Source organism: Cydia pomonella, chromosome 9, assembly GCF_033807575.1.
Source record: "Cydia pomonella isolate Wapato2018A chromosome 9, ilCydPomo1, whole genome shotgun sequence".
NCBI classification, from domain to species: Eukaryota; Metazoa; Arthropoda; class Insecta; order Lepidoptera; family Tortricidae; genus Cydia; species Cydia pomonella.
Window position 1 is genome coordinate 13,063,082 of NC_084711.1, and position 144,179 is coordinate 13,207,260.

The following is a 144,179-nucleotide window of genomic DNA, read 5'->3' on the forward strand; positions in this document are numbered from 1 at the left end:
GTTTCATTTGCTGTAGAAATGTACTGATTTAAGAAAATATTTTTTTTTATTGTTCTCTTACCCTCGGGTCTCAACTATAGTCCTAATTTTTTCTTGGACCATAATTTAAACCGAACTTATTTTTGCTGTAGAAAATGATGTCACGGGACAAATTAATGAGAAGAAAAGTTGGGAGGCGGGCATACAAGTGTTATAGTGAAAGGCAAATGGAACATTGCCTTACGGACATCACAAATAAAACCCTAACTCAACGCGAAGCTGCCAAAAAATATAAAATCCCTAGAAGCTCGATAATTTTGATATTAAAAGGTCTTCGAATGAACAAAGTTAGAGAACTGGGCCGTCTGCGTATTTTTTCAGATGCCGAAGAAGCTGCATTTGTCAAACATGCAATTGAAATCAAATATCAAACGAAAAGTTACAAAAAAACGGTTGATTCCTCCTCAGAATCCTCAGAATGACGACATCGAAATTCCGTATGCTTCAGACTCGTCCATGGATCTCTCGAACGAGTTCGCAGATGAACCTGCAGCTGATATTCCAGATACAGCTGATACGCTACATTCTACGCAGTTTATTCCCAAGCCGGGCGAGTATGTTATAGTGGAATACGAAGGTGAACAGTGGCCGGGACAAGTCAAAACAATCGATAGTGATGGGGCGTATGTAAACTGTTTGACACGTTGTGGACTGTCTTGGAAATGGCCTGAGAAACAGGACTGTATATACTATCCAATGGACAAGATTATCTCCGCAATTAAGGCCCCGACAAAACTAGGCACTAAGCGGGCATTGTTCCGTGAACCGGAAGTTGACTCTAAATGGGGATAACCAAAAAAAATAAAATATGTTCCTCAATACCTACTAATGGTTGATTTGTTAATATAATAGCTGAGAGTTAATTATAAAGAACAACGCTTATTTTTATTTGTTATATTAGTTTTATTAAGCAATTTAAGAGAATTTGCTAAGAATTAAAGAAATAAGACTATGATTGTGACTATTGTGATACATAATTTGATTAATTAAAACCTGATCTCACTTTAATTGTGTTTTTTGATGTATCTGAACCACGATGTTAAAATAAATCTCTCAAATATAGTCCTAATGTACCATAATACGCGTTTTCAGTACGAATAATAATCTGGCCTATAGTTGGCCACATAACATACAACAATGGTCCAATTTTAATTAAATAAAAAAGTAATCATAATAATCATATTTTTTATTTTCACTCATATATATTCATTTAACACGTCTTACTTTATCTAAAAACATAAACGGGGTTTTTATATGTCATTTTATGAACGAGAGGGACAATCTCAAACTTGAAATCCGACTAATCCGGACTATAGTTGTGTAGTTTTACGGTAGTTGATTAACGTTCGCAAAGTTGGTTTCTGCGAACTAGTGCCTTTTAACATTTTTAAATTTATTTCTGACCGAAATCCATACGTCCACAGCAAAGATTTTATATATATTTATGTCCAAAAACTTTATATATATTTTCATTTCTCCATTTATTACGTCAATAAAATATAATTCCACAATATAAATAAAATATTTATCTGTAATTGTATAAATTTTTTTTATATAATACGATATTTCTCTAAATTTTTTTTTAATAAAAGCTGAATGAAACTATCATTGCTACGTTGGCTGTCATTAACAGAAAAAATGAAAAGGTACCTAAAATCTGCGCCCGCTATTTTCAGTATATTAAGTAATTTTAAATGAAAAATTTAAATTATTCAATTTTAATTGCAACGGTGAGTGTTTTTGTATGAAATGAGTTGTTGTGATTAATTTTCGATTAAGTTGGAATGTAAATCATCGCTTAACGTATTGTATAGGTAGTGTTGAATTAACAATACAATACCATTCAAGTTCAAGGGAATGTTCGTACTCGTAATGTACCTACTGTAACGTAACCAATATTTGTTTTATGGTGATGTTTTCGCAAATGTACATATTAAAAAAGTCATTCAATGTACGCGTGCAAGTGTCATTATTTACTTGTGTCTCGGGACTCGTAAATAATAACACACTTTGTACACTTGCATTGAAATGTACTATTTCAACACCCCAGTTCGTAAAGACTCTCCTGATTGTTCAAACTGATGATGAGAAAGTTGCATTTTATACAAAAGAGTAGCTAAGTAATGATGCAAATTTTGAGTTCTTTCCTTATGTTGGCTGGTAGAATTTACTTTTAAAATCGGTTTTACCGAGGGTCTACAGTATGGGGTTCTTCAAAAAAGGCGTGTACAGGTTTTTAAAGGGTCGGCAACGCGCATGTAACACATCTGGAGTTGCATGCGTCCATAGGCTGCGGTGACTGCTTACCATCAGGCAGGCCGTATGCTTGTTTGCCACCGTCATGGTATAAAAAAAAAGAAAAAAAAATATGTATCTGAATGATAAATATTTAATAACGTTCATTTAAATATGTTTTTTTGTTGATGTTTTACAGTTAGTATTTCCCTCGCGATGGTGTGGTGAAAAATGTTGTTTCACTCTCGGTGGCAAAATTTGTTTAACCCTCGTGCCTTGAAACGCTCGCAACCCTTGAATTTCACTTATTGCTAAATACTAGCTACGCTTATGTTTCAATTTGGAATTTTTCACTTGCTCGGATATCAATATTAGTACGAGCGGTTATACCACAACTTTGCCCCTCAACTTTGCCTTGCCAATGGATTTTAATTAGTTCGAAATAAACGACGTGTGACAGGATAGTTAACGCCTCATTTTCTGTAATTAAAATGAAAAATAGTTTCGTTTCTGTAAATTACTCTCCTATTGTTAATTTATCGCTTGTACTAGATAGTTTACCTTCACCCTCTATTTTACCGTTCCTATATTAAACCATTAATAAACATGGCTTTCCAAAGCGTCATTGCATTTGCTTACGGACAATTTGCCTGAGACAAAAATGATTGCGTGGTAAACAAAAATCATGTGTACTTTAATGACAATAAGCTGCACTTATTAATTGAATCAAGTGTTTTCCAGAACACAACAGGGAATATATACCTAGATAATTCTGAACTTTAGGCTGCAATAGATTATTATTCTCCGAACGCACGTCTGTCTAACGAAAATTGTTGAAATAATGTTTGCTTGCATTTTTGGATTGTGCATGTCAGCCGAGCGCAATCCCAGAGGATGTAAGCTCATTTGAATTCCAGGCTCGCCGGTATAGAATTCGACATCTAATTTTAAATGGCAAACGGAAGTCCATTACACATCTAGATACTTTATTTCTTTCTTCAATCTTTTATTCATAGCTTTCTTTAATTTCACTAGCTTTCGTGGAACATCTGTACCTAAGAAGTAACAACGCTGGAAAAATGAAACAGAATGTAAAGTGTGACTGTAGATACGGCTCGAAGATTTTCTTTTTATTACGAAGAGCTATTATTACCAGCGAGATGATAAATAGCACGAGACATGTTAACTTAGTGGCGGGTAATGTAATGTACCTAAATTCATTCAAGTTGAAAGGGCAAGCCCTTCTTAACATAGTATATATCTGCAGAGATCACTTCGGTACGCATGTGTTTACCTACATTTGTAAGAACAATAAGAGGCTTATGATCACGTCGCGAGCACGTGTGTTATGCAGGAAATGTCGCAGTTTACTCGCTCGGTAAAGTCGCCGAACATACTGCGGTTGCCGACAGATTGAAGATGCCAGTTAAATTGAGTCGCACGTATATTCCTTTCGTGACTTTCCGTTTCAGAATTTTGAGCCTAATCTTGTAAAGCCGTAACAAACACATTTGACTTTGTACTCTGTGAAGTCTGTGATACTTTAAGTGGTTTTTGTTTATTCTTGCATGATCAGACTTTTTACATATAGAAACATCAAATGTTTTTCATTGTGGCGTGGGCAGAAGTAAACAAATGATTGCGAATCGCTAGCCGGTCAAACATGCTATCTGACCCGTATTCGTTATTTGCGTGTTTTGCAATAAAAGTATGTTTTGAAAGTAAGTCTCATTTATAAACAATTCTTATTTTCAATATTGCAAAAATATGTAGCTTTCCGGTAGGCGTTGCAGGATACGGATGCGATCTTTGGGGTAGTGATATATGGCACCTACGGGCGTGCTCCGAACGTCTGAGCCTGATCGGATGTGATAACATCCCAGCCTCATGAAATACGACGCAGGATTTTTAGTTTCGTCGATTGATCTTGCGGCCTTCATAAACTAGACTCGAGAAAAGCCACATTGACGTTTTCCAAAATGTTTTATTTCGCAATAGGTATGAAAAATAATAGATTCAATATTGACAAAAGAAACAGAAAGAACCTTAAAATATAACTTCAGGTTACATTTGATACTCGTAGCTACATTCGGATGTCAATTGCAGCATCGTTACTGCAGCGTTGTCACTGTCAATTTTCTTGATAAATTATGTTCTTATCCTTGCCGCATTGTTGTTGCTATTAGAACATTCAATCCGTCACTCATTTTATCAAGGAGGTTGACAGTGATACCGCTCCCATCAACGCTGCAGCAGTAACGCTGCAACAGCAACGCTACTGCAGTTGCGATACGAATGTAGTCTTAAGGCTGAAAGTATAAAAGAAGGCATATCATTTGTTAACCCTGACGGATGAAGTTGTATGTATTATTCTAACAAGTTACAAGTTGAGGTTACTCTAAATGAGGACTTCAAGAAACAACGGGTGGCGGTGGAGCAAGGTTGTAGATGTCAAAGTCTCAACTAACTTCATTATGAGGGCAAGCAACTCGTTGCTAGTTTTGGTAATAACCATAGAAATTAGGTCTCTAATTACGTCTTATTACCTTGTTTCATGTTATATTATATCATTTCTATCGACCACAGTTTCAGTACACTACAGTCAGCCTTAAAAATAGATATTCCATAAGTACAATAGAGAAGCTTATGAAAGCTGAAATTCGATCAAGAATACACGTAATCTTTGATCTTGAATAAGAGGAGATTAAACTGACATGCTCTGAGCTAGCGTGTATTTACTGATATTTTTTGCATTAGTGTTCAATTTTATAGAATTTATACTTATCTACTATATACGTGTAAAAATTAAAAATATTATTTAATCATACCAGTTTTTTTTTCATTTTGCCTTGTCTTGTTTTGGACATAAGCTTAGGCATGTTTTTAAACACGGGAAGATTCGGACAGTTTTAGCAAATTTTAACTATAAAACGTACTGTTGTTTGTGACTGGCATTACAACTATAAAACTCCAATAATAACATAATTTTAACTATAATTTTAATACACTTTCAGCAGAGTTTATTCGTCCCTACATATTATACCCAGGATGTTATATATAAATGTACCAGATAAAATTTTATTCGCTCTATAATTTTTAAAACAATACGAGTATGACAGGGTGTTTAAATTATTTTCATGCATTCGACATTGACGCCCGCCCACGCCAACAAATCAACAACGGTCTTCCGATATGTAGCTATAATATGTGTTGTGGCGCTGAAAATCTTTTTCTCCTTCTCATTTAACGTATGCCAAGACAGAAATAATCGCATATTAATCTTTTTTCGCTTCCAAAAAACATAATGCGTTTAATTGGTTGAGTTTGAGATTCGGATTACATTCGTATCCAGAATTAGAGAGAGTACTGACAGCTGCGGGCGTGTATTTCAGGGGATTACCGAGTTATCGTACACGTTTTGTACTTTTTATGAAGTTACTTTAAGAGTAGAGTAGAGTAGAGAGCGTTTATTCGTGGCAAAATAAAAGAGGAAAACAGCAAGAAACAAAATATAACATAAAGTGTGTCCCTAGCCATTGGACAAAGCCGAAATGTATATAATTATGCATTAGGGTATTTAGAACCAATGTAAAAAGTATCATAACAACCGGTGTAGCGGTTATAAAGAAATTAACAAATTACGAATTTTGTACTTTGGAGCAGCCTGTATGTGTTAGTTGCTCCTGAAGTAATATCCTCAAAGAATAGTATGGACCCTTCTTCGACCTTTTTAATTATCTTTTTTATTTATGACACTAATAAGATTCTGACTTTTGAAAAATGTCGTCATTATCAAATATTTCGAACAAATTGTCGAAAACACTGTCAATTATTAATAGATGTGTTTCTTTTTGTTGTCGATTATTGCAAATAACTTTTGTTTGAAAATTTATATTTTTATCTTTTGTTCTAATTAAAAAAATATTAACGTTAGAGCATTCCTGCGAAGTAACCCTACGTGGGATTTCAAGGTTTGTGCAATGGCTAAGGACACACTGTATAAGCCACGAAATGGTCCCGACTCAGAATGGTCCTAGCCTGGCTGGGCTGGCGCCGGTCTTCCGTCGGGCCATATTAAGAGGGAATATTCCACGTACTCGGCCATACAAACAGAAAAAATGTTTTTCCACTTCTAAATATTTTCCATTCTCTATGATTTTTTAGCATGTTATTGACTCAATGAAAAACTCAATTTAAAAAAAAAAAAGCGTAACCTATAAATATTTAATTTGGTTCAAAAACTGGAAGTGAGTGTAATATTTGGCGAAACGGATATAATTGTAAAGTGTATCATGCTTTTTATTAGAAATAAATTAAAAATATGCGATTAACATCAAAATCAAAATGTTTTGTTAAGATTAAGTTAGTGGAAACCGTTTTCTCCCGAAAAGGAATTTCATAGAAAAAAGTACTGTTATTTCGTTACGATCGCAAAGCTATTCTTCCACCTTATAGAGAGTAAGGGTTACAAGAACGTATCCGCCGCCATACAATCAAAGTTACATTCACATTTCAAAAGAACATTCTGATATAACGTGAAATTTGATATGAACATGTAAGATCATAGCTAAGAACACTAGATTTTGAAGAAACGGAGGCAACACATACACATGCACACACTCTCTCACTCACACACACACACACTTGAAATAAATTGTAAATTGTTTATTATTAAGTTAAGTACAGTTGGTTTTTTGTAGGTACCCTATTTTACGATGAAAGAGTGGGCCCGACACAAGTAAAAAAAATAAAATAATTGCACAGAACCCTCGGTGGGCGAGTCCGACTCGCACTTGTCCGGTTTGTTTTATTTATTTTTAAATATGTAGATCTACTGTAGATACATCTAGACCAGAGGGCTTACCGCGAACCACGTTCGACGTGTTGCTTCCCTGTCACACTTACGTACGAATTGACAAGTGCGACAGAGAGGCAACACGTCGAACGTGGTTCACGGTAGGCCCTCAGAAATCGACACTTTGACACACTGTCAATTTAGTATTTAATCCAAATTAAATCTGGAGGTCTATAGATAGTAATTTCTTTATACTGTTATACATGTATTTATTTATGTATGTGTATATATGTATACTTATTTTTATTTTGTTTATTTTTATTTGCATGGTATTCAGTCTATTTTCTGTGTATTTAGTGTAAGATTTTCTGACATAATTATGTAAATTTATTAATTTCCGCTACCCAAAGCTGTCTGGAAGAGATCGCTTTTTAGCGATAAGACCGCATGTTGTTTACCTCTGCTTGTGTTTCTGTTTTCTTATGTATTGTTTTCTTTTATTGAGGTGTGCAATAATATTACATTACGATACAAGTGCGAAAAATAGGAAATTCGCAACGAGTAGCGATAATTTTAAATCGACACAGTTGCGTATTACCTATTCGCACACGTATCGTACAACGTTTTACAGTACATATGTCCCTTTAAATTGTCGACATAGTTACGTAATGTGCCAATTATCACACTAGTGCGGTAAGGTACCATGTACTGTAAAGAGTATTTGTACTGTATTTTATTGTCTTCAACTAGAAATGTTATTATTGACAGCTGACAGATCAGATCATATCCATAACCGTTTGATAACAAGAAATTACAATTTCAACAGGCTTCGCGATCATCACCGTGTGTGTTCTCATTTGATTACGTGTAATTGCAAACACATACATCGTTTCTCATTAATATCAAATATGTTATCAAAGTACGTATATGAGAATAAACGCCCACCTTCAAGTTAGTAATGAGTAATGAGTGATACCTATATTGCTCATAGTATATTAAGAGTCTTTGGTCATTAAATATATAAATATTCTGGATCAATCTTACACATATCGACCTAGCCCCATTAATTTAGTAAGACCATAATGTAGGATAATTAATGAGAGGGCTAAAGACTCATGTCATCGCCAAAGATTTAAACGTAAACCTGTGGGTTAGCGGAAAATGACGTCCAGGATAGAGCGAAGTGGAAGAAGAAAAGTACGAAAGCGGACCCCGTCACAGTACGCGATCAACGCTAGGAGGATAATGATTATGATTGAGGGCTAAAGAGTTGGATGCAGGATGCAAATAAAGACAAAATACTTTATGCGTCCATCTGTTGATCTATCTATATCGCTCCTACAGTGGACTAAGTAGTCAGAATTGATTTATTTCGTTTATTTAATCGTATGGTCAAACAATAAGAGGGTTCCAGTCGCTTAAAATATGTATAAATACAGAAATAAAGAGCTATATCCAGTGTCTTTGCCCATGGGGCTGCGTCTTCGCGAGCAGAATGAATAAGATAAAATACCTTCACTATACGTGTCTGGACACACTTTTATTGTTATTATTATAAGCTGATTCATTATTTTTGCGGTCAGCTATTCCTGTTCTGAAGTGCGCTAAAAGTAGGGTAAAAAAACGATAAAACCAAACTACTGAAACAAATCATCGCGCTCTAAAATTAGACGTCATTAATTATTTTAATTATATTAAATTTTTCCTGTCGCTCGTTAATAGCTCTGTTTTAAATTTATCTACGTTCAGATTTTTTTTTGACAGTGCTTAAGGAAACCAATTATATTCAGTTGTTCTCTTCAACTTTCACGCACTGGATTTAATTGTAGTTTCCTACTTTTATTCTAATTAAATAGCGGACGGAATTTCCCGTAGCTATATTGCTGTGAATTGTTCAAGTTAGTGAACATTAACAAGTTCTGTTGTTTGTATGCATTTTATTGGTTGTTAGTCTTCTGTTAGACTGATTGTTTTAACTTTAAAGGGACTAGTAATATCAAACATTATGAAAACTCTAAATGGAAGGATGCTATAGATGTGCCACACGCACCGCGTGCGCCCGTGAGGGACAGAACATACGCAGTGCGACAAGATTTAAAAGCACGTCTTAACGTTCCTGACAGCATGCCTAGAGCGACCACCGTAATTTATTTTATATTATCCACCATATAAACTATACTAATTTTACGGTGGGGAATAAAAAAAAGTGAGACTGTGACAAGGACAAACAATAATAAAGCTCTCTCTGCTACTCCTACTGAAAAATATACCATAATAGGTATAAGACCCGGTTCTGTCAGTACCCCCAGCACTCATGCCTATAATCCATACTTGATACTAGATTCCTGATGCAAACATAGACCGCAATCATTGGTAAACTGGAAGTACACGCTGATTAAGCAGAGTGGTAGCGGCCCATGAGAATGAGGGGCCCTCCACTTTATCAAATTAGCACCTATTATTATACACACCCGCAAGGGTGTGTTATTTGCATTTTCGCTCTCATTAATTACCGAAAAATTTTTCGTTTTTAAAGTCTATCAAAGTGTTTTTTTATTAATTATCTTTAATAAATAGGCCATTTTGAAAGTTGATCAGATCACGTCCTTTAATTTGGAAAATTCTATGTCATTTCTACCTATTCAGAAAGTCATTTCTACCTATCACGAGTTCTTTGATCCTTATAGCCATTTATCTTGTTAATCTTTATATCATTTTTCCAACGGTTAATTAGGTCAAGTTTAACGGCCACTTCAGAGATATTAGCGTCATTTATTTATAGATAGCCAGTTCGAAACAATCAGGAGCCGTACACAAGTTTCTCTACACAATTTACTTCAGCAGGACCCTTCGAAGTTTCGTGACGTTAACGCAAACTGTTATGGTTCTTAATGCTGCCCGATGGCTACACTGTTGTTAATATAGCTGGAGTTGTGCGATTATCGGCCTTCTCTTTATTGCATCACGGTCGCATCCCAAAAAAAGTTCTACTTTTGACAACTAAGTAAATACCATGAACCTAATTCCTTCAAGAAGGCTGTCTTTTTGACATTGAAATCGACTTTTGAATTGAAGTAGATAGTAGTGGATAAATTCGAATGCGGGGTAGTTTCTGTTAAACGTAAAGTACTTCCTACTATAGTAACATTAGTAACAGCACCTAACCAAGGTGCCTTGGTAAGGGTTGCAGTAGCGCAAGTTGCAGTACCTAAGTATCAAGTGCTTGGTTTAGGAGACATTAGCGGTATTCAAAATTATCCCGCTTTCGAAATTACCCTAATGCACCATACTAGTAATAATAAAATAATAATAATTCAGCCTATATACGTCCCACTGCTGGGCACAGGCCTCCTCTCATGTTTGAGAGAGCTTGGGCTATAGTCCCCAAGCTGGCCCATTGCGGGTTGGGGACTTCACATACGCCTTTGAATTTCTTCGCGGATGTACGCGGGTTTCCTTACGATGTTTTCTTTCACCGAATAGCTAGTGGTGAATTATCAAAGTAGTGGTGAATTACGAAAAGCTCATTGGTATTTGAACCCGCGACCTCCGGATTAAAAGTTGGACGTCATATCCACTAATCCACCACCGCTTAGTACCATACACCACCATAGTAGTAGTAGAGTCAAACCAAGATAAGTTGGCAGGCAGCCCAGACAGTGCAAATTTTATTTAAAACGTCAAACTTCTATGAAATTATGGCGATTACTTAACACGTGCACAGGCTGGGCTATCAAAGTCGCTGACAACTTATCTGGGTCTCACTCTAGTAGTATAGGTAAGTAGTAGTAAGTACTTTTAAAAGAATTTGGATTTGTTACACGAAATTGATTTTCTGTGGGGCCGCTGTAAGTAATGTTAAGTGAGAGAAAAAATCCTTTTGTATTTTATAGCTGTACAGTTGTAGGTAAAAATAAGCATTTGACCTCAATCTCACCTGATGGTAAGTGCCGATGCAGTCTAGGATGGAACATGCGTACCTAAAAGATGCCTATTCACTCTAGTTTTAAAAAGATCCAAGTTGTAGTGTACTGGGAATAAATTTGCCTTTATCATGCGAACGGCTAAGGAGTGGAATTCACTTCCACTCCTTAGCCGTTCGCATGATAAAGGAATCAGTGGCAGAGTAAAGACGTAAGGGTGAAACGCAAGTCCGTGTCTAGTCCCACGGTGGCAGGACGGAGATGGGGGATTAGATTATGTAATCCCATCGCACACTCTCCGAAATGTATCCGGTAGAATACCGATAAACAGGCTATCTTTCTACGGTGGTCTAGGCTCTTCGGTTGTACTGTTTTAAGTGACTGGTTTTTATTACATTAAAAAGATTAAATTAAAGAAAAACCCGACCTTTACTTACTGATACGGAGACCTATTAACAAGAAATACTTACCTAAGCTTTCGTGGTAATTAATAGCCTAGGCAATCATTCATGAACCTGTTAGGTGCTTACAGCACAGTATGTGATTTGCTCTCATCTATTAATTAACTCTAGCCGAATATTATAAGCCATGTCATTCAGCTAACGTTGAGAAATGCGTCTGGCCTCCGAAAGTAGTGAAGGGATCGTAACAAATATCAAAATGTACGTTTTGTTCAGGCATAGATTATATGCACGTTTTATGAATTTGATGTGTGTTCTTGTTTGTTAAGGAACAAATTATGGCGGCAAGACGCTGATGTATTTGGTTAATAATATACTGGTAACTGACTTAAATTGTATTAGCAGCTAAGGAGGTACCGCTCATCAATTTTGTTATTGAAAAACACAATGCAGACACTTACTATTATGATTTCATGCTCGACCGATCCTAAATATATTCATATTATTCAGACCCACCAAATTGTACGGCCAGAACGTGTAAAAAACTCAAGTAACATAAGGTGAGAACGAAATCTTTTTATACGAACACCCTTAATTTGCGTGCGTTGTCATGCTTATACGGGTGTGGCCGGGACGGGTCCTTTTCCGTTATCCTTCCTAAGTGACTCGTTGCCCCCTTTGAGTTTTTGGGTTAAGCCTTCTGTTTTCGTATTGCATTATAACTAATGGATTTATAATTTCAGGAACCCCTCCCTACAGAGAAAATTCCGGGTGAGCCCTGTAACAGGAGCCATAAATTACGTTTCAAACTGATCAACATTTGTTCAGCGACTTTAAAAAATAACTTGTTTTTTGATTTTTAGTACACTTTAAAGTTTATTCTGAGACGCAATGTATTTTTTTATAATTAAAGCGTGACAATGACAAGCAACATCAATTATAATGATGATAGCTTATGTAAGATAATAAATAATGTATGAAAAATAGGAAGTCTAAAGACTTCATAGTTTTATTAAGTTCTTATACAAAAGTTTTATCGTTTAAGCAATATTTATTTGCTCGTGTTACAGGGCCCACCCGTGGCCGGTATACGTCATATTTTATACTGTTATAAATCAAATTCGTAACTGTGGTAATCTATCTATATGTTATAACAAACTATTATGTTATTAAAGATTACAGGACGTTTCTTGATAATCTTGATACATCATTGACTTTGGGTCTGGACCCATAAATTTATTATATAACTAATCTGCTTGTCTATGATGTGAATTTATACAAAGTTATGTAGTACGTTCACAGTTAGTTTTACATTTAGTTTTTATTATTTTAGTTTTATTTAGTTATAGCATGTTTAGGTTTAATATACATACACATGGATACGTATACATGTATGAATGAATACAGATTCACTCAAGTTACTGATAACTTTATTGTTACTTACTGATAACTTTGTTTTCCGCTTACTGCTCCTACACTAGCTACTTTAGTATAAACATATTATTCTTAAGGTAGGGCACTCAAGGTCTATTAACACATTGCTTATTATTACATTATTTATTTTTTGTATAAGACTGTCTATTGCCTAAATAAAAAAAAAATAAAAAAATATGGGTTTAATTAGTAATAATTAGTTTTAAGTTTGTTTTGTGTTTTTATTATTATTATTTGTCATTGATGTACAAAATTTTATGTAATACTTAATATACTTATGCAAATAAAGGTGTAGTATGTTATGTATGTAGTAATAATACTTATAGGCTGATTGAGTCACTGATGAATTGATCTGTCTTGAGTCTTAGGTTGAGTGAGGTCTTGAGCTTGGGTGCTGATATGGGCTGTTTTCTTTATTTTCTCTACTTTCTCTTACGTTTTCCGGTACATGGTTTGCTGGCTAGTTTATATTGGTAGTTCAAGTAAGTATATTTCTTTCAGTTCATAATCTATGTTCACTAGGTACATTCAATTAAAATTAAAACAACATACATAACAAGCATAAGGGAGTACCTTTATTAACTACAAAGGTTCTACTAAGTTGACTACGGAACCCTAAAAATTAATCCACGGAAATTGTGCCACAAGGAACCCCACTCTACAGAGTGCATGCATCTTGCCGCGCAGGTGGTTGGACATAGGTATAGAATTTTATTGAAGCCAATCAAAACTTTTATTAACCAATCACAACTTTTTTATAATAGAGGGACATTGTGTATTGGGTGGGTAATATTCAAAGCTGCGGGTGGGGCATATGGAGAAAGATTAACTTTCAGTGATATGTGTCAGATTAGGGTCATCAGTTATATTTATCAAAGTCAAAAATATATCGAGCGCTTTGTCTATTAATTGTTTACAGAAAACGGCAATCGAAACTTACATGAACGGCCCGTTTTAGTCCAGTGGGACTATTTTGCTAGTATCAAGGTCATTGGAGCTTTAAATAAGACTAAAATTGTACGGTTAGTACAAGACAGTGTACGATGATTTTATTCGCTCTTGTGAAGTGATAGCTTGACTTTACAAGTAGCACGTGGACCGCCGTGGTAGCCGTTGACTCCAAAATGGTGATTAAACGCGTTTCAAGATTAATTTCCATTCACTGCAAACTACCACATTAGTTTACTGTATAATAAGCTATCGATATTACACTTCAAACAATATTAATGAGCAAAAAACACAGGAATTAATCACGAGGCGTTACCATCAATATGGCGCTCGAACCGGAAGTCTTACAATATGGATTAGATGTCAGTTTTTGTTTGAAGAAACGTCAGTTTTGACACTGACATATCTTATCTATATTGTATATTGAGGAAATTTTTGACGTATCCTTAGGAAGTTCCAACCGAAATGAATAGAATAGAATAGAATTTTTATTGGTATTAATCATACACTGTCAGTTACATTATAATAATTAATAACAAAATGAATGGAAATGTTGAGGTGTTATTCGCATCTCTGTCGTAAAATACATTTTACTTTTCGATTGGTGTTTGTCGACAAACGATTGCCATCTCGGATACGGCCGCAGGTAAGTTTCTAGAATCTAATTTGGATACATGAAGCTTTATTACATCGGTAGCAACTGAAGGCGAACAAACTGTTCCTTTATTTTTGTCCGTTCACTCCGTCGGTGCGGCGATAAATTGTGTCGAGACACAGCCGAGGGACTACAGAGATCCTCCAAATTCCTATATCGAATTTATTGACTTTTTACACTCATTGATAGGACATGCGAGTAGTTTTTTACGAAACCGGTGACACGGTTTTTGTGCCTCATTGTTTCAAACTAAGACAGGTAAAATTAGTAGCAGAAGTTCATGACTCATGAGCCGTGCAGGTTTCAAAATGATTTGAAATCAACTTTATTGTCACGGGAGTTAGAGCGTGCGTGCAAATCATTTTTCTCCAATATACTCGGCAATGTTCACCTTATTGTAGAAAAAATAGTACGGGAAGTTATGGTCAAACACAAATTAAAAAAATTAAACCATTATTGTCGTGTTTTAGCGGACGGGAAAGTTATTACTGTATTGTTTTTTACTTTTTAAAAACATGTATCCACTAAGAAAAACGCATACAGCCAATTAATATATCTGCGGGCCGCGTCTACACGACCCGGTCAGCATCATTTCAAGCTATAAGGATAGAGTCGTGTAAGACCGACGTGTAAGATCGTGTAAATAAAATAAAATAAAAAATAAAAAAGCCATTTATTCCTTAATATCGTTGCAATATACAAATGTGAATGCATGCATTATTAACGTTATTAATTTTAATTCATAGATAGATAATTTACTTATGAATATATTCTGAAATTTTAAAATTGTTTACATTATGTCATTAATTTGTTATTTAATTTGATTGAAATATAATTTAATAAATAACTTAATAAATATTAATTGTCTTATGAATATATAACTTATGTCTTGGATATTAAGGACCTCTCTCGAGTATAGGCCTCCTCCAACTCTTTCCATTTATCTCTAATTTTGCCTTTTTCCATCCATTGTTGTCCTGCTACTTTAATAATTTCATCTGACCATCTTTCTAATGGTTTTCCTTGCCTGCGTTTTCCCGCTGGACCCGGCCATGTTGTCACCGACTTTGTCCACTTGTTGTCGTTCATTCTTGTGACATGACCAGCCCATCGCCATTTCAATTTTTTGCAATATGTCAGAGCGTCAATTACTTTTGTTTTTTGTCTTATTTCTATGTTTTTCTTCTTATCGACACGTTTTATATTTAGAATACTCCGCTCCATGCTTCTTTGGCACGTGTTGATTTTATTTTTTGTGTACGAATTGAAAACCCACGTTTGACATCCATAAGAAAGGCATGGTAATATGCAGGATAGTATTTTCTTTTTTAGTTTCAGGGGCAGGTTTGATTTTAACGGTTCTTTGTAACTCCAGTATTTGTTCCAGGATATTTTAACACGTCTATCTGCTTCATCCAGATGTCGGGTTTTCTTGAAGGAAATCTGTTTACCCAGGTAGATGTAGGTTTCAACATAGTCAAGAGTGTTATCATTTACTTTGATAGAGTCCCGATTGTGGTTTGTCATGAATTTTGTTTTAGACGTGTTCAGTTCTAGACCTATATTTTTACTTACAACGTATATATCTTCGATCATTGATTGTAACTGTGCGGCTGATTCTGAGAAAAGTACAATGTCGTCTGCAAATCGTAGGTTACTTAAATATTTTCCTTCAATATTTATGCCTTTGTTACACCAGTTTAGGTTCTTCATTATATTTTGTAAAACAGTAATAAATATTCTTGGCGACAAGGGGTCCCCCTGTCTTACACCTCTGCAGATATTTACCTCTGAGCCCACTCTATCCAACTTAACTCTACTAACGCTTTTAGAGTAAATGTCTTTAATGAGGTCTATTATTTCCAGCGGTACGTTGCATTCAGTTAGAGCGTTCCACATGCTGGTGTGTGAGATAGAATCGAACGCTTTTGCATAATCTATAAAAGCGAGGTAGAGTGGTTGCCTTTGCTCCTGAAACTTCTCTATTATTTGGTCTAAAACATGAATGTGATCCATGGTAGAGAAGCCTTTCCTGAACCCTGAAGATCGTGTGAATACTGCTTAATAAAATCAAAGACTATATAACTTTTATATTTTTTTAAGGATCTCATGCGTGCAAATACAGCTTATATTACACAATTATATTGAATGAACGAATATTTAATAGTAATGAATGGCAGAATAGTTGTGCCTTTAACTTTTAAAAAATTATTAAGGAGGGAAATTGATTTTGATGTGAAGGTTCGATTTGAGTGATGGTTCATGTTTAAATTATGATTATTTTACCTGATTTCCTCGCATGTTTGGAGAAAAGCACTATATCGGCCTCGGCAGGTACAGCAATTCGTGGATTCGTCTTCTTTGTCGGACGACGCGTAGCGAATCGAAACTCATCCGCGAATTGCCATTTCCCGGCCTCTGCAATAATGTACTATTGGTTCCACTAGGAGATAAAGTGTCCTAATTTTTCCGAATTTACTAACGTATGTGGATGAAGTAATGGAAAGTCGAAAATAGTGGGTGTAAATTGGAATACTTTATTTCATCTAAAACAAAAGAGGTACTCGTCATTTTGAGTAAGTATAAAACAAAATGTCCCTCAATCCGAAGAACACGTAACGATTTGAAAACACCCAAATTGGAATATTCACGCAGAAGCACCTAACAAAATGGAGTTAACGCTCTTTTAACCTCGACTGGACCATATTCCGTAATTCGTAGGGCCCTTTTATCCGTAGGTATCCGTACTATTTGTTTTTATAAACTGAAGTAGATATCATAAACTAAAAGAAAAACGGACAGACAGACGGCCATGACGAATCTATAAGGGTTCCGTTTTTTGCCATTTGGCTACGGAACCCTAAAAAGTTATCAAGTCCACCGGTGGCCGAGGCGGGAATCGAACCCGCGTCTTCAGTTTACGCGGCTAACGTCCTGGGGGCCTACCGCGAAAATCGAAGTTTGTTAATTGCGGTCATTTTTCTCTTTCACTCTAATTACATCATCGTGAGAGTAATAGAAAAAGATGCCCGCAATTTGCGAATTTTGGTTTTCGCGGTAGGCCCCCTGACCACTAGGCCGGCCACGGCGGTATTCGTCCCAAATTCTCTGATGTAGTTAGTGTAGGTATGCTATCTTTAAAAGACCAGGCGCCTTTGACCAACTCTTAGTATTTGTTTTTAGTCAAAATTGACCTATAATAGATTTTTCATATCTCATTCTCTGAAAGTGGGTCATAGTTGATCTATAGAGTGTCTAGAAAGTGATACGTTTCTGCTCTAGTGCACAAAAGTGGTGTATTCCTCTCTGTCCCCGTCCCATGAGCAACTAGGTGGAAATAAAAAAAATATAGCTCTATTTCCCCGCCTGGAAAAATTGGTAATTTTTCTAATTTTACAGATCCCGCGTTGGATCTTTTTTTTTTCAAAAATGATGTAAGCAAAGTGTTCCTATAAATTATTTTTTATACCTTCTGTTGAATTGTATTTACATTGATTTCATACGGCATAAATGAGAAAAGGCAGAATCTTATACAGCCACAGTTAAACGTTTTTACGATATTCATGTAAATAAAATAAAATATATGATAAAAATTGCTTATTTGTCTCATTTATGTTAACGGCACCAATTCTGGTTCTGGGAAATTTAAGAGAAAATTTGAAGTAAGTACTTTTGATTTTTCACCGACATCTGTACAATTTTTACCGCGTTATGCTTTTAAAGTTGAATGTTCAATTTGCCCTCTATGTTTTATATGTATTTGATGAAAGCTACTGCAATTGGTTTCAATATTATTATCCAATTAAAACTATGGTTGTTTGCTCCTATCATGGGATGTATGTATGGCGTCAATAATTTTTAAACTAACAAATATCAATGAAAAATTAAACTTAAGCAGCTTTTTGGCTCTTGTTATGGTAAAATGTTGTCAGCGTTTAAAAACTGATGGTAAATACTTGTTTTATAGGATTTGTCTATACCAGCCCATTACTGGTGCCTGTTTCATTATAGGGGTGTTTACTATAATTGTTATTTATTATTTAAATTCTCTGAAATAGTTTCATTATGTTGGCAAATGAACAATAAAAAATAATAGGCAATGCCGCTCATTCTCTTATTTATTTTAAAATTACTGCAGTTTGATAAAATATGTGTGGTGTCATAAATAATACAATCTAAATGTTTTTCGTTGGGGATTATTTATCTTCAGACATGCGTCTTCGATTGCAAGTAAGTCCTAAGGAAAAAAAACATGGCCGTTCTCACTACGTTCGAGCGCCAAACTATCTCCACAGAAATGGGTGCCTTTCATCCCTTGGTTAACAATCTACTAATAATTTAGGACAGAATAAAAAATTACAGACGGTGATTTGATGGAACAGGTCAGCTTCACCCAGACCACAGACCTGTGAGTCTGTGACATTTTAAAACGTGGTTTTAGAATTTCTAACGGTAAATTGAAGCCGACAAGTTAGACTACTTATCAACCTCTAGATTTAATTGCGCATTCCAATCTCCTTTAATACTTGAAAGTTCAGGGCCACTTCACCAATTCATCTTCATAGTCCCGTAATAATTTAGTCATAAGTATTATCGACGTGGGGAACAATATCCTGTGAAGGTAATTGGATAACAGTTGTAAACTCGCTAAGCCCGGGCGGCAAGTTGTCGGCAGCACTAAAACTTGGCAAAGATTGCCGACAGTGGGGCGGTGTCGATTGGAGGAGATTGAGGGAACTTAAGTTCGGGATTGGGGTTGACGGGACAGTTGCCTAATTCATATAATGTTTTATTTCCACCATGCGGTCGAATACAACTTGACGTTGAGATTCGTAGCAAATATGTGTACCAACTGACACGCTCGTAAATCTCGATGGAAATAAGAGCTTAATTATTCAATTCAATAGACTTATTTCAGACCATGTCTATAGTGTTAGTGTAGTGTACATTTACTTAATTCTATGTTTGTTAAACCTATACTAAATTATAAACTAAGCCTCTGGATCCTATATGTACGTCATGCCAGTGTTAACAGTGTTTCCAGAAGGCACAAGCAGGCGACTCTAATACTAGGCGCAAGAGGCTGTTGGAACTGTCACGCACGTGACGCATCAGCTATTAACTAACGAGTAAATATGTAGGCTATGTACTACTTAATATGACATTAAAATGAACTTTAAATGTCACTGCGCATAGATATACACTTAATTACGCGTAGCGGTCACGATGATATGATTTGTTCTTTTTTTACTATTAGTAAAAAAATGTCTGTGCTAAAATTTTGCTCTTTAATGTCTTTTATTACTCGATTTACTCCGTATCGGTTGGTAATTTTAGCACTTAATTTATTTTTACTTATTTTCCGAGCAAATTACCGTGATTTATGTTCGAGCTACGGTTGCTCTTCGGTGAAGAAAAACAAACAGTACAAAAAAAAACCCTGTGCCCTTAGACTGGGCAAGTTAGGAGGCGACAGGTATTTATTGAAAATAAATGACGCCTGCAGCAATTCTTGAGACCAAGTCAAATGGGGCTCCTCTCGGATGCAACCAGAAAAGCGCAGATGGGGATCTATTTTAGAACTCAGTTTAACTGCGAACTAATGGCAAGTTAATTAATGGCAAGGGATTTTCGGGAAAAATGGGTAGCTATCGAGGCGAGCGTGGGTTGGCAAGTTTGTCGGCAGAACGGGCGGCGTGGCGGACGAAGTGTAGTGCGGCTAGCAAGCTCGTGGCAACGGCACTCACTTGATATCGGCCGTCGCGCGGCGCGCCCGCTCCGCCGTCCGTCGCCTCGCCGGCACTCGTTCGTACTCGTAGCGTAACGTGAATAATTCTGGACACGACAATCTCGCGCCAACAAAATTATGAAATGTTGTCATCTACTCAACTTCATCCCTGTGGCCTCGTTAACATTCGAAGCGGGATTTTCGAATAAACAACGGAGAATGAACTTCTGCCGTTGTTGATGTTAATGCAGCCTATGTTTGTCTGTGATCCCAGTGCGAAGACTGAGTGATGTTGAAGTAACATTGAGAAAAAACGAAACGTGCTCCATTGTTTTTTTAATAGGTAAGTGTAGAAAATGTACCTCAAAGTTACTGGTAAATTTTACCTCATGCATTTTACATGAAAAATTCCGTCCACGCACTACACTCTACAAAGTAAATAAGTGGGTAGAATTCTTAATTTTTAAACATATATTTGTTATGACATATGTGTTGTTTTTTTTTATAATGATTTTAACGATCATAATCATGAGGTAGAAACTGGGTTTAGTTTCGAGCTTATAAATGAATAAGACAGTCTGCAATTGTTATCAATGATAGTTATCATTATTCAAATTAAACGCAAACTATTCACAGCAGGTCCTAAATGTATAAAAGGGAACCTCACTTTAACTTAAATAAACTGACAAGGCGTTTCCACCTTTCTATTTCGTTGGCTTTCTAAGGTTGGATAAACCAATATCTGTCATGGCGCAATCCACTTACCTTTAATATTTTACTGGAGGTAAAACCTATTCATGAACTTGTCTCGTCAGGGTGCACTCGCGTGGTTAATGCTCCTTGACTAGGTTTTTGATAGAATTGGTGCCTGCTGACTTGATGAAATACGGTGCCGGGTGCGGCGACGGATGCGTTCAACTTGGAGATTATTCATGTGTATGTGCATATTTGATGAAGGTTGTGTCACAAGTGATATTGCAGTTTGTATCTATCCACTAGAATAGTGCACAGGGGACTTACTGTACCTAGTTTAATTAGCTGGATCAGTACAAGTACTTCCCGAATAACATTTTTAATCAATCTTAATACGTTATATTACTATACAGAAACAGAAAATTATAAACGAAATGAAAATAAAAACGTTATTCAAAATAAATGTTACTACTTCGAGACCACTTTTGGATCAAATTAAATGTATGAAAGAATACAACAAAGCATAAACAATAATTTTCATTTATGTATGAACTCTTACAACGGTAAATTGCTGTCGTTGGGCAGAATAAAGCTATGAATTGCAAAGTGCGGCGCTACGCACATACAGTCCCTTGCTTGCCGTAAGCACTGAGATAAAGTGTTTTTTCATAGAAAAGATGGTAAATATTTAAGCTATTGTATAAAGCTGGCATGTTAAATTTATTAAATAACTCAAATAATCGTGCTGCTATCTAAGCTGCTTTTTGTGTCTGAATGAATTTACATTAAGTATTAACGTGAATATTTTTTTCAGTTCTCGGATGATTCGTTAAGTTATAAACGTATGGGGTCGGTACAAATAGTTATTTGTGATACAAGTGTAAAAACTAAAAAAAAACCAATTCCAATCGAATCTCCAAAATTAAATTGGAGTACATATATGCACTGATTCATAACATCAAACGACACTACGTTTACATATATTAGATATCATAGGAACCTTAGCATTTCGGAAGAAGTAGTGACTACTTTGAGGTAAGAAAAATTCTAACCTTAAAAAACGGAGTACTAATAAAAAAAAATACTGAGTACTTCTACTTTTTCAGAAGTTAGAATACACTGCTGCTCGATATTAGATAAGACAAGAATAATTTATTACCACAAAAAGAACATATTATTCTACCGTATCAACAACAATTCAACGAAATGCGAAAAACACGATCGAAAACTGATACCAGCTTGAAGCGTTCCTTCTCAGTACCTATATAGGTAACAACATTTCTGAAAATAATATCTATGATAAATATGTATATATATGTAGATTATAACCAATCTTTATTTTTACGGCAATTGACGCTCCGTTAACAGTATTTATATTCATACTTTGTCAAATTGATTGCTTGGTCTTAATTATATTTTCATATTTATATGCGAAAACTACTCTTGATCTTTGACTCCTACTTTCATAGCAGCGGTCAAAGGCCAACACTCACTTGATGAACGGATCACTCGAGACGGTTGGTTCCTTTTTCATCCCGATCGAGCCGTTCGGCAGATAAATGTTTTGGGCCTCGTCCCATCCCATAAAACCCTATTACAGAAGTGTTCATATTCATCTACTCGTATCACAACGGTTTCTGCAAGTGTAAACCTTTTCTTACCACTGCACACAGGCGGATTTTCCTAAATTTCTGGCCAAAACTAATGGATTGAATTAAAAGTTAGAAACGCTTTAGGAATCAAATAAAAACATATTTAAATTAAACTACAGCTTTATTAAAGGTCAATTCACTGTTTCTATATTTATTTTAATAGTTATTTTCTTACATGTCCAGTAAATACTTAAGTTATTTTGGATAATCATTTACTTTTGAATCCTTCTTGTAATGTTTTCGTGAAATATCTGTTATGTAAGGATCAGATGATACAAGAAGGTTATTAAACACATCCTCTACATTTTGGATCCGACTAAATTTTGTCGAATAACTTTCTCTGTACATTTTTATGTCTTTATTTCTGGATTCTTGAGCTTCTTCTGAAAGTAACCCCAAAGGCACTATACAATTTTTCATTATTTCATGGCCATGAAATAAGATTTTATGTACAGTTGTTGGTAGGGGGTACCATGGATAATGTTTGATAAAGACAACAGCTGTCTTGCAGCAATAAATTTTAAATTTATTTGGACTAACTAGAAACGTACTTGTAAGTGCCAAAAGGATTATAAGAAAGCGATATATAATATTTTTGTTTATGCCAGTAATTTCACCTGAATCTTCGAAACAATGAAAAAATTGTTTGTTGTCGAATACGAACTTAGATAATAATTATTTTGAGTCATTTGTGAGACCTTCCTCAACACCTAAGAAACTTGCTACTTGGTTAAAAAGATTGTTAAGTTTTTCATTATTATCTTTCGAATTGCACGTTCTATAATATTCAAGCAATTGTTGACGACTTATAATCTTATTCTCAGAAGATGAACCTAAAAACAAAGAAAAAAGAAAAAGAAACTGTTTTCGTGATTTTTATTTCCAACTGATAATTGTCTAATAAAAAACAGATTAGCACGTATTAGCAACCTAAACTATCAAAATAGTTTAGCTAATATGTTTGTCTTTACTATAATATTCATTCAGTAGTCAGATTCTATTGAATATTGAACTTTATACACTAATATAAGTAACCAACAGGTAAAAATTCGATTGTAAATTAACTTTTTTTTTCCTGTGAATAAACAAACTGAAAAGCATGAACATTCATGTGAAATATATAGTTACATACCTCCAGCTTCACAATCCATTATATAAATCACACCAAACAACTTCAAAACAATAGAATATGCTATATAAATACACTTAGTTTTAACAAGTAATTAACCTTTGGTCAGAAGTCGATACTTCGTTGATGTGTGTAGTTATGAAAACGTTCGTTTAAATTGTTATGAGGGTTGTCATTAAATCTTAGGAACGATACAGATACAAAAAATAAAGTCACGTGACTATTATCGTTGATTTGGTACATTGGACTTTTGGCCAGAAATTTAGGAAAATCCGCCTGTGTGCACTGACACATTATTTTTACGGTAAAATTTAGACACATTAGATATATAGATTTCTTAGGGCCACTTGCACCATCCCAGTAACCCGGGGTTAACCGGTTAAATCTGGAGTTATCATAGTTAGCAGTATAATTGGACACTGATTTAGTTTAACCGGTTAACCCCGGGTTAGTGGGATAGTGCAAGTGGCGCTTAGCTACTTAAAATTTAATATTATTATACTGGCAGGCAAGGTCCGTTCAGTCATAAACATGACACGAATGCCTGTGTACAATTTTCGATTTTCTATCGAGAGAACTATTATAAACTTGTACAAGATTAAAAAGAGTTAACTGAATAAAAAATACTACAAATTGGCCAGGGTATATTTCGCCCTTATGTATGCCATCATGTTAAGACCAACCTGCGATGATTTGGACGAAAGGCATACGAGTTGGATTTCCGCAAATTTTCTGCGCATTTTCGCAATTTCTCTAATGAATTAACCCCACAGGATGTAGTAAACAGACGGATAGAATGTAATTACAAAAGTTCCCTGTAGTTTAATTAACCCAACGCCGAAATCTCTTCAAAGAACATAATAATGCGTGGGTTCATCAAATAAAACAGTATGAATCGGCCTGAAACATCAAGAATTTCACACACGCGTTAACCGGGTGATTATTAATACATCCCAATTCAAAGTTGATTTGAATTAGAAAGGGAACCACTTGTTCCACTAACAGCTGATCTTTTATGTCTCCAGAAGATAAACAAGCGACTTAATTAAAGCAAATTTATTGCCGACAGCATCCCCGAGATTGCCTTCCATGCGCCAGTTAACGCGCAAAAAAGAACTCGACACTATCTAGCTGTAACAAGTGTTTGGCTACACTATTCACTGATAATTAAAATTCCCATAGTTCGTTTCAATTTCTAAGAACAAAGTACAATAGGTACTTAATTTTATCTTTTTTTGTTAACTGAATTAAAAAGGAGTAAGCTATATATACGTAGGATTATTTACACGCGTGCACAAAAAAGGAGTGTAATGTTTACCGATTTTTCGAATACGAGTACCTATAGATTAGGACCTGATAATGGAATTCTAGAGTGATCGAGGGAATTCTTCAAATATATACTCACCTAATAGTGATTGGGTACATTTACTAAAGTAACTCGTGCATTTGCTTACGGAAAGCACAAGGTAAAGTTCCATTTCAACTGGTGAAGTGGACCTGCTGATGAAGACCATAAAAAGATGGCATGTGAGACAATTTTTTGGACGACTAATTTTTAGTTTAGACAAATTTTTTTAGACGATTCGTTTATTGTTTAGACTATTTTTTTGTGACTTATCTACCCTCAGATGTACTGATACTGATTAGCTATATGTAATCTGTATTAAATTGTCGGTAAAACAGTCTACTGATTGCTTAATCGATACTAAAGACTTTAAAATGCGTATTTTAAAACAGTATGTTAAATTAATAAGTACAAAACAAATCTTTTAAACTGTGTTACTCTGTATTAAATTTTAAAATAAAAGAAATAAAAAATTAGAATAGTTGAATTAAACAGCCTAAAAACAGATGATTGGACTATAACATGTATTCTTAAAATTTCATCACCTTCCTTAAAATAAAGTAGGTAGGTAAACACAAAACGTATAAATATTGTGACCAAAGAGCATATAATCACTACGTTTTAAGAGACGGGACTTCCATACTAGCGAGTGGACTCAGTTTGTTTCGCAAATCATTACCAAAATCTACGACAAAGACCTGTCAAGGAACCATAATACCAACATAACCGATTTAAATAGTGTAGTACGCTACACGCTTGTTTCAAATATATCGATTTAAATAGTGTAGTACGCTACACGCTTGTTTTAACGCATTCTTATCGATATCAAATTTTCGATGTGTTTAAAGCCTGCTGCACCAAAATAAGGTCAAAAGTATCTAAAGCAATACGTACCGGTCTTTATCCAAGGGAACATTCGCCATAAAATCCCTTTTTTCGTGATTTTCTCGAGTGGCTCGCTTGCCACATATTTCACACTTAGTAAACCATTTTCTCGGTGGCATTATAACAAAGTCGCTCTTTACTCTGATGACGGTTCACTATTTTCGATATTTTCACTAAATGATAAAGAAATTGCACGAAATACGCGAACAAAACATTGAAGCCTTCATAACAAACAAAACAATTAGGCTGACAGTTGACTTGATGTAAACTTGACAGAATAAATAGCACTGACGTTTTATTTTTTTTCGTTGGCAAAGATTTGCGAAACAAGTTCCATACAAAACTTATTTTGTTCCTAGTTGCGTCAGCCTGATTGTGACGTTTATACAGTAAATGTGGTATTGCCAGCTACCTACAAGTCGACACTCAGTTGGGATGTGTCATGGCGAGCAGGTGGCTAGGCAAGCACACGATCACAATTTATATTTTATTTACCACCTTGTCATACAACGGAGCTAAGACGTCACAAATATAAATTGATTCCGGAGCGATGGATACGACCGGAATTAAGTACAGTATTTCAAAAGCTCGAGTACCTAGTAATCCAATTACCAATCACGCTTTTTCAATATTATGTCTTTGCGTTTCCCGCACCTGGCGTAGCGAGCACTTCCCGAATTCGCTTACGCGTGACTGGGCCGTTATGAAAAACGAATTGGACGGTAATAGCGATGCTTAAGCCTCTAATGGGGAAAATAATTCTTTGGAAATGCATACAAGCGTGTAGAGAGCTTATTTCATAATTACAATATCTTAGCTTGGCACTGAAATTTATTCCGTGCGGATGTATGCTTATTTTTAACATGAACTGCATCATATTTACTTAATTATTAATCTACTTAAATTTAATTACACACTAATAGATAGGATTTGATGAATCAAATTTACGTGAAGATTTCCGGAAATTGCGAGGTAGGCCAGTTGTTACTATATACATATTATTATAATATAGTATAGTACTACTAGATATCTGATTGTATTTTGAGTACCTATGTTCCCTGATACAAATATTCCATCAGTGTCACAGGACTCTGACCAGTTTTGAATCTTGTTGCAATTAGATAAGGCCCAAGGACTGGTCAGGTAGGTCTGTTGCTGTTAGTAGGTACCTACACCTTACACAGTAGATTAAGGAAGAATATTGAGTGATACCGTTCGCCAACAAACTGTCATGCAGTTTGGCGAAAAATACCTATGTAAAATGAATATTGCTGTGTATTTCTTATTGAGTAAAAAAAAAAAATACGTTATTATGTCTTAGTTTCATGTCAAATTCAGATTTTGTCTACAATTAGACGTTCTAATTAGAATAAATACATTATACTTAAATCTAGGAAATATATTAAAAAATATCTTAGGCGTTTCATGATTTTGTAAAAAAAATAAGGCATTTCCATCGGTACATACAAAAACCTTGGTAAAGATGCAATAATTTTCTATTAGACTAGTGCCTACGTATCTTTATTTATCAAAGCATTTACCATACCATAATGCAAAAATCACTTAAGGCTCACATCAACATGTCATGTAAGATGACAGCAGGATCTTTTACGTAGCAATAGCATGTTCAATCTCAATCCAACAGCCAGCTGTAAAATTTAACAAAAAGTTTCTTCAAGAGCTCACTTATCATGCAATTACATCACATTGACGCTTTTGTTCCTAATTTTCTATTTTTATAATACATAATTAGTACTCTATGTAGCTGTCTATGTTAGCAATTTACCTCCACTCTCCTGCCGGAACCGGAAAATATTTCGTAACTTCAATGCAATAAGTACCTGTATGCGATGGACGTGTCAAATTCCGATAAGACATAATGGCTTTTATGGGTAATATAATAGGAGGTTTGCTAAGCCTGGACCGGTATTACGAGCGCCTTGATGTGTCAAATCTCCCATAGACAACGCCATTGTGTGTTTATTTTTGTCCTGCTTGAAGACCAACCTTCTCCCTACTATAAAGTATGATATTACCGAAGTAAAAGTTCAATTATGACGGCACTAGAAATGTACTTTTATTCGTAGCTGGTTCAATGATCACACGAGCATTTTTTGCTGTCCCAATGTTAAAATTCCAAGAACATTGAACGAACAGTATTGCTATGGGTATATTTTTATTGTATATAAACTAATTAAAAAAACATACTATCGTGCCTTAGGTAAAATTAAAATCGAATTTCAAACCCTAAGAACAGTTGAAATTACTGCTTTACAGCGTGTCCCACGTGCGGTTTGGCTCAGAAAAAATAATACGAGTATGGAGAGAATTACTTACTAAGAGAATTGATTTAATTATTGATAAAACGCATTATCGTTTTGTGACTGTTTTCTACGGCACTATTTTTGATATGACTCAAGAATACCTCCCTAAATCTGTTTGCCTATTGATCTACCATTACATTTAATTAACGATACAATAGTACATTACTTGGGCTTTGATCTCCAATGGTAGTGGACACAGAGACTGTATTTTTGACTAAAGAGACAGTTAACTTTTTTGAACGATGTATTTTGGTACGATTACTACGACAATTTTATGATACATTATTTATTGATATACAATTGAAATAAAGGGAGTTTCTTGATAATAATAGTTGGCAATATGGTGTATAGGTAAGTACTTTGTGTTTAATAAATACGTGAATCAGGTACATAATGTGCGAAAGATCGTCATAAAACATTTTTATCGACATACGGCTACGTTGACCATACAAATGTCGATTGTGGCATACAAATGTCGACACAGTGCCATCAAATTTCGGTACTGGCATAAAAACGTCAAAAAGGTGGCATACACATATCGTCAGGGTCTTACAAAAGCCTGTATAATGCCTTAAAAATGTCGATACTGCCATACAAATGTCGATATTTAAGCGTTATATTTTTTGTTGTTAACATTATACATTATAGTTTTTGTTGTTAAAAACCCATCCTTCAACAATAATTTCGAAAATGATTTTCCAAAAAAATTAAAGTAGCCATATTATACATATTATACATACCGTTCATGAAACTGTAAAAAATAGCAGATACCTATGTCGGATCAAGTCGGATTAACAAAGACGAATTGCTATGGGCACTATGGGCACAAATAAAAGTGCGAAAGAATGACTCACTAATATTGATATTAAACTGTTAAATTATACAGATACTTAAATTATTTCCTTATCATATTTTAATGAATATGGGCTAAGATCCGTAGACCGAAAATACGGTAATAAGAAAGCTTAATCATTACCGAATTCTTTTGGTAACTACATAACATAATTACATACATAATATCACTTGGGTTGTATGCCTCGATGACCATGGTATGCTTCAGTACTTCCTCACAATAATAAGTTTTAAATCTAGAATAAAACCATAGGCTAGCTAAAAAGTTCATGATACATTTAAATAGCGATGTGACAGATGGACCGACGGTCAGAGGCGCACCATAAGGGTCCCTTTTTACCTTTTTGGGACGGAACCCTAAAAAAGCATGGAGGGGCATTCAGTGTCGCGTGGCGTATCACATTTCACTCCAAGTGCTCTTGTAGTAGATGCTTTTACTTCCGCTCGAGAAAATACTTTTGCGCATCTATTTATTTATCAGGTTTTCGGTTCTGCAATGAATGAATCTAGCGACTGACCGCGCAATAGTCTCTTAAAGGAGTAAATTAATCGATACGGTCCTCTCGCTAACGATCTCGACAATCCCTAGAATCTTAGCAATACAGCCTATGCCTATGAATACGAATCCCGGTATTGCGAAACAAATGAACTGTTCTACTGAAAATACCGTTGTATGAAATGTTTCGGCATTTTCGGGTTTGGTACCGTGGTAGACATTATATTTACCAGTCAAAGTATTGTCAGAAAACATAATTACAGGGTACATTCAGCATCAAAAGTAGCGGATCAAACTACGCGTCAAAAGTATCTACGGTTCTCTAATAGCTTAACAAAATGGGATATTTGGAAAAGTATTCCAGCTTGGCAGATGCTTTGGTTGCGTTGTTTCATCTGCTAATATCAACGACAGGCGGGACAAGGTGAAAGTAACTTATCTCATTTAATTTATGAAGTTATCAACCCTACACTGAATTAGGTTCCACCAATAATAAGTATTAGTCTATAAGAAGCTCTTCAGGGGTTTACGTAATTAATACTAGTAATGATGCTTTTGCTTCGGGTAATTTAGTAAGAGTATAAATAAAAGAAAATACATCATTAATTAAAATCTAAAATACTCCAGTCTTTTAGGTTCGTTAATTATTATATCGCAATTTGAACTAATGTCTGCGTCGTAATAAAGCTTACAATTTAGGGGTAGTGGATAAATTAAATAGCAGTGGGCGTCCGTCGTTTATATTTAGGAATTCAGCGAGCCTCATTTGTTAGGATTAGCTCCGTGTATAAAGTGGTAAAAGGGCTCATCGTTTGAACCATAAAGTGAAAAGACAATGGCCAGTCGTAAAGGTTTTTATGCGGCGTCTTTGTGAACTGCTTTTATCGTTCATCTCTGTAAAATTTTCTTGGTTTCGTTTAGCAATACGTCCTCTTGGGATAGATTATTCAATGAAATAAACCAGTATTAGCAATATGGTTTCTGTTTGTATTCTATTTGTAAAAAATAATTTTCAAATGGGTAGGCAAGTAATAATAATAAAAAAAAACTATGTCATTATAACGTTTTCTCGGTGGTACCTAGGCTGAACGAGGTCAAGTTTTAGTTGGTTACTAAATTAATCTCAAGGATTGTCGTAAAGTGCTTTCAAATGTATTAAAGACTAGGCCATGTAATCAAAGAATAAACTGATGGGTAGGGTAGGCATTCAAGTACGCTAAATACTACGTAGATACAGATACTAACAAAGATAATTTATTTTTCAAGTTTATTTTTTAAGTTAGTTTCAAGCACATTGTAATATGCCTATATTACAATGTGCTTATGAACATCAAATAAAGCTACGCCGGCTCTAATCCTACACCTCTGACCCAAGAAGATTTAAATCCCTCCTAAATTGAGGAAGGTATCCCAATATGGAACCGGCAAGATACTCGGCGGGACACATCTTTTCAAAACAATACATCTTATAAATAACATTATGTAATTAAAAAAAAGTACTTATTCAAAATAAAGGGTAGATTATCGCCATAAATGGTTAGAACCATTAAAAAATCCATCAAATGCGAGTCGGACTCGCGCACCGAGGGTTTGGTCCAAAATAAATATTAGGTAACTAATTAAAGTACCGAACACTCCTCTAAAGAAAAGATAAGTACCTACTGAGGGACATACTTAACCTTACCGTTGAGAAACCGGTTAGTTTACCAAGTATAAGTAATAATCGCAATAGTTTTTTTTTTATGATGTAACTATAAATTTACTATTTTCTTTTTTCCCTTAATTGTGCTACATGGCATTGCTTATTGCCAAATTTCATGATTCTAGGTCAACGGGAAGTCCCTTAACTCTTATACATTTTCATTCCTTTGCGAGCGTCAAAATATGCGCCATTAACGGAGCATAAGCGGCCTTATCTTTAGTTTGCGTTGACGTAGAAGTTTGATTTTGTCACTGTACCAAGGGGTAGCAGACCTGATTATTTGATATCTATTTCAATTTGATTCCTTCACGTGTTCCTGAGGAAACGGGCCTTGACAAACGGACGGACAGTGACTATAAGGATTCCGTATTTGCTAAATTAGGTACGGAACACTAAAAACTCACTCCACAGTCAGCAAAGTGAATACCTGTGTGTTTCTGGATGCAGAGGTGTACACAGTGCAGATGTGCAGCAGATAACTTTTCTAAGTGTACATATTTATTCCGTGATAAAAGCTAAATCCGTACAATTTCTAGCTGTTGCAAAAGCAATCGTATGAGTTATTTATGAGAATGGTAATATTTATCCAGGATTTTATTTGCTATTGCACCGAACGACAAGCCATGCATTCGATGAATAAAATATAGATACTAGATACTGTGCACGTAAGTCTCAGCATAAACCTCGCCCATATTTATAGATGTCGTTGTCGATACGTATGTTCTTAGAAGTTCTAAAAAATAGATTTGTAGTATTTTAGAGTGACTGCAAACTTGCAATCTCTTGTCTAGTCTCCATACAAATGTAATATAGACTTTAAAATATACCTACTTCATAGTGTTAGTCTGCATTAAAACCTATTTGCTCTAATTAATGGATTTACCTCTTGTCTGCGTATGACTAGGATCCTATCCGATTTTTTTTGCAGGATTTAAGAGCAATTCCTAGCAGAGCAACTTTTCAAATCTCTAATTTTTTAAGGTATGTTTCTGTCGCGCGGACAGCTGTAGCTCAGACTAAAATTCCCACGCAAAAAACTCAAAAACCGAGGTATCGCTCTCGACTGTTTTCTCCTCCAAAACGCAACCAATCATTATGAAATTTGGAAACTACAAGAGGAATTTATAATATATGCCGCTATGTTTTGATTTTGTGGATATTTGTTGTCATATTTTGTATATTACACATTTTTTTGCAGCCAATTCAATTGAGCCGTTTTTGCGATTTTCGAGGCGCTGTAAGTTACATAAAAAAAAAGGCAAAACATAGCGGCACAGATATTGATGATATTGATCTTATTTGAAAAAATCATTGCTCTAGGTTGAAAATCCAGGGAGGAAACAGACGAGAGCGTTTATATGGAAAAATCGCAACTAGGAATTCCTCTTAACAACCGGAGTCGCCTTTAAGAGCTTATCTGTCTGTCGAAAACCTCGGCCAATGGTTATTTATTGTATGGATTGACTTTTTTCTGACATGCCTATTTGAACGTTACGGAACCAATAGCCATACATTTGTCGTGCCCCTCTCCCGCAAAAATCGGCAGACTGTTTTGTACAGAAAATTATAGACAAGGCATCTCCAGTTGTTAAATCCTCCAACTCCTCCAAGGATTTTTTAGTACTTGTTTGGTATTTTTTTCGAGAATAATTTTTCTGCTCTATACAGCACTAGTTCGAACTTCGAACCCATGATTGTAGACCACCACACACATACGAATGTTTGTGTTCTCGGTATAGAGAGTGTATTCGTGCTGTTGAATTTGTTTTAGGAATGGGTGGCGGGGCTTTGTTACTAAGACCGCGAAAGCAGTCGGCGAAGTGATGCAAAAGTGCGTTCTATATTATTAACGAGTCTCTGCTCTAGCGCATTCCGTGCTTGTTTCTCATGAGTGCTAGTTTAGGTGAGTATGTTAGTGCTGTATTTAATTCTTAAAGCTGCAAAGTTATTTAGACCTAGTGCCATTAGCTTGCGACGCACGTGTAGTTAAATTAATTTTGTAGGTATCCATTCTATCAGGCCAATTCGAGATTTAGTTATTCGATCTCATTACAATATAATACTGATCTGATACTGATCTGTCAGTGTCAAAAGCTACATTTCTTTAACCAAAAACGTCACTTTTGACACTGACAGATCAGTATTATATTTATTGGAATGAGATCGAGTAACTAAAATTCGAATTGGCCGGTTAGGATTGAAGCAAAGTAGAGTACCTACACCTACACTACCTACTCGCAAAATTTAGATTTAGATTTTTTATTGTTTTATATTATCGACAAAAATTTTCATCTTTTGCGCACTTCAGTTAAGTGGTGTATTATAATTAACTTTTAGACTTTTACTTAATATAAAAGGTAACAATAAATAAAATATTCTAAACAATAGGCGTCCCAGGAACGTTGTTGTTTAATCCCGAATATTGACCAATTTTTTTGTACCTATTAAAAATATATTAAAAAGGTTACTTTAAAAGATTAAAAATATCTTAGTCACAAATTGTTTAAGACGGTAAAAACCAAAATGATTTATATATTTAAGTTCACAATATTTTTGATCGAACAGTATTGATATATTAATGTAAACTGTAATTATTTGTTTATTAACAGTGACTGCCAGGCAAAAAAACAATAAAAGTTATTACGTCATATATTCCTACAATTTATAGGATTTATAAAACAAGATCGATCGAACTACTAATAAAATACAGAAAAAATAACAATCCGGTATAGTATTTTTTTTTACATTTATGCCGTTTAGCCGACAGCCGTGGATATACCTAAATACTTACTTCCGCGCGCCCTGCGTAACACATTAACAATTGGCCCGATTCAAACTTTAAGATACGTCAAACATTTGCTAAAGATACGATATGGATTCGGTATGTTAGTGTCAAAGGTGACATTTCTTCAAACAAAAACGCCACTTTTGACACTGACATATCTAATCCATATAGTATCATTAGGACATTTTTGACGTATCTTAAAGTTCGACTCGGACCGAATGTTTGATTTCAGTTTCCGATATGTCGCACTACTTATATATAAGCAGGTACTTCTGAGGACAAAACTTGTTTTGTACAATAAACACTACACAAAACAAGTACATAAGACACAAAGAATACAAGTGAGTAAAATACTTTTCGCCAGCTTTTTTTTTCAAATTTTTGAATGTATTTGTACTAAAAAAGTTAATGTTATGGTAAAAACTGCCGCTAAAAATGAATTAATATGATTTTTTTGGAAAACCTGGTTTTTACAAAGGTTACTTGTCACTCTTTGACATTTATCAATAAGAATATTTAGACTACGCCCCATAATAGCATCATTGCCATCAAAAAGGCGTTATCCACTGAGGAGTTAGACTTTTTGTTTGCCGCGATATCTAGCACTGAGCAGCAGTGCTGAGAGTTCCGCTACTCGATGCTAGATGTCGACTGCGAAAATAATTAGCATTTCGGTACCGAAACTGATGTATGGTGTGAGCACTCTATTACTTCTTATTTCTCTATGATATTAGCAATTTTACTAGTTTTAATACTGCACACACACACACACCCACACATATTCTGAGGGACTCGTAACTTTGGAATCTGGTCATTGACATATATCTGAGGACGGGCCTTATGGGCACTAAAAATGCTACTAGTTCTGAGGTGTCACTCACGAATTCGAGCCAATCGTGCAGTCTAACGCTACTAGTTACGATCAATTGCACGCGTGATGCGAACTCATCAGTCAACCGCGATGTGGCGTTAGACTGCACGATTGGCTCGAATTCGTGTGCGTGACACTGCTGTACTGGCCCCATTCTTATTGCCCGTAAGGCCTGCCCTTAGATATAGGTCAATAAACTTGGTACCTTTAAAAAATACTAAATTAATATTAACTTATGTAAATTATTTATCAATTATGAACTTCTACTCATCGGATTAAAATGGTTTTATATAAATAATTAGTTCACTATATGGCCATAAACCTTAATAGTGGGAATGGTTGTACATACGGGGTGATTTTTCAATCTTTAGCCAAATTTTGCAAGATGAATATATGCTCAGTATGACCAAAGATAATATTGATTGTAATAGAGAAAAAAACGAGCTGTTTATTTTGACATCCAAAACAGATGGCGATGTAGTGCGCCATAAGTTTTGCGGTCACTCAATTGTCAAACGTCTCGTTTTGACAATCAGAGTTACCGCAAAATGTATGGAGTATATGTCTGGATTATACAACGCGATCTCGTTTACCTGTCAAATTTGAAGCACGAAATTGTCTTAGATTTTACGCATCTTACTCAATCGATGTATTTTTGGGATGACCTTAATACATATTCACCTCGAATAGTGTGACTAAGGATTGAAAAATAAGCTCCGTGTGTGTGTGAATGACCCGTAAGTAAATACGTTGAAAAATATTTTTTAGAAATAGTATTCATACTTACGACGTGTAAGTATGAAAACTATTTCTACAGAACGTTATTAAAATTTGAATCTACAATCACTTTACTAAAACACAACGTAATATTTTAAAAATATTCTCCTTTAGCTTTGATACACAAACGAAAAGGTTTATTAAACTTATCAACATTATGCCGCAGTGAAAAAAATTGTCAACGTATTTTGGAGCCATCCTGTATAAAGTGATATTGTCACACTTTCAGTGATGTACAAAACTTTGACCCGTGGTATCGCTGACGTCTCAAAATTAAAAGTTTCCAAGTTTTGACATCTTTGCCAAGGAAGGTTGCCAGCGAAGGCTGTAATTGGAATAATTGAAAAGATGACAAAGTTTAGGATTAAATTACTGGTTGAAAGTTGCTTATAGAAAATTCAATAGATTTTGTACACAGAAACTAAAATGTTTACGGGTAATGGTGTGAAAGAGTATCAAAATAGATTAAGTGACAAGTATAATGATTAATACGTATTTAATTTTGTTATCATTAATTTAACATATGTTAAACAGGGAATGTAATATCATAAAAATACCTAAATACCGGTAGTATATTGTAACGTTACTTGATAAGGATAACATAATATTATTGTAACTAGACTTAGTTAACGTTTCCCTTCTTGTTCTACCTCACGTTGTCCTGGCATTTTGCCACGGTTCATGGGAGCCTGGGGTCCGCTTGGTTATTAATCCCTAGACAATTCTAGCCAATGCGTAGGCACTAGTTTTTACGAAAGCGACTCCCTGACCTTCCAACCCAGACTTGGGAGAAGAAAAGAACGAACGTGAGAAAGAAAGAAAAAGAACGTTACCCAATTCACATTATAATAACGTTAACAAAGTAACACCATTTTAATCCGTAAAATCGGTTACCTATCGCGCTACCTAACGATTACTCAGTTTAATTTCTCATTCGACGATGCTCGCGCATGAATAAGCATTTGCTCGGTTACTAATAATGGCATCTATATATCAGTGAATCAAACGATAAATAAGCTGCTATTAACGTTACCTTATAACGTTAAAAAATATTTAACTACTTATACCTTTGACTTAACGTTAGCTCGTTAACCAATTTTAAAGAGTAGTATTATATGTAACGGTACATGGTTTAATGTTAGTTACATAGATAGTCACGTAATAAAAAAAATGTGGGAACGATATTAACTTTTTAACGATATTTCAAGCCCTGGTTTAAAATATTCATCTCATTAAAGTTATTAACTATAATATTTTTCAAATAGTTTGAGTACGGTGACAGCAGTCACCTCCATACAATTTGTAACCGTAAAACGCAAAATTTTCCAAACATGTATTCATGTGATGTTATAGTCTGGCACCGTTCCCAATATGTTCGAAAAATAAAGGAAAAATAGTATAAAACATTCAATAAAATTAAATAAAGTATTAAAAAAATGTTGTCCCCATATCAAAATAAGTTTTTAACTGTGCGTTGCTATGTGCATTTAATAAAAGTTTGACTGTTTATTTATTATTCAAATGTATAGCAACGACTACCGGGAAATATCAGTGTTGCGTGCACAATTCAATACATTTTTATGTTTACTTCGTGCCTTCATTTGGAACTGAATCGTTAGACCCATAAATATGTAATAAAGTCAAATAAATCTCAACGTAATCACGATAATGTATCGACGAGATGTCTTGAAAGAAAAACAATTTTTATTATGGTTATGTTTGTGACTCCCCACCGTTAAATATATACATATTACGGGGGGGGGGGGGGGGCAACGCGCATGTAACTTCTCTGGAGTTGCAGGCTACGGAGATAGGCTACGGAGACTGCTTACCATCACGCGAGCCGTATGCTTGTTTGCCACCGACGTAGTATTAAAAAAAAAATGAAGCTAAAGGTGATATGCATGCTAGCTTTGAAACTCTTCAAGTAAGCAAATCATAGAAATTGCATATGTTTTTAGGGATATGGCAATCGCGCAACGAGGATGTGCCTCATAATCATATTAAAAAGATATATATATGAGAGGAACACTAAAAATACGATAAAAACGTTTTTATTCTTTATTACACCAATCATATCTTGAAAAATCGAGAACGTCTTCAATCTCATATTTTCTGAATGGTGTCTCATTATTAAAAGTGTCCAAATCCCTTTATTCGCTGTCTAGTTACTTGATAGATGTTGAGGTTTATTACTAATACGTTAGCATTTATGAACATTTTATGGCATATTTCATTTTATTATCATTTCTATTACCTAAATGATGTCCACTAAAATTGAGATATACAATTTACAATTGCTAACCAATGTCCTAAAAAGTTGTGTGTGTTTAAGAGTTGCGTACAGAAAGACAAGTAGGTAGTAGTTAGGGGTAGGATAGAATAATGTTGTGCTAGTCTTTGAACTTGCCATACGTATACAATTGGGTTCTAATATTAAAGAAAATTATGGAAAAAAATACGCTTCCGGCTGCTAACTTGCCCTGTTAGTAGGTATGTATGTTATTTTGTTAGTGTCAGATCTTGGAAGCTAAATTTGACCCACTAGCTGATTTCCAATTGAGCTGAAAATTTGTATACATATGTAAGTTGGGTGATAATGCAATATTATGGTACCATCGAGCTGATCTGATGATGGAGACAGGAGGTGGCCATAGGATGTAATAACGTAACCTTATTGTCTGTGGGGTTTTTAGAACTGTCTCGATGAGTATTAGTTGCCCCTGGTAGGAAACGTATAGTCAGCGACAAAAACTTGTACTAAAAATGAAATATTTGCCAAATACTTATTTTTTCTTATTTTTTGATTTTCTTATATAAAATATGTGATCTATTCCTCACAGGCTTATCTCTTTGTTAAAAATTTGTATATATTTGATTCCTATCACCATTATTAAATATTATATTACCGTTCCTATGTCAATTAGGTAGCTGGTAGAGGTTTATTTGTAAAAGCATAAATTAGATACAAGAGTCCATTCCCAAATTGTAGAGATATTAATTACTTGCATTAGCTGCTGCTATCTCAAATCTCAACCGAGTAGCGGTATTCAAAATTTATAAATCTCATATTGATTCTATATTTATTTGATAGTCCTTACAGTTGCATCTCGGGTTAGATGCATTTAATAGTACCCACTGACATCAAATCAAGAGACGATATTTTAAAGATCGAAAATGTCGCTAGTACACAAGTGCTCGTCTTAGACCGTTGCGGTTATCCTGGCATCAGTATTTAATAGCGACCGTAAACATTATTTTTGCCGAAACCGAAACCGAAGGTTCAGTTTTGGGTTTAGTTTCGGCCGTAACCGTAAAATAAACTTTTGTAGACATTTTAAATCGTTGAAAAAATGTCATATAATCGCTGTTATAGATTTATTAAGACTGCGTCCGTATATTAATCTTGATTTATGTATACAACCGAAGGTTCAGTTTTGGGTTTAGTTTCGGCCGTAACCGTAAAATAAACTTTTGTAGACATGTTAAATCGTTGAAAAAATGTCATAAAATCGCTGTTATAGATTTATTAAGACTGCGTCCTGTGGCACTCTCATTATGGGATTGTGTTTTGTTTGTTTGTATACATAAATCAGTATATTAATATTGATTTCCTACTTGTTCCCCAACTTTTGGTCTTTGTCACATAGTTTAGTTTCATAGTAAGAAGTACCTTTTCGTAAGATTCGGCCTGGCGAAAGGTTTGGCTGTTTTTTTGACCGAAATCTAAACTAAGGCCGAAACATGATTTTATGGCTCAAACTGGCCGAAACCGAATCTTCGGTCGGATACTAGAATTTAATCCCAGTTAACGCGCGGTAGCGCGGCGCGGTTAAGGGTCTACTGCAGTTATGTTTATATAAATAATGTTAAATTGTGGGACGACGTTGGACGTGTTACATTTACTGAAGGGTGGTCTGTCGATAAGGTGCCGCTATCAAATTGTCCCATTAACTACAGTCCCTTTAGATGGTGTGTATACGTGAAAGTAATTAATAAATTATAGCACAGGTAAGATGGGTCAAGACCTTTAAACTTTGCAGAAACTGTGGGAGTTGCTAGGTTACTGTATGAATGAGGTCACATTGTGAAATCGATAATGCTGGACGAGATTGAATAGGCTTTTACATTAATCGAAATAGTTATTAGATTCGTACATGTTAGACGTCCGTTTTAATCAATTCATTTGGTAAATATAACATGCCAGCGTCTGTAGCACGGTCGCATTTTTATCACTTGTCACTATGTCTGTCCCGTTTTAACAAGTATGTACATGCGAAAGTGACAGACATAGTGACAAGTGATAAAAATGCAACCGTCCGTCCCACAGCTGCAGATTTCCGTTTTTCAATATCAGAGATAAAGTGTTTTCAAACGATGTAAGAATTTAATCATTCGTGAACCCGAATATATTATCATCCGTAAAAATAGTCGTCGTGTTCCGGTATTTAAACTTGATAATATGTTAGGTAATTGATGAAACCGTATATGATAAGTTATATTTTTACTATGTAGATAAAAAGGAGTAGGTAGGATATATAGAGCTAAACCTACAGACAATTTCAATTCTACTCTATTCTATCTCGAGCCATAAATATTCTCTTATGTATATGGTATTGCGCTACCACATATTTCATCCCTATTCATCATTCATTATGACTGTAAGTAAGAAAAGTAAGTCCTGTCACAGAATAAGAAATTGTATTGTGCCCTGTATTATGCTGACCGTGTCACGGAGCAAAGAGTGAATCAATATAATGTATTTTTCGTAGCATCAAAAGAAGCACTTAGCACCGCTACGCATTCCCCGTAGTTTTAGTTTGACTTGGAATCGAAGGGACACGGAGAATATAATTTAATAAGCTGGATAATGTAATTGGTCATTTCTGGTTATTCATATCACCCTGGCCATTTTTATTAAAATATATATTGATAAAAAAAACATTAATCGAATAAGCATCACTATCGGTGCATATTTTTTAAATACTACGTCGGTGGCAAACAAGCATACGGCCCGCCTGATGGTAAGCAGTCTCCGTAGTCTATGTACACCTGCAACTCCAGAGGAGTTACATGCGCGTTGCCGACCCTAAACCCGCTCCCCCCCCCTCGTTGAGCTCTGGCAACCTTACTTACCGGCAGGAACACAACACTATGAGTATTATTACTATTTATTACACTAACAATAATTTCAATTTTGTCTATCAGGGAAATTTAAAAATAAATACATGGTAATAAAATAAACTAAAAGGGAAAAAATTAATGGATAAGAAAATAAAAAAAACTAGATGAATATAAAATGGTATGTTTTTTGTCAACTGTGCTGATACCATTAAGATTAGAACATTTCTTTAAAAATTCCACTTTTTTATGTTATTTAACCCAAATGAGAAAAAAAATATCTCGAAAAATCCCATATTTTTTTAAATTTCCTCTGCGTTACCGCTATACAATGTATATGGAATTATGGTAACAATATGAAGAAAACTTTGGGTTACCATTTTCTAGTAGGGGTGGAAATTTCGAAATGATTTAATAAATATATGTAAGTAGTAGGTAGATATTTTTGCAATTGACCTTTATTATCATACCATGTACATGTACTTATAATGTTTAATATAATCTGTATCAAGTTTTTATTTGGAACATGACGATCATTGGGAGATACTCGTTCTTAGCTATTCCCGTTTTTGTTTCATAGTGACATAAATGGACAAAATTATTGACATAAGATTGTTAGTGTGTAGTGTAGTTGTGTGTGTATTTTAAAAGTTTTATCTTTGTTTTTATTAATATTTTTAATAATGTAATGTAAATTAGATTGACAATCATATTATAAATTCGTATAAGTAGATAAATTTAATTTTATATTATGATATTTTTATGTTATTTTATATTACTATTTGACGACCGGCTTGGCCTAGTGGGTAGTGACCCTGCCTACAAAGCTGATGGTCTCGGGTTCAAATCCTGGTAAGGGAATTTATTCGTGTGATGGGCATGGATATTTGTTCCTGAGTCATGGGTGTTTTCAATGTATTTAAGTATTTATATTATATCATACTCAACACAAGCCTTATCGAGCTTACTGTGGGACTTAGTCAATTGGTGTAATAATGTCCTATAATATTTATTTATTTATTTATTAAATACCTAAATTTATATATTTTTAAGTACATTAAATAGAAATAAAAACCGGCCAAGAGCATGTCGGGCCATCCTCAGAGTAGGGTTCCGTAGTTACTCTTCCTTCACAATAAGCTAAACTAGAGCTTAAAGTATGGTAGATTGTTAACCAAGGGATGAACTGTGGGTGTACGTCTTTTTACTATGAAGGGGAAACTTTTTGCGATAACTCAAAAACAGCTAAACTGATCATATCCGCTATAGTTTTCATTTAATGTCTTTCTTAAGCTCTACTTCCAAGATTTTTTCATATTTTTTGGACCTATGGTTCAAAAGTTAGAGGGGGGGGGGGACATATTTTTTTTTCTTTAGGAGCAATTATCTCCGAATGTATTCACTTTATCAAGAAATGTTTGTTGAAGACCCCTATTAGTTTTGAAAGACCTTTCCAACGATATCCCATACTGTACCTGTTGAAGACCCCTATTAGTTTTGAAAGACCTTTCCAACGATATCCCATACTGTAGGTAGTGTAGAAGCAAAAAAAAATGTTCACCCCCACTTTACGTGTAGGGGAGGTACCCTAAAAAAAATTAAATTTTTAGTTTTTATTGTACGACTTTGTCGGCTTTATTGATTTATATATCCATGCCAAATTTCAGCTTTCTAGCACTAACGACCACGGAGCAAAGCCTCGGACAGACAGACAGACAGACAGACGGACATGGCGAAACTATAAGGGTTCCTAGTTGACTACGGAACCCTAAAAAAGGGGAAATAGGATTATATTCATTGCTTACTTTCTGACTCAGTATTTCTGATGTAGTCTTATTACTTTTTACATTACGGTTGTTACTGAATAAAATTTATTTTAAGCTTCATTTAAAAAACGGTATCAATATGAAATCAACTCTCAATTCCGTTTGAAGGAAATTAAATAAATTGTGTCTCAAGTTACCTACCAAGATTTGCAGTGTAAAATTGAAACATTTAATTTGGAGAAATTTATTTCAATGTAGCTTGTTGGGCGCCAGTTATAATTGACTTGGAAACCGAGCAACATTGTTGAGTAAACCCAATGACAACAAGTTACTTACCTAAACTTTTTTGTTTGACAGAAAACATAAATTGACTTTTTAGTGAGACAGGTACGTTGAAATACTTTTAAATACCAACGTCTACAAAGATACAATTTAATTTTAACAGCTTTTAGTTATACACTTGATTATAATTATTTTAACCTTTTCTGACGCTTAGTGAAATATGAGTTAAAGGGTTATTAAGTGGGATTATAAGTCCCTATCCCTTCATAATCTTGTACATACTTTAGAGCCGCTTTAAATATTCCATAAAGGCATCTTTTTAGCTGCCAACTTCAGGTAGGGAATCATGTTTGGGTTGGGAAATTTTAAAGTAAAATGGCTATCAAACACGATTCTGAACTTATAAAAGTGATTCTGATCCTACCCAAAGTATGCTAAATAATTCAGCCTCGTACTAAGTTCTGTCTCGATACATTATGCAGTAGAATTTAAAATATGTTGAATTCATATTTGAATATTAGGCGAAATATCTTTACGCAGTTCGAATCAAAAGCTGTATGTAGCTTCTAGATCTTAATATCTAGGTTTACCCGTTTACCCAACATTGGCTGGGTAATGTTAGGTATTGCAACATCACTTCTGACATAGGTGCATAATTGATTTAATTTTCGGACTTTACCCAAAAGGGTTGAGTAATATTAGGTATACTCAGGTAAACTTAAGTTTACTTAACTTTCTAGCATTACCTGCAGGGGTATCATGGTCGCATTTTCATCACCTATCATGTCATGCGTCACTTTCGCAATACTATTTAAATACTTGTTAGAACGTGACAGGCATGGTGACAAATGATAAAGAGCCGACCATTTTAGCGCTACTGTAACACATAAACTAAACTGTCGCATTGGATATTATATTGCCGATAAAACACACAATGCAGTGGTTTTACAGATTTATAGTAATTGTGCCGTTCTGTACCCCTAGTGTAAATTTATTCGATATCGTTACGTGACGTACGCATTTGCGTTAAGTCTCATTTTGTATGGGATTTTGAGTTTCCAAAACATCCCGCTTGGAGCGCTGTTTCTAAATCCCACACAAAATCAGTCTAAACGCAAACGCGTACGCCACGTCACGCTATCGAATAAATTTACACTAGGGATTCTGTACAACGCTGAGCCCAAGGCAAAGTAAAAATGCTATCTGCTTATCGTTGCTTATTTGGTTATACACCTTCTGTTCTTAGGCAAGGTATATAGGCATCATGTCATTGTATAAAACAACACGGAGATACATCACGCAAAGTAACGCCTCAACTGTGTACTCAACGTATTAAATTATAAATCATAGCTTGCCTGAATATTATACACATTCTATAAAACAATTAGTTATTCCATAGAATATTGAATTGGACTGCCGATAACAGATGTCCTTCCAGCTGAAAATTCACGAGACGACGGTCGTACATTATTCGTCTTTGTTATCTGAAAAGGTGAACAGAGGCCTGAGCCGACTATGCAAATTAGAGGAACTGTTTGTAATCGGATAACAATTACGTCGTTAGCTTTTGGTCAGTCGCTGCAAGATGTGGTGCCGGCCTTCTGGGCTGTTGTACTATTCGCAAAACACCGCATGCGAGTGTATGACGTGAGCGAACCAGTAAAAATATGTATAGTCTCAGGTTACGAACAAATTATACGAATATACGTAAAGATCACTGTTATGAAGGTTTATAGGCGTCGAACGCTCGCTAGCGTTCAGTGGCAATACAAGACCTACTTCTCTGTGTGTATGAGATCAGCACACGTGATCAGAATATATTAGAGCCTGTCGGATGGCTACTTTTTGATCTATATGACGGGCGAGCGGCTCAAGGGGAGCTCTTCTCTCTCTTTGTAAACTGATAATGCTATGAAGTGCTCTCAAAACTTAGTAATCCAGTTCTAATGAAGAATGATGGAGTAGTATCCATTGAACTTACTTTTACCTTGCTTTCAGCTTGAAACCGCCTCTCTGAAATTTTATTAATCGTGTTATAGGGTAGGTAAATCAAATATTAAGTATAGCCTAATACTTAATATTTGATTTACCTACCTTATTAATTATTGTCAAATCATTTATTCGTTATGGGATTTGCAATAATAGGGTTGTTTCCATCTACGAATCTTAGGGCAGAATTGTATACCAATAAATTCTTTTGGATTATAAGAACATGTTAAACTACTTTTAGGGGACCTGTAATGACCATATTTTTGTAAATATTGATTTTAAAATATCTTTTGGCACACGTCACGTGACCAAACTCGAAACGTCATTGCAGATTCTGATGACGTCACAACTCTCGGATTGACACTGTTGACAGTTAGGCGATAAACAACAAATGACAAATGTCAGTTGACAGTTCGTATGTTCTAGGTGTGTAATAGTTATGTATCAAACCGTAAACTGTGACGTCACACTTTCGATTTTAAAAGGATATTATTATTTATCTGTCCATCTATCAGCCAAACTAAGTGTCTTATGTGAAAGTAAATTTAATCGTGAATTCATAAATTCATTTTAATCATTTTAAGGGATGATACTTAAGTTTATTTAGATTGTTTGTTACCTAATTATACACTGACTTTTAAAATCTGTGAATATTGAAGTACCGATAATATATAGGATTTATGGGCATACGCACTGAAAGAAATGGTTTGCATAACTGTAACAAAATTTTGGTTACTGTTTACACAAAAATTGGGACTTGCGAACTATGTGTTATATGTTACAAAACCGTGTTTGGCTATCAGTGTTCAGGTACTGGGTATACACTACAAAATAAGTTTGTAAATTTATGCAAAGTTTATTTTCTTATAACCGTAGTTTAGTTATTTAGTAAAGTTACAAAACCAGTTCGGCTATCTATTTTTTTCAGTGCGAAGGTTATTTGTTATGTTATATAAGTTTGGCCTAGTGGGTAGTGACCCTGCCTACGAAGCCGATGGTCCCGGGTTCAAATCCTGGTAAGGGCATTTATTCGTGTGATGAGCATGGATATTTGTTCCTGAGTCATGGGTGTTTTCTATGTATTTAAGTATTTATAAATATTTATATATTATATATATCGTTGTCTAAGTACCCTCAACACAAGCCTTATTGAGCTACTGTGGGACTTAGTCAATTTGTATACTAATATCCTATAATATTTATTATTATTATTTATTTATATATAAGTATTTTGTACGTATTTCTATTATATTAACACAGTCAATGTTACCAACATTTTAGAGTAACTTCAGTAGGAGGTGTATAAAATATTCATACCTACCGTTATATGCTTACGTATATGACGGTAGATATACTAGATAGATAGGTATATATTTCAAGCATCCTCTAAAATGTAATAGCCAAGCTGTTGGCCGTGAAGTTACAATTACTCCTTTTCTCTGGTATTCAATTCAATTCAAATATACTTTATTCATGTAGGCCTAGCAACAAGCACTTATGAATAGTAAGACAGTATTACATATAATTATCTTAATCTAATTATCAGAGCAATTTATTGATGTTGTAAATATTATTCCATATATAATACTAATGAATATAATTCATAGATCAAATTTAATACTAAAACTTTCACAAAATATAGTCATACAAAAAAAAAATGTATAAAAAATACTAGTCTAGATTGTTTCTAGAATAAATTCTAAATGTCAAACAAATATAATAAAAACAACAAAGGAAATACATGCATTGGAATATCCATTTCATCATCATTATTCAAATACCTATAATAAATAATTAATCATTTCGAATCACAATTAATCCCACGTTGTTTTATCATTCATGTAGTCTTGTGTGGTATAATAAGCTTTAGAAATAAGTTTACGCTTTACATGATTCTTAAATTTTTAGCTGTACGATGATTTGTAGCTGTTTATTATTTTGAGCTGTACGACTACCACTGGTTTAACACTGACATATTCGCTAGGGTGTGCGTAACTTACTTTCTATACATCTCGCTCGCACTAATTTGCGAGTACGTCAGTTTGACACTGCTAAGGCTACTGATACGATACACAACATAATATTCATCCTCTCTTAAGTTTGATCCATAAACACCAATCTTTATTTTTAAATTTTTAGGGTTCCGTATCAAAAAGATACAAAAGGAACAAGGACATGGACTCTGTCCGTCCGTCCGTCTGTCTGTCACATTGCTAAATATCTCGAGAACCACTTAACCTATCGATTTGAAATTAGGAATAGTTATGAATAACGATAACCCAGACACATTGAAAGTATAATTTTTTTATTATGGGAAATGCCCAATATGAAGAGGGGTCTAGTGACTAGGTCAAGTGGGGTATCATTTGAAAAAGCTCAAATTGTACATTCCAACACTTTTTTTCATAAAGAAAAAAAATGATTTATGAAGGAAAATGTGAAAATAATACCGCCCACCCCCTTATATCCGAAGTTTACCGAAGAAAACTTATGAAATTTTTACATAAAATGAACACTACTATAAATTTTACAGAAGAAATATAATCAGACCTCTATCTTGGTAACTTTTTTTTAACTAACAAAAACATTACTGAATTCAGTTTGAAATTTAACCAACTTTACGTGTGTTTATTACACCTGAAATATCTATGAGATTACATTAAATACACCTTGTTTCAAATAAAAGATCAGTTTTTGAAATCGGTTCACATGATAAAGAATTAGCCTCGAAAAACCGACATACGTGCATTACATCGTGCAAATTAGACAAGTTGCCGATAGATGGCGTTGTACACAAAAATACTTAGTATACTTAGGTACTTTTGTTCAAAAGTCTTTTGCCTTTATAGTTACACGAGATACTTCAAAATTTGTACGGAACCCTTGGTGCACGAGTAAAACGAACTCTCATTTGACCGGTTTTTATTTTAGGATCTATGGGTCTAGTCAAGATAACAATCGTATATCGATAATTCTATAACGCCAAACGAAAAGTAAAGACGTATCGGGATAGATGCTACGAATAGTCACGTGACTATTTCCGATTGGCGTCGATGGATGTCGCGGATTTGTACCGTTTCAAGATATTGACAACTTATACATTTTTATTATATTTATTACTTATATTTTTGGCTGCAGTACTGGTGTATATAAAAAAACTTGTAATAGATGTACTTAGAGACAATAACTAAATGTAACATCTACTGACATAAATCGAAAAATAGTAACTATTCAATATTAACGTAACACTGCATGCACTGTTAACTGTTAAGCGTTAAAGATTATTTTATCTTCTTCATGAATTTATCAATGTCAATGCCTCCCGGAGTCTTAAGCTCCAGTGTTGTAAAACTTGTAAAAGAAAGCTCCAAATAATCTAAATAATTGTACCTTATTAATAAGTGGTGATCGGTGCTGTAAACAGTGTTTAAAATACTTTAACAAAACAAAAAAAAAAATGATGCGATACGCATGGTATAAGTACAAAATTTAGCTAAAGCCTATTTTGTGGGTAGGTTGTAGTAATTACGGAAGCGCTGGTGTCCTAGCGGTAAGAGCGTGCGACTTGCAATCCGGAGGTCGCGGGTTCAAACCCTGGATCGTACCAATGAGTTATTCGGAACTTATGTACGAAATATCATTTGATATTTACCAGTGACGCTTTTCGGTGAAGGAAAACATCGTGAGGAAACCGGACTAATCCCAACAAGGCCTAGTTTACCCCTCTGGGTTGGAAGGTCAGATGACAGTCGCTTTCGTAAAAACTAGTGCCTACGCCAAATCTTGGGATTAGTTGTCAAGCGGGTCCCAGGCTCCCATGAGCCGTGGCAAAATGTCGGGACAACGCGAGGAAGAAGAAGAGGTTGTAGTAATTACGTATCTATCTGTTTCATTATTTGGAATATGTAATGTGACGTTAGGCTTACTTATTATTTACTGTGCTAAGAATCTTAATTAATCTTGTCCACTTAATACATTCATTATCATGAAGATTCAAAGGGAGTTGTCAATGTCAATTTAGAATAATTTACTTACACATTTTTGTAAACTACTTGCAACTATGTTTTATATGCAAGAGGGGCTTTAGCTAAGTTTTTTTGACTACTTGAACATCTATACTAGTTATACAATCTTGACATATTATTTTGATATGGTGTTAATGTAATCACCTGCAATGATTTACGGGGGACCAACCCCGAAATCGCGAAAAATGTACACTCCCATAGAAATGTTAAGATCAGAGAGCCAAAATGTATGAAACAGCCAATTTCTTTTTCGCGATTTCGGATATTCACCCCGTAAATTATTGCAGGTGACTAAATAAACGTCGTATAGTACGGGTTGTAGTACGACTTTATTGTATGGTACGCGTTGATACGGTAGTACGCTGAGAATGGCCCGTATAAAAGATGCAATGGCGCGTGACGAACTAGTTACTGAGCTCTTTAGTAGCAATAAAGCGTGCTCGTAAGAAACGAATACCGTACCGTGTAGATACTTATTACTGTAGCTGCTGTATTTAAATAAAAGGGAATCTTTTGTTTCTTTAAGGCTGCAAATATGCTATTTAATATTTATTGATCTATTGGCGCCCCGCGTTCTATTTATACTACGGAGAAGATCTCCGTAAGCCGATTCTGCAAGTTTGTACACAAATAAACTAAGTTATCCGAGGATTCACACGCCCCCAGGTCTATGTATCTATTTGAAGAGAGCGCCTGGTGTGTACTTTAAGAGTGGGTTTAGGTCGGCAATTTATGCCGTTTTGTTTATATCTCATATAATTGGTTACATAATTGCGTCATATATGTGCTAAGTCACAACAGCCAAGTAAAATATTTGAATACCGCACATAATCAATTACTGAAAAATACAAAGTCAAAAATGACAAGGAAAACATGTTAGCCCCTTTATTTAAGGTATAGGAGGAGGTCATAGGTTGTCAGATACCTTATGTACCGTTGTAACCATCGAAGTATTCAATTAATAATTTAATTTAAAATTAATATCGATTTCAAAGCTTAGTTTTGGTAAATATTTAATACACTCATCATACCGAAATATGAATTTGTTATCAACTAAGTTTATTAGTTTATGAAACGAATGGGATTCGATAAGATACGCAACCAAATTAAAAATAATACGCTGCAAATGGTGAGCCACATTCTGTTGATTTTTTTGAAGTGAAAACTTCTTTAGCGGCGCTGTGCACTTTATGTGATGGGGAAAAAAATGTTAAACTCGCGACAGGTCACGTAACCGACAGATTCGTCAGTACCCCTAGTGTAAATTTAGTCGATAGCGAAACGTAACTTACGCGTTTGCGTTAAGTCTCATTTTGTATGGGTTTTTGAACAGCGCGCCAAGCGGGACGTTTTGGAAAGTCAAAAATCTCATACAAAATGACACTTAACGCAAACGCGTACGTCACGTTTCGCTGTCGAAAATATTTACACTAGGGGTACTGATTGGAAATTCGTAAGACGGACACGTGACCTGATCGAAAAATTGTTACAATGTCATTGAAGCCAGTAGACCGCCGGCGCGGCGTAGGAGAGGAAGTATCTCTCTCTTTGTACCGCGCGGCGAAAATGTATGCCTGCGCCTGCTGTTTCGTTTAAGCGGCGCAGGGCGCTTGCAATGAATATTGTATTTTACCACATAAATGATAGTAAGTAATTTTATACTGATAATTAAAGCAATTCGTGCAAAATTATGCCCTAACCATTCCAAAATTTCAAAAATGCACAACGTTAATATTCAAGTTTTCACTTCTGCCGGCACTTCCGGAGTGCAACTCGTTGTTTTTTTTAATACAATAAGTGTCTAAATAAATAATACCTATAGGTTGTTCAAAGTTAACTTCAGTTATTGGCAAGCCCAGTGCAGTTAAATACATTAGCAAGCTTTATAGGATGTCCATAATTCTCTGGCAACAGACTCACTGGTATTTTCTTAGTGTTTCGAGTGACTTCCGATGCAACATAGCATGTACCTACTCGAAGCCCTTTGTGTTGTTGTACTACAATGTTCTCATTTCAAATGCTGCCTGCACTTCAGTGCACTAACAATTTAATCAAAAACTGGAGACGCTTCTTAGCGCTAAATTAAATTTACTGTCACGTTTCAGTTAAAATAAAGTGGCAATATGACTTACACGAAAGAAAATTGTGACAATTGAAAACGAAATTGGAACCAAATTGTGAAACTTTTGAGTTATTTAATGTCTTTGCAACAATGGGAAGAATTTAAGGTTAAAAATATATATACTAAAAAAATTTCGAGTATAAAGTAATTTCAACAAAGTGTCTAGCAGGCTAAGGAAGGAGAAGTGGCCCCTGTGACGAATATTGGATTTTTATAATGTAATTTTTATATAAAACTCTGATTTTTTAAAATATTTATTTCCTTGAAAAAATAATGAACAGACTTACACACACACACACAGACACTACACAGAAACACACTACTACTTACACACTACTACTACTTAGACAGAAATTTTATGACACCTATTTTCAACAAGCTTTGTAGCTATGATTTGGTTTGATTGCTAGACCATATATAGTTCAGGAGAAAAACGACTTTAAAAAATGTGTCCATAAAATGACGTATTTGACATTATCTCAGTGACGGTTCAAGATAGGGGGCTGAAAGTTAAGCTGCCCCTATATTATAAGATAGCCAAGAAATGACATTATAAAAATCCGATATTCGTCACAGGGGCCACTTCTCCTTCCTTGGCGTGCTAAACCCTTTTAATTTAAAAACATACTATAGAAGTATCGCAGGCTGACTTTGCTAGATTTGACATATCTTGGAGGATTCACGACAACGGTAAAACTCCGCCATTGATGTAATCTACTCTAAATATTGATTAATACAACTAAGTACATTTTAGCTTTACCAGCATCCATAATACATGATTTTAGATAAATTAGCAATTTTAAATTAGTTACAAATATCGCCACAATAATTTTAAACTTAAATAAAATCACAAACATTAAAATGAAAAATACATAAATTAAAATTAATAAATTTGAAATCAAGAATATTTAATTGAGGAATTTGTTCATGGACATCGTTAATACCTCTTAACTATTAACTAAGATTTTTATATTGTTCTTCCATATTAGTGCGACTGTGACAGTTGCGTTTCGTTCGCCACGGAGCGTGAACGATATGCACGTTGGCTACGCGGGCAGGTACCGCTGGTTTGAACTTTGATGACGTGGAGGCGGACCTGCGTCGGCTGAATGCCAATTCATGGCAGGAAACCGCGCTGGATCGGGATAGCTGGCGTTCGCTCGTTTCGGAGCCCAAGATTCTTTCTGGATCGCTGAGCCAAAGCAGTTAAGTAAGTTAGTTTGTTTTTTTTTTTACTATGAGGTACTGCCCATAGGAAATATTATGGAACGTTCATTTGTTTCTTACATAGAAAATATATGGCGTAGTACTTTATAGACTATAATCATTAATCAAATGAGTATACATAATTACTGTATATCCATATAAGTACTGTATGCACTTTTACAATCTATAAAGTCATAAAATGAAAACCAGTAGTGACGTCAATGGCGCAAAACTAAAAAAAAATGCAATATAAAACATTAAACATTTTGTTAATTACTGTATTTAATCATGTTTTCGTTGTGCACAATAAAAAATATTATTATTATTATTAAACCTACTTTTTATTGGGGCGTATACCCATTTGTCTCCGCCTCATAATCGCGAGGAGGGCAAAGTTAGGAAAAATATTTTGATTTGTCGCCTCCCCGGAATTTGAATATCGTAAAAATACCGTTGTTATGTTCAGTAATTAAATATTCCATATATTGTTCGAACATAAATCCTGAATACAATACAATTGACCGTTTTCCGAGCAAAATTGGTAGATAGATAATTTCGTTGTGCATACTTTTTTCATACCCACAACAGATACAAGGATACATGATAGGCTGGCCTAAACGTACGTTTACCATTATTTTATGTGGTATTATGTAAAAAAAATAGCTAAATGTTTTGACGATAATGCGTTTTGCTTTAGTGCAATGGTTGTAGTTTTAATTTTTAATTATATTGTATAAAAAAAATCCTAAAAAAACATTATGAACGTATTTTTGGGCCACCCTGCATTAATATCAAACAATATAATTTACGCCAATGTTAAAATTGGCAAGTCTTTAGCTACTACAGACAAAATTTTATGGCTGAAGGTTAGCAATCTCATCTACAGTATACATATATGAAGATAAGCTTCGTATTAGAGGAGTTTAATAATTTCAGCTTATTACGAAGTATTCCATTTGCACAATAATTTTAGTCTTAATTGCTTGAACTTGCTTATACAGATTTTAATCAATTAGTGACCCAATAACGTAACATTACTCAGATAGCAATTTCCCGTACCAAGACTCAAGAGGCCTTAATGTTTCGACGTACAAAAGTACACAGTTGTACCTTTACTCAGCTTCACTTGAAAGCAGACCCGAAAGTTTGCTAACTCGAGATTACGCAGTCGGCCAAGTTAGTATAATTAATTTAGTCAGCAAGTCGTTTAGGATAACTCCTTCGGTTGATTCGCTTAGAGGCCCATCTTAAAATGTTATCTATATTAAACAACATTTTAAATTCGCTTGAGAACTTGACACCGTCTTAAACGACAAGTTTAAACGTTGTGCCGGTTTGTGGCTTTTTAACCAACTTCCACATTTCAAAAGGTAATAGGGTTGGTTCCCAATCCGGTTGTATGTTTTTTATGTTTACTATCTCAGAACTCAAGTCATTACTTTCAATGACCCACGTGCAGGTCATGGCGTCTACGTCTACTAATAATTTTCGTTGAGGGACAATAGTAGGACCTGCGGCGTAGAACTAGTGAGAATACATATGCACGTACTGAAACAGTTAGATGCGCGTTACAATTTTAAAAATATACCTAATCTTGATTTGATACTGATTAAGCACATTTATGATTCGACCTAATTTTATGTAAACTATTTTAATACTTTGTCATTTTATTTTGTAATATGTTCGCAATGGGTCAATTTGACCAAACGAGCATTTTTATCTAATTTCCATGGAATTTTGGGATATTGATTTAATATAATAAAATATAATGTGATAATTCGTAGAAAAATAAGAAAAAGACCATATTACTTTCGGGGTACACATATTTATGAAACTTTGAAAGATATTTCAATTTGAAAATTCTATCCAGGCACGGGAATTGTTCTGTCTGGGAATTGAATTTTGCTGACACGGGAATTAGTTTTCTAAAAATTATTCCTATTTAAACTATGTTTTATTATTAATCAAAAGTAAACTATTAAACTTATAGGATTATTAATGATCTTTCTCGCATTTGAGATCTATTGGATATTTTTAAAGCATCATACAAATAAAACTGATGACTCAAAAACTCAACTAATGAAGTTAAGGATTTTTCTGAATTTAATAAGAATAAATGTATTTTTTTTCGTTCGATTATGATCAATGATTAACATCCATCATCTGACTTCAAGAAACATCGTGGTAGTTGATTTTAATTTTATATAATGGAATATCGTATGAACATTTGGACATCTTTTAATTTATTTAATTTTAAATATGGTTTTTTTACTTATGTTTATGAAAAACGTATATTGTTTTAGTTTTTTAATGAGTCTCTTTAACGATAGAATTTGTGGATTTGCAGCGAATTAATAAAAAAACGATATTAATGATGTATTCCTTAAAATTCGTATAATATATGGCCCAGTTGTAATGGTTTCACGATATATGCCTTAAATAACGCTGAAAACATGTATCATCCACAGTTATAGCATTAAATTAATAAAATAAATGTGATTCCAAATTCCCGTGCCTAGCAAAATGAGGCACGGGAATTGGGTTTCGTAATAAATAAAATTGTCTAAAATCTGATCCGCATATTACAGAAATTCTGTTTCATCCTCAATATTAAGATGGACAAGGGCTTTGTCAAACTAGTGTTCGTTAACGAAAATATACTTTAAATATACACATTATTGTGGCCATCGAAATTAGGTAAAAATTGTCGCCCTTCCCGTTTTTTTATAGTTCTGTCATAAATTTCTAGAAACTTCAGTGACTTGTCAAAATCGTACCTATATTATCTGTTGGAAGACACATGACAGTACAAGAAAAGAGCAGTGCAGTACAAATCAAGCCTTCACGGGTGATGTTGTTTGGCTTGGAATTTTTCAACAAAAAATTACTCTCGATCTCGGACAAAATTTTAACATCGATACCACCACAAATAAGTTAATGTTTTATATGCTCAGTGATAGTAAATATCATCTAGTTTAAGTATTTAACATTAAATATGTGATACTAATGTACAGTTTTTGTTGGAATTTTCGTTATACTCAAAAACAGATTCCGGACAGGGCACGGGAGAACAAATTAATCAGTGCATTCATGTTGAACCCGTGTGACTTCTTTATGAAAAAAATGCCCTCCGTTTCCATCTCGGACACAAAAAAAATCGCGTACAGAAAACGACCCCAATAGATAAATCATTTTCACTTCGACCTTGTACGAACAGTTAAGGATTAATTACAAGATTCACTATGAAGAATTGCCACTGCGAAGGTGTTTAAATTAATGTCAGATAATCTCGCTGCATTTACTGTCAATAAAATTATGATATGTTGGCGCGGGCGAGCTAATATCAAACCAATATCAAATGAGGATCGTTCTATAAAATATAATTCCACGCTTGTATTCATGTATTCAATCAATTTCAGATTTAATAAATCTAGGCTCATATTTTTACATTTACCTTTGCATTGTATAAAATATTATTGCATAAAACCAAGAGCATGTCGGGCCATGCTCAATGTAGGACTCCGTAAGTCCGTAGTTGATCGTCTATTACAATAAATCGACCAAAAAGATTTTTTTATAGGTACTATGGACATATTAAGCAAAACGCAGTATATTTGCAGCAACTACGTCTTTTTACTAAAAAGGTATGACTTTTCGCAATACCTCAAAAACGGCTCAAACCATCATAATTATGTCAAATAGTTTTAATTGAAAGGCTTTTGAAGACAACTTTAGTCTTACTTAATCGAATGTTTTTATATTTTTTGGATTGATTATTCAAAATTACAGGTATGGGACCTAGTTGTTTTAAATAACGAAGAGATTATTTCAGAAATTGTTTACATTATCAAAAAGTAGTGTTTGAAGTCCCGATCCTTTTTGAAAAACCTATACAAGAATACCCGACTACATAGAGTCGAAGCGAAGAAAAATATCATCCCCACATTACGTGTAGGGTAGGTGCCTTAATTTTTTTTCTAGTTTTATTTTACTACTTTGTCAGCGTGATTCGTGTATTACCTATGCCAAATTGTAGTTTTCTATGTAGTAACGATAACTGAGCCAAGCCGTGGACTGACAGACGGACATGGCGAAACAATAAGGTTTCTACGGAATCCAAAAACAAGCTTGGAACGGTCGCAAATTAATGCTGACCACTCTATTAGTTTCTTAGTCCGAGCGGTCGCCTTGCCACCTTAACGTAGGCAATTAAGTACCCAGCAAACGCAGGAAATTGAGTAAAACCAGCAAAACTTATATTTCTCACGTTAGTTGTTCCTCGGAAATTGACTTCATTAAATTTCGAATTAATGTCACGTAGGTCCTTATACAAAACTCTTGCAATACGAGTAGTTAGTTATAGATTTTCCATGAAATTGTCTCTTGTTTTAATTTGATCAGTTGCAGCGATAGTTATTCATGAAATAGAACAATTTAAATAGACTACTTATATTGCATATACGAGTATGTTCTCATGTATGTACGAGGGGTGATCAACTGATCAAAAAATGATGAAAATTATAATCAGTATGAAAGACACATCAGATGTTTAAAAACATTTGGAACATGTTATTTTTCAATCAAGTCTCCTACTAAGCTTACTCACATAGGCAATCATTTCTCTAGACCTTCTGTTCTGCTCGAGGCACACCCGGAGTGTGATTTGTTTGTAAAATCGGACGACTGATGAATGAGTGTGATAGAGCGAGAGATGCCTGTAAGTAGTATTATATAATGTGGTTATGTAAATACTTTTGTACTCAATGTATAAGTATTACTATCTCCCAATTTGTGCCGCTGCATGTGGCTGTTAAGGTAAAATTGTAAACTTAAATAAATAATAAACAATGTTATTTAATTAATTTTAATGTTTAGTGACCTGAGGGCGGTTTCATTTGGCGTACCACAGGGAAGCATTTTGGGTCCTCCCCTTTTTATATTGTATATCAATGACATTACACTTATCCCTTTAAAAAATGCTGAGCTGCTGTGTTATGCCGATGACACCGCTATCGTCTTTCACAGTTGCTCTTGGGAAAACGTCTATAGCCTTGTCCAGCATGGTATGTCTCTAATGTCAGGTTGGTTAAAGCAGAATCTTCTAACTTTAAATACAACCAAAACGAAATTCCTTTGTTTCCATAAGACAGCGGCTTCTTCACCAGGACTACAGATGAAACTTACAGTCCACAACCGTGGCTGCACTGTTTTTTCAGCCCAAACTTGTATGTGTGACCACATGACAAGATCGAACACAATAAACTACCTCGGAATTGTGATAGACGAGAAATTAAACTTCAGGCAGCATGTGGAGGCACTGGCGGGTAGGGTCCGAAAGCTGATATACACTATGAAGTTGCTAAGAAAATCAGCTGATTTCCCCCTATTAAAAACTATTTATACGGCTCTTGGACACTCGATAATTAATTACTGCATCCTTGCCTGGGGAGGTACAACCACGACTATCCTTCTGAAATTAGAAAGAGCGCAAAGAGCGGCGTTGAAGGTAACTTTAAAGAAATCAATTAGGTACCCTACGAAGGACTTGTACAATGACGCTCAAGTACTCAGTGTTCGGAAGCTCTATCTTCTGAGGGTGGCTTTGTCGGTACACAAAATGGGTCTCAACTCATCAAATTACAATAGATTACTCAAAAATCGAATATTTAAAATACCTACGAATGCCGTCAAAACCACATTTGCACATCGTTCTTCAGTCTTTCTGCACCCCCGAATCTAAAATCGTTTAGTTAATTTGTACAATTTTAAAGAATATTCGGTCGTAGAAGTAAAAAAGCTCTTAACAGTTAATATGATGAACTTATCCTTTTTAGACACAGAAAACATTATTAAGATAACATCCTGACATAACACACACATACCTCCCCCCCACGCACAATGTCTCTCTCTCTCTCTCTCTCTCACACACACACACACACACACACACACACACACACACACACACACACACACACACACACACACAGTGTGTTGACACTAAATAAGAATTAGGCTTTATAAGTTTCTCTTATAAGTTATCACACACACACACACATGTGTTGACACTAAATAAGAATTAGGCTTTATAAGTTTCACTTATAAGTTATCTGCTTGTATTATCTATTTATTATTATTATTATTTATTATTATTTATGAATGCACAGGCAGTTTATAGCTGATACAACCCCACGCTAAGGGTTTACTAAGCTTTATTAATTTTAATTTCCTTATTCTACTTTTTCTTTTTCTGTTCAACATGGTTACCAATATATATTATATATATTTAAGTAAATCGTATAATTTCCCTCACGGGACAGGCTTTGCCTAGTGTGGGGGTCAGAATAAAATGTAACTTGCTCAATTTTTTTTTTTAAATAAACTATTTGTATTTTTATTTTATATGTTATTTACTAGCCAGGAACCGCTTTAAAAATCATACCCCTTTTTACTTTTTTCATCCATTAAAAGTATTTAATTATCATTACTTTTGGATCACCCCTCGTACGCGTTGTGTTCTTATTAGACTACCTCGATGTAGATTAAATATAAAAATAAAGAAAGACTGATTTCAAATGTCACTATTTAGATATCTTCTTCTGCTGCCATGCCCTAGCGGGCGTCGGTGGAAACCTTTGCAAAGTCTTATTTATGCTTGGCCAGTGTTGTTAGCGTGGCCGCGTCCTTGATGTTTGTCCATTTTTTGATCTTGTTGAGCCAGTTCATCCTCCTTCTTCCCCTTCCCCGTTTTCCCTCTATTTTTCCTTCTATTATAACTTATACTTTTCATGTCTATGTAGATGTCCATATGTATAATAAAATGTATGCATGTATGTATGTTTAGATATCATAAAGGGAAAATATTTATATTAAATATATAGAAATTTAACTTCTCAGAAATTAGACAACCCAAAAAGACCTCCAGAAGCCGATCCTAATTTAACAATTTGTTATGATCTTAATCTGGTTTTGATACGACTTCGCCGATCGTTTTCGGGATTGGCTCGCATCTCACGCACGACTTATACTTCATTTCGTATGCACCAATCAGCGTGAGCAATCTTCAAGGACGTATCAAAATCGTCACAATCAGGATTCTGATTTTTAAAATCAGTGATATTTCTTCAAGTGCACGAGATCTAATAAACTTTGATCTCGTGTAGTACACAATACTTCACCTCAGCAGTGAGAACATATTTGGAAGGAAAAATACATCCTGAAAAAATGTAATCCTTCTTCATTTGTTTTTTACACACAGGCCTAGGAAGCGCTGGTTGCCTAGCGGTAAGAGCGTGTGACTTGCAATCCGGAGATCGCGGGTTCAAACTCGGCTCGTACCAATGAGTTTTTCGGAACTTATGTACGAAATATCATTTGATATTTACCAGTCGCTTTTCGTTGAAGGAAAACATCGTGCGGAAACCGGACTAATCCCAACAAGGCCTAGTTTAGTTACCCTCTGGGTCTGGGTGGTAGTCGCTTTCGTAAAAACAAGTGCCTACGCCAAATCTTGGGATTAGTTGTCAATCGGACGCCAGGCTCCCATGAGCCGTGGCAAAATGGCCGGGACAACGCGAGGAAGAAGAAAAAGTTTTCTTAAGGTACTTATTCTAACAACTAAGTTTAATTACCGCCATAAAACATAAAAAAACAAAATGAAAGAAATTTCCGTGAAATAATATAGAAATAACGAAAAGCAATTGACAGCTGAAACGACAACTTTTTTTGTAAAGAAAAACTTTTTAAGATACGGTCCGAATTGCAGATAATACTTTTGTCAACTGTAATAGGGATCGTTAAAAGTAGAATAAAATATTTTTTAGTGATCTTTGTAAATTTTTTAAATTAATTTTTTGAATTGTACAATATAATACGTAAAATACAATATTTACGTGTTTTTAACAAATTTTAAACCTTTTTTTTAATTAATTAATTATTACGAATTCATACTCGTAGATGTTTTGGAACAATGCGTTCAGTAGGGCTAAGATGGTCGGCTTTTTATTATTTGTCACCATGGCTGTCACGTTCTAACAAGTATGTAAGCGCGAAAGTGACGGGTATAGTGACAAGTGATAAAAATGGAACCATGCTGCCACCGCTGACTTATTTTGGGGGTCTATTATATAAACCGTCACTATACCGTTGAATGACATTTGAACTTGCTAGTGATGTCAAAGGGACTGAAGGAATAGAATTAAAGAATTTCGAACTTCTATTAGGCCCCGCACGTTAAAACGGCATCCGAATATAAACGTCACTCGCGGCATGACATTTCGTCAGTGAGCGAAATGCGACTTTTTTCACTGTTTTTCAGCAGCAAAGTACTCTTTTTCGAGCTCCGTAGGTGGATATTTGTATCTTTATCTGAAAAAAAAATCGGTTTATATGACGTCTGAAAAATGTGATCTAGGTTTCTCAATGTCAGCAGAGGCTAGAAAGCGACACATTAAAGAACGAGGGGACTTGATGTTATTTTTCAGGCTTAACTTAAACCTTAAATATCAGTTGCGCACTCGTAGGGAATACAATTAGTTTTATAGAACTAGGCTTGCGTTGAATTTTCCTTTACTCATGAGAAAGGTGCTACAGTAAAAGAATTTGTGTTGCGAATTGGGTCAAATACTTTCATTGCCTTGTTTTGACAAAAAATGTGACCGTGTGAAGCTTTTTGTATGAGACTTTTTTTTTTTGTAATGTAAAATATAATGCACAGCTAGAAATACATACAGGGTGATTTCGGGGTAGTGGAGCATCATCATACATCGTACAGGATTAAAAAAAGAGCCTAATAATATTGCTAATTAATTATTATCATCAATAATGATGATTATTTATCAGATGAACAGTAGAAAAAAACATTTTTGCATACTATTTGGTCACCCTACTCAATGTGAAGTCTTGTCGCTTTTCATAGAGCGTATGTCAAAAGTCATAGGGTGACCATGATTACTTAGTATAAGATGAATTTTACTTAAAAATAAGAAAAAAATCACTAATTATATTGTAATCAAATACTACCATATGATAATGTGGATCATTTACAGAGTCAGAAAAAGTGGTTCTGGATCACGACCCAGAAATCACCCTGTATAATAGCACTCGACTTTTTATGTATTAATACAAGACAACGAAAAGAATTTTGACCTAATTGTCGCTTATTACGCAAGTTCGTCTGACCACATACGGGAAAATATAAAGGTATCCACTATCCAAGTCAATATACTTAATAGCTGCTGCCTCTTGACACTTATAAATATAACAGAGAAATCAAATTATCGATAACGAAAAAGAGAACATAAATATTTACCTTTGTACTCTTTCCTAGCCGTTCTCGCGAATCATTTTGAAAAAGAATATTTTACATTAATATTTTACATTACTTTAATCCGGAACTCATTTTAAGGTTTCCGGATCTCATTTTTCTATATCTGCCTTTGAAAAAGCTTTTCCAAAGAAATCATAAAAGTTCTGAAATTTTGTTGGTACTATTAAGAAAGAACTTTATTTACATCAATGCGTAGGAAGAATGAGCTTTCCAGGAAACAGAAAAGGAGCATTACATTACGGTTTTTAAACTAACATTTTGAGAAAACTCATTCCTGCGTGGGCATGGGCATCCGCCGCATGTTGTGATCTTTCGAGTCAAAAGGATCCACTGAGTTTACTCCAATTAATCATTCTGTCACGCTGACTTTGTGCTAAACGAAAAGCAATTCTCAGCGAAACGCAATTTTCGTGAGCGTATTGGTTAGTATGCAGACTAGACTCTGAACAAATACACACGCAAAAATGTCTTTTTTACAGACAGATTACCCACCTCGCCTAATAAGACTGTAAGAGTTCATAATAATAGTACCTACTGCGATAGAAGCATGGAATAATATAATAATACTACAGCTTGAATAGTTTCTTGGCTGCATGCATAGTAAATATTTTATCACTAGATATTTACGTAGTAGACAAAATAAATAGTAGGTAGTAGTAATGTATTGCTGCGCTTCAATATAGAGGGATACAGACTTGAATAATTGCCTACGGGAACGATAATATACTTAGGACGTCCGCACAAGTTTGTCAGGACCCCAACGCGACTCCATTCGCATATAAAGTTGTTTCTTAGGAATAATGTTGGTCCCTTTTGGGCTGTACTGTCTGAATGTGTAATTATTCGACCAAAATACACTTACTTTATAATAGAATTTTCCTCTTTGACATTTGAACATTAAATTCTGGTTTAACTCTCTACACAGCTGAAGTCTGCCTATTTATTCCTGATAATTTAGCTATTAGGTTAGGTTAGATTACATTATCCAGATTATAATAAAATGTTTTTCATTTCAGATAATAAATACAACACATGGGTAAGAAAAGTTAATGCTGCTCTTAGCTTAGCAGAAGCTTGACTAAAATGTCGGACGAAGGCGGCGACGAGTTTCAGCTCGGGTACTGCGACCCCTGGGGAGGCAGTTTCCAAAAAACTTTTACACAATTCCATGGCTACATCGCGTTGGTTATCTGCCTGCTGGGCTCAGTTGCCAACTCCGTGAATATCGCCGTGCTGAGCCGCAAAGAGATGGCCTCATCCACCAACTCCATCCTGACCGGCCTCGCCGTCGCGGACCTTCTCGTCATGATAGACTACATTCCCTTCGCATTTCTTATATACGTGAAGGTTGGAACTGAACAAAGCAGAAACTCCTACGCCGCCGCAGTGTTCGTGTACTTCCACTCTATCTTCAGTCAGACATTCCACACCGTTTCAATCTGGCTGACTATCACGCTCGCAATATGGAGATATATCGCAATCAAATTTCCACAAATGAATAGGACGTTTTGTAATAAAAGAAACACGAATATAGCTATTACACTAGCGTACGTTGTGAGTCCAGTATTGTGTCTTCCTATATACTTTGCTATGAATATCGACCCAGTTCCGGGCAAAAGTAGTTCAAATGCCACGATGAATAACACAAGTGATATGAACGTGACCTCCAGTCGGGTCGAGCCCGCTTCTAAGTTCGCCATTACCATGACCACTAACGGCGACTTATTGACTGCGATATTTTGGATATACAGTGTATTTATAAAACTTATACCTTGTATAATACTATCGATTTTAAGTGTTTGTTTAATTGTGAAAATGAAATCAAGTGATAGAAGAAGACAAAAACTTTTGAAGAAGTCAGCTATTACAACGAATGAGGTAAATAAAACAAATTTTCTGTTTAACATTATAAATTACGAAAAAACTAAATAAGAAAGTTTTATGATGGAATTATTTAACTTAAATTATGTTTTGATATTTAATGGAAGAGAAAACATGTGCTTGTGAGGGAAAACTTTAACAAAAATAAATAAGTGCCTATTTAGTGAAACTTGCATTGTACGAAAAGTATAAAGTAATTACTTGGCAGATAGATACCTATACATATTATAAATTGAGTGTTCTGGTGATTTATGTTGTTCATTAAAATGATTTATTATTTTGAATCGGACAACGAAGGCTAAAATTTATGCTGTCCGGGAGTGCGAGCCCAAATCGCACCCAATTAAGTAGGAGAGGTGTATCGACACCGACGGACACGCAGTGTGTGGGAAAACATTAGAACACTAACATTATTCGATATAAACCGACACGATATCACGTTCTGTGGTGTATAAAAATTACTTATTGTTCGGTTGTATGCCCGTTCCGTTTCTCAAATCGTGACGGATCATGAAAAACGTGTATTATGATGTGTGCAGGGTGAGAAGGCCCGTCTGAACGAGGACGGGGGCAAGCGCGGCGGCGGGCGCACCGACCGCACCACCCGCATGTTGCTGGCTCTGCTAGGTCTCTTCTTGGCCACCGAGTTGCCACAAGCTCTCTTCGGCCTCCTGACAGCGACGGCGCCACGCTTGTTTCAAGTCTGCTACTATACATTCGGTGAGTAATCGATGGTAAAATTATTTATTTGATCATTAGGTTTTATTGACTACATAACATCCATGATTTATAGTATCAGCGTACGTGTATTCTATGTATATTATAGGTAGGAGAACATTGAGCAGTCGGAAGGTTCGGGCACCATCTCATAACCTCTAGACGTGTTGTTGATATTTAATTTTGCATACTGTGGTAGTTTAGCTTAGTAACTGCATGTCAACACCACTCAAACTAATCTCATCTATCATTTTGTTTAGTTGTCATCAGCATCGTTCACCGTTTTGCATTTGGTGCTTTATTGATATCCACTTATGTGTTTTCTAAAGCTAATATCAACGTATTAATTGAGGTAAAATATTAGACTACAAAAAAAAAAATGAATTAGTAAAGTGAGGAGGAGCATTATGCACTCTCTATAATCTTGTATTTAATGTCTTCATTTCGTTTGTTCACCAATATTATGTGGAACCTTAAAGGCTCACTAGCTGCGTGCGCTAAATCGTTTGAGCCGGTGTGTCGTCCCTCATAAGGATCTGTGTTTACAACGCACACGTTCATGTGTACAGCTACGCACACGTACCCGGTGTGCACAGGCCTTAATACATCACAATTCACACCACCGCATTTTTTACAAACATTCAAGTTTTCTATCAGGAATTTGTTATAATAAAGTTTGTACCTATTATCGTTCATGCACTATGCAGAGTAGCAATCATCAAGGCTTATATATGCCTCATTCCAAACAGTGGATTGGTTCTCAATTTTATAGCAAGTTTTTATAGATTTATTATTTGCTATTGAAGTAATATAGGTACCATAGTGCCCACCATGCTCACCACCCACCATGGGGAGGTTTGGGCACCTTTGACAGGCGTCAGAAAATCCCTTGTAACCCCTTGTGTGTTGTGTTGAGACTGATTAGAATTATGGAAGTATTCTGGGTTTTATTATAATTATAGCCAATCATACAAGGTGCCCGTGAGCATTGCAAGAGATTTAAACGGTGCATTTCTGATGGCAACAGAAGCAAAGAATGTTATATGACTTTTTGTGAAATTTGACAAAAAAACATATTTTTTATTTATAAACACAACCTAAAATTAACTAAAAAGTTTTTTTTTATTTGGGGGTAGCCTCTCGAATACTAATTTTTTAATTTTTCGATGTCAATCAATAGGTATGTCCAGACTAGACCTCAAAGTGGCAATACCGCAGTCAAAAATGTGTTTTGTACCGACTTATGGCGAAAGAATGATTTCGTAAAACATTTAATTATCTCTGAAACTAGGCGTAATCCAGAAAATGTTATATGACATTTTAGTTTCTAAATATTACCAGGAATGCTTAGTTAAAATGTCTCGCAATGCTCACGGGCACCTTGTATGTGGTAATGATAAAGATGGAACAAAAAGTTGATTATGTTAAAAATTAACGGTTTTATTACGAATTAAGTTAAAAAGTGCCTAATCCTCCCCTAACTCCCCTGCCTACTATAAATTTGGTCGCTTAAATGAAAGGGGACGACCGCTTCTCCATACAAACGTAGTCCCCATTTTCCTCTCTGGATATTGATATTATTTAAAATATGTTTACTTAATTTGATTCATATTAACCTAAGCTATGCTTCCTCGTTTGATTTTTTATTATTATTATAAGAATTGGGAGCGAAACACAAATACAAAACTAATTCTTAAATAATTCAAAAATTACTAACTGTATTTGATATGCATCAAATTGTGTCGAAATGATTTCAATAATGTTAATATCCAGTGAGGAAAATGAGGACTACGTTTGTATGAAAAGGAGATTTTGCGCGTGTCGCTCACTCTCGTGTAAGTTCTTCCACCAAATAGTTCCCATCATTTTACAGTGTTAGTTTCACTAATTATGTAGTAGTTTGAACAAATAATTTGTTCCGAATGGCCATGTCGAACATAGCTAACGTATTTATCATTAATGGGCGGCTGACGGATGCAAATTACGTCAAAATAATGTTGAACGATATACGTAATATGAATACGACTAAAATCGATTTAAATAAAGACGACATAATTTCAAAAAAGTTAGTGTTTTATTCTTGAAATAATTAATCATAATTTTTCTTTATTCGATATTTTCAGTCCATTCCTTTTATAGTTCACTATACACTTATACAGGGGAAATGACCTCTCTACATCTACAGATGTAAGAGGTGCGTATTCGTAAAGTGATACTTCATCATTATTTGGAACTTACTGATATAATAACAAAAAATGCATACATTTTTATATATAAATATAACTCGAAATTTATTAAGTCTTATCCATCTTATGCTTTCGTCTCCATATTGCATCCATCGGCCGCCCTTTGTTTATCATAGGCAAGTTCATAGGTAAGCTATACGAGTATACATTAACAAAAATAAGATTTGAGATGTAAAAGTCATAGTGATTGGGGTTTTGGTTGCCACTCGGGGCAAATGACCTTAATAACTGCTTATTTGTCGTATAGACCACGAGCCAGGAACAGGCTATGTATGATGAACCCTCGTGGACGTCAGCTGCCGCTCCGTTGGTGCGTTGAGGAATGGCAGCCACAGAAACACGTAAAAAAATGTAGTCATCAACTCCTGTTTGATACTTTGTCAGATGATAGTTTAGACAAACACTCGCCAGCCGGTTGTATTGCGGCGGAAAGAACGTCAGCTGGTCGCATGAATATGTAACGAATAAGCGCTTTACCTTTTTATGATAGTCAGAACAAAATCATGAAAATGTGCATGTAGCATTCCATCAGGCGCTTCAAATAAACTGATCGGAACGCATCACGCATTACGCATACTTTACGGAAGCCGCGTAATTTTTACATGTTCATGTGACCAGCTGGCGGTCTTTCCACTGCGATACAACCGGCTGACGATTTTATTTAATTTAAAATAGCATTTAAACTATCATCTGACACAGTATCAATCGGGAGGCGATGACTGTTTTTTTTTTTTGAACTTGATATACCGCGGTGTGGCATCCAAAACGATCGGGGTTTTGGACTGGATATATTCTACGATATTTATCATAGAATACATGTAAAACCAGCTAAAAAAGCCCTTTTACGGGTCATCAAGAATATATATACTCTTTTAAATAAATTGTGACTTATTTGCAGTTTTCAAATAGGCATTTATCGACTGCCAAAAATAATTATGGTACTTTGTGCCTGAACATCACATCATTATTTTATGAGTGTTCGCTGAAAACCGTAAAGTCTTAAATGATCGATATAAAATGTATCGTGTCTGCCGTGTACATATAATTTTAACCTACTATATTAAAATAAGTTAGTTATACAAGTAGATAAACATATCTTTGACTTCGACAGCACACTGTCACCCACTAACTATGTAAAGTCGGTCTAGTGGGGGACAACGGTGCTGTGATTCGGCTTAAATCCGACTGATCCGCAGCCCTCATTCTAATCAACTGCTCCATTTCACGCGCAAATGACACTTATGTCGAGCTCAAGGCGAATACTAATCACAATGGTCTTTGTGAATTTGCGATGAGTGCGACATTGTGAATAATTGCCCAAAATTTGTTGAGTTTTATGGCTCCCATTAGACGATTGTGATGTGGTACTATGTATATGATTAAATTTATATGTATTGAATAATACACTTGAAACATAATACGAACTCTGAAACCGAGGTCACCTATTACTAGCTGATGGTGGAAAATTAAACCTTATCATAATAGTAACCGCAACAAGCGATTATAATAATTTTATATGACGAAAAAATAATAATCAGGAACGTGTAACGTTTTGTTTGAATTTAATTAAAATGATTGTGTGATTGGAGTGGGATTTATACTCTTAATTTACGGTTATCGGTATATTCGTAAATCCGTGATAAGATCCTATTCATTTATATTAACTACGTAGAAACTTCATGGAAATTTCTTTTACAGTACATATGGGGCTACTTTATAGCACTAGTGCGAGAAGTAGCATATTATGTTACTGTGTCGAACATTTAAAGGGCCATATGTACTGTAAAACGTTGTACGATACATGTGCGAATAGGTAATTCGCAACTCGTGTCGATTTAAAACACTCCCTTCGGTCGTGTTTTAATTTATCGCCACTCGTTTCGAATTTCCTATTTTTCGCACTTGTATCGTAATGTACTATATTTGATTAATATGATAAAACTATAAAATTTGTCTTTCATAATATCTAGAAAGGTCACAACAAAATAAATTAAGTATTATGCGCTACTATACTACTAAAGTCGGACGGTCAGGTACTTAGTACTTACTCGTATGTAGATAGCAGTTTCTTTGAGTACCTACTTCATTTTTACTCACATTCATTACACATACTAATCGCATACCCTATCCTTTTTAAACTCATGAAAGTTAGTCTCCGTCTTGTGATATACATATAACTGTGTGTACTATACACAATTATTTACCTAAGACGAAGTAAATAAACGGCGCTGAAGTGTAAAATTAGTAAGGTGGCTTTAAATTGCAGTCAAAGGTATGCGAATTTCACCTTTCAGGTGGCTGCTCAAAGCTTATGGATGAATTATTAAATGCTGCTAAATTTGATACATTTGATAAATTTGATATTAAGGTGACATTGTGTGTTGCTTTACATTGCGGGCCGAATTATTTTGTATGGTTCATATTTTCATTGTATTTCTAAGCAAAAGTTATCTCAATATTAGTACTTCTTAGGTCCTATAGTATGTTTAAAGGTTTGCCCATAGTTTGCTCGTGTCGAATTTACACACTGCATCACTAATATTACGACTAATATAAACTCGGCTTTGTCGTTTGTCGTATTGGTTAAACTGAAAGTTTATTTCCCGCTGCCCGCTTATACTTTTTATGAACACACGTCTCGCGTCTGTCAGACGTAGAATCTACAATAACATTCAGTACCCCTAGTGTAACTTTGATCGACATCATAACGTGACGAACGCGTTTGCGTTAAGTCTCATTTTGTATAGGATTTTGAGGTTCCAAAACGTCCCGCTTGGCGCGCTCTTCCTAAATCCAATACAAAATGAGACTAAACGCAAACGCGTACGTCAAGTTTCAAAATCGAATTTAGTTACACTAGGGGTACCGAAGTACGCGAGGAGAGCGATGAAAAAAGGTTATTTTTATAAGAAAAAATAATGTTCATATCGCGAAGAATATAAATAAAACCGTTCGAAACTACAATAAAAACCTAATGTCTACCTATTTTATTATACTAGTACCTACTTATATTCAGTGTTGGTCGAAAGTTCATTAGAATTGAAAATTAACCATTACAAATTAAACCGTAAACTGTAACCGTCCGTTACGTTTAGTTTTCAGACTGTTTTCAATATTTTGTTTTCATTTAATATTGAACTTTAGTTTTATTTATTTTCTGCTATAAACATATAACACTATTATTTAGCCCGGCTCAAAAAATATATATTGTGGCTATAAATAATCAAATAAACCATTACCACATTAATCGATCGATTGGTGTGGTAACACCATGGTAACACCCTAACTTGACAGAGCGAGCCAGCGATAATTAGAATGTGAGATAGAGAGCTATCTGGTTTTGATAATAATAATAAACGTTTTCTCAAACTTGTAATGAAATGTTGACATGACTTACTTCAAATTAGGTCCAGAAATACTACATATCAGGTGTAATGAGTGAAGATGATATGTAAAGGTATTTCATACAGCCTTACACACCTAGGCCTGTAAGGCAACCTTATTTTGTTTTTAAACGTGAAATTATGGCACGTCTCGTCTTGGCATTCAACCATATAAAATCTATAAGCAAAATTCTGGCAGTATGCTTTTTTTCATTTTTTTTGTCTTTTTTATGTTTTTTCTTTTTTGTGTTTGTTAAATATGATTTCAGGGACTCAAAGGGAAACAAAAATTTCATTATTTTTTGCGCTACGACGCACAGTTTAGGAGATACAGCCCCAAAAAGTTTTTTTTTTCAGTCATGCAGTAATCTTTATAGGGCTGTATCTCCTAAACCATGCGCCGTAGCGTAAAAATAATAAAAACTTCGTTCCCCTTTCGGTAACAACAAAAAAGAAAGAAAAAGAAAAGAAAAAAAGCGTAATGGCGTGCGTGGTAGCGCCAAAATAATTACATTTTTGTTCCCCTTCAATACCCCACGCACTGAATAACCTATCACATTAGGACATGAAACAATCATCATCATCATCATTCTATTTTTTAAAATAATTTCATTGCAAGTCTGAGAAAAGCATTATACAAATCTTGGCGGGAAACGGGGTTGCCGGCCGCGTATCCTTATTCGACCTCGCTACGCTCGGCCGTCTATATCTATTTGGCCTGCAACCCTTCGTTTCCCGTCACCTATAGTAATGTATTATTACGGTACATAATATTCTGCTTTAGTACATTACGATACAAGTGGAAAAACGAGTGGCGATAAATGCGAATTACAACAAGTTACGAATTATTATTATTCACACGTGTATCGTACATCGTTATAAGTACATGACCCTTTAAGTTAGTGTTGTAATTTGTGTAATAAAGTCCTATAATATTTTTTATTTTATTTTAGTTAATGTGTTAATTATCACACTAGTACGGTGAAGTAGCAACTGTAAAATAATTTATTTGTCAGTCGGGCAAAAAGCAGGCATGATAGATTGGTAAACCTTATCGCGCAGTCAGTAAAAGTGCTACCAGCATCTATTTAGCAATGCAAATTACCCTAGTATGTCATACGAACGGGTACATGGCGACGATGGATAACATATCGGCACAACTTCGTCGCTCTTTAATTGTGAATGAACTGACTTACATTTTGTAATTAAAGTTTCTTAATTATATTTGAACACGCTGACAGATGGCTTTTTAACTTTGGTATATTATTTTACATTATTATATCAATTTTGAGCTTATTAATTAGTTTCACTTTCTTAAGGTATCTGAAAAGTGAAACCATCGTTCTATTCATCGTGGATTCCATCATCAGATCTGAACCAAAAATATTATGGGACCACCTTGGAGGTAACTCCTTTCAAACAAAAAAAGAATTACTCAAATCGGACCACGGGTGTCGGAGTAATCGGTGAACATACTACATTTAAAAATAATCATCATCATTATCATAAAAAAATCATCATCATCAGATCCACTTCATCAAGTTAATGGTTTTTGAGACAAAATTCTAGGTTTGCTTAAGAAAACACCCAAATCACCATACACGTGCCTTTAAAAAATGAGGAGTTCCCTCATGGATCCCATCAGTAGATCAGAACCCAATTCAAACGCGACCAACTTGGAAGTAACTCCTTTCAAACAAAAAAAGAATTACTCAAATCGGACCACAGGAGTCGGAGTAATCGGTGAACATACATTTAAAGAAAACATAGCCACAATCGAATACAGAACCTCCTTCTGTGAAATTGAAGTCGGTTATAAATCAATACGGTCAGACACAGATAATTTCTTTCTCATTTCGTTACGATTGGTTAAGTTTTGTAGGAGGAAAATGTCAAGAATGAAATCGTGATTTCTGAGATTTTTACGCAGGATTTTTCATCTCGGCTACAGTGCACTAATTTAACGGAGATATTTGCCTAAAATTCTGAAATCTGAGAAGGGACTCAGCTGGTATTTCCTCTTAATGTGAACTGAACTTTTGATGGGTATCTAGTCATAAACTCAGGCAATTAAGCGAGCTTTCTTCCGAGCTTACAGCCGTAATTAATCAAAGTAACTTCACCGAACTTTTGACCTCACGTAGTTGCAAAATTGATACTTTAGGCCTTGAGTAAGGTGAAAATTGTGAAATATTACATTTTAACATTATGATTTATCATTAATAAAGGTGTGATGAATTTAATATCGAAAATCCGTTGTAAGTTAAAATCAAACGAAAGCTAAAAGTGCTTAAAGTCGTAAAGGAAAGCGAATAGCGCCACGTGATAAATTAAATAAATGGTTTAACAAGATAAATTATGAAGGGTCTGGACCGTTTGTGAAGGTAAAATTGTTATAAAATTATATCATTTGACTTTGAAATAAATTATTCGCTATGAAGCATAGTATGTCTGCTTGAATTTTAAAATGAATTAAAATGTTAATTACAGGATACTTTCTATATCTTCGATACCTGTTTAAAAACGCAGTCTAATCGTTATAGATTACCAGTATTAACCAGTAACCAGTATTACCAATATTAAACAAAGTAGAACACTAGAAATGTACGGGTAGGTTACATGAAAGTAATGACTTTAATCGTCTCGATTGTTGGTACTGCACAACGACAAATTGATTTTTCATCAGTTTTGGTCGTAAAAGATCATATTTCATGCAGGTATACTGACGGGTAAAGGCATGTATTGTTCCCCCGGGATTAATGGATTGTAAAAAAAGCTATAACCCCCGAGGGAGCTATAGCTATACCAAGTAGGTATAAATGAATTTACGTTTAAAACACTGACGTTTATAATTTATTTCTATCTATCTCTTGAACAATTTTCAATTTGATTAATTTAATAGCCTTTTAAAATATTTTTACAGAACTTTCAATTGTGGCTGAATACCGGATAGATCTGTGCCTTCGATGCCTAACATGTCAAAGAATGACAATATGGCGGACGAATATTCAAAATGTTACCGTATTTAAGAATTATTTCACTTAAAATATAGTCAAAAGACTTCGCAAGTGTGGTGAAAAACATTGTGTGTAACTCCGGGGGTAAGACTAAGAATATTGCAAACTCGAGTTTTTAATGCACTAAAGACCTCGTACACACACTGTACTATATAGTTACTATGTCTATCTACGGAACAAGTCATTCTAAGTTTTATTTTAGTGAGTTCTATTTTAAAGCCCTCTTGTTCTTTTTTACATAATATCCTTTAATCCAGCTATAAAACGAGGCCTGATAGGACGGCACATCAAATTTAGTTTAAGATATATGTATCTACTCGTATCGGGTTTAGGACGATAGTTCGGCTGTCTAGTCCAAAAGATCTGTACCCCTAGTGTAAATAAATTCGATTTCGAAACGTGACGTACGCGTTTGCGTTTAGTCTCATTTTGTATTGGATTTAGAAAGAGCGCGCCAAGCGGGACGTTTTGGAAGCTCAAAATCCTATACAAAATGAGACTTAACGCAAACGCGTTCGTCACGTTATGATGTCGATCAAATTTACACTAGGGGTACAGAATCCTTATGACATTTTACAATGTCAAAACTCTTATTTTTTGTTTTACATTTTGATATCGATTTTTGATTAAGGAAATGCTGGGAAAATGTTCTGCTACTTTTTCCTAGGCGGAATACTTATAATATCGACGAAATATCCTGAAATAATTTACGTTACCTACTAATCTTATCACTTCAGGTGCTACAAAAATTGATTAGCGCGGGCCAAAATTTTCAAAGAAATGATCTCACTTCATCTATGAATATTGGCAGTTTTAGTACGCGCTCCATATCCAATTATCCATACTTAAATGTGGTCTAAAATTTTATATTTGTAATTGTCAGGTGAGGTAATGGACCTTATGGCGCTGGTGGGGTCGGCCATCAACTTCGTGCTGTACTGCAGCATGAGCCGGCAGTTCCGCAGCACGTTCGGGCGGCTGGCGCGCAAGCTGCTGCCGCTGCCCGTGCCGGCGCAGCCCGACGCCGCGCCGCTCACGGCTCGCAAGGCGTAGCATTCGCGCACCGCGACCACCTCGGTCGCGCATCTATGATCCAAACAACCAAAAACGCCTTCAAGAATACACATATCCCAGAATAAGATGTCACGCGGGTGTACGGAACTATAATATACAACTATTGTGCTCTTGTGATTGGATTGGATCGATGGACCTTAGGGAATAAATTCTAGTTAGTGGTTCTTTTTGCACATTATTTTGTGCGAAGAAAATAATCAGAAAGTGCGATTGGCAGATAATTGATGTTGTATAAATATGAGGTTAGAATGTGTATGTCGTATTCAGAGGACCAGTAACAACACATCTTTGTGTAATTTATCATACTTAAGATATTGTTAATCTAACTTACCAACGAAATCTCTTCATAAGTCCAAATTGTTCTATAGAAATGCAAATTATGGTTCATGTTTGTTGAATAAGTAACCAATTTTTCAGTTAATCAAGTTGCTTCAGTATTTTATCTCGTTGAAAAGAAATGTCTCTGGTATATAATTAAATATATTATATGATAGTACGAGCAAGGACTTGAACTGCGAGGCACGTAAGTTCCACGATTTACGTTCGTATGTAAATTGCCTAACATTATTTAAACTCGCACCCTTACACAAAACAATTTAAACTTTCATTCTCAATTAATTGTTTTGTTGAGATTGGCAATTTAATTGACGACAAAACAATCTAGAGCACCCGCTTTTAAATATTATCTTTCAATCATGTAGGTACCTACTGGTCATATTGTTTGTCTTTGTTGCGAAAGCTCGTGGACATCTCAATGCAATATATATACACGGTGTAACACGAGTAAACCGAAAGATTTTAGCCACGCATTTCTGAGGATAAAAGAAGGAAAAAAAATGTATGTGTCAAGGTCAACTTCTCCTTTGTATTTGTACATAAAAATGAAATGCTATTAGTAAAACTGTTTTTTTCGTAAAACCTAGTTTTCGCAAGGTGTTATTTGTGACTTTATTACATCTATCAGTAAGGACATTCAGACTACGTCCCATAGTGGCAACATCACTATCAAAAAGGTGTTTATAGTCGTTAGATTTGTAGCTGGCCTCCAACGGGTTATAGTTTGTCTATTGTTAACTAAAACGGCGCGTGCCACTACCTGCAAAAAAGGGCCCGGTCACTTTAACCGGTTATTTAATTACAACTCCTATGGTAATTGAAATAAGATTCAAAATGAACAAATGGAAAAATAATTTGCGATTTCTTGTGTGGTCCCTATACAGTTACTGAGTGCCGGCGAGTCGAACGCTACCGAACCAGTCTAAAATGTGTCTTCGATATGCGTAACAAAGGCGCGTTATCGGAGAGCACACCTACACTGGTTTTATGAGCGTTGGACTAGCCCGCGCTCAGGTGAATTATACGAACCAATTAGAATTATACGACCCTTTTTTTGCAGGTAGTGGTACGCCCGGTTTTAGTTAACAATAGACAAAAGATTAGTCCCTTCGGGCCAGCTTCAAATCGAATGACTATACTACTAACTAACGATAAAAATGTTTTTTTTTTTCAATTGGCATTAACTCTGAAACTAGGCGAATTCCATAAAAGTTTATATGACATTTTAGCCTTTAAATATGATCCGGAATACACAATTAAAATCTTTCGGGTTCCTCGTGAAACACTGTGTATATTATATAGCATGTCGATGTGCGATATGGCATGTCGCCGGGAAAAAATAACTTTTATGTGTGAGTATTTCACAGCGGAGTGGAGGACATTGAAAGGACAGCGATAAATGGAGTTGCAGGTGTCCATAGGCTACGTTGACTGCTTACCATTAGGCGGACCGTATGCTTGTTTGCCACCGATGTGGTATAAAAAAATGAATGTTATTAGCAGTACTTAATTCCTCAACACTACATCAGAGTGATAATATTCTTGCTTAATTAATACTTAAACCCCAATCCCATTTCCAATTTTCTATTTTCCAATACAAAATGAACACACATACGTGTTCTTGGCAGTGAATGTGTTTATAGTATCGCAAGTATCACAATTATTAATGAAGGTGCTTACTAGGATTTACATGTGACGTTTCCCGGGTAAAGGTACCTTACGGTGGTAGGCGCTGAAGTCGTGTAGTACCACATTAATATTGGAGCTTCGTTAATAATGCCGTAAGCGCCGACCGCCATAAGGTACCTTTAGCTGTGGAACGTCACTTATCAGATGTTGATGATAGGTGTCAACCAATGTAGTTAAAATATATAATACTATATACTTTTAAGTGTGGCGATTAGGTATAATATTACAATTGAAAAAAAAAAAATTGCAGCAGATTTGCAGGGAACGGATATATCTGTAGGTATTGTGAGACCTGGCACTCACATCAATCAATTTGTATGATTATTTCAGTATTACATAATACAAATTATATTATCGTTTGTGCCATAACAGATTTTAAATCTTCAACTTTCATTTTAAAATTTTAGAAATCAAGGTATATTTCGAATGAATAGGTAGATATTGATTCACCAAATCTAAGGCAATACATGCATGCCAAAACAAAAAAAGCCAAGGTTAAGATACATGCAATATTTAATTGACATAATTACAAACTGAGGTTTTTACTTATCGACCCGGAGACCTCAATTTTGTTCACATTCTATTACATATTTTGTGTGAACTAGCCCAAAAATGTCCGTTAAATATTCCTCGTATAGAGTAGATTGATATAGAAAACAGAAAAAAGAAAAATAGTTTGGGTGTATTACCACTAACAAAATTGACATTGACATCTACGAGTATATTCTGTAACCTTGATCTATGAATAACGCTCCGTAAAACGTAGTTCTGTCACTTTACTAAATTAAGGAACTACGTGGCCGCTTTTCCCAGGGTAATAGTTTAATTATGACTTGCTTAATGTAACATTGTTGACTCTGAAATGTAAAGGTGGGATTCCACCAGTATGCGGCACTGTGCGACAGAACAGTGCGGCACATTGGTGGAATCGCGCCTTAATGTTGCATGGGAATTACGACGTAATCATGTTTCCTTTATTCGAATGGTTTTGTATATAATTTGTTATTGTTACTTTTTTAAATGTTTAAGTAACACATGTAAAAAATGCATAATGAAACGTAAATAAAATATATGCTAATAGCATTATGCGTATTTTCTTTAAAGGACTACAAGAAATATATTTGAGGTAAACATAATAAATTTAAGTTGTTAGTATGTTTGCTCTTGTACTTATTGTATACATATTAATTTAGAACTAAGATAAAATGTATAATATTTGTTTAGAAGTTATCTAAACTATGTTATTATCAATATAAATTGTCAATTACTATAAGGATTACACGGAAAAACGAGTTCATAAAATGTATATCTTAGATTCAATTCGCCTGGCTGGAGATTCAAGTCACGCCTCATGTCGCATTTGTGTATCCCGACCCAAAAGTTAGCTTGACAAATGCTTCATCTCGCATACAGCCTATCGCTATCCAAAACCAAAATGAAAGTCACCCCAACCGATTCGCCAATCAGGATGTTTCACTTGAGTTCGACCACGATATTCAATGTCCTTTTTACTTCATAATTTTAGCTCTGCCGACTGTATTCAAGTTGCAAAATTATAAGTTAAAAAGTTAAAATCGAGCTTAATATTCACTGTACAAGCGCCTCAAATATTAATATTCATAAATGGATTCAGTCACCTGCCTGTGAATACGAATTAGAATGAAAATAAGGGGTTTCGCTCCCAGTATTAAAGTAATTGACGAGTATTCCGGAGTAGGCATAATTTTGATTACGGGATATTTTTTAGTACAAGTTAATATTTACAAGAGCACCTACCTGGGCCCTCCTCGTTGGCGACTAAAGTGATCCAATGCTTCATCAGTGTGGTCGGCGCGCTGCGGCACTGTCCTGTAAATGACATAAATGAATGTATCTTAAATATGTAGTAATCTGTATAAATCTGGGAATAAGACGTAATAGTGAAATGTATTAGATTGTAAAATATACATTATAGATAGTTAGTCTGCATTTGCTAAAAACTCAGTTGAGAACTGTAAACTTATTGATTGAATAGACTCTTTAATATTAGTGTCATCTGTATGTTTGTTTATTTACCGAAATTTATTATTACATGTCGTTTTCATATAAACGTGGCAAAAATAGAAAACAATATATGTAATTTATAGTGTTTTATTTCAATCTAACACCTTCCATTTTATAACAATCGTGATAGTTGCCTAGTTAAGGTATGAGATTGAAAAGCTTGGTTATATCACTATTGTATACAATACTTTTTCTACGAGTTACTAGAAAAATACTTTTTTTAATATAAAACGTAAATAATTAATGAAAATTGGTAAGTATCTGAATAGAAAAAAATGTAGACATAAACGCGCGACTCCCGCCCCGCGCTCCGCGCCCCTTTAGTCTTTTCTATGGGAGCGCGGCAGCACGTGATTGGTTTTTTTTTACAGTTGACTACAGCGTATCGAAATGAATCTTATATAAGCAGTTGAGTGGGAGCCCATACATGAAAAGTACGCAATTATAGTTTGGTAAGTATACGAAATCTTAATTCAACCATTACAGTCGACGAGTAGACAACACTTAGGTACCTCTACCCGTGTATAGGCAATATTCATATTGCCAATGAATAGCAATTACAATTCGGTCGCTTGCTATTCTTGTTAATTTATATTACCTAAACTATAAACATAGTTTAAATTCTTATAAAGCCCTGGATACTCCCAAGGCAAGGACATTGATTATTCTAATGGAACGTCGACATCTTAAGCGAAAAGTGATACATCGTTGTTTTAAAATGGTTCCCAGGCGGGCGGCATGGCGATCGACGAGTCGATACAATATTTTATAGTTATGCATAAGTATACCTATAGGGCTAAGATGGTCGGGTCTTTGTCATTTGTCACCATGCCTGTCACGTTCTAGTTCTAACAAGTATGTAAGTGCGAAAGTGACGCATGACATGATAGGTGATAAAAATGCGACCATGATACTTGCTAGAACGTGGCAGGCATGGTGACAAATGATAAAGAGCCAACCATCTTAGCCCTACAGCGGTGGCAGCATGTTTTTATTACTTGTCACTTTGCCCGTCACTTTCGCGCTTAGGTACATACTTGTTAGAACGTGACAGCCTTGGTGACAAATGATAAAGAGCCGTCCATCTTAGCCCTACTGTACGGCTACCACCAGTTTGACACTGACATATTTGCACTCGCATATTAGTGCGAGCGAAATGTATAGAAAGTAAATAACGTAGACGTTAGCGAATATGTCATTTTTCATTTTGACACTGCTGAGGCAGTTGTGGTCAGTTAAGAGATATTCTCTAGACTAGATGAAATAATAATCAGCCACTTTTCTTGCCTTATTTTCTCAAACTATATTAAAAATACGAAAAATTACTATTGAAACAAAAACGAATCTTTAACTTTGTCTCTTAGCGGGCGTACAGCCCACAGTCAGTCAGTTCAGTCACCTATTTAATGTCAATTCCACCAGCTGAGCCCTTCTCAGATTTGAGAATTTTAAGTAAATATTTCCGTCGCGTTGACGGGATGGCTCCTATATTTTTTAAAAATAATCTTTTGTCATTGCGTAGACTCGTCGTTGTTGAATGATATTCTTCTCTTCGATTATTATCTGTAAGCATAGTACGAAAGCTACTAATTTTATAAAACCTAACAAGAAAAGAAATATATTTACCTACTATGGAGGATCGTGTTTTAAGTGTCCACTTTATTCTTTCAACCACAAAATAATTGCACAGTTCAAGCATGAGCCCTTGGCATTGCTGAGGAAGCGGGAGGGTGTGTGCTCCGCTGGGCATCGAGCAAATATACATAGTTTACTAGATAAGTTTTGCAATAGACAAATATGAAACAAAGATGATAGGCCACCATCACATATACTTTTTAAAACTATATCCCCATAGACAATGATTGGCCGGAAAACATTCATTTAATTTTTAAATTTACTTATTAAAAAATCTAAACCTTGTATGGAATAAAAATGTATAAAATACGCGTAAATTGTCCTTAGCCCACGCCGACGTTTTTAAAGTATAAATCTATTTATTAATAAGTAAATTTAGCTACTTAAAACATTAAAATTTACTGTCTTTCAAAACAGTAAAATTTACTGTTTTGTTCCATAGAACGTTAATGCAATTTTAATTGTTTTAAATGTTTTTTTTCCCAGTGCGTGTGGCATGAACAACAAATAAGAGGCAAGTTATTATGTTCTAAAACTTATTAATAAAGAGTGTCGAACCCGGAAAAAACTACTTCAGAAAAAGATAAAAAAGCGGCCAAGTGCGAGTCGGACTCGCCCATGAAGGGTTCCGTACCATTTATGACGTATTAAAAAAAACTACTTACTAGATCTCGTTCAAACTAATTTTCGGTGGAAGTTTGCATGGTAATGTACATCATATATATTTTTTAGGTTTATCATTCTCTTATTTTAGAAGTTACAGGAGGAGGGGGCGGGGGGACACACATTTTACCACTTTGGAAGTGTCTCTCGCGCAAACTATTCAGTTTAGAAAAAAAATTATATTAGAAACCTCAATATCATTTTTGAAGACCTATCCATAGATACCCCACACGTATGGGTTAGATGAAAAAATATTTTTTGAGTTTCTGTTCTAAGTATGGGGAAAGTATATTTTTGTATGAAAATCTTAATGCGGTTCATAGAATACATCTACTTACCAAGTTTGGACAGTATAGCTCTTATAGTTTCGGTGGCTGTGACATAGTCGGACAGACAGACAGACATGACGAATCTATAAGGGTTCCGTTTTTTGCCATTTGGCTACGGAACTCTAAAAACTACACCGGTGAAAATAAAACCCGGTCAAGTAACGTGCAGGTAAGCAATCGGAAGTCGTTTTATTACGGATATTGATAGTGTGGGTTGCAAAGAATAGGATGTTACTATGGCACCCTTTATCTACGATCAAAAGAAAATGTCTTTCTTCGCTCTTTATTTACTGAATTGAAGGCGAAGATCTGTAGATGTTTCCAATATTTTCTTAGAATAGCTTGTCATCCAGAATCGACGACATTTCAACAAATAAACAACATTTGTTTGTAAGTATCTTTTTAACAACACATGTTTTTCATTTATTCATGTATAATATTGCTCAGCTCACATACACTAATAATCGTCTATCTATCAGTATGAGCAAAACAGCGGCTAAGTGAAAGTTATTTTTTTCAAGAATCATTTTGTTTTACAAACAAAACACACCGAAACAACCATCATACTTAGAATGGAATATTATTTTAGCTGTTATTATTGTTATTATACGTACACATATTTATATATAAGCGGATCCCTTTCTTTCGGATAATTATCGAAAGTCATAATGTAATGATAGTCATATTATCATTAGTTGACGACCGGTTTGGCCTAGTGGGTAGTGACCCTGTCTATGAAGCCGATGGTCCCGGGCTTAAATCCTGGTAAGGGCATTTATTGGTGTGACGAGCATGGATATTTGTTCCTGAGTCATGGGTGTTTTCTATGTATTTAAGTATTTATAAATATTTATATATTATATATATCGTTGTCTATGTACCCTCAACACAAGCCTTATTGAGCTTACTGTGGGACTTAGTCAATTTGTCTAATAATGTCTTATAACATTTATTATTTATTTATTTATTCCCTTTATTCCATTTTTTTTCTTACGTTAGGTTTTTTACAATATGTATATAAAAGTAAAATATGAAAACACTTACAAAACAATACAAAAGATATAAACACATTATAAAAAGCGGGGCAAGGCCCAAGCTGCCGGTGGTCAGGGCCGCAGAGAGAGGAACTGCCGGACTATCCACGACGTGTCCAAGATCACCGCCTTCTGCATCTGACCCTTGATCCAACCACCTAGCGAGAGTTTCTCAAGGTATTGGTGGAGACTCTTTCCTAGGAGACCGTTTGCTGAAACGACTATCGTGACAATGATCGTCGAATCAACATCCCACATGGCGGTTATCTCGTGAGCCAAGTCTAGGTACTTACTGGACTTGTCCTTCTCGGCTTTCACGAGATTCTAATTTATTTATTATTATTAGTCATAACTCTGAAACTGTTAACTTTTCAGGAATTTCCTTAGGTTATCCTATAAATAGGTTAGGTTAGGTGTGTTGAGAAAAACTATGGCTAACGAAAATGCGGACAAACAATACATTATGACTTTTAAGACTTTATGAGAAACAATAGAGACCCATTTATAAGTTAATTCTAAAACTTTTTATTGCACACGTTAAAAAGAAACAAATACAAGGAATATAGAAAATCCACTGCTCCCTGATGCTGCTGCTGCACTTCTGTGTGGCACCGTTTGGGTACGGAACTTTACTTATAAACATATATGTCCCTTTTGTAACTATTTAATATCATTTTTTGATACTTCTAAAATACCCATACCTGATAGGTACATTTTATATTCATTTATTTAATATTTATTGCACAAAAAAAAACATCGTCCAAAAGACGTATTTATACATATATTTACTAAGTAAATATTACAAACTTTTTTTAAATGAAACGGATTTGGGCAAGATCTATTAGGCAGATTTCCAGTGAAAAAATATATTTCACTCTTTCATGTTATCGGTCTGCAGTCGCATTCCAACTCGCTATTATTTGCACTGGGACAAGTATAGATAGCTATAAATGTAAACTTATTTCTATACTTTACAAAAAACTAAAAATAAAATTTTTGTTAGATGGTAAGTTTTATTTGACATTCATAAGCGCATTGTAATATGCCTATTATAAAACAAACTACCATTAGCTTTATCTAGAAAACACAATTTAAAGTTTACCAAGAACGTTTGGCTCTAAATATGCTAATGGCATTAGATGTAATCATCTAAATATTATCATACTTATCATCATATCGGGGCCGAGAATGTGCTCATAAAGTAAATCAATAAAACCGTCGGGTAAGTTTCCTAAAAGACATTACACTAACATCGCCATCGTGACAAAGCAGTGTCTCTTTTGCTGACCCATCGGGGATCGTGTGCTTTTACTTTGTCTACCTTTTTATAGGCACCGTATCTTCCTATGTCACTCTCAAGTCTTTTATAAAATTACTACTTCGTTCGAATGTAACATTAAGGGCGGTTTTAGACAAACGTTTTGTTGTTGACGCGCATATAGACCAAATGTAGGGAAATGTAACGAGCGTGTAAGCTCGTAATTCCATAACGACCGTATACGCGCAGAAAAATACGCTAGTCTAGTATAGATAAATATGACCAAGCCACATATTTTGGCTAACGTGTAGTTTGTGAGTAAGGACTTGTAGAATTAGAAACTTGGCTCGACATGAGATCTGTACCCCTAGTGTAAATAAATTCGATTTCGAAACGTGACGTACGCGTTTGCGTTTAGTCTCATTTTGTATGTGATTTAGAAAGAGCGCGCCAAGCGGGACGTTTTGGAAACTCAAAATCCTATACAAAATGAGACTTAACGCAAACGCGTTCGTCACGTTATGATGTCGATTAAATTTACACTAGGGGTACTGATAATGATTTTTGTCAGTACGTGCCTTATGGTTTCGTCTTGGCAATATTTTACATGAAAATATTTTTGGTGGGATTTCACTTCTTTTTGGAAGTTGCTTATGACAATCTGCCTTCCCCTAATTTAAAGGGTGGGGGATGATATACTCAAAATCCTGAAAGATGTATTTTATTATTTATAACAAGGACCAATTTTCAGACCTCTACCATTAAAATTTGTGGAAGTCTCATACAATAAGGGATTGGGGGGTAAAAGTTCCTAGTTTTAATTTTTTTTGTTGATGTTTGCGTACTAATACTAGCTTACATACCAAATTTTAGCTTTCTAGGACTTCAGGAACTACCCTAAGAGTTTTGATGATCATCAGTGAATGTGAGTGAGTCAGTGACGAAATCGGGGTTTTTTTTTAGTTATCAATAAAATCGAGAGCTATGCAATTGAAACTTAATATCCACTATTATTGACATCATATCCCGAGAATTTTGTTTATCTGGGATAATCCAACCCCAAGTTATGACTTTATGAGGGTCCAAAAAAACGACGAAGCGCTTCGTGAAAAGGTAGGCAGTGTCATCTCTGCGGATGCGGATCTTTATGTTGACACATATCTAGAGCTCTGTACAATTTTTTTTTTTATCATGGCACCGTACCGTGGCTCGTCAACATATCGAATAAAATACATTAAATATGTAAACAGACGATACAAATAAGTACTATTCTAAAAATTATATGTAAATAGTTTCATTAATCTAGCCAGCTTGTCAGACGAACTTCATCCTACACTTAAAATAAATAGTATTAAAAGAAGTCAAGGTCAAACACTCGGCGGTCACTCGACATCTAATTTTGAACAGTCTAACAGTCTAGAAAAGTTCCACAGTGGATTTCTAGTAGTGTAATACATACGAACTGTGCCTAAATAAAAAAAGCACTGTATATAGGGTGTAGCCTTTACTTTACTTTTCAAAGTAACCAACATTTGTTCAGCGACTTTAAAAAATATATGAAGTCAGTAGACTTCCTTTTTTTCATAAAAATTAAATATTACCTTCAATGTACGTTGTCATCAGTGTAATTGACGTTGCTTGTCAAGCTTTAAACATAACAAAATTCTCAATACATTGCGTCTTAGATTAAACTTTAAAGTCTTCTTTTTAGCAACACACAACACACAAGTTATTTTTAAAAGTTGCTAAGAAAATGTTGGTTAGTTTGAGGAGTACAGCCTAGACTTAGAATTTTTGCTCGTGTTACTGGCCACACCCGGTATAATTTGTGTAGTTATGGTGGTCGCTGTCTATCTTGATAATGACAGTATCCGTCTCATTCAAAGGCGCGGTGTTAAAAAGTGACTGTTGCCTTATCACGTGGATAACTCAGTCCATCATACGTTGGCCGTCGGTTGAGGAACGTGCACGAGCGTTAAGGTAACATTCGGTTGGCGTCTGCAGCAACGGTGTATATGTCGGCGGCCGATCGTAAAATCAGGCCAATCGTAAAATTTCTGCGTAAGTTTTGACGGTAGTTAGATAAATGGAAGTTCGCTAGGTTGCTTTGCTTTATATGCCTGAAGAGCAAACCGTCCAGAAATAGGATCCCCGCGTACCGCGTCTCCGTCAACTCAGGGACAGAGAAGAGACAGTATGCCTCGGAAATTCATGATCTGCCTGATGTTACGATCGGCCTTCGACATATAAATTGCGCAGCTGTCAGATACTGGTTGCTGAGAGACTAGTGTAACCATTTTTTGAAGTTAAATAACAAATCATTTTCCTCATTATTACGGACCTATTCGAGGCTCCGAAAATTTCCTTCCGAATGTTTTTAATTTGTTCCTAGATCTTTTGTTGTAGGCTTAACATTTTAGAATATGTATAATTAAAGATGCATAATTCATATTAGTTAGTTATTTATTGAGACAACAATAGTAGATTATACAACAAGGGAATAAACAACATAAATAGCGACCCATTTCATAAAATGGGGCATATTTGCCCGCGTTTTACCACGTATATATACATGTTTTATATATGTTTTTAGGTTATATTCGGATAAGAACTGCAGCTGTATTACTGTCGGGCCATTACGCTGTGGCTGACAATTTCTTTGGTAAAATTTTTCATGTACGTATATGTTTTTAGGTTATATTCGTATAAGAACTGCAGCTGTATTACTGTCGGGCCATTACGCTGTGGCTGACAATTTCTTTGATAACATTTTTCATGTACGTAGCTGCATCGCTTACTGCCGCGATTCGAACTTTCTTTTCGTCACATTTTAAAATTGACAGTGTTCGAGTCAACGTTACGGCAGTAATGTCGCAACGGTAATGCAGCTGCAGTTGCAAAACTATAGCCGGCCGGCCGGATGCATATAGAAGGCCGAACGTAGAGTGACCGGATAGCTTTACGAGACCAGATAGCTTTATGAGGGCGACAACCCCTTTTCATGCCAAGGTATGTATGTATAGTGCTTTTCTCAAACATGCAATAAAATAAGATAAATAAAATATCCACAAAATAAAAGTTTTATTTCTGAATGTCATAACGAACCAAAAAATAAATATTGGTTATAGTTTTTTTTAATTTGTTACAGAAAATATTATAGCGGAAAGCTTTGGTAAAATCGCCCCCCGGAATCAAAATTACTAGTGAAAATAATCTTCATCTCCTTGGCTGCCCTATTTTAAATCAATCCTTCGACGAATACGTCAATAACAAAATTCAAAATTTCAATTCGGTTTCGGAACGTCTACTAAAAATTAACATGCATACCGCCTATTCCATCATACGACACTGTCTTTTTGTACCCAAATTTACCTATGTTCTCCGTTGCAGCCACCTCTGGAAGCATTTCAGTCTACTTCTAAAGCTAGACTCGCTAATTGAGGAAACTTTAGCTTTAGTACTAAATATACGTTTCGAAGATAGATCCTGGACCCAGGCTACTCTACCTGTTCGGCACGGTGGCCTGGGTATCCGCAAAATTCCTAGTGTTTCACTGCCAGCCTTCTTGTCCTCATAGTTCTCAAAACCTGATAGAGAGCATTTTAACCCCTTCTCTCGGGGCCATAGAGGTAGCTCATTGCACCGAGGCCAAGAATGTTTGGTTATTAACCTGTGGTAACACAGACCCGCCTGCCAATCCCTGCTCGCAGAGGCAATGGGACGAGCTGCTCTGCTGTCTAGTACGGAATCATCTCGTTGATACGTCAACTAGTACGGCAGATCGAGCTCGTCTACTTGCCACTGCGGAATGGGAGTCGGGTCTGTGGTTACAAGCCCTTCCCTCACCATCGATAGGAACTCTAATTGATAACACCACATTTCGACTGGCGACTAGCTTGCGCATAGGGACAACAACGAACGTCCCCCATCGCTGCCGATGTGGTGCCATGGTAGACAGCCTCGGCCATCACGGGCTTTCCTGTGTTAGAAGCGCTGGACGCATACCCCGACATGCTAGCGTCAATGACATCATCCGAAGTCAAAATTCCGGCCATACTTGAGCCCGTTGGTCTGGCAAGAGATGACGGCAAGAGGCCCGACGGCATGACGTTGGTGCCTTGGACAATGGGACGGCCTCTAATTTGGGATGCCACTTGCGTAAACACCCTCGCGCCATCCCACCTTCTCGCTGGGGTCGTGGGGGCCAAGCGCGCGTCAGCTATACAAGAATTTAGCGACGCGCCTCATAGACACCACAGGTGACCAGAAGGCTGGCCAATATTTCGCTCAACGCATAAGCATTGCCATTCAACGTGGCAATGCGGCCAGCCTTCTGGGCACACTTCCCATCGGTAGCGAGCTTGAGGACATATTCTATTTATAACACCCTTATTTTAAGTTTACTTTTTATCATTAGTTTTAAGTTTATTTATAGCCTATTTTTAATTTAGAGTGTAAAATTTTCTTATTTAAATTTTATGTTGCTAATAAATGTCAATTTGTCACAAATATATGTGAAATGAAAATTAAAAAAGAGCCATTTCCCGACCTAGGCCTGCAATTTTGTGTGAAAATTTATTAAAGACCTCTCGTCCAGCCGCGCCCGGAACGTGATACTTCCCAGCTTATTGGGCTTACTGTGGGAGACAGTCAATTTTGGTAATAATGTCCTACAATATTTATTTATTTAATATTTCTTTGCATGTTTGAGAAGAACAAATATACATGGTTAATAACTACCCTGTTTTCCATAGTACATAGTTATAACAATATAGTATGTAAAACTGATAGACGGTAATTGTGCGGCACATGGAGATCGGCTAATTTCTGTTATTACGAATCCATTAACGTTCCGGCCAAATGTACTAATTATGCAAACGTATACGATGAAGACGCTTAAATTAAACATGCGCTACCCAAACGTGTTCCTGCTATGTCAGATACAATTATAGTAAAGAGGCTAGAGTTCGGTGACTGGATGGATGTTACGTTTTATGGAGTACTGAATATTTTTTAACAAAATCTGTGGCAATATATTAAAATTGTAAGTACCTAGAATGTTTGTTCTGATAATTTCACTCTGTTCGCATAATTCGACACATCGGATATATGTAGCTCGCGGGACAGGCGCAAATGTCGTCGGTCATTGCATCCCGGATGATAGCTCCTACAATTAAACCGACAGCTGGTCACATGAGCATGTAATTTTTTTTTGTCATTACGTCCCAATTGAAACTTTGCCATATGATAGTTTACTTATTTATGCTATAAAATCGTTAGCCGGATGTAAAGCGGTGGAAGTTACATAGAAGCCTGACGGGACCATCGTGTTACATGTCTAAAATCGTAAACGATATGATGTACCTGACCTGCCTAACTTAAGTATAATAAAAAGATCATCAAACTCATTATATTTATTTACAGTACATATGGGGCTACTTTATAGCACTAGTGCGAGAAGTAGCATATTACGTTACTGTGTCGAACATTTAAAGGGCCATATGTACTGTAAAACGTTGTACGATACATGTGCGAATAGGTAATTCGCAACTCGTGTCGATTTAAAACACTCCCTTCGGTCGTGTTTTAATTTATCGCCACTCGTTTCGAATTTCCTATTTTTCGCACTTGTATCGTAATGTACTATTAAACTGTGCCGCGGTTTAACTGCAGGGGGCCTACCGCGAATATCGAAATTCGCAAATTGCGGGGATCTTTCTCTTTCACTCTCGCTAAGAAGTAATTAGAGTGACAGAGAAAAATGCCCGCAATTGACGAACTTCGATTTTCGCGGTTACAGCCCTGGTCATAGATAAACAAAAAACCATGTATAGTACAACTAAGGCGCTTATCACACTGTATCTGATTCACACGTCGCTCCGATATTTCAGCAAGACAACGCCATGCGCGTATTATAACGACATCCCGCTCACACATCGGACCGACGTGCGAATCGCATTTAGTGTGCCGTCTAACAGCATTGCTGCTACAATCCGAGCGGCGCCTTAAAGCCCTAAATGACGTAAGACATTCACTTGTCACCAAAATCTAACGTTCGTAATCGGAGGCCAGAGTTTGCCCTGATTGCCAGCAGTTTTGTTAATTGCGCCCTGCCCAGTTTCGTTTATTCACAACTCTTACCGAGCATATTACCCCAGGAGAACCAATACAAGCGAGATCTCTCTTTACGCTTAGTCATTATAGATCCCTAGGCCCATTGGCCAGAAGGGCTAACTCATAGTCCAATCTTGGTCCAAACAAAGTGTTGTTTTAATTAGTTGGTTGATTACTAGCATTGTCTTTACAGCTATTACCCTTTCGTCAGGCAGCACAAAGTTTTCAGTTTCGCGAACACTGTTCCATCATCAAGAGTAGAAAAGAGGAAATACGAGAAATTACGAGTAGGTTATGGGGAAGCATTGAATTTGCAACTGCTTTGTTGATTTAGGATTGCCTTTTGTCTTTGGATGTCAATAGTCGATATTTATTTCATTTGCCATTTCACTTGTATTTTTTTTAACCATACAAGAAGACCCGGACTTTAGTTGAATATTTTGTAAAGCCGTGTTTTCACTTAGTGGTCTGAATAGTTCTGAGCGAGCAATCGTTCGTTCGTTCGGTGAATGGAAACAGTTGCTCCAATAGTAAATAAGAAGAGCAAACATTTGCTTTAAACAAAATGTTTGCTCAAAACACTAAGTAAAAACGCGGCTATACAACCACAGTAGACTACCCACAGCTTAAGTCATAATTTCAAATTTATTTAATCTTTATTCAATTTAGGCCTAGTTTACCCTCTGGGTTGGAAGATCAGATGGCAGTCGCTTTCGTAAAAACTAGTGCCTACGCCAAATCTTGGGATTCGTTGTCAAGCGGACCCCAGGCTCCCATGGCAAAATCCCGGGACAACGCGAGGAAGAAGAAGACTTATTGGGAAATACAGCAAAAATTTCAAAAAATAGGTACCTACAATTACAATAACAATTCAAATACAATTTTGAGTGTAGTATTAGAACAATACAAAACAAGATTACAATTTTATTACGATTATACGAATTCACGGAATTAATTAATTTTATGTTTTATTTTGTTTGATGAATCTATTACACTTGTGCTGGAACAAATCAACGTGTGAGTATTTGTTGTTGTAAATATTGCATGTTCTTGGAAAAAAAATGTTGTTTACATATTTTTTGTGAGTACATGGAGCGACTAGTAAAGCAGTGGATCCTGTACGTGTACGATACGTGGGACATATGAATAACAACTTGATGAGAATCTTCCGAATCAATTGAATTATTTAATAATTTGTACAAGAGATCTTTTATCTCATGGTTAATGCGGAGTCTCCAGGTTCCATCCTCTCCACGTGTGGGTCCTAGGATTTTTTTGTAGATCTTCGTCTCAGCTACCAGTAGCAAGCGCTCTTCCTTTTGTGTTAGTGTCCAAGCTTCGCATCCGTACATAAGTATTGGCCTTATGACCGTTTTGTATATCCGGAAATTAGTGTTCCTGGTCATTACCTTGGTCACTAATACTTTGTGAAGGGCAGCCGCACAGCGTAGAGCGTTCTGGATCCGGACTTGTATCTCGCCTTCTCTCTGGTTGGTATCCGTGACTATGAATATGTATCTCTTCATATGAAGGGGCTCAGTTTTGTCGTGATGAATTAGGAGGCCAGCCTTCACAGCTTCCCCCTCTAGATCCTGGACCCTGGATTCTGGAGACTGGACACAGGAACCAGGAGATTGAAGATCTGTTGTCCGAGCTAAACATCATTGGAGAAACGAAAACCGCCAGACTCCGATGGCTCGGGCACGTAGTCCGGATGTGTGAGGATCGTGCAGTTTGAAGGGCGTACACTGAAGGTCCAAATGGCCGAAGACCGTCTGGACGCCCTAGGTACCGCTGGAGAGACGAAGTGCAAAAACACCTTAGCGAACTCGGCGCCGTCGATTGGACAGAAACGGTTTTGGACAGAGAAGCATGGCGGTCTTTGCTATCGGAGGCCAATATCCACGTCGGGTCGCTGCGTCACAGCGGTAAGTAAGTAATAATTTGTTATTTAATTACATCCCGCTTTTCTCTTCTCACTTGTAAGGACTCAAAATTCTAGGGTTTAAAAGATTTGAATTTATACTTTATGATGTTTAAGATTTTTTTAAATTCTTTCTAATGAATTAATGTGTACTAAAAACTATATTATTAAGTTTGTTACCTGTGTTCGTATCTCTGTCTCCCATAAATATATTTAAAAATATTTACTTTGTAAGGATCTTGGTAGTAGTAGTACCTACATGCGGATTGAAATCCATTTGAGTCAAAGTTCTTTATAATAATCATAATGATTATTGTCTGCGGCGGCCTGCACGGCAATGCTACCGGAACCAATGCTGGGCGGCAATGCTACCGGCACCAATGCTGCGCGGCAATGCTCCTAGCACAAATGCTGCACGACAATGCTACCAGCACCAATGCTGCACGGCAATGCGGTTGGCCATTCGCACTTATTCTGAAGTAACAATATTAGTACTAGAAGCACCATACACCATTATGTTGTTACTAGGGAGAGCGCTTCATGTGCAAGAAATATGCATTTACGAATCAAGTACCCAAGTTAATGTTACCGCACCGGCACGTACCTATTCTTAAGTATTCATGAAACGACGACATTCAGACGTACCGACGCCAGGACGTGTTGAAATAACTTTAAATTACATTCAAATATTTAAGTAAGTACCTAGAAATGCTATCAATGCAATAAAACGTGCCTTCCAGAATAGCAAATTCAGCATTTGCGTAAACGTTATTCAATACAATCTGCTTAAACTAAATAAGATGAAACTGTAATGCTTATTGGCAAAGTGTAAAGCGACTTAGTGTTGATTATTAGTTGTGCGTTCTATCGTCCCGAAAAGGTTATAATGTACTACTAATATGAGTAAAAAGTTGAAACTGAGGGTCTCCATTTGTAAAGCCATACCTACAGCATTTATAAAAACATGAACAATCATTGTTATCATACATTCAATATTAAACATTTTATAATTGCTGTGTAGATTACATTTAAAATCTGAGTGAAGTCGACTCAGGGTTTTGAATTCATTTTTCCATAGCACCAGCTTTATTGAGGTTAGAGTGGGGGGAGGCCCATTCGAATGTGCACTCACATAAGAATGACGTCTGTGTCATTCAGTTATCGTGCATTTCGCTCGTATTAGTCCGTAAATGTATTGGCGTGGGCCAGACGTACGATAATATAACATCATTTAGTGTTATGTGTGTGTACGTTCAAATTGGACTATAGGTCGATATGCCCCGTAATATTTATATTTATTTTCATCACAGTTGCTGATGAAGGGTTGTTATTCACGCAGGTTTAGCGGGAGTAATTAATAGAAATAAATCAAAAATCAAGTTATGATTAAATAATAATATACTGATAAAAAAAAAATTAGATGATTAATATAAGTTACATTTTAATGGATAGAACGGGTGGAAAGGGCACCTAAATAGCATGTTTCGAGACCCAAGTTATCCTCACCTGCTCGTGGTACACTCGGCTGAACAACAAACGATGAGGCTCTTGCAACCCACCAACCCACCAACCAACGAAAATAGCCATGGTGTGGGTGCCGCAAGACGGGCGAGGACCTGGCAGGCATGGCGAGTCGGAGATTGTTACAAAACCGAGACGGATGGAGATCGAGGGGGCCTTTGCCCAGCAGTGGGATATCATAAAGATTAGTCATTATTAATTTAAAATTGTTTAATGATTAATGGCTGATTAAATATTTGTTACAAAATTTTAAATCGTGACTGTATGCCGAATGGTTACTTATTTGTCTTTCATGCCTTTACGCGAAAAAATAAAGAAAACCGCGCATTTCATTATGCGTTTTGAACACATATTTATATTGGGTCTATCGCGTATTGATATTGTAACCTCTAAGTCCGACGTTTCGATGCAGGTTAAACTGGTCGTCAATCAGGAAATACTCCAAAAAATTTAATAGGAAAGATGGTTTTAACTTATCGCCGGCTTGGGGACCAGTGATCTAGAAGTTAAAGCCAAGGGATCTATCTATCTTCGGATGTGTTCGCGAACGAAGTGAGTGTTGCGTGTCGGACTATTTACAATAATTAACGTATGTGTCCGGGTTAATTTGAATTTGTGATGTCTACCCTCAACTTTTGCATAGACTTTTCATCGGGGTGTTACACAAAATCGGGGTGTTTTGACATTTAGCTGGGCCATAAGAACCCCTAGTGTATTTTTTTTCGAATGCGTGACGTGACGTACGCATTTGCGTTAAGTCTTATTTTGTATGGGATTTAGAAACAGCGCGCCAAGCGGGACGTTTTTGGAATTCAAAAACCCATACAAAATGAGAGTTAATGCAAACGCGTACGTCACGTCTCGCTATCGAATAAATTTACACTAGGGTTACAGTTATCCACAATCACGACCTGCGTCGAAACGTCAGAAATAAAGGTAACAAAATAAATTCGCGATAGACCAGATATAGGTACATATCCGTAATCTTACTGTACCTGTTTATCATGTTTTTTTTTTCTTTGGTGTGATCAAAAACATTTTGTGTAACACGGGAGGTATTAAAAATATAAACTAGAGGTAACCAAGCTTCGTCCGCGTTATCATTTTTAACCATGTTATATTCGTGGTTTAACATTCACCCATTTATGTTCATGGACGAGCTATACGTATTGGCATTGGATTGAATGTATGGACAATTGACACAACTGTGTTATGGTACCTATACGACAAGAATATTGCGTGGCAGCAAGCGTCAAGTCAAGTGCCCTGTTTTTCCTTACAATTTATTACGGCTATTATTCCTCGGTTTATTTCCCTGTTCTGCAGAGCCCTCATGCGTCTCTTGTCATTAGTATACCCTTCCTCGCATGTCCCTGTCAGTGGTGACTTCCGGTCTCGTGTGTTAAATTTAACCTGTGTACCCGTAATATGCGATTTCAAGATATTTTGTACTATTCAAAATTTTACTTTAGTTGGTTTTTAATGTCTATGATATCTAGGAAACCATTCAAATGTACGAGTATGTATGTAAACACTTAATTGTACATAAGGGACAGGTAAAGTTACAATAAAAGAATAATAATGTTGGCAATGTACAAAGGCGAACTTATCCCTATAATCCAGTCAACCTTTGAGCAAATGTTTTGATCTTATTCGTGTACACTGTATACGAATAGGATTAGGATTAGGTATAACGTGTCCTTTTCTTCGTATCACTGCAAATTTTGGGAAGTACATGATTAGGGAATCTTCTAGAAAAATATCATATGGACCTCAATCTATCGATTAAGCTATCGCTTAAGTATGAGCTGCTTCAGCAGTCTGCTGGTTAATTTTAAATCCCTGTTTATATAGCTTAATACTTTATAATATACCTACATACTCGTAATTAAAAGCTTGTGTAAGCTCTCTGAAGTGAATAGTTAAGTACACGTCTAGAAGATTTAACGTGTACCTACATTAAATAAGCGTACTATGAGTGGATTATTTTACGGTGTAATAAATAAGTATTTAGGTATCACAAATGGAACTAAGTATGTAGTTGTAATTTGTAATTCCTACAAGAGGGCGAGATCTTAATTGTACTTAGTCGCTTTTGTTTTACTCGTTTGAGTCTTGTATTGGAACTTAAAATAAAACAACGTTTTTTAGGTGTCTACATATACCTTAGCATATATTTATATATAGTGAACTAATTAATTTTGTTTGAATTACTACACCTGCACCATTTTACAGAATATACTCTATCTACTTTCCTATAATCGAAGTGAAATTTTCGTTTTTGGACCCGGGTACGTCCTTAAACTACGTCCAAAAGAGAGGTATGGGCATTGTGAATTTCATCTCGCTTTGTGTGGTAGGGCACAGCCAGTGGATGTCATTCCAGATCTAGAGCAGAGCCCAACTGGGGAAGTACCTCCACCTTACAGAAAACCGCAGCCAAATAACACTAGACCCTACTCATAGTGTTGTGTTCCTGCCGGTAAGTAAGGTTGCCAGAGCTCAACGAGGGGGGGCGGGTTCAGGGTCGGCAACGCGCATGTAACTCCTCTGGAGTTGCAGGCGTACATAGGCTACGGAGACTGCTTACCATCAGGCGGGCCGTATGCTTGTTTGCCACCGACGTAGTATAAAAAAAAAAGAAAAAAGAAATGCATTTCACGATCAGTTTGGAAGTATGAAGCGGGCTTTTAAAAGTTATGCGGTAGCAAAAAAAAAGGCACACTTTAGCCACTTAGCGTTAAATCTCTCTCGATGACCGGGTTTACACTTTTATCAGAGAAAGATTTAAAAAAATCTGTCTGAATTTTAAGAGGTTTCTTTTGAGTACATATATGACCTGATATAGAAGCTTTTTGTTTGCACTACACTAAAAAGGGTATAAGTATTACAGAAACTTATTTAACTGTTATTAAAATATCGTAGAGAATAGTTTAATTAGTAAGAGAATATGTTGTTTACTAAATCCATCTTGAACGCTGACGCAACGTATAAATATAACTTTTTTACATATAACTTTTTTAATGAAAAAATTGACATTATTCCAAATAGAAGTAATAATTTATAAAAAATAAAATTAATAATAACTAAATATTCTAGGACATTCTTACACAAATTGACTAAGTCCCACGGTAAGCTCAAGAAGGCTTGTGTTGTGGGTACTCAGGCAACGATAGATGTAACAAAGAGAATTTGAAAGATGGCCGTAAAATTTACTGTGGCTACAAAGTCTCCTTTGACAATCCACCTCTGTTTCAAATTCTCTTTGATATGTAATATAAATAAATAAATAAAAAAGCCTTATATTTCTTACTAAAACATTACAAATATAACAGCACAATTTTAGGTTTATAAATTAATGACTGAACATTAACAAAGCTGACATTAAGATTTATAATATATATTATCTATAAACATTATTATTTTTAAGTAAGAACCCCTCGCTACCCGAAGGTGAATGTCTAGTGATTTCCAAGTTTCCCGATTGCTCGCCGTATTCATCCACAGTTTTCCAGCCACTTGTACTATGTCGTCGATCCATTGGGCAATCGGTCTACTCTTTCTACTACCCTTTGGTCCTTTCCATGATTAACATCATTTACGAGTCCATCTATTGTCGGTCAGCATAGCTATATGACTCGCCCATCGCCACTTCAGTGTTTTTACAGTGTTGTAGAGCATCGGTAACTTTAGTCCTGTTTCTGATAATTTTGTGGTTTATTTTCTGTTGTTTAGTAACTTTTAATAAGCTCCTCTCCATACTTCTCTGACACGATCTTATCTTATTTTTCATTCGATAGGTGAACTTCCACGTTTGGCTCGCGTAAGTCAACGAGGGCAGAATGCAGGTATCCATCACTTTCTGTTTAATTCGAATCGGCATATCACTTTTTCCAAGCATTTGATACTCTCCTTTCTATTTCATCCTCGTTTCTTTGACTTTTAAACGATATTTCTTTGCCAAGGTAAATATAGCTATCGGTATACCCCAGTGGTTCATTTTGCAAGTAAACTGATTTTTTATGGTTGTTCGTCATGATGATAGTTATGCTGCCATTTGTTTCCAGTCCGACTTCGCGACTTGATGTTTGAAGTGCATTTATCATTGACTGTTGTAGCTCTGTCGTACTTTCAGAAAACAAGATAATATCGTCGGCAAATCTTAAATGACTTAGGTACTCGTTGTATATATTTAAACCGACTTTTTCCCTGTTTCCCTATAACCGATTGAAAAACAGCAATAAAAATCGTTGGTGAGATGGGGTCTCCCTGTCTGACTCCTTTTCTGATTGGTATAGGAGGTCCGGTGAACCCCAATCTAATTCTGCTATTACAGTTTTGGTACAGGTGTTGTAGAACTTTCGAATAGGTGATCTCAACATTTTGCGAATGTAGAGCTTTCCATATCGAGTTATGATGTAGAGTATCGAACGCTTTTTGAAAGTCTATAAACGCTAGGTAGAGCGGTCTTTGAAACTCTTGGTATTTTTATATTAGCATTTCGACACAGTGGATATGGTCCACAGTGGAGAATACTCTTCTAAATCCCGCTTGTTTTTTTGGTTGGTGTTTTTCAATAGTGACTCTAATTCTCTTTTCTATAATCGATGAAAACAATTTGTATATGGATGATAGCAGGCTGATAGGTCGGTAGTTACTCACATTATTGGTATCTCCTTTTTTATATAATAAGATGATATCTGACTCAGTCCATTATTTTGGAGTGGTTGCCGTTTTTAGTACCAAGTAAAAAAATTGAGCCAAAGGGTGGGGGGGGGGAGGGCATGTAAGTATTCGCTAGTTTCAGTGCGTCGTTAGTTATTTTGTCGGGTCCTGGGCTTTTGTCGGATTTCAACTTAGCGATTCCCTTCATAACTTCATCTATTCCGATGTCCGGCACTTCTGCCTGTGCAACTGTTGGTAGGACAAGGCAAGGCTCTTGATTTTCAGATTTGTACAAGTTTAAGTAGAAGTTTGTTGCAGTCTGTAGTATCTCGTTCCTATTGCAGGTTACTTTGTTTGACGCTTTAAGTTCTTCGATCCAAGTTTGGTGTGTTCTCAATTCTTTGTTAGCTTTTTTTAAGGTCCCCGATTGTATCAGGTGTTTTTCGATGGTATTTAGGCGATGATTATTATAATCAGACCGGATATATTTACTAATTAACTTATATAGAGCTCATAGTTCATTTTTCATGCTGCGTGTTTTCGGTTTCGTTTTTTACAGTTCTTGCCTCCTTGACATTATTGTTTTAGTCCTTGCTGATAAAACTGAATTTTGGATCTGTTTTACGGGATCATGAGCGTTTTCAGGCTTTTATTCACAGCAGCGACAATTGCGTCATGAAATTTTTGTACAGTCTTATTTTCCCCTTCACTACTGAGATATGTAATATACAAATACTTAAATACATAGAAAACACCCATGAATGAGGAACAAATACCTGTGCTTATCACACAAATAAATACTCTTACCGGGATTCGAACCCAGGACCATCGGCTTCATAGGCAGGGTCACTACCCACTAGGCCAGACCGGTCGTCAATTACATTCATTACGATAAAGTCTGAACATGAATTTTAATTGAGAAATAAATTCAAAGTAATTTCTTCTCGGCTTGGTATTACGTACATGTACTTGGTGTCTTTTAGCAAAAAAAATTGTTCTCTCTTCAACGTAAACTTTCGTCGTCAAATTTTAGTTCTAAACTTTAGCAGTCTTGAAATAGTAAAAGATCCGGAAGTTTCATGAAACAGCCGCAAGTTATCTACCTATTTTGATTCCCTATTCCTAAACTACTTTGTTTGCGTCATTGACTTTTTACTGTAAAACGAAAAGTTTGTCCGTCTTCTTTGTGAAGTTTCTTAAAAAGTACTCCTCTACTATATGTATTAAAAAACACAGAGTGATCGTGTCGATCACATTTGTAGGATGAAAATATCTTTGCAACGTCAATCATTCTAAAATCACATGATAAAAGTATCGAGAAAATGCTGGATTTCATTCCATGCCATTACTCAGACACGGCTGTTACACTTTGCGTATGAGCCAAAATACTTTTTCTATTTCAGTAGGTAAGAGAAGTCTAGAAGTTGTTGATACAATTCAATAGTGGATATCTATCTTCAGATAAAGTTAGTAGAATATATATAAATATATCTTTATGATTGTGGCGTGTTTTAATATTTCTAAAGCCTATATACTACAATTTATAATTATTCTTAAATAAATTGTTACAAAAAAGTGTAAGTAAAATTATTATCATTCAGGTAAGTAAAACACTAAATCCTTCGATCCTTCACTAAAAATTAAACACGTCTCCTTAGACAAAATATTGAATTTTAATCATTGATAATACAATCTATTACCTCTACGTAGATAGGTACTTGTACTAACTATTCGAAATTAAGTTTCCTTCATTCTGTTCATATTATTTAGAATATGGATATTTATCTGTAAGCTGTAAAAAAACATATTAGGTACGTTTCTTTGTGTTCTGCCAGAAGAGTAAATTGACAGCAGTTTGAAATAATTGTAATTGTTAACCAAGGGATGAAAGGCACTCATTCAGTCGAGGTCATCGATAGTCTGAAGCTGAAATGATACCCTCCACCTGAGTTAAACACTCTACATTTTATTTTTAATACGAGGAAAGTTATACACATTCACCGTTGAGCTACGGCCGTAGCGCTACGTCGTAGCCGATAACATGGATTTCCCGTTATGTAGCGAAAATGCTTCGTAGAGGCAAAACGACAACGTGTTGTGATTAGCGTTGTGTAGCTCTAGATGTAGCGTGAACTGTTAGTATTCGTTGAGGGTGAGTACTTTCAATTAACAATTAAGGTAAAAGTACTTATTGTTATATTTAGAATGAGGAGTAAAACATCAATATGGATTTTGTTAAAAAAAACAAATCCAATTAAAACAAACCTTTAATCTAAAAAAAACAAACGAAAGGAACGTACTTGGAAAGTAAAAGGCTCTAAAGCCGTATCACAAGGAAACGTATCACTTTTTGCACAAATAATTAATAAAAAACAAAATTAATAATAAATAGATATTCTAGGACATTCTTACACAGATTGACTAAGTCCCACGATAAGCTCAAGAAGGCTTGTGTTGTGGGTACTCAGGCAACGATAAATGTAACAAAGAGAATTTGAAATAGAGGTGGATTGTCAAAGAAAACTTTGTAGGCACAATAAATTTACCGCCATCATTCGACACATGATTATGATTAAAACTTTTAGAACGCCATTTGGATTAGATCCTCTACTACATAGGACAACAGCAGTTTCAAAGCATGACAAACAAAACTATTTTATTTTGATTAACCGTTTTAATTTGAATATAAATTTATGCGACAACGCGGTCGTCGTCTTCCTAACGTTGTCCCGGCATTTTTGTCACGGCTAATGGGAGCCTGGGGTCCGATTGGCAACTAATCCCTAGAATTAGCGTAGGTTTGTCTTTTCTGTTGAAATTCACGCACCGCATGTTACTTCACGAGTAGTATATTTGTGATTCTGAATATTTGCACTTATTATTCACGCACTCCTACAAGCTGCCCGTGAGGAACCTGAAAGACTTTAACCACGCGTTTCTAAGGCCAAACGAAGGAAAAATTAAAGTATGTATATTTCGCAATTAAAACTTGTTTTTTGAATGTTGAATGTATTTTTACAAAAAAAAGTTGTTACTTTTTTGATATCTGTCAATAAGGATATTTAGACTATGCCCCATAGTGGTTTCAAATAAAATATGCAAACCAACGAAAGCTTAAAAATAACCCATTTTATATGTTACATATCCGCAACGTAGGCTTCGTCAAATGGCTAAAAATATTAATAATACATAGATATTAATTTAATACTACTAATACTACTATGTTTTAATAATAGATTTTAGGAGGAAATACAAAATATTATTACATTATAGCATTCAGACTAAAGCTAATTTCGCTAAATTGGCAATAAAGTGGCAACCTGTTGAGAAATATATAATTGAACAAAATCACAACTAATTTTAATGCTGCGGTAGCTCACTTGCACTCACGATAAATATGACCTTAATTTTGACAGTATCTTTTAACAATAGCATAGTAAAAATTTCATTGCAAATAAAGCGATAAAATGACTTTCGGTCGCAATATATTAGGTGATAAGTTGTGTTGTACCCGCCTACTCATAAAATAAAAGAAGAGAATAAGTACTAAAAGCGTTTCTAACGACGATAACTTATCCCGCTAGCGATGGAGTTTTTGCCTTTACGTAGAATTTTTAGAAGTGGTGATATAATTGGTCCATGAGGGCACTTTCTTCAACTATCCTTGTTGCATGCGCTACACAAACCTTACATAAATGAAAAAAAAAGAAACTATTTGAAAATACGATACAGTTATATTCAGATCTAATAACCGATATGGGAATTATTAAGCCATAATTATTTATTATGAAAGATTTAAATATTTTTTTTTATTATATCCAGCTTGCTTGCTATGCTTCATAGACCATTTTTGTTCTGCAGAAGAGGACTATTCAAGCGATATATAAAATGAACCATAGAGATTCGCTTAGAGATAAGTTTACGGACAATAGAGACCATAAATGAGAATATTCTGTATTGTATATAAAAACATTGTCAATTTTAAGAAAACTGTGACATACATAATATTAATACTAGAAATCAACATAAGCTCGATGTGCCCTTCACTCGGCCCCATAAAATAAAATAAAATCAATCATGGGTAATTGTATAAGGTTTTATAAAAAACTTCCAAAAACATTACTCAATAAATTTAAAAACAATGTGAAGCGTATTGGGAGCGTGCACGACTGTCACGCAACCTAGTGTCCGCAAGTCTAGGGGAAAACGTCAATTCACTAACTAACTAACTAAACTAAACTAACTATTGTGGCGCAGTGATCTAAAGAGGGTCTTGGCCTCCAAAACGAGAGAACGCCACCTGTCCCGATCCTGTGCCACTTCCTGCCAGTTATCGGCTTTGAGTTGGCACATCCGCCTGTACACTGTCGCTCCAGCGGTATCTGGGCCGACCCACTGGACGGCGACCAGTCGGTTGTCCCAAATAAGCTTTCTTAACACCTCGATCCTCACCCATCCACAGTAAATGGCCGAACCAGCGAAGTCTGTGGCATTTCGTTTCGCCGATGATATTGGGTTCGGCCACTAACTCCTCGATTTCGGCATTCTTACGGATCCTCCAGGTGCCGTCATCTCTTTTGATAGGTCCCAGGATCTTCCGTAACACCTTTCTTTCCGCTACCAGGAGCTGACTCTCTTCTTTCAGTGTTAGTGTCCAAGCTTCGCAGCCATACATTTCATGTGGAGGTATTCGGTTTTCGACTGGTTGATCCTGAGACCTATCATAGAAGCCTCTCGTTCCAGGACACTAGCTGCTTCCGCCACTTGTTCACGGCTTTCCCCTAATAAAGCTAGGTCGTCGGCGTATCCTGCCACCTTGTGCTTGCCGTTCAACTCAACTCCTATGTCCAATTCTAGTACTTTTCGGACAACATGTTCAAGAGCTAGGTTGAAGAGCACAGGTGATAGAGCATCCCCTTGCTTTAGACCGGTAGTCACCGTGAATTCCTCTGACAGCTCGCCACCAACTTTAACTCGCATCCTGCTTTCCCTCGTTGCTGTGGTGATTATGGCTACTAGTTTTTTGGGGATGTTGAAATTTGCAAGAATGGAGTACAAGGTGCCCCTGTCTATACTGTCATAGGCCTTTGTGAAGTCCACAAACAGCGAATGGATGCTTGATGCGTACTCCCACTTCTTCTGCATTAGCTGTTTGAGCAAGAAAATCTGGTCCATCGTGCTGCGATTTCTCCGGAAGCCACATTGGTAGTCTCCGAGGATTTTTTCAGCATATGGCTCTATCCTCTTTAGCAACACGTTGGACAAGACTTTGTACGCTGTTGTGAGTAAAGCAATCCCTCGATAGTTTGTGCACTTCTTTTTTGAGCCTTTTTTGTGGACAGGACATATGACTCCTACGTTCCATTCCTGCGGTTGTTCTTCCAGTTCCCAGATCTTCAGCAAAAGCTCGTATACTTTAGATTGCACTGCACCACCACTGCTTTTCCATATTTCTGATGGCAGCCCGTCAATGCCAGGAGCTTTATTGTTCTTTAGACGCATAATCGCTTGACGGACTTCATCAAAACTGGGAGGGCTGACTTCTACATTTACAGTTTCGGGACTATTGAAGTCAGGAGCTGGTGTATCCAAAGGGGAGCAGTTCAGGAGATCTTGGAAATATTCTTTCCACATACTCTTGATCTCGGTACTGGAAGTAACAAGGTTTCCGCTGTCGTCTTCGAGGAATTGAGTAACGGGCTGATAGCCTTTCTTAAAGTTACTAATCTCTTTAAAGAACTTCCTTGATTGGCTTCCTCTTATCAGAGTTTCCATCTCCCTTACTATACCGCTCAGGTGTTCCCTTTTGGCTCGTTTTATGACTCTATTCAATTCACTACATCTTATAAAACTACTCTAAAACTAAAAACTACTGAACGGATTTTCATACGACTTTCATCTATCAATAGAGTGATTCTTGAGGAAGGCTTAAGTATATAACTTGTTAAGGTTTTGTGTAAATTGTTTGAAATATAACGATGTTGTCGGAAAAAATCACACAGGCTAGGAGCTTTCATCGAAAACGCTGCCTAATCCGTTTGAGCTATAACAACACAATGTATGGTGGGGTTGTTTCTCATTCATATGTCTACAAAAAAGTCCGCGATGTTAAATGTCTATCTTTTAAGGATAACTTACTATACATATTCGTAACTTCTAGAAAAAGATCACGTAATATGTGGCATTTGCAAAGCTATTTACATGGATACATTATTAACAATTATCAAAATAAATACGTTAGTTGTATTAAGCATTTCATATAGCTTACAATGGTCCCTTACACCATATAATTTAAATGAATATTTCAGGAGTAATCGTAAATCAAAGTTTCATTTCGAGCCATATAATTGTACGAAATGTTAAGGACGCTATCCGCAGTTAGTTCAAATTTTTACCACCTTATGCGCTGGGATCGCTTTACTTACCCCCACCATGCACTTCGCACGGTCCCATATTGGAACCTATGACTACGTGAATATATGACATGAATAATAAAACATCGTGGGAAAAAGTGTAATTGGTAATAATGAATTAGGTATCTATTATACTTATGTTAATAATAATGAAATTGAGTGGAGTCGCGAGAGCTGCGTTCTCGAGGATAGATGTGGAAACACAACTAGCGAGTTCATTATATGTTTAAAGTCCAGTGACACCTCTCTACCTTCAGCTCTCACACCGGTGTTGCCATTGAGCCATCCTAGATATCGCTTTATGTGGGGCGTATCTTGTGCGGGCGAGTCACCGTCTGTCGGAAATAAAATTGGTTACCATTTTATTAAGCAGGCGACCGATTTTTTATCCCATAACCCAGTACTTAGTCCATCGCTTTCACCCATTAGCCCATTTCATTTCATCAACTCTCAAATAGTCCTTGGACTCTGGTGGGTGCTGCCTTTGCGTGTGTCCCATGACACGGACAAGGGCAGCAACTGCTCGGTGTACCCCTTACTTTTCATAAATAAATATAATATAAATCAGTGTATATACTACTTTTTTTGACATTTATATTTTATTCTACAAATTATCTGGACTAGTATTTTTTATACAAGTTTTTAAATGTTTGATGATTTTATTGTGAAATTCTTCTCATTAAGTTCGCCATCTCTATTATAATTTTTTTTTATAAATGCATCAAAAAATACCAATTTCTTTTTTTATTGTGTATAACCTAGGCTAGTTACATATATACTTATTAACTAACACTACTATGGAGTCCTGGTACTATGAAATAAATTTAATAATATAATATGATATTATACAATAATATAATATTGCTCTACCTGGCTGAGATGGTCGGTTTTTTTATCATCTGTCATCATGCCTGTCACGTTTTAACAAGTATATGTAAGTGCGAAACTGAGGCATGACATGACAAGTGATAAAAATGCGACCATGATACCGCCGCTGATAATTAGACTGAGATGATATATCTACTTGAATAAATAATATTTAGACTCTAATAACTTTAATTTGAGTTTTACTTTGTTCGTCTGTCAATAACGCGACACAAAGTAAATACCTATAACCCATATGTTAATTACATAGAACGAAAATTTTATATATAAAAGAAACGGAAACAGATATCAAGCTGTAATTTAATGTGACTTAAACTTTATACTTATTCACTATAATAGTAATATATGTGTGGGACTTTCATGTGGCATTATAGGTACCTACTTATCAACAATATATTCACTAAATGCAAATATGAACTTTACAGTATGCAAACATTATCCGTTAAACCTAGTTTATGAAACTTCCACTCCAATATCTAATACCGCTCAGAGCACGTTATGCTGCAGCTGTCTGCGGCGTGAACTCATACTGTGATAACATTTTAACATATTCTTGCTGTTGGAAATTTTCCCAAAAAGGCTATTATCAACCGAAAGAGCTATTTTGCCACACTTGAGTTTTTTGCAAAGTTCGGAAGGGATTTTGCCGAGTGAATCATTGTTAAATTTGTGATTCGGTAATCACTAATGATTGTCAGAAAATACCCTTAAGACCGATTTCCTGTTTATTTTATTCTTACAATTTACTTAAACTGATGGAAACTCACGACAGGGCTATATGTCAAGTTCGTTGGCTCAGTGAGAAGTGTATCTCAGAAGGCAACTTCAATACCAGAAAGCAAGATGAGAGTTACGACCTACTCGTAGATGCTGTTAATAATCGTCCTCCTGGAGCCTGATTCAGATTTAAAAACTTGCAACAGCTCTTTTGCAGCAATTTTGAACTGCTTTATATACGACCTTGTCAAGATCGTCTCGATGAATGAGTTTCATTTGTGAGTGATCTTTAATTTCGTATATATGATATTATGAATGGAATTATTGAAACAGAATAATAACGGCGTTTCATGTCATCGTAGATGAGAAATAAATTGACTGAGAAAATTAATGATTACTCTGCTTTGAAGTTTAACGTATGTTAAATGTATGCGATTGAACTTGTTTATATTCGTAAAAAAATAGGTACTGCTATGAAATTAAATTCATTAGTTAAAGAAATTAATTTTATTTAATTAAATATTTTTTTATTAAATAAGTTACAAAAACTAATTATCCTGCACTTGATTATTGTCGAGAGAAGAAGCTTGTGTTTCCATTTTCGTTAAACGGTTCATGTAGAATGAAAGGAATACCAATAGCTTATTGTATATGTATTTAGTAAATAGTAATACGTAGCGCAGTGAAAATGATTAATGGCCCAAAATATGTTATGGTGCTCCCACACTGCACTAACATCGTAATATATCTTTATGTTGCAAGAATAGCATAATGTTACACAATCAGCCCGATTCGAACTTTAAGATACGTCAAATATTAGGTCTAGATACGATATTGATCCGATATGTCTGTGTTAAAAGTGTCGTTTTTGGTTAAACAAAAAGTCAGTTTTGACACTGACATATCCGATCCGGGTATGTAATGATTGAAATAATCATCATAAAAAACTATCATACACTTGCTATAATACCACTTAGCATACACATTAAATTACATAACCTAATTTTTTTATACGTTGTTTTTGGTATGTTATAATTTAATCTAAATCTTAATGGAAACAATGCCTATTTAAATATGTTTTTTATCTAGTATAGACACATTGTATACAATACTTTCATATAACGTAGTATTTTATATAATTTTAATTAGTATAAATGCATATTGTATAGCACGTTTTGACGTGTTGTTTGTAAAATAATTCTACGTGGTCGCAGTTGTAACTTTACCTCCTTTTTAGTAGATAATCGATTTTGTGGCGATCGCAATTATACATAACATAGCCTACTTTTTGTTAGACATCTATTCGATTCTGCGAGGTCGCAGTTTTAATCTTACCTACCAGACTTTTCTCGGGGACTTAATGTAATTATATCATATCACTAGTTATAATTTATATGTTTTATAGTATGTGATAATTATAGCAGTATGTATTAGACGAAATGTAAATCGACCCTATGACCATTATATCGATAATAAGATTATGGATATCGTTGATTAGTTAATATAAAAGTACACCATATATTACATTATTCCAAATAACGGTATATCTAACCATAATATATAAAAAGTAATTGTAAAAAATGTAATGCAATAACCCATATCGTAAATGCAATGACCCATATCGTATCTGGACCTAATATTTGACGTATCTTAAAGTTCGAATCGGGCTATATGATATTAATCAAATACCTACATGTCGTTTAATATAACACTTCATAACATCACAGGGTTGGTGCACCAATAAAGTTTGATAACTCCTTCGATTTAAACAAGATTTCACATACATAATTTTGAAGATTTTGCTGCTTAATCAATATGATCATAAAAAAAAGTTGTTTGAAAGATACTTATTATTTCAGCTGGTATAAAAATATTTAATAAAAACAACCAATGATAAGTATATACTCATACGAAGTAGATGTTAGTCGCATAGATCTCATGCACGCCACAAGAATATTTACGGAGTTGGTGCTGATGGGTTTACATTTACACTAAATAAACGATGTGCCGAGTAAAGAATGAACAAAATTTAGATTTCAATATATATTTCCATTTAGAATATAGTGCATACACTATTTCATATCTCGCTCACATAACACTTCCACCGTCTGGGCTATCAAAATCGCTACCAACTCATCTTGGTGTGACTCTATTTACATACAATGGAGCATTATTCACGGCCAAAACACAGAGCCTAGTTGATGGTGAATTCAAACATCAACGATGGAGCATGTACCTGATCGAGGTGTCAATCCTCTCTAACCTCGCACGCGAGTCGATTGTTCAGGCAAGCTAATGAAAGCTTGCTTGGGTAATCGACCCCATACCTTAGCCTCATAATAAGGGCCACACTAGCGTCTCCCGAGCGTCGGTGTCTACTCAACTCTATGGCTGCTGCACGACGCAGCGTTGGCGCAACTGCGCAGCGACGCCATTTTCCATAGCGCTGACTAGACGCCGACGCTCAAAAGCCGCTAGTATGGGGTGGCACTACATCGTTTTCAGATTTAACAAAACCTACACCAAACATAGTGCGGCGTCACAGCAGACCTCGTAGGAGATGGCGGCACGGCCTTGACGTCTTTCGAAGAGATTGGCCATTAAGTATTTGATTTGTATATTAATATTTACCATGCGGTCCCAGCGCGCACAAGTTTTTTGCAGAAATCGCAAAGCATCTGGTGATGTAACAGCTGACCGAAGAACTGGCGGCTTCCTCGCAAAATATACCAGCATTAAGATACAATGAGGAAATGCCGCCAGCATCCTTAGTACAATGCCTAAAAGGCCTATTTTAGATGTAAGCTACTTTTAGTAATACCTCTGAATATATCCATTGTGTATATTGTTATTGTATACATGATGTTAATTTAGTCACCTGCAATGATTTACGGGGTGAATATGTAGATCATATCGAACACCTTTTTGTGAGAGAATGATTTTTTTCGCGATGTCGGGGTCGGTCCCATAGTAAAAGTTGCAGGTGACTCAATAAACGCTCTGTATATTATACATGTTTTAATATTTACTTAGACAGATGCATGATAGAAAGGGAGGAAGCCGTTTGCCAAGCTGTGGGACACAACCAGCTAACAAAAACAAATAATAAATAGTAACAATAATTTGATACTGTTATGATATACTACCATGACATCACTCTCTGTGCATTTCGCACGCGCCATTATATCAAGCAAGCAACCGGGAGCATAGAGAAAAGGAGAAATCAGATCAATGTCGAACCCAATAGGTATCAATATTTTTTAATCAGGATAACGCTGATTATGGTTTCGCATCTACGAAATATAAATGACGTAACACTGCGACCGTAGCTAAGTAATTAATGAGTTACGTATTAACACGGCCCGATTCAAACTTTAAGATACGTCAAATATTAGGTTCGACACGATATGGTTAAAAGTGACGTTTCTTCAACCAAAAACGTCTTTAATACTGTACCCCTAGTTTAAATTTATTCGATAGCGAAACGTGATGTATGCGTTTGCGTTAAGCATTTTGTATGGGATTTTGAGTTTCCAAAACGTCCCACTTGGCGCGCTGTTTCTAAATCCCATACAAAATGAGACTTAACGCAAACGCGTACGTCACGTTACGCTATCGAATAAATTTACACTAGGGGTTCTGATATTATTAAGTTGAGACCGATTCAAAATCATCAATGTAGCATGTTTTTTTTTACCACGCGGAGATATATAGTTAATTTTATGATTTAAAAAGTATTTAATTTACATACTAAATACAAAAACGCTAAGTAAATAAATAAATAAATATTATAAAACATTCTTATATAAATTGATTAGAGTCAGACCAAGTTGGCAGCGATTTTGACAGCCCAGACAGTGCAAGTATTATTTTAAACGTCAAGCATTTATGAAATTATGACGTTTACTTTTAACACTTGCACACACTGGGCTATCAACATCGCTGCCAACTTAGCTTGGTAAGTCCCACAATGAGCTCAAGAAGGCTTATGCGTTGCGGGTGCTCAGCAACGATACATATGTTAACGATACATATCATGAAATGGCAGTCTTACACGAATTACACGATTTACCTGGTAATTTCATAACGGATTTTACGATCGGCCGACGACGTAGGCACCGGTAAGAGGATATCATTATTATTTACCAATACTGTTTCACCTGAGGCAAAACCCTCGCTTAGCCTTAGGGATAACATCCACGTGGTCCTTACATATGAGCTTATGTATTATGTAAGAGAAAAAATACTAAGGCGTAACTGATCACTCAATATCAACAACATTAAATATTTATTGTTTCGCCGAAGTATATTTGTTTGTTACTTATTGTTAGAGACGCCTCACACTAACGACTTCGTACAACGTTGACGCGACGCCAGCGGCCCTAACAAGGACTAGACGCCGACGCTCAGACGTATTATGGATGGGGACTGTTCTTAATTAAATTAAAAGTTATCCACGTAATATTTTTTCTCATTTTTTAATTATTATTGAATGAGACATACTGTCGTGTATACGTGACAGCGTGATTCTGACAGTATGTCTACATAATACGACATCATATTCATACTTGACTGGAGACGCTAGTGTGAGAGACCTGTTAGTATAAGTTCAGGGGGCTTAGCCAAGATGACAGTCGTATACATGTTAAACGAATAGAAAAAATGTATCGGGATGACAGATATTACGAAAAGTTATGACTATTGTCATACATTACTTAAGTTTCTATTGGAATTTTCCATCAACGCTTGTCATCTTGGCTAGGCCCCCTAGATGATGGATGCACCATGGTGACAAAATTAAAAATTTGGTGGATAACATTGTTCTTAATTAAATTAAAAGTTAGTATCTAAATTATAAATGTGTAAATTTTGGCGTTAAGTATTTTGATTTATCTCAGCAATTACAAAACTCATGAAAATATTGTTAGTGAACTGGTTATTCATGGCATCGACTTCATTTCTATAGTTGATTTTCCCGAGGGTCTACAGCATGGAGTTCTTCAAAAAAGGAGTGTACAGGTTTTTAAAGGGTCGGCAACGCGCATGTAACACCTCTGGAGTTGCAGGCGTCCATAGGCTGCGGTGACTGCTTACCATCAGGCGGGCCGTATGCTTGTTTGCCACCGTCGTGGTATAAAGAAAAAAAGTTGCCGTTACACGATTGGTTAACTTTTATAGCAGAGAAAATCGTATCAAAGATACCTCTTTTTAAACAAAGCTTTTTTTTTCTTTTTTTTTTTCGGGAAGCAAGCAAGCAAGCATCGCTTCATTTTTAGATTATATTGCTTAACGATGCATCACCGTTAAGGTTGTATATATGTGTATATTTATGTTTGTGTTAAGGTGACGCATCGTTAAGTCTATAAGTATTCTATATTTAAGTATTTGTATAATAACAGTAACAAGGTTAGATCGATTCCACACTATTGTCTCAACAACATTACGAGTAAAAACCTACATACATTTTGTTTCCAGATTTCATCGACTTCATTCGTTATGTTGAATGTTATGATTTAGGTACAATTTATTAAAAGTTTGTTTTTATGTAAACAGTGGTAGGAAAACATGTGAAAGCAAACATGAGTTGTATGTTTATGCAACTAACTTTTTGCGATCCATTTATAATTGCGGCGAGTGTGAGAAATTCTCGAAATTTGCAAAAGGAATAACGGAAAAATGTGAATTATGTGTCCAAATTACACAAGATACACGATAGTGGTCCTCAAACTCTGACCCCCTTATTCATAAACGTGTACTAAAGTAACGATGCCGCTAATAATCGTTTGTCCCTTTCCATCATACCTATACGTCGGAAAGGGACAAATGATTATTAGCAGCATCGTAACTTTAGTACACGTTTATGAATAAGGGGGTTAGTTGTTATGTAGTATAAAATGAAAGGAGTCAAACCAAGATAAATTGGCAGTGATTTTGATAGCCCAGACAGTGCCTAGGTTATAACGTCAAACTTCTAGACGGGACTCTATTGTTGCTCATAAAGTTTTAAGTCGAGTACTCGTAGATGAGATTCAGTTATAGCGCATTTCGATCGTACTTGACCAGTACATGTTGATATTAGTGGGAACGAGACGCGCGATTAACTGACATCATTCATATATCATTCTAATATCAGTGTACGTTTAAATCGGCCTTTTAGTTTGAATTGTCACTGATTCTGCTTGATTTTCAATTATCATGATCCAACGTGGAGTAGGACGGTCCCAACGGTCTCCGACCTATCCCTAGTTCAACAACGCGTACATGTGCTTTAGTGTAACATAATGATACCAGTAACAAAACTAGTGTTTTAATGATGAGTGTAGGTAGAGGAGAAGTAACATGAAGGAACCAGTTTAAAAAAATACCATTTGCATTTTTAGGATTCCGTAGTCAACTAGGAACCTGTATAGATTCGCTATGTCCGTCTGTCTGTCTGTCTGTCTGTCCGAGGCTTTGCTCCGTGGTCGTTAGTGCTAGAAAGCTGAAATTTAGCATGGAAATAAAAACAAAATCAATAAAGCCGACAAAGTCGTAGAATAAATCTAAATTATTTTTTTAGGGTACCTCCCCTAAACGTAAAGTGGGGTGATTTTTTTTGCTTCAACCCTACAGTGTCGGATATCGTTTGAAAGGTCTTGAAAATCAATAGGGGTCGTCAACAATTTTTTTTGATAAAGTGAATATATTCGGAGATAATCGCTCTGAAAGAAAAAAAAATGTGTCCCCCCCCCCCCTCTAACTTTTGAACCATAGGTCAAAAAATATGAAAAAAAATCGTGGAAGTAGAGCTTAAGAAAGACATTAAATGAAAACTATAGCGGACATGATCAGTTTAGCTGTTTTTGAGTTATCGCAAAATGTTTCCCCTTCATAGTAAAAACACGTACTATCCACAGTTCATCCTTTGGTTAATAATCTACTATAATTTAAGCTCCAGTTTAGCTTATTGTGACGGAAGAGTAACTACGGAACCCTACTCTGAGCATGGTCCGATATGCTCTTGGCCGATTTTTTCAGTTGTTTCAGATCGAATTGTGTAACTGTGGCTTCTTTATGTCACTTTTCCCTTATATAAGTAAATCATTGCAAAACGACGTTGCATATTTAAAGATGTAGATATTCTATCAATTGAAGCTTCCATTATACCATTACACACAAATTAATATGAATTTCATTCAAAATATTTCATGTCAAGTGCCGAATTATATAATATTACATTTTACGATATCAAGCACGACAAATGTGAAAATAAATCTGTAAATCGAACAATTGACAGCTGATTTGAGCCTATCAAGGCAAGAAAATTGAATGAATATTGTATTTACTTGTTAAATAAACAGTCATGATGTTATAATACATTAATACAGAGCTAGGCCGTTACTGGGAGTAAATTGGTTACTTTTTATTCTTATTACAAATGTAATAAATCTGAAAAGTTGAGCCCAAAAACTTAGGTATCTTATAATGTTCATGAAATAAATCGAATTGAATCCATCTTCGCTCTAGATTTAACCAACGGATATTGTGAAAGGGAAGAGGGGGCAGTAAAAGTTCCGTTTGATCGAAATCACAATAATCAGTACCCCTAGTGTAAATTTAGTCGATAGCGAAACGTGACGTACGCGTTTGCGTTAAGTCTCATTTTGTATGGGTTTTTGAACAGCGCGCCAAGCGGGACGTTTTGGAACACTGGACATTGAAACGAAGCCGTTTATGATATTTTTTATTATGGCTGTTTATATGGATCGCAAATTGGATAGTACGCTTACATATTACCTCATATCAGTAAGTGTATGTTGGTGGAACTCAAGGAGAAACATTTGAGTTTTATGATATTTTTGGAAAGTTATAAACCGACACAAAATAAAATACTAGCTGTAAAACTACAGCTAAATAAAAAAAAAACAAAAGCAGTAATATTTTCGGAAATGTCAGGGTTTATTGAAATCTGCAGATAAACTTTGGTATACACGTTTTTATTGAGACGGTAAGGCGCGTACTTTAAGGGCGCGTACTTTAAGGGCGCGTAAAGCCAGGAAATTAGAAAGGGATGAATGGAATGGAATTGGAATGAACAAATGTGATGCGCCGCGCGAATCATGCGACGAAAGATATGATGATCGCGCAGGTTTTAACGTATTAGTACTTCAATAACACTGAAAGTATATTTCTGATTTAAATTTCGCTGGTCGAATCCCTCGGCTATATCGATAGCTATTTTATACTAAAATTTAACTATTATTGTATACAGGGTAACGATTATACAATTGAAAAAAAAAATGAATAGACATTTTTCGTGTTTTTATTTTCTACCGATGCAACTTTACCCTTTTAAAGTTTTTCTTAGAGTTTGCCCCCGGAGCTTTAATCTTATTTCTGTGAGATTTTCATTGCATTTGTCCTTCAATAAAAAACCAAAATAGAAACTACAATTTTGCGGGAGGCTTAAAATGTTGTTTGTTTGTGTTCAACTCAAAAGGTAAACAAAATTTATGAGACTAAGAAGAACGTTGACTTTCCATCGAAACCGAATGTACATTGTAATTTTATTTACAGTGGGCGGCACAAGGCTAGGCGTAATAAACGAATGAATGAATGGCCTAATGTGAAAATAAAAAGTTGATAACTAGTTATCTGCATCTCTATCGCTCTTCCATTTTCGACCGATAGAAAGTCAAATAGACGAACGGAGTGGTTCGTGGTAGGCCCTCTGGAGTAGGTACCTACGATAGTAGTATCTATAAGTAGTATGAATAGTTAAAAACTACTTTTTCACCACACCAAAGAAAACCCTCTTGATTGTTCAAAAACTAATGAGAAATTTTCATTTAATCCACATGTGGAGCAATGTAATCAGATGCAAATTTTGAGTTGTTTCCTTATGTTACGCGCATGTAACTCCTCTGGAGTTGCAGGCGTACATAGGCTACGGATACTGCTTACTATCAGGCGGGCCGTATGCTTGTTTGCCACCAACGTAGTATAAAAAAAATGTTAGCTTGTAGAATTGACTTTTAAATGATGATTTTGAATAATAATTTTTTTATTACGTGCATTTGGATTTGAGTTGGTTAGATTTTTTTGGTATTTCATAGTTAGTATTTTCCTGGTGTTGGTGTGGTGAAAAACTGTGTTTTTTTATGATACAGGAGGCAAACGAGCAGACGGATCACCTGATGGTAAGCGATTACCGCCGCCCATGGACACCTGCGACATCCTCGCAACGCTCAAGATTCCACTTCTCGAATCTCTCACTTGCTCGGGTATCAATATTAGCAAGTGCGGTTAAACAACAACTTTTCCCCCTTGTAAAATAAATAACTATTATATTACCTGTCCCTCGGTAACAAATGAGTACAAAATAAACCAATAAATAATATTGCTTCCATAGGTGTTACAAACTTGAAAACTTAATTACCTACCGGAAATTAGTTTTCCAAGTAGCTTGTTCAGGTGCTCTGCTGAAAAACTTTCGTAGAGGAAGATAACGAACTGCCGTCCATACTTACGATGAGCAACAATTCTCCAACAAAATGTACGCGAATCCTGCTAATGGAAAAGTTGAGCGACTGTTTACAATTGCCGCGTCTCAGTTCAGCTGTATTAGCTTTGCAACCTTTTTTATAACGTATTACGTATCGTCAATTAGCTTTTCCTTATACTTTAAAGGCCTTGATAAGTGAGTTTTTTAAAGGTACTATAATTATTTACGATACAAGTGCAAAAAGTAGGAAATTCTTGCCAATACCTATTCGCACGTGTATCGTACGTTTTGCAGTACATATGGCCAATGGCCCTTAAAACTTTCGATAAAGGCACGGAAAGTGCTTATTCCCCCGCACTAGTACTGGAAAGTAGCACCGTATGTACTGTACATTTATTTGTTTAATACATTAGGATATTAATCTTCTTAATACTATTTACAATATAAAAAAAAAACACTAAATATAAATAGGAAAATAAAGAAAAGTTTTCTATTCCTTTAAGACTTAGATTTAAGACTTAAAGTTTAAGTCACTTCCTGCAAATTTATTCCCAGCCTACTAGAATCTTTTCAAATCGAGATTTAATAGACATCTATTAGCTAAGCATGCACCTTCCTACAGCGCATCGGCACTTACCATCAGGTAATATTGTCAAATGCTTTATCCAATAAAAAATAATAAATACCTATATCCCGACACTATGGTTAGAATATACACCGTGTTTTTCTGAACGGTGGCAACCTCAACTTGATGTCACCGCATCACACGGTGAGGCAGGCGCTGAGTGTCACAAACCTACGCTAATTTTAACTTCATTAACAAGTTCCTCTGAAAGTATAGGCCGGAAGAAACGGGAGGTTTCATGTAGCGTCAGCCAATTTTTTTATTACGTGCATTGGATTTCATTTGGTTAGATGTTTTTGGTATTTCATAGTTAGTATTTTCCTCGCGTTGGTGTAGTAAAAAACTTTGTGTTTTTTTATGATACAGGAGGCAAACAAGCAGACGGATCACCTGATGGTAAGCGATTACCGCCGCTCATGGACACCTGCAAACACCCTCGCAACGCTCAAACGTCTTATGTTATGAGGCACCTCGCTCGTACATATTGATACGCATCGGACTCCGGGGGGTGGGTAGAAAGCGCCAATCGAAACTTTAATAATGTATGGAAATAGTCACGCGACTTTTCGTAGCAGCTGTCATCACGATTTTGACTTTTCGTTTGGCTTTCATTTTAGCTAGACCTCCTGATAACATGACTTACATCAAAATGAGCTCGAATTCGAGCTGCTCGAGTTCGAGCAGCTGTTGCGCTCCAATTCATTTATTTTCTGAAGTTGCATAAATTATTGGGGATGAAGTGGTAAATTGATTCCGTATAAGTAAGGTTATGAATTATTAATAACGAATACCTACCTATTCCCTCTACCCGCGGCTATATTGTTGGTCTGTCAGAGTGTAAGGATTCCCTGATACACTTCGAAACCTTCAAAATGTATTATAATATCATTAATATGCTAGTACAGTCAAGGCTACCATAATATACCCACATTACATGGTTATTTCATACTTGAAGTCGTGAAGTCATAAAAATCTAAGTGCCGAGGAAATGAGAAGGCCCAAAACCCATTCATTTAATGTGTGAGATGCGCGACAGCGTTACGAGTATGTGTTCTTTAGCAAACTAAAGGCATAATATGTAGTGGAAAAATAATTAATCGAAGGTGGTCGAACAAAACCTACCTAATTGTAGAGCACGACTGCTGGCGTTGTGGTTGTTGGGTAGGATGACTGTTATATTTATTGGCCCCTTCATAGTAATTGGCCACTCTTAACAATAAGACTATTATTGTTATTCCCTATTTTCTGCCTTACTATGGAGTGACCGATAACTATAGCAGTCACACTATTAAGACTCATACGACCTGACATTAATGAATATGCCTGAACTAGGTAAGGCCAATGAGGGCATTTCCGTCATACTTTTTAGGGTTCCGTAGCCAAATGGCAAAAAACGGAACCCTTATGTATTCGTCATGTCCGTCTGTCTGTCCGTTTATGTCACAGCCACTTTTTTCCGAAACTATAAGAACTATACTATTCAAACTTGGTAAGTAGATGTATCCTATGAACCGCATTAACATTTTCACACAAAAAAAGAAAAAACAATAAAATTTGGGGGTTCCCCATAGAGATGAAACTCAAAAAAAAAAATTTCGTCAAACCCATACGTGTGGGGTATCTATGGATAGGTCTTCAAAAATGATATGGAGGTTTTTAATATCATTTTTTTTTTAACTGAATAGTTTTCGCGAGAGATACTTCCAAAGTGGTAAAATGTGTGTCTCTCCCTCCCCCTGTAACTTCTAAAATAAGAGAATGATAAAATTATAAAAAATTATGATGTACATTACCATGCAAACTTCCACAGAAAATTGGTTTGACGAGATCTAGTAAGTAGTTTTTTTAATACGTCATAAATGGTACGGAACCCTTCATGGGCGAGTCCGACTCGCATTTGACCGCTGTTTTATAAGTTTACTTCGGCTGTTCATAACTAGGATGATATTAACTTTTTAATAAACCTGATCACTGTATTAGATTAAATATTTATTTTACTATACATATATAAGGTACTTATATTAAATTGCTAGTACTGCTGCGGTTGCAGCATGGTTCCATTTTTATCACTTGTCACTATGCCCGTCACTTTCGCGCTTACATACTTGTTAGAACGTGACAGGCATGGTGACAAATGACAAAGAGCCGACCATCTTAGCTCTACTGGTTTAGCTAAATATTATATTTTAAAACATGTCAGTTGACGGATTTTCCCTAGGGTTTGGGGCTTTTCCATCTACGTAGGATTTTTGCAAAAACGTAAGTGAACACGTATTGCAAACATATAAGTGAACAAATACCACTATATTACTTTTAAGTAATTGAAACCAAACCTTAGCGAACTCAAGTTTATTTTAGATTTTATTCCCAAATTTTTTTTTTTGCGACACATCCGGCCTTTTTTTGAATTCAGCCACTTTTTAATTTTATATAACAAAACACAGATATAGGTTGATCCAACAAAGCTACCACGAATTTATATCACAAATTTGACAATTCATTAGAATCTCATAAACTCTCATGATTATGACCTACCTATTAACTTGATTGAGTCAAATCAAAAGAGGTTGGCAATATATGAAATAGGTAAATTCCGGCACATAACGATATTACCGTTTCTTTAATGAACGGATTTGTCTACTTGCTAGTTTTGCAAACACAAATTTTAACCACCCATAGTTTCTCACCAACAGATTATAATGTAAAATAGATAAAACGACCGATAAACATGTATATTGAACAATATACAAACATATACAGGATGATTCAGGAGACGTGAGCAGGATCAAGCCTGCATATTCGGTAAATTATCAGCAACTGTTTCGTACCAGTATTTGTGAGATTAACGTTAATTTAATTTCTACTGTTAAAAAAAAAGAGTTTTATTTTATTTACGATATTTATGGTCACCCTCTTTATTTTATCCATAATAAGTGACAAATTGAATGTCATCGGAGTCTGGTTACTTTTATAAAGTCGTATCTCACTCAAGTGTGACATTTTATTTTCTTCATAATCAAAGTGCTGTCTGAACGGTTAAAGAGGTTTTATCTTTGTTAATTAAGTGTTGTAGGGTGTCCATGATTGTAGATAATCAAATTTGTCCTTAAGAAAAAGTTAAATAACTGATAAAAAGCGTGATTGTTTTACTTAAATATGATGGTGAACGATTCATTAACATTTACTGATTGTGTAGGCTTAGTCCAGCTCACGTCTCATGAATCACCCTGTATACTTATTAAGCCCTAACTTACATTGACTCATCCCAACTTTACAAAACAGAGCAGCATACTTAACTCAATGTCGAGTTCGGAGCGCAACTGAACTTTAATAGGTTTTTTTTTCATTTAATGGCTACTGAGGGCTATCTGTTTTCGACTGTTGGTATTAAATCGCTTTCTGCTATACCGGACGAGTCAGCAAGTGCATACTGTTGTAAGAAACAGCCGCAAATGCTGTTGTTCGGATTTACCCACTGACGGATTTGGCTACACTAACCTTTTTATATATTAAGTTGATAATTAGGTTCTATTTCACCATCTTCTATTAACCCTACAATACAGATACCTAATAATCAGACCCATATCGATAAATTAAATATTCGATATTTTTCCCATACTTATACTAGTGAGCTCCAGTGATTGTTTGTAAAAACATAATTTTGTTTAAAGTAAAAAAAGTAGTTAAATTATAATCTTCCTCGTAGAATCCGAGGTCTGCTAATATTCATCAAATGGCTTGCAGTGGTAATCCAAACCTGTGTTTTCATCAATGGCAACTAAAGCAAACATCAGGCACCTCTAGGCCTACCTATTATTATATGTATGTTTTGATTCCAATCTCCTACATACATGCATATCCCCGTCAATTACGTTAGAATGTACGTTTTGGTGAGTGAATGAGCCGGAATATGCTGAAAATTGCGGTGAAACTGAGACGCTTTTCGTGCCGCCCCGCCGTCCCCATTTCTTTAAGATTGATTTTGCAGAGATTTTATTTTCATTAGTGTTTTTAACATTTAGGCGAGTGGCATGATTCATTAACATACTCGTCACATTACGGATTGCCAATTTAATAACTTGAATTCTATGAAAGCATTGTTATTTAAGTGTTTTCCGGATGTGATTAATGTTGTGTTTAATGTAAACGTATTTTCATCTAACTGCGTCAGAAGGAGGGTACCTAATATTTTTCAAGCGCATGTATGTATGTCCATTTCTTTTGCACGCTTTACAGCCCAAACGGCTGGAGGGTTTTTGACATAGAGGTATCGTTGAAAATGGCGCCAGTAATTGAAAAAAAGGGGGGGGGGGAGCGGTTCTTACCATAGCAATATGGGTATCAAATGAAAGCTAGTGAAAATACCTGTAAAGAGTCAGGTTTTTTGTTTTTATAATCATTCCTCTTGTTAGACTTGAAACCCAAGAAAATTGTTTTATGAAATCGGTTTAGAGTTTAGTTTAAATATGTCAAATGGTCTTCGAGGCATACACAATACTCTTACGCATCTCTTTGATTACTGACATTTATTTTTTATTGCATCAACAGAAATTCAAAATAGCATTACAAATACAGTAAAATACAAGCCAATAAATGATGTAAGTAAGACACAGAATGTAAGTAATAAATCTAAATGAATACGTGAAGAATAATAATATATATGGTTCTATCTGATACATCTAGCTTGAAAACGGACAATGTAGTGATTTACGATTGAATATAATGTATCTATCCTTTTGCACCTTTTAGATTGCTCTAGCGGATATCTTTTGAAGATTGGTGATTGTCGTCTGAAAAGGGTATAATATGATTATTACAGTATACCTTTATTATAAATATGTTGTAGTATAAATCAACGATTTGCACTGAAAAATATTAATCGTCGCACAAACATTGTTACTGCTGCCTTAAATTAAGGACTAAGGCGCAAAACATATGTATACTCTGGCACAGCCACATTGTCAGTAGAAAAAGGAGGCAAATTTAAAAAATATAGGCGCGAAGGGTTGATCTACCATAGAAAATTGGAATTTCATGCCTTTTCAAACTGACAAGTTGTTGAGTTGTTTTGACGACTGTAGGCCTAGCACTTGATTAGCGTGACAGTATCTCGCGGCGAGATAGACTACCCGACCCTCTTTAATTAACATACTTGGTAAAAGACGGATGTGATCAGCACAGATATTTGTTTCTGAGTCAGGGATGTTTTCTATGTATCATCTATCGCTGTCATTGTCTCAAGTACCCACAACACAAGCCTTAATTGGCTTACCGTGGGACATAATCAATCTGTGTTAGAATGTCCTTATAATATTTATTTATTTAAGTTGGATATGTTTGAGATGGCGCAGTCTTTCCTAACTCAATATTTTCATGGATACTAATGACATTCAAAAGATACAAGGTGGATTCAAAATACGAAGTCGTAATTTAATGGTTTCCTCGATATAAATTGAATTGGGCTATTGTATCTGAATAAAACATGAACAGGGAGTTTGGGAAGATGATATTGGTCGAGGTTTGTTTGTGCACGCTCTTGACTTTCAAAAATGGTTTGTTAATACGTACAGTCAAAAGCATTACTTCATAATGTTCAATAAACTTTTATCCAAAAATAAATAAAAAAACTCAATTTAAAATTTGCATAAAACTACAATTTATAGAATTTCTTTTTTATTTATTTCACATTATAGTTTGATAGAAGGTTAAACTGGTAATACTGTGAATTCAGAGTTTTTTTCAGAGATTTACATATTACGTGGCTGACTGTACCTAATACAATATTCATAAATGTTACCAGGGAAGTGGCCGTTTGGTTGTTTTTTCGTCAGCATAAAAAACCTCCCAAAATTATATAAAACAAGCAAAAGTACTTCACAGCGCTGTGTACGTCTTTTTACTGTGAAGGGAAGACTTTGCGATAACTCAAAAACTGATCATGTTCGCTTTAGTTTTCATTAAAATTTAAAAATATGAGATAAATTGTAAAAATAGAGGCATTTAATATCTTTACTAATCTCAAATTTCACGATATTTTCATATTTTTGGACCCATGGTTCAAAAGTTAGAGGAGGATACAATTATTTTTTAATTCGGAGTATTTTTTCAAAAATATTCACTTCTTCAAAAAAAACTGTTGATTACCCCTATTCATTTTGAAAAACCTATACAACGACACCCTACAGCGTAAGTATATGATTTATATCGTCATTATCTTCCTCGCGTTGTCCCGGCATTTTGCCACGGCTCATGGGCGCCTAGAGTCCGCTTGACAACTAATCCCCAGAATTAGCGTAAGCACTAGTTTTTGCTTAATTGTTATATTCATACCAAATTACAGCTATCTAACGATCACGGGGCAAAGTCGCGGACGGACAGACAGACAGATGGACATGGCGAAACTGTAACGGTTTCTAGTTGACTACGGAACCCTAAAAGAGACATGAATTTGACTATACATAATATTTCCCTTTTTATGACCTTGATAAAAAATACCTTGGTCTGGAAGTGATAATAAAACATTTTCCTTAGAAGTAGGACAAGACAAAGTACTTGTAATAAAGACACAATATTTTATATAGCTCACTGGTACAACGCTTCAGTGAGTTTTCTACTCAACAGTTAATTAGTCGTTCTACGTAGCCCGTGTTCTAACAATGAATTTCCCCATTTGAAATAAAAGAGGTTTATTTCATTTACGTTTTTTTTACCTGAAAGATGACGCTCAAGGAAATGAAACCAGGGTAACTAGTCCCCCGGCGGTCGGGTTTTATAAAAACAGGATTATTGCTCGTGGCTTGTGGGTCCAAAGGTAACGACAATCCTCAAAAAAATATTTCCCAGTGGTCGTATTTTTAAATTTGAAATAGGCTGTTCAATTACGATGTTTACGCATAAATATGCAATGTAAACAATTTTATTGAAAATTCATGCGTTCTGTTCGTCAGCAGATAAACTAAATTGGTAATTTGGAATAGTTAGAATGAAAATAAACCCATACTATGTATGCAAATAAATGATTCTACGTTGATACTGTGTTTTTATTGTTTAGGGTGATATCATATACTAAAATGTATTCGCTCGACCTCTATAAAAAATAATATAATTGTTAGAACATTAATTAATATACAATAATTGTAAATTTTCCGAAAGTTGTAAGATTGGGATTGTTCCTAAAATATAAGTATGTCAGTCACAATATTGTGCCTGCTGTTTAAATGCCACGACTCTGTAAATATAAAAAGAATTTTAGTAACGTTATTTACATTACAGTTATATTTTTTGAGAGTAGTTGTATTGCTTAGTTTGTTGTTGTTGTTACTGGTTTAGGTAAATAGGACACAAACCTTAGTAGTATATATAAAAAACCTAAGTATTAATGTCCCGACTTCCGACATACTTTTCTCCTATAGCTTGCCGATACTTTTTGAATTATTGCTTTTTTTTTGCCTAGATGTTATTTGATTACTTTGCTGACCCTTCTGAAAATACGATCATTAAAAAAACGAGTGCGAAAAAACCAACATAATTGGGAAATAAAACATCGACAAATTATTATTCGCAAGTATGACAAGCGACCCTTCTAGTAATTGCAAGATAAGGAATTGGAGCTGCCACCTGGGAACTCTAAAAAGCAAACAAAATACTCATTTGAATAACAGAGGTTTCTACTTGGCACCGCAAGGTCGACACCGTACCCTGAAGCTTCCGATGGGAAGTTAAACGTCTGCTGGGCATCTTAAACAATGATTAATGAAATCAATTGTGCTTCTTGTGGCTTAGCAAGTTGAGATCGTATAATGCTACGTTAATTTCACTGGTTAAGGGACCGAAGTGCTTGACGCGGGTCACTCGGTAGTCTCGGTACCCGAGGCTATGAAGCATTGAATGCGTCTTCTGATAATAAATAAACGATAGTTGACTGCTTGAGACAATGGAATACCCTTTTTTGTGCATTAGAAACTGGTTATGGCATTTGAAAGGGTTTCCCATATTTTAGTAGAAAATTATAGGTGTATTAAAATAGGGTAGTGTACATTTGTTTTTATGAAATCCCGATACTTCAGCACAGTAAGTATAGCATTTTCTCGTAGTAACTGAAGTACTATACTAATTTCCCGCCATTTATTTATTATGTGTGGCCACTGGTCTGTTACCTACGTTTTGTAGTAACCAAATAAGTTAACAATAGAAAAGATTTGGAGCAAACTGAAGCGCGAATATCGATACTGACCGGGATGGTAAAATAAAATAGAATAGAATTTATTATTTGCTTAAACATAACCCTTTTACTGTAGTCAGTTGCAAAAATACACTTAGGAGCAAAACTGTCCCAGTAGTAGCATATTAGGGGAATGTGGAGAAGTTGATGTCGATCAAGGGGAGGGGCACATAATTAATACATAACAGTAGGTACTCCTTGAAATTTTCTACAAATCCGCCTAACATATGATGTACTTGGCATTTACGGTTATATTGTAATTTCGAATCGAAAAGTAGAAAAAAACACATTTTTATTTTTTCCAATATTTTTATTTCCTCCTATGGAAACTCCAAATAGGGAACCATATATAATTGAGAAATTCTGCCACTATAAAATCATCATGAAATTGTTTTAATGGGGCATATTTTTGAAGTTACTTTTAGGTGCCTTATAGTTCGGTGCAAAAGGTGTACCATTAAAAACAGCCATAGAAAGTGTCTGTTAGTTCAATGTTAAAGATGACTGTTATTCTGCCATTACTAGAAAAGTATGTTCACGATTTAAACAGTTGATACCTCATTTTAGTGAGGCTAAATTTCTTAACTATGTATGGTTTCCTATTTGGAGTTTTCATAGGAGGAACTAGAAATATTGGAAAAATAAAAAATGTGCTTTTTTCTACTTTTCGATTCGAAATTACAATATAACCGTAAATGCCAAGTACATCATATGTTAGGCAGATTTGTAGAAAATTTCAAGGAGTACTGTTATGTATTAACCATGTGCCTCTCCCCTTGATCGACATCAACCCCTCCATTTTCTGCTAATATGCTGCTATTGGGACAGTTTTGCTCGTAAGTGTATTATTACACCAAGAAACAAGTTGAAATATCAGTCTTATTTTTAGAACCATAAAACGTGCTACCTATGTATAATTTTCATTTCTCATGCTCTGAAAGTGGGTCATTGTTGTTCTAAAGTGTGCAGAAAATGATACGCTTCTGCTCTAGAGCACTGTACTTTCTAAGTACGTTTCTTTTCTTTTTTTATGAGTAGCCATTAAAATTTTCGTTTTAAATACATTTGTTGTACAATTTCCATTTTGATAACTAACTCCCCATTCCATAAATAACGATATTTTTATCTAAATTGTTAATTGTGAGTATCTTCAAAAAATACTACTGAAGTTTATAATTAGCCTTGTTTTTGTGTTTTCGAAATGAAAAGTAGAGTGTTTAACTCGGATGAAGGCACCATTTCAGTCTCAGACCACGTCGACAGAAAGAGGTGTTTTTCATCCCTTGATTAATAATCTCCCATAGTCTCAAACAAGCCTTTTTTTAGGCCCTGAAAAAGTTGGCGTCACAACTCCACGGCCCCAGAGACCCAGAGACCCTGACCGCAAACGCCGCAAATATGAGGTTGTTAGTAAGACGGCCAAAAATAAATTTTAAAGTATTGAAAAATTAAAAAGCACTAGTTCGCAAAAACTAATTTTTCGAACACTAAACAGGCACGTGCCACTTTTTGAGCAGCTGTGTTAAAAAAAATATTAAGTGCCAATTCACCAGCGACAAATTGGCAGACTATCAACAGTCCTTCCTCGGAGCAGTGAACTATTCTCATATAGTACAATTTTGCAAAAGCTTTAACGATGACAGGTGGTTTGATGCAGCTAATCTTAATCGTTATATAATTAAAAAAAAAAATATCGACCCTCTGTCAGGTAGTGTAGCAAAAAAAAATACTTCCGTAGGTACTGAATTATTTTCGATAAACGGAATCTATACAGATTTGTTTAAGCAAAGAAATGAGGATATTCAAAAGATTTACTTCATTAAAGCAAAGTTTACTGAATACTTTTTTAAGAAGCAAAAACAAAGCAAAGCTCTAATTCAGTCAGTATTTTATTCAAAAGAGTGCAGACACTAGAAAATGGCGTGATAATGGAATACTGCTCTGAAAAGGTTTGGTGGAGCGAGAGATCTTAATGTAATTTGGCGTAGAAAAGTTACAGATCCTTGCTAAGAAGCATTAGGAGGATCTGTTTCCTAAAAAACACCGCACCGTTCATTTAAGAGAAGTAAGTATTTCTTTATGTCGACATGGCAAAAACAATGACCGTTTTCTGGGACATAAACCGACAAGATGTGATTATAGTTGATTGAACGTGACGTAGTTTGTTATTATTTTAGCCTCTGCCTAAATATTTTCCTACCTCGCTCTTGTATTTTTTTATTTACATATTTTGTTTGATATCATAACTACGGACGATCATGTAATTACAACAACAGGGCTTGTTTATTGGTTTATGTAGCTCGATTGACAAATATTTACGTAATACTCGTAGGTACAGGTAACACATAGAACTTAATGCGTATGAATAATATTCGCTCACGTTCCTATTTATTTGAGTATCGTTATTATATGTAGTTTATTTATCGCCAGAAATTAACTATATTAGGTTATTTCTCTATGTGAAGGAACCAGGTTTCATCTATCAAAATTACATTATGGAAGTATGTTATTTACCTATGTATACTTTTAACATAAGAAAAATTAAGTTACTTAATACTATTTCGTTATAAAACTGTTCGTTTCATTAAAAAAATGATAGTTATGTATGTAATGTGATCGAAAATGCCGACCAACATTTTCAACATCAACATTCTCGTGAGAGACGTCACTATACCAAAAAACAAAAGAAGTGTTAAATTTGTGAAAAAGAAGACCATAAATATCTGTAGATTATTAAATCTATACGAATAACATTTATAAATTTATTAAAAAATGTAGAACAGCCTATTGCAGAGCTGTGACGCTATCACTAAACATATTCAGGTATTTATTACCAACCTTATACTTATGAATTGTAATACTTGTAGATGTCATATAATACGAAAATTTAGTTTTGATTGAAATTGGCGGATATTATGATATGTTTTAAATAATTTTTAGCTTATAATTAAATAAGTGTCATATAAGTAAATGAACAAGTTGAACTAAGTTTGATTTTTGCCATTGCTAAGCCCATAAAATGTTACAAGATCTCCATGCCATTATGGATTAGTTGAAACTGGCAGCTATTAGCAACGATATCAACAAAAAACATTAAAAAAAAATATTACATTTGCAGCAGCAGCTGACTAGTGGATATTACTACATTTTCATGAAATAAGTTTTATTTCATAAGATTTGAAAGAAAGTGGCAGAGGTGGTGAACACTGATTATTGATTAGTCTCCCACAACCATACAAGTAGACGAAGTTCTTCAGGTAATATCAAATCACGCAGTAGGAGCAAATTAAAAGGCACTAAATATGGAAACGAATACCTAGATTATTACAATAGAAAAGCATTTTTGGAATTAATTACCTTTTACAGTCGAGTTCATAAATATGCATACATTTCTTCGCCTTAATCCATTGCAATAAGGTGAAAGAAATTATACATATTTATGAAATCAACTGTACCAGCGAGGCAACAATATTCAACAAAGAAACCTTTTGAATTCCTTTTATGTTATTATTTAAAGGGGCAAAGGTTCTAGGTATATTGGTACAGAGTGGAATAATTTATCGGGCCCTCCAGAGGAGCTAACTTTAAATCGTTAATTTATTGTGCCTGTACTATTTATAAACAATTTATTGTGTTGTTTTTATTCAAAGATTTTATTTGAATTGCCAAAATGCGTAATATATATATATATATATATATATATATCCTCTACTTCTAAATTACTTGATTTAAAACAATATGTATGTATATGCCGATATGGTCGGATGTGAAAAAAAGTAAACTTTTCAGGAGAGCCAAAACAAAATTGGCACTTTCGTTTGGCATTTTTAGTATCTCGGAAACTAAATATAATAAATATAACAGAGTCAATTTGTTAGAGAGATATTTCACTATTTATTACCGTTATATTTAAATGTAAATTTCGTCGGATGTTCATATCCGACCTTATGGAAATTGTGTCGAGAAATAATATTTCCTTTCAGTAAATTGAGCTATCTCGACGATTTCCCCTGGAGCACCCGATATTTTTTTTCACTCTGTATAGCTACTAATATCTAGTATTTAGTTATTTCTTATTTCCCAATGTAATGGTTCATGCAACATAAAATTTTCCCAGTTTCGTGAAAAAAGATAAAGCAATTAATTGCTTTGTGTTTATTAATCAAACTGAAAATTTATAATAGCAAATAAGTAGTGGTCCGAAAAAAGTATTTCTTTATACTACAGGTTGGGTGTGGGTATGGTCATTTCATTTTATTTCAAGGTGTTTTTTCCTTCTTTATAATATTATTCTTGAATGAAAGAAATTGATCGAGATCCATTTTCTCCATGCTTGCACACCGATATAACCTGAATGTTTTTCTGCTCGTGTCGACATATTTGTATGGTAGGTTTTGAATTTTTGTCGGGTTGAACAAATTTATAGCGCGCATAAGCCTTAATTTTAATTTTGTTAAGCAATCAAGTCTATGGTCATTTGTAGTTACCTTGACAGATGGCCATTGCTTGAGAGTGGCGTATACTTCGCAGTGTCTGACACACATTTTCTGTTTCTGAGGATTTGTAGAGGCGTCGACGTTATCAGGAACTTGGTGTGTACCCACATTGCGATCAAAGTATTTTACCTTATGCGCGCTGGTGGTTCTGTTGGTTTTCTTGTAGAACGATGTGGGACACTGGATTGACACTTCGAGAAGTTGAGATATAATTCCACTACCCGCCTGAACGCATTTCGATTGTAAAAAGTTAGAGCTCGCTGGGAATGAATCTTTCTCTTTGAATCCATCACCACTCGCACGTTGCATGTGTCTTTTAAATGTTCCTATTAAGTATGATAATGAGTCATTGAGAAATTGCTTCACAACCCAAACATATATCGTCATTACTGTAGTTAATTTAATTAGTTCCCAAATTATATTTTGCGAAAATAAGCGATTCCTGGTATGTTTTGATCATTAATACGAAACTTAACTAAACGCCATGGAACTGACACAGAAGTGTCTCATAGACAGTTGATAGATAATATAACTCATATATAACCAAATGTCTGGCTTTTTTTTCATAAACTCAAACGTTTTGGTTTTTTTTTTCCTCGCGTTGTCCCGGCATTTTGACACGGCTCATGGGAGCATGGGGTCCGCTTGACAACGAATCCCAAGATTTAGCGAAGGCACTTGTTTTTATGAAAGCGACTGCCATCTGGCCTTCCAACCCAGAGGGTAAACTAGACCTTGTTAGGATTAGTCCGGTTTTCTCACGATGTTCTCCTTTACCGAAAAGCCACTGGTAAATATCAAATTAATGAATGTACGAGCCGGGGTTTGAACCCGCAACCTCCGGATTGCTACTCGCATGCTCTTACCGCTAGGCCACCAGCGCTTTTTCTAGGCCACCAGCGCTTTTTATTCCTACCATATAAAGTCTGTGAGAAGAGAGAAGTGTCGTGGAATGTATTGGGCCCCATACATAGGGTAGTCAAACCCGTCAAACCTCTGGCGAGCACAGGCTGTATGGGAAGTCGTATAGAATAAAGACAAATCGCGCAGGCTTGTGCCGCGTATCAACGATCTGTCACTCTATACATATATTATTATACTCTTTGCTGTCAATTCATTGAATTATTTCTAGCCGTTTTCTTAATTATTTAAATATAACTTAATTAGCTCAATGAATGCGAGTAGAGTTGTTAATATTCTAATTAGGTACCAATTTTTATAACAATTACTGCGAGAAGGAGAATAAAGCTGACGAGTTAGACGAAGAATTTTACTGTCACTCACCAGAAGACCATCGGTCAGTCAACTTCCACAAACGGTTTCACTTAGGACAAAAGGTAACTAACAAATCTACCATTGGCTCCATGGATAATATTGTTTTATCAGAGTAAAAAAAAAATGTTGACCTTTACTCCTGCCTACAACATACAAGGTGTAACAAAAATAGTGGGGATCCGTTTAGGTATCATATTTTGATTAGGAAAAGGTAGAAGAAAAAAATTTTTAAAACGAAAAATAATATTTTTTTTTGTGTCTAGCAGGTCGTCCAAGTCGGCCAACTTTACTAATTAAAAAACGATACCGAATATGCGCTTAAACGGATCCCCACTGGTTTTGTTACACCTTGTATACAAGTATAATATCTTAATACATACATACCCATTCTACGTGGACCCTGAGGTGATGTCGTGACTCAGGCATTTAGCCAATTCATAGGATTCTTTATTAAATGACTTGTAACGTGTGGCATATTCGGTTGATATTGTTTTTCCTTAATAGGTCGTGAAGGACTCGTTATCCTCATCACGAAGATAATTAGACCGCGGGGAATAAAACGAGCTCCCTCTAATTAGGGACATGGTCGCCGAAATGGAAGAATGATTCTGGTATGATGTTTTTATTGTATATAATTGATTACAAATATCTATTCCATTCGTGTTTTTAATCAACAACAATGACATTGTTTTGGTGAACCAGTATTCCGTTTTCGCACACTGTTTTTAAATTTTAACTTCGTATTTAGGTGTTCTTGGATAACTATATAAAAAAATCATAACTTACTTTGAAACGTCGGAAGTGGCATCCACAACGTACCTATAACATTACGTATCCAATGTACCTAAGTGGTTCGGCTGTAAATTGAAGAAACTATAAAACCTTTAATCCTTTAATCTTTAATCTATAATGCCTAGCGAAAGTTGGGTATGGTAGAAGAGGCATCAGAGTCAAGTGAATGTAGTGGAAATCAGAGCGTTGAGAAGTGTGTGTGGTGTAAAATTACAAGATAGAATTAGGAACAGTGTAATAAGGGCAAAGTGTGGACTGAACAAAGATGTAGTGACAAAAATTGAGAAAGGTATGTTGAGGTGGTTTGGACACGTGGAAAGAATGAGTGAAAGAAGGTTAACAAAGAGAGTGTATAAGGGAGAAGTAGAAGAGGGAGCTGGAAGGGGTGGACCTCGGCGGACTTTCTCTAATCAAATCGGGGAAATCCTGAAGAAAGGCCAGGTCAAGAGCACCCTAAACCGACGAGCGTGTATGAGGAATGTCATGAAAGTGAAGGAAGCGAAAGAGGTATGTCAGGATCGTAGCAAGTGGAAATCCGTGGTCTCTGCCTATCCTTCCGGGAAATAGGCGTGATTATATGTATGTATGTATGTATGGACAATGCCTATCTGATCAGTCAATAAAGTTGGTTACAATCAAAATTTTTTGTCGATAGTTCCACATTGTATCAAATAAGGTCATTCATTTTTTTATTGAACTCCGTCCACACGAAACAAGTGAATTCCGAAAGGGATACATATATGCCCTTGAATTTCATTTGTATTCATTTACACATTTAAAATTATTTTTCACCGCTCATGTTATTTTTATGCTTATTAATTAAAATAGTAAAATAAATTTTTCACGTCAGCAACTCGAACAATGGTAATTTACTGCTTAAAAACAGTGAGCAAAATCGCATTTTGCTCACCGAGTGAGACAAAATAACATTCAAGTGACCTTTAGATTCGAATGTCATTTTAACGTGCGGGGCCTAATACAAGTTGGAAATATTTATATTCTATTGTCTTTATCTCTTTCACGTTATTAGCAAAAAGAAAGAGACAAAAAAAGTGCATACGTAATTCAATGGTATATTGACGGTTTATAATAGACCCCCGAAATAAGTTAGACCGCATCGTTCCAAAACACCCTATGAGTCTTCATTCGTAATAATTAATTAATGAAATAAAAGTTTAAAATTTAATAAAAACACCATATATTACGTATCTTATTATACAATCAAAACAATGAACTTATACAAATTTACACAATTGTTACGCAGTAAATAATTCTAAGTAACTACTTTTAACGATCTCTACCATAGTTGACAAATAGTAGTATCCGCAATTCGGACCGGATCTAACAAAGTTTTTTTTTTACAAAAAAAAGTTGTCGATTGAACTGTCAATTGATGTTCGTTAATTCATTATTTTCGTATTATTTTATTGAAAATTCTTTCGTTTTGTTTTATTGTGGTAATTAAAGTTAATGGTTAGAATACCTTCAGAAAACATGAGTGAAATAGTGATCCGTCCGTCTGGATTACATTTTTTCAGGTTGTATTTTTTGATGGTTGACTGACGTGAAACATTTTGTGTACTACACGAGATCAAAGTTATTTACATCTCGTGCGCTTTTGAGTCCCTTACTACGCTCAAGATTCTCAATTAGATTCACTCGCTACACTCGTGAATCTATTATAGAATCTTTCGCTTGCACGGGACTCAAAAGAAGCACTCAAAGAAATATCAAACTTTGCTCTCTTGTTGTACAAATAACTATTCTCTCTCTCGAACGCAGTGAGAAATGGCGCCTTTCATCCGAGTTAAACACTCTATTTTTCATTTTGAATACGAGAAAAACATGACTGAAGGGTACCTATGTACTATCTACTTTCAATTAACAATTTAGGTAAAAGTATCGTTATTTATGGAATCGGGAGTTAAATATCAGAATGGAAAAATTTCCAACAAATCTACTTAAAACCAAATTTTAATCGCTTATCGTAAAAAAAAAACAACTTGAAAGTTGGAATGTAAAACCGATTCTTCCGATACCGTTTAGCAAGGTACGCTCAATGCTGCTGGCACGTACAGGGAAACTACACACAGAACACTGGCTAAATCAGACTGGATGCAGACAGGCAAAAGAAGCCATGCCTGGCATCAACGGAAAGCTCACAAGGGCGCTCCTTCAACTAGGGAAGGTCCGACTGAGTATGGTAACCAGTGTCATAACAGGTCATGGACTATTTAACAAACATCTTTTCATAACAGGTGTCACAGACAGTCCCTTATGCCGAGGATGCATGGAGACAGAAGAAACAGCCTCTCACGTGGTGCTGGAATGCAGCGGAGTGGCCCCATACAGGGCAAAACATCTCGGATCCCCGAGAGACCTCCCTGAGGTCCTACTCAACATCAAAGGTTTGATAGGATTCCTCGAGGAGTTGGGCTGGCAAGAGTAGCCAACCCTCCACCCCCCCTTGTCACGCAAAATAGGCGCCAGTCGTCGAGTTGCGGAAAATCGCCCGAACTACAATACAATACAATACAATGGAATGTAAAATGCTCTAGTGCAGAAACGTATCACTTTCTGCACACGTTGTGAAACAACAATGACTCGCTTTCAAAGCATGAGAAATGAAAAATAATACATGTTTTTGACAAACAATCATGTCTTTAAATTTTTATGGCTTATGATGCTGATAACGATAACTAATGGTTCGTTTTCGTTCCCAATTAGAATAAACTGGAAAATCGATTGTACGAATTCATTCGTTCTATGTAAAAATAAATAGTTTTTTTTTGTTTTAATCATCGTTATACTAAATTGGTCTTCATAAATTTCACTTGTTTGGCCTGGCTCTATACACCTGTCATCAAAAGCAAATTAAAATAAATATAATATTATTATTTTTGTCTGTAATAATAGTCACGCTCCTTCTCTTTAGCGGTTAAAAAAAGTTATGTAAGGACGCGTCATACTTGATATAAATGTAATTAGGTATTTGTATTATATCAGAAGGCCCGTCAAATTGTTTTTCATCATAGCGAAATATTGGGAATGTTTTGAAAGAAAAAAACAATATTTGATAACCTAGAGTGGGTAACTTCGGCAAAATCCGAGTAACATAAACCCAATGAAACGCAAACGGAAATAAACCAAAGCGGTTGTTTATATTTTCTTAAATTTCCGGAACATATTGAATATTCAGAAGCACAAACCAGTTGGGAAATTATTTTAATATCACAAATTGGTTGTTTTATGCTACTTCGCTTCAATTTTAGCACTGAATGAACAAGAGGTATGTATTCAAAGAGTAGCCAACGTTTATTGAACAACCGGATGTCTACATTATATAATTATATTTTTTTGGGTAAAAATTCGCTGTGCAAATATTATGAAAGAAAATAGTTCTTACATGTACGGCTATCTTAGGGTCTCTTTTGTTGCTGTTTAAGCAATAAAATGATTTATGTTTACGACGAGGCTGGAGTTACGGCTTCTGGGTTGACTTTATTTACCGACTTCAAAATTCCAAACGGCGAAGGTTAGGTTAGAGGCAATTCGGTTGTATGTTTGTCTTTGTTGTTTTTTTAGACGGCTGCCCAAAAAAGGAGTGCGTTATAATAATACAAACCCACAATGTCTAATTTATTGTTTATATGTTAGTTGCGCAGCATTATAAGTATATAAAAATACCACACCTACTTGAATCGGAGGGGGTAGACTAGAAGCAACATTGTTCGAGACGTCAGATTGTAATGGCAATACAAATAACGCGCATTTGATATTTATTTTACACGTACAGTCCTACAATAAATACTAAGTAGAAATAAAATAAAACGGAACTATAGGTGAAATACAGTGGCAACACCAGTTGAAAACAATTGCATTTTTGTGAAATATTTGTAAACATTATTTTTGTTTTCAAATATTTTGTGTTAAACTAGGTACTTAGTTTATTTTTTAAGTAAAGAAATAGTAAATATTGCGCATTAAAATGTTTATAATAAAACTTATCTAAGTTTCCGGGTGAAAATCAGAGTGGGGGGTAGTTTTCTATTTGTTTATTGCTTTTTGTTATATAGATGCTAAGTTTGGATGGTAACATTAAATGTGTTTTAAAATGGCATGCTCTCTGGCAACCCCGCATTGCATTTTGGCATTTTTTATTAACTGTTACATTTAGTACACAATTGGTACTTAATTAGTACTTGAAATCAATTATACAGTCAGCTGCAGAGAGAGGTGACCCCCTTGCATGCAATCAGTCTATGCAGGAGGGGTCACCTCTCTCTGCAGCTGACTGTACCTCTTTAGTTTGGAAATATAAGCCAAGTAAGGATGGGGTTGCTATAGAGTAACCTTCCAGCAATTCCTACCAAATTATGTTAGAAATAAGAACTTTCAAAATATTACGTAGAAAATTAGTCTATTGAGAATCTTAACTGAATGTAAGTAATATAATCAGAATTTTATATGCAAAATAATTAGAAAAATAATAAAACATTGTTGTAAAATTGTGTGATGGTACAGAACTCTTAGAGTGCAAGTCCAACTCGCACTGGGCGGCTTTTATTGTGCAACTTTCAAATTATTCCGTAGAAAATTGGTTTATTGAGAATCTTAACTGAATGTAAGTAATTTAATCAGCATTTTATAAACAAAATAAATAGAAAAATAATAAAACATTGTTGTAAAATTGTGTGATGGTAAAGAACCCTTAGAGTGCAAGTCCAAGTCGCACTGGGCGGTTTTTATTGTACATTTGCACAAGCTGCAGAGCTGCTGATTTTCGACAAAGACGATTGCTTTGCGACACGAAAATAGTCGAGTCTTGATTAGAGGTGCATTGCGCGCTCCTCTTACATGATATATATGCTTTTTATTGAGAAAAAGGAAAACACGTTTCTACATACACAACAGAAACAAAGAAATAAATTACACAATACAGATTAAACAGTAGGTTTAGGTTTGACAGTTAATTAAGTAAGTAGGATTAACCAGGCCTGTTACCTCATATCGGACCATTATCTTATCGGACATTAAAATCACAAACGAACGGCTAGTTTTGATTTTAGTTTGCTATTAAAACCCACTACCAGTAACGTATATTCAAGTTTGACTGAAGAAAGACTTGTGCTAACTTTGCACCACACCACACGAAAAACCGCGAATTTTTTGTATTTTTTTTTTGGTTTTCTCAAAATAACTCCTAGATCAAAAAAGGTATGGTAAGGGAAAGGTATGTATGTATGTATATACATACATTAAAGTTTAGTATAATAATTTATTATAGCAAGTATGCAGACATTAAAAGTACGTATTAACACTAAATTATCTCATACGTTTTATACATGAGAAAATAGGTTAGTTCTGGCGGCTCTGGGATCTTGCTCTATTACATTAAGATTCTCGATAAACCAATTTTATAGGGAGTAGTTTGAAAGTTTTTGTTTAATAATTTTATTTTACCACGAAACATTTTATTAACACAATTTTTATTTAGAGAAAAAAGTATATTTTTCACGAAGAAAGTATATTTTTTGAAAGACGATCCCAACTTATCTAGAGTTAGTTACTATGTTTATGACAAAAGAGTACCTATGTTGATTGCTCACAGTGCCATTGATGAAGTAAAGCAGCTGAAACCAATCTAAATTCTTTTGATTGTTCAGCGATGGTTCTCTCACTCAGTGTAGATAAATATAAAATAGGCCAGGATTTGTGGAGCGCCGAAATACGGTTATCAATACAAACCTATACAAACCTATTATTAGAAAATATACGCGTACTCCATTGCGAATTTCCTACTTTTCGCACTTGTATCGTAATGTACTATTACACCTGAGCAGCTCGAACAAGGCAGCTTTGATGCTTAAAAACAGTAAGCAACATTCGATTTTGCTGCAAACGTGAGACAAAATGACCTTCAAAGTGACGTTTACATTGGATGTCATTACAACGTAGGGGGCCTCGAAATCGGCAACTCGAAATACTTGGATTCCATTCCTTCTGTCCCTTTCATTTCGTTCGTAAAAGGAGAGACAGAAAATGACGAAATTCATTCAATCTTATGTATACTGAACTTAAATAATAGTCCCCCCCAAAGAAGAATGAATCGTTCCGAAATACGTTAGACTATAAAAGCAAATAAGTAGTAAGTACAATTTACTTTAAAATGTTGATTAGAATTTTAAAACGAATAAATTCACGGAATATTTCTTAAAGTATGACCCAGACCTGTCTCAATAAACATAGAGAGAATCATACTTTTTTTAATTTATTTACGCAATAAAAATACACAGAAATATTCATTTTACGCCAAACTCCATGACAGTTTGATGGCGAACGGTATCACTCAACGTTCTTCCTTAATCTACTGTGAAAGGTGTAGGTACCTACTACCAGCAACACACCTACCTTGTCTCATTGCAACAAGGTTCAAAACTGGTCAGAGAACTTTGACACTGATGGAATATTTGTATCAGGGACCATACTCAAAATACAATCTTATATCTTTACTCTTATGTCTTATAGTAGTAGTATAATAATATGTCTAATTTAAATAAAATAATTTGAGGTTTTGACGGTTTCTGTCGTGATATAAGAGAATTTAATTTAGTAAATGAGTGATAGGAGTGCGGAGGAAACAATTTTAACCCCGCAGGTGTTCAAAGATTCTGTAAAAGCGTATAATTTCAACAAATGGGGAATGGAAAAAGAAGCAAGTACTTTGTCGGAAACAGTTATTTTATCGTATTTTATACAAATGTCTGAAGCAAAACAACTTTCTACAATGTGGAGCATATTTCAATGTTGAAAGCTACAATAAATTCTAAAAACGACGTGCACATTGAAACATATTCAAAAGACGTAGCCGTAGGCCGTAGCCTCAAAATTGCCACAAATAACAATTTTGCTCTATTGATGCACAATGGTTATTTGTACAACAAGAGAGCAAAGTTTGATATTTCTTCGAGGGCTTATCTTTCTATAATAGATAGTGTGTTTGTGTGTGTACTTTGCTTGTTTTACTATAACTAAGTTGTGAAGCTAATGTTTGTTTAGTTTATTAACAGAGTCGGAAACAAGTGTTCGGGTGAAATTTAATTGGTTTCTGAATTTCAGTTTCTGCTTTCATCACAATAGGTAATTTATTAATCTATGCAAAGGTATCGCGTAAATAATAACAATTTTCAAACATTCTAATTATTCGGGTGGAATCATCGGTCTGCCTTACAGAAACTCCTCTAACTTTGTTGTAAAGCTGAAACTGATTTTCCGCGACCGTTCGCTATTAATTCAAAGTCGAGTTAAATTTTGGTCTCTCTAATTATATTCACGGTTGAAATTGAAATATCAAATTACAAACTCCTTGTGTTACCTTGTATGATATAAATTAACAAAACTGATTGGAACATTGAACATTTTGATTATATTACCGTAAACGTAAACCGGTGTTAAACACCACGAAAGAGACCATGGGGCCGAGTTTTGAATTTCGAGCGCTCGATTTCGGCACTCGAAAATCAGTGGAAAAGGGCGAATTAATATTTTTGAAATACGAACAATAGAACTTGGGAATTTATAGGTAGTGGTGTTGACCACTCATTTTCAATTAGTAGAATTATCAACACACTTGTTCAAAACGACGTTTTTATTTCTTCGATTTGTGGCTCATAATCCTAGATATTAAACACGTGTGCTTTTTCAGTATATTATAACACTCGTGCTTTTTCATTATATTATCCGATTGAGTTAAGAAGGTAACTGATTGCTAATAATATGCATGGAAACGGAGTCTTCTTAATTTGGTCGAGTAATACATTTTTTTAAACCAACTATTAGGTTTCAAATGTTAGTTCAGGTTTTATCACACCAAACATAATTTATAGATTAAATTATCTCGTCAATTACATTAATGAATAAACAAAACAATTTATCGATTTGATCTCTATCCGTTGAATAGGTATACGAAAATATTACCTTTTTACATTTTTTAATTGGCTGTTTGTCGATTTCGTTCGCGCCTTTGCCTTGCGCGCGCATTGGAATCGTGCGTAAAAAACTAGCTCGCCAGCCATTTTCCGTATTTGTCATAAAATTGGAATAGTTTTGCATGTTTTTAGTTTATATATTGACGAAAATGTCATATTCAAGCATTGAAAATTAAGAACACATAAAATTGACGCTGCCAGTAATACTAATATAGGTAGAGGCAAGAGCCGAGAACGATTGCCTTTTACCATCAAAATGGGGTGAAAAATAATTGGCGGCATATGAAACTTTTATTCAATGGAAAATCATCAGAAACGCCCAGTCTTTCTTGGAAAACGTGTTGGTTGCTTATTTCAATGAACTGGCGAATAAGTGCCTACAAACCCAGCACGCTTTGGTACAATTATTCGATGTTAAAACTGTGAGCCATCATTTTGAAAATAGTACTTTTACTGTTTTGACAAAAAAAAAATCTATTTATAAGTTTTGTTCTTTCCTCGCAAGTGTGTTGAAAAATTGACATTACATTACCCACATCGGCTTTCTTATTGCGCGCTCGCTTACAGCTCGCGCGCACAATATCGCCTCGTGTGTAATGACCAACTTAGCACACTTGTATCATAATTTACTATTAAATGCTTAGTAGAGATGTATTTCTTTTTTAGAGAGAGTGGTTAGTCGTGTGAAAGGTGATATTTCTTTTCATAAGTAAGTAATTTTGGTATTAAATAATCGCCTCATTTAATTTAAAATCATTTATTTTCAATTTGTAATGATGTCGTGACGTTTCTCCCAAGATAGTCAAAAGATAGTGTCTTTACGAATTACGCCATCCATTACGGCTTATATTTGATGGATCAGTGCATCACTAAAGGCATTTTTATTTGTAAGTCGCAATGGACAGCAAACAAACGATACTTTCGTACATCGTTTAGTTGCATGGTAGGAGGGATTGCCTCATATTCTGATTATTCTGTCGATTTTAAGCCAGTAGTGTTGTACACTGCTATGTTTCATGCAGTATCGCTGTGCAATTCGATTTATAATCGATTTTTGTGACGGTTTCGTGTTACGCAGATCTTTATGATCAATTAACCCGATTTATATACGATTAAAGAATCGATATAAAATCAATCATTAAACGTCGATTTATTGCCACCTACATCTTTGAATCGGATCACCGTGGCGGTAGCGTTGCACATCACAAAATCGCTTGCGTGACGTCATAGTAGGCATCAAAAATGTTTGCGGCGTCTAGGTGGTCTGTGAGGAAGCCACACGAAAACGGGCGCTCGAAATTCAAAACTCGTCTATTCGCACTAATATACTGACAGATGTTAAATACCTGATACATTGCTAATGTAACATATTATAAGTAGGTACAATCGCTTAAGCTACGTTAGTAAAATATTATGGGGTTAAAAGATAATGAAGTGTGATTTCATTGATACTCGTAAAGTAGCAGTACAATATCTGTATTTTCAACTAAACAGTGAACTTACTTCAGAAGGTAGCCCATTCGGTTAACTGATCAAATGAATATTCTGGCCCAGACTGGCTCAGAATTAACTAGGAAGATAACTAAAAAGTGATATTATGGGTTTAACATTACAATCTCTGCGATATTTAACAAAATACCTAGATTTTAATTTAAAAGTTAATTCGGAAGACAGCGTGACGAAAATCCTTAATGTGATTTGCGCAGAATTGGGTGGAATGATTTTTTATTAAGCAAAAAAAGGCGAGTAGGTAGACTTATTATTTTTAATTTTATCTACCTAACTAGCCTTTACCAATACTTAGCCCATTCACGGCAATGCGACATAGTGACGACAAAGTTCTAAAACTATTATACCGGCTTTTCCTCCTGTACCAATATAAAGTGAAGAGGGGAATATATATTTCATTTATTAACCAAAAAAAAAAAATTATTATAAAAAAAAAACCCGACTGCACATTAAAAAGAGGAAAACAAGCCCCACAAGAATATTGTTGTTGATGGTAAGTATCGTAGGCGGGGACCAATTTGACCGCCACCAACGAAAATACCTACCTAACTAAGATTCTGCTAAAAGGTGAACTTAACAACCAACAACTAAATTGACTATAAGTAACCCTCTGTTGGTCCCCGCCTGCGATACTTACCATCAACAACAATATTCTTGTGGGGCTTGTTTTCCTCTTTTTAGTGTGCAGTCGGGTTTTTTGTTTTTTTTATAAAAAAAATTTTTTATTCATAACTTTTAGTAACCCCCAAAACATCCTATGACACTCCCGGGATCAAGACTAATCTAACGATACCTCATACATCAAAATCCATCAAGCCGTTTAGGCTACAGGAGGCCACAAAGAAACAGACATACATACATACATACACACAAAAACATTACCCTCCTCCCTTTGGCAGTCGGGTAAAAATAGCATACCATCAGATCCACAGCGCAGGCTTTGTCACGTTACAGAAAACTCATCCACCTTCGTCACAACAGAATGTCTATTTACACATCAGTCATTTGCAACATGCATCGTCAAAACGAATTAACAAAAAGTGAGTACAATAATAATAATGATAAAAAAAAGAGAAAACCTATATCCTAATCCGGTAAGTACCCCGCACAAACGTCCCCATAACACCAGCGGCGTTCCCACGTAAGCGGCGTTATATAAATGATCGTTTGACATATGAGGCTGACAAGTTGAAAACTCTAAAGGCCAGTCCAGACGGGAACAATTCTTCGCCAATTTGATTAAATCAGGTGGCGTTGATGCAAACTCTATTTGGCCCGTCCATTTCACTTTATCAAATTATAATTAGGACCAATAAAATGAAGGTGTGGACGCAAGGATACCATTTTGTGACGCTAGAAACCGCGTTTAAGGGCATTGTTTTATTGAATTAGTGATCAAATTGTGATTGACGCCAATTTAATTTCCGATCAAATCGGTCGATTTGATCACCTGGTCTGGACTGGCTTTGTTGATTGTCCAAAGCCAAAATGCAGAAAAATCGTCAAAAGCAACTTAATTTTCGCTGAAAGTTTTAGGTTAATTTTCCGTACGCGTCTGACACTTTGTTTTCTACGCTTTAAATAGAAAATAAAATATCAGACGCCATGGCCCGTGCCCGTGTCGTGTGGCTGTCTTCAATACATCTCCACTACTAGGCATTTAAATTTTACTAATATAATTGAAAACGAGTGGTCAATACCACTAGATTCCCAAGTTCTATTGCACGTATTTTGAAAATATCAATTCGTCGTTTTCCACAGATTTTTGAGTGACAACATCGAGCGCTCGAAATTCAAAAATCGGCTCCAGATCGTTCTAGTGTGAAACATCCTTAAACCACCTGAGCCGTCTATTAATGCGTAGGGCGAGGGCCTCAATGTATTGTTATGATTGTACGTAATAACCACCTCGTTCATGCATCGCGGTGTGTTCGTTAGCATCTGTAAACAACTTTAAGTAAACCGAAACGTGCCACAATGCCAGTGTTTGTACACTCAAATAAGATTTCAATTCAACTAGTGCGTTAAATCTGAAGGCTTCTTTAGATTATTTGTTCTTCAATCATGCAAAAGATGGATAAAATGTATCTGCCTAAACTTACACATAACTTTTTACCATAGATAATACCCAGCCAAAACAGTGTCCACTTATAAATAATAATATTTATGATTGCTCAGACAAGACTTAACTTATTAGTTACTACAGCACCAATATATTTATTGCATTACGTTACAGAAATAATTCTATTAATAGACACGTATATTTAGCATTAACATTTTGACTTACATCGATTGTTTTATTTAAAAGATGTAGTTTTGTTATAATTTGTCCTTGCTTTTCGCTCACTTCAATACATGTACGAACAAGTACGAGCAAAATGTACATGAAAATGATAAAAATGTCCTCATTTATATATCAAAATACACGTTTGATATGGCCGCCTGGATTCAGGTCAGGCCACCCGGAAATCCGCCTCTAGGTATAAGAATATAAAGTTACTATTGTTTGGCTTTAGATTCGTCTCAATCCCAATGTAGTAGCAGGTGCCTTTCTAAATAGAAGTGCAATGGGCGATAAAAGCTAGAGTTTGTAAATTATTTTTCATCCCACCAACTGGTAAAGTCCCTCTTGATAGTTCAAAAACTATTGAGAGTTTTTTATCCACATGCGGGGCGAAGTAATCAAATGCAAATTTTGAGTTGTTTAATTATATTAGCTGGTAGAATTGACTTTTAAATGATGATTTTGAATGATATTCTTTTATTACGTTCACTTGGATTTGATTTAGTTAGATTTTTTTGGTATTTAATTGTTAGTATTTTCCTCGTGTTGGTGTAGTGAAAATTTTTGTGTTTCACTCGGAGGCAAAGTTTGTTTAACGCTCGTGCCTTGAAACCCTTGCAAGGCTCAAAACCTCCTCCACTCCTCACACCACTAGCTATGCTCGTGGTTCAATTTTGGAATCTTTCGTTTGCAAGAGTATCAATATTAGCACGAGCGGTTAAACAACAACTTGGTCCCATTGTAAAACAAATAAATATTTTTGACAAAAAAAATATTCCTCTGAGGTTGATTTCAGCGTTGCAGCCGTTTTGGTTGTATCTAGTTTTATGGTTCTATTATGCTGTAGGTTATTCAATTTGGTGAACTTATATTTCCCATTGGATCGTAGTAATGAAAACTTCCACCGTTAGTTTAATTTCAATAATACTTATTTATTACAAAGTTTTCCTAAGGTGTCATAGTTTTCAGTATCAGAAAGTTTTTATTTTGATGGCTGTTTACCAAAATTTACTTTTTAATAAATCCAACAAATAAATACTGAAAAAATACATATCCATAATATCTATCCATAACCATACCCATTAACAAACATTTACTCCCAGAATTCTCACAGTTTTTAAGCATCAAAGTACTTATAAATACTTGTTCGGCCTGTTGAGTTGAAGAAATCCTTTGTTTGATATTATACAAAGAAAAGCTAAGTATGATTGACTTGGTCTCCAAATATATTTTCAAAAAATCCACAAACGTTTATCGAAGTTACCAATATAGTGACGTGTTTAGTTTGTTGTTTGTTTTATTTTACGCTCATGCCTTTGCCTCTCCCGGTGTCTAGACTTCGTTAATCTTATTCATCGTCGGCTCTCATTTTTCTGCGATGGCATTGACGGTGTAAACGGAGCCTTATTGGATTTACTACTTTGGAAACTATTGCCACTGTATTTATTACATTCTAAGGTACATTGGGATAACTTTGAAAGCGGGGTCATTTTGAAAATGGCAAATATATATAAAAGCAGAAACAACTCGAAGCTACCAGTACACCTTACGACTTGTGAGTTAAAAAGTTAAATGTGGGTAACTTGTTTTCCATCGCCTTTTACTAACAAAACATATCAATATACATTCTTCGAAATTACAAAAAAACAAGGAAGAACAAGAATAATTTACTTTTACCAAATTATATTTACTGTTTTAAGAAAACCCTTTTTTATGTATAATGTATTAAAATGGATAACTGTAAATGGCCATGTCTATACTAATATTATGACAAAACTACTGAACTAATCGGTTGATGATGAAAAAATTTTTTTTTGTTTTACAAGGGGCCAAAGTTTTTGTTTTACCTCTCGTGCTAATATTGAAACCCGAGCAAGCAAAAGATAGAACCACAAAATAGAACCACGAATGACGAATGGCTCGAAAATTGGAACCTTGAGCGTTGCAAGGGTTTCAAGGCACAAGTGTTTTGCAAACTTCTACAGAATGGAACTAAATTTTTCAGCTCGTCGCGAGGAGTATACTTACTGTAAAACGTTAAAAATCAATACCAAATGAACGCTATAAAATTCATTCGAAATAATAATTAAAAAGTATATTCTACCAGTCAACCAGAGCAATCAGGTCAAAATTTGCATCAACTTACTTTGCAATCCTTGGAATCCTCAGTTTCTGAAAAACAAAGAGAATAAGAGCCTTTACGAGCTGATATGGAGAAAATTAATAGAATATTCCTTTGAAATAATTATAGGTATGAATACGAGTACGTCGTCTGGACGTGTTTACCAACAGTTTTATCAGCCAATATTGAGTTGACCTACTTTTTGCGTCCAATTAGCTTTGACTTCAGTTAGACAAGATAAATAAAGAAGTCCTTATAGATTTTTCTAGTATAGACCTAGATATATTCAGATGTTTAAAAAACTCTGTTTGGCTTCAATATTATTTAGTTCAAA

The 144,179-nt window shown here is 35.4% G+C and overlaps 1 protein-coding gene across 1 annotated transcript; it reads left to right on the plus strand.

Moving 5' to 3' along the window:
* The first annotated feature begins 20,045 nt into the window (after positions 1-20,045).
* Positions 20,046-78,433, plus strand: LOC133521431 (G-protein coupled receptor dmsr-1-like). Its single transcript, XM_061856390.1, has 4 exons — positions 20,046-20,501; positions 62,522-63,383; positions 63,926-64,106; positions 73,633-78,433. The coding sequence occupies exons 2-4, from the start codon at positions 62,589-62,591 to the stop codon at positions 73,800-73,802; spliced, it is 1,146 nt and encodes a 381-aa protein (XP_061712374.1). The 5' UTR covers positions 20,046-20,501; positions 62,522-62,588; the 3' UTR covers positions 73,803-78,433.
* Positions 78,434-144,179: the final 65,746 nt, after the last annotated feature.

Coding starts and splice junctions, on each gene's coding strand:
- LOC133521431 (XM_061856390.1), top strand. CDS start 62,589: ATGTCGGACGAAGGCGGCGACGAGTTTCAGCTCGGGTACTGCGACCCC. Junction 63,384..63,925: donor CAGCTATTACAACGAATGAG/GTAAATAAAACA, acceptor TGATGTGTGCAG/GGTGAGAAGGCCCGTCTGAA. Junction 64,107..73,632: donor AGTCTGCTACTATACATTCG/GTGAGTAATCGA, acceptor TGTAATTGTCAG/GTGAGGTAATGGACCTTATG.